This window comes from Panthera tigris, chromosome E2 (genome assembly GCF_018350195.1).
Source record: "Panthera tigris isolate Pti1 chromosome E2, P.tigris_Pti1_mat1.1, whole genome shotgun sequence".
NCBI classification, from domain to species: Eukaryota; Metazoa; Chordata; class Mammalia; order Carnivora; family Felidae; genus Panthera; species Panthera tigris.
In genome coordinates this window covers 37399964-37544142 of record NC_056674.1, presented here as the reverse complement: position 1 = coordinate 37544142, position 144179 = coordinate 37399964, and positions in this window count along the sequence as shown.

Below are 144179 nucleotides of genomic sequence, written 5' to 3'. Positions count from 1 at the left end.
CAAGCTCATTTAATCTTTACAACACAAAGTAACTAGTGGTCACTTGTTATATTGGATTAAATTTACTTTGCTTGAGTTTATTCTGGAATGAAGGCAAACTGCGAGCATCCCATCAAAATTGTAGAGGATGTGGAAGATACCTAAAATCCTTACACAAAAGACAATTGCTTTCAAAATTTTATTTTGCTCTCTTCAGAAGCCTAGTGATTATTATTGACAATAGCCCTACTTATGGAGCAGAGTGTTTATCATAGAGTTAGGTGTTTTATTTGACAGGGTTTTGTTATGATGGTTGAATGTTGGTTGTTATTTTCCTACTTGTTGACTAATACAAGTGAAATGACAGACTAAAGATCATGCAGCTTTAGGTGGGGAAACTAAAAAAATAAAATGGTCAAGATTTGAATGTACCAAAGAAAAGTTCATTTTCTTGGCTAATCAATATTTAGTGTTAAGAAACATGTGTAGAGGCATTTAACTTTTACTATTTTATGAGATTAACTTTTATCCAAAACTCTGGTTATAGACCACTTTCAAAAAAGAAAAAAAAAACTATACTCATTTTCTTGAGAATAAGCTTCATGGGACAAATATAAGTCATAGCTGTGTCTTGAGTATCACCCAGCTAAATGATTAGCAGTTCTTAATAAGGATGAGAGAATGGTGTTTGCCCTCTAGAGACATACACCAACGTCTAGAAATATTTTTGTTTGTTACAACAGAAAATGGGGTTTTGACTTGCATGTAATAGAGACCAGTGATGTTGTTCAACCTTTGACAATGCACAAGACAGTTCCACCCACAATCATATGGCCCAAAATGTCAACAGTTCTGAGATGGAAAACTATGATCTAATTAATGTGTTCAACAAAATAAAGACCATATTCATTGAATCAAAAAATCTGAAAGCAGGAAAGGGCTTCTGAAGGAACAGAACCTAAGAAACCTCCTGTATTCTGCCTCCTGAGATGAGGATTCTGAGGCATATTCTGCTCAGCTCCACAGTGCTTACCGTTCAGAATTGAGCCCTAGTTGCAATCAGTGTGGTCTAACCTAATAACATCTTTGGATCAGATTTCCCTCCTTTATTGTTAGCTCATCCTTTATGGAAAAAGAAAAACAGACTAAGAGCAAGACTCCACCTTTTTCTTTTAGCACATTAGAATTCAGAACTGATGAGTTAAGCTTATTGCATATCTTACAAAGCCAACTAACAGAAAAATGCTAGAATGGGGCTGACGACAATGGTATTGGTCCTTATATTATGAAGTCTATTTTACTTTTGTAAAAGAAGAAAACTTAGAGAAATTCTGGATGTGGATATTGGTGAAGGCCCCTATATTAAGTGTCACACAAATCTATGAAAACACACACACACACATATTACACACACGTTGTTTCTCCACCTGTTTAGCAAAAAGGAAATAGAAAATATTCATTGTTAGGAATTGAAGAAGGAATGGTGTGACAACAATATCATGTATATACAACCAACAAGCCAGTGGTAAAATCCAAATTTCCCATGTTTCCATCACTTCTTTGTGATTGTGTGCACATATTTTTCTATTTACCTTCTTAAAAGGATTATTGGGGAACCATTTTTGTCCATATGCTGAGTGTTTGGTACTAACAATCCAAGGTGCTGTTTAGGTAATTAAAAAGTAGCCCCATTTAATTATGAAGGAACCCACATTTGTTTATGTTCACTAACTTTCTAGAAGTTCTCAGGTCACTGGGAACAAACATCTGTTTACGTTCAGTCACACCTTCAGAAAACAGTGTGGCCAAGACCATGCACCCCACTTTTTAGAAGAATGCTGACTTTTGCAGAATTGAAAAGGGAGACTTACAAGATAAAGTCATTTCCTAAGTTCCTGAATTTGAAGAAATCTTAGAATTATCTTGCCTGTTTGTCTCTTGTCATTTTATAGGTAAGAAAACTACATGTAACAAACAAGAGAATGACTTTCTTGAGATCAGTAACAGATTGGGATTAGAACTCAAGTGTCCAGAGTCCCATTTTAGTGTCCTATTAGTTACACCACAAAGTTTGGATTAACCAAGGGCACTATGTAGGCACCTATCCATCACCTCCTGCTTCTCTACCCACCACCCACCACCCACTCCATCTACACTCTTCCAGCTTTCAATCCAGGTCTTCCTTACTACTCATGCTGCCTCGCACTGCCCTGTGGAACTTGCTTAAAGCCCAAGCACAAACCTGCTTACAGGAAATTGCAGGACTGAATGTTTCAGAGATGCCTGGGGATATATTTGGTTATTGATGCTTTGAGAAGCATGAGATGTATTCTTTTGAAGTGGACTCATGATGACAACAAGCTTTTACTAAAGTGGCATTTTCTTCCCTGAGGGCTTAGCTGCAGAATGTATGTGAAATATGAAAGGATTACTTCATTTTGTTTACTTATTCAGTGTATATTTATTATTATTATTATTATTTTTACGATCTGTGGTCATTGCCTCCTCTCATCAAACTCTGACCCAAAGATTCAATTAGAGAGCTTTCCTGGAAGTTTGCTCTTTCTTGAGGTTCACCTGCAGGGTAGGAAAGAATATATTTTGGCCAGGAATCAAAGACACTGCAAACATCCTCTGCTCAAATTACTTTGAGTCCATATTTCTATTAAATTTCCAGTAAAGTATGCTCAATAAATCATTGCATTTGAAATTAATTGTTTCAATGAGGCATTTAATTTTGCACAATCCATTGCTCTGGGTGTATATTAGCTAAATATTTATGAGTTGATTATTTCCAAAGCAGTCAGATTTGTTAAGGACGGAAGATAACTATCTTCCCGTATGATTTGCCTAAGATTTTTTTTTTCTAAGTGATTACTGAAATGTCAAAGTTGTAAAAAACATTTGTACATTTTACACAAAATGAAGTATGATGTGTTAGATTTTCAATTAATGTCCCAGGCTGTTCCATAAAGCGTGACAGTTTAAAGCTATCTCGTACATCTCTATCCATGAAGTTCCTAGAACTCAACACTAAGGGTGTCTTCCTGAAAGCAAATTTAATTATTAGGACACAAGCAAACCAACTTAACCTGAAAGCAGAAAGTCCACTCAAGATTTGGAATAGGCAACCAGGTGTACTTACTACAGAGTATTTACAAAATAAAAGCAGCAAAATAAATGATTATATTCAAATACCATTGATTACTGGTAGATATTTAATTAAAAATACAGGCAAAACTAAAGAGTTTCTGGTAAATATCCTCATATAAACTCCTGCTGGGAGCTACTTCATGAGAATTTAGAGGTTATAACACTTTCCCCATCCCTTCGTCTTTCTCTATTGCAAATTTTCAAAGGTGATCAAAGTGCTGTCTAATTTGTTGACCGATATTTATTTAGTATCTGGACTTGAATGTGTTTTTAGGAAGCTGTGGAAAGTGGGGGTGTTTTAAAAGTTTGGATTGGCTAAATCATGGAAAAAAGTAAAGATGGCCAGTGGATTACGAGTTGATGGCACAATCACCAGAACAGTCTTAGGAGAAGAAAAAAAAAAATCTCTTGTATGCATAATTCAGATGATCATTTAATAAAGATAGAACATAAAAAATCACTTAGAGAAACAAAATTCAAAGGCCTACAATGTTAAGTTTTGGAATAAAAAAATTGAGAAGAGCTATAAAGATTTCTAATTTCTTCTCTCACTTCTGTAGAGTCAGAGATATCGGATCACCATTGACACAATGATTTGAAATATCTTACACATCTTTAAAACTAAAAGATGAATGTGCACTTGTAACCATGAACTGATACTAGGACATTTTATCTTTTGACATATGTATGTCTTTCTGATAGTTAGGGTTCCTGCTACCACCAAGGTGGAAACTCCAAGCACATCCTAAATTTCTCTTTGCTTTTCTCAACCACATAAAAGAGATAATGAATTCATATCTAAATTGACTCCTAAAGCTCTTTCCCATGTGACCTCTCTTTATCCCACAAGTACTGCTGGAGTTCAGATCTTCATTGTTTTCTCCTGCCAGTGTCTTCAGCTGGACTTGTAGTGTATCCTCCTAAGGGATCCCTCATCACCTAATTCACCACCATTACCCCACTGAGGCTAACCATGCTACCAGACTAGCCTTTCTAAAATGCCAAAATGCCAAAACTTTCACTGATATCTCACAAACTAAAATGTGAAAAGTTTAGCATGATGTAAAAGATCTCCTGAGGCCTAGCCCTACCTCTCCAGTTCCATTCTCCATCTTTCATTGGCCTACTTTATGTTCAAGGTAACAATGCTTAAGAAATTTCTTAGTTCTCTTTTATTCCTCTGCACACATAACTTTGCACTGGGTAATTCCTCTGCTTTGAATTCCTTCTCATTCTTGTTTTCCTGGGAAATCCTTCCTACATTTTTGGATTCATCCCATGGATACTCTTTGTCTACAATGAAGTATTTCCTGATCCTGAACATACTCATAATCTTCTCTCTCCCCCTCTCTCTCTCACTTGCCTCTGTTGGTACCCATCTTTATTGTCTTTATTATTATATCTATGTGGGCCTTTATCTAAGTTGTATAGCCACAAGCAAGACACTTAATTTGTCTGGAATTGTTTCGTCATCCAAGTGTGCTACAAAGCATGAACTAAATTGGTTACCTCATTTAAGGACCAGAATTCATATTTTAAAGCACCTAGTAAGGTCCCTGTGAGTGATCAATATGAGACAGTTGACTTAGTAAATGAAAGGTCAACGATTATTATTAAATTCCTCTTAGTCTCCCTTAAAACTAATTTTTTTCTCTAAAGCAATACAAGCATTTAACTCTTCACATTTCCTAAAAGAATTTCCAATTTAGGAAATATTTGGTTTTAATATTTTGCATACAAGAAAAGAAATATGGCAATATCCTTGCTATAAATAGTAATGCATATGTTAAATAGTATTTAATTTAGGGGTGCCTGGTGGCTCACTCAGTTAAGATTTCAGCTCAGGTCATGATCTCACAGTTTATGGATTCGAGCCCAGCATTGGGCTCTATGTTGAAAGCTTGGAGACTGCTTCAGATCTTCTGTCCCTCTCTCTTTCTGCCCTATATCCTCTCTCCCTTCCTCCCTCCCTCTCTCTCTCTCCCAAAACAAAGTATTTAATCTCTCTTGACCTGTATATATTATTCTATTTCTTAAAGAAAAAGTGATGTCTCTTGTGAAATAAATCTGATATTTGCAGTTATTAAAACTAAGCTATATACCTCATTCTAGATAAGAAATCACTAATTACCTCATTTATTCATTCATCCATCTATCCATACCTTGACTCACATATTCATCAAAATGGATTCATATATTTGTGTAGGGCACATATTTTGACTTCTGAATATGTTAGAAAACACCTAAAATGTCCCTATTCCTAAGCTACAAAATGGGTACTATGAATGAAGGACTAATGTGCTTGAACTTATTGCCCATATTAATAATTTAGACATTAACATTTCTTTATCATAAATGTGTTGTCTTCCTTAACTAGTTTAATATATTGATATATAAATATATTTATATCAGAGATGTAACAGGAATTATAATATGTTAAATTTAGTATGTGTCCATTTATCAATTAATTAGTTAAGAAAAGATTAATTTAATGACTCTGTGCCAGGCATCTGTGTGCTAAGTATTGAAGATTCAAAGTTGAATAATATATGGTCACTTCCCTGGAGTATTTCCCTGGCGGCTAGGGGGAGACAAGGAGACTGTTATACAATTATTTCCTTTAATGTGGTATGTTACAAAAGTGGTGTATATGTGTGGTGAGGGTGGAGTGAGGCAACAGTAAATTCTTCCTGTAGGAGTTAGGCAATTCTATCCAGAAGGGAATATGTTTGGTCTGGGTCTTGAGATCTGGGTCTTGAATGTATGAGATGTTTCCAGAGAGGCCAAGTATTCTTGAAAAAGAGATTACACATATATGTTTGTGGGTTTAAAAAAATTTCAGGGCATGTGTGGTACCATGAATAAAACATTATTTTTTTAAATTGTTAAAACCTCTTTCAAAAATCACTTAAAAATCCATTGAAATCTTATGCATCATCTAGTTTGGCATAATAGAGAAAACGTGAGCTAGGAATCAGATGTATCTACCTTTAATAATGGCAACATTTACAAGATCTTGGGAAATTTTCATGACCTATGTGAGTCACATTTCCCCCATCTGAGTCTCATTTTTAAAAATCTGATAAAAAGCTTTATAGTGACACCTAATTTGCTTGGCTTTCATCAGAATTAAATGAGGCACTCTATTGAAACTATTCATAAAGTGCAATGTCAAAATGAGCATTAAATAAATGTCAACCCCTTTCTCCTTTTGCTTACAAGAAATACCAAGTGGAATTCATCTCTATAAAACCACTAAAGTATATCCCCAAGAATGTTAAGTGAAAACACCTATTTTTCTTATTCAAATGTATTTCATATCTTTTATATCTCAGATTAAAGTTGCATTCAAAGTTTCATATTTGGTTAGAGAACCTTTGTGGCTCATTTGGTTAAGCGTCTGAGTCTTGATTTTCGGCTCAGGTCATGATCTCATGATTCGTGGGATTGAGGCCCATGTCATACTCTGAGCTGACATCATGGAGTCTATTTGGGATTCTCTCTCTCCCCCTTCCCTGCTCACCCTGGCTCTCCCTCAAAATAAGTAAATAACTTAAAAAAAAATTTCACATTTGGCTAAGGTCTTAGTGATTTCTGATTAGGGAACAGCTAGGTTTTCTCAGATTTTAGCAGACCAATATACTACCAATCATTTTTTTAATGTTTATTTATTCTTTGGGAGAGAGGGAGAGAGTTTGCAAGTGGGAGGGGGGGAGCAGAGAGAGAGAGAGAGGAGACAGAGGATTTGAAGCAGGCTCCGTGCTGACAGCAGAGAGCCCAAGATGGGGCTTGTACCTACAAACTGTGAAATCATAACCTGAGTCAAAGTCAGATGCTCAATTCACTGAGCCACCCAGGTGCTGCCATCACCAATGATTTTAAGGAAGAGAGTAGCTGTACAAGCAATTTCAAATGCAAATTTCTTCAGTGTTTAACAATATAAACTATGAATTTATAGGCATTTAATAAAGTTAGATTTCTGGACACAAATTATAGGGTAGATATCCCCAGTGAAATTTTTTGAATCATCAGTCAGAGAAAAATTAGTTTTATTGTCATCATTATGTAAAGAGTCAACTTTGGCCTCACACAATCACAGCAGTCTTAGGAGCGGCTGACAGTTGTTTATCTCACAAACACACAGAGCTCACCCTGCCTTTCACCTTTCCACACTTTTTCTGTCAACAGCAGACATTTATTATCTGCAGGAAGAAAGAGATTACCTTATGCATTGCTTTTACTATGATTAATGTGAGGAATAATCATTGAAGGGTACAGTTTCACAAAGGAAACAAATGTCTGTCTTTATGGATTATTGAAAATCATAATGTTTCATCTTCTGTAGGAAAATGAAATGATCAAATACCAGTTTGCAGTATTCAAAGGAAATATAGATACCATTTAGATATAGTCAGTGTTCATCCATAAAGCAGGCAAAGCATTATATGGTATTCATGTAGGCATTAAGGCTATTGAACAAGATGAAATTGTGCTATAGAGGACAGAGTTGGAACACAGGCAAAACTGCTTTGAGTTCTTGATATGTCAATAGATGTGAAATGGCATAATTTAAAAGAAGCTTTATATTTATAAGGCACTTACATACCAATTATTTCATTTGACCTTCTTAAGATTCACTCAGATAAAAATGGGAACTTTTCTATGCTATACATCCATTTTACCATCAAGTCCCGGCTGCTGTCTTGACCTCCAAAGTACGTCCTAAGTCATTCACACTGTATTTCCATTAATACCACCTTAGTCAAAGGCTCCATCACGGCTCACATAGACTATCTCAATAGTTTCATAGCTGGTCTATGTCAGTTTGATCAGTGACATCTATTCTCTGTATGAAAGTCAGAGTGATACTTCTGGAGTATAAATTATATCATGTCACTTCAATGTTTAAACTAGTTGGTGGCTTTGCACTGAACTTCAAATAAAATCTGCATTCCTAATTAAATCCTATTTATTTACCTATTGGCTCTGGAGTCAATGGGCACATACATGACTTGGCACCTCATTTGCAGCTCTTGATCTAATAAATGCCCCTTTCTCCATCACTAGGTGTTCTAAGGGACCTTCAGTATTCTGCTGATAGCCTTTTTTAAGCCTTTTACATATTGATGGTTTCCTTAAGGTTCTTCTAGCTTGTACTTACCATCAGCCCCAAACCCCCATGTTTTAGGCTTTGTTATGATGACATTGTACCTCCAGGTACCAAAATATCTTCCTGTTGTCTGATGTTACATACTATGTCACCACAGCATGTGGTGGCTTAGAACAGAAACAGTTTCATTTATTAAAGGATCTCTAATCTGGACTGGAGCTGGGAGACACAGCTCATCTCTGTCCATTAGATACTGGCTGGGGCAGTTCAAAGACTGGGGCTAGAATCATTAGAAGACTTTCTCACTTATGTATGTTGCTGGTCCAGGAAGACTCAAATGACTGATACTAGAACAGATGGGATTCCCTGGGCACATCCCTCTATCTCTAAGAAAAATCTTTTGATTTCTCCAACATTATAGCTTCAATAGAGCTGGATTTCTTTCATGATGCTTCAGGACTCCCAATGCGTATGATTCCAGCCTAGTCTTTGAGCTGAGAAGATAAATCTTGTTATTTTTCAGCACCTAAATTTTAGGGTAATTTTCTAGGTAGTAACAGATAGCTAAAACAAGTTGTGATAAAATATAGATCACACCATGCATAATGTCTTTGTTGAGACAGCAATATGAGCTCAAAAATAGTTTGAAAACATCATAACTGGAACGGGTAGGCAGCTTATTTTAATGAATCTTTTGCCTCTATTTCTGCCCAGCTCTCCATCTACACAGGCATGTCTTTTTGTCTTTTAGTACTTTATGCAGGTTTATTGAGGTAAAATTGAAATACCATAAGCTCCACATATTTGAAATCTAAAATCTGATCAGTTGTGACATTTGAATCTATCCATGAAATGATCACCATAATTGATAATAAATAAACCTCTCATCTTTCCAGATTCCTCACTGCAGTCCCCCCCTCCACTTCCCTTCTTGCCCTCCCCGATACATAGAAAACCAGTGGTGAGCTGTCCCTTTATATTAACTTGCATTTTCTTGCGTTTTATGTATGTGGAATGATACAGCATGTATTACTTTTTGTTGGTCCTTCACTCAACATTATTTTAAAATTCACTGATAATGTTGTGTGTACCAAAATGGTTTATTTTTATTGCTGAGGAACATTCCTTTGTAGGAATATGGCACAATTTCTTTACCTATTCATCTCTTGATGGAAATTTGTGTTGCATCAACTTTTTGGCTATGACAAATAGAGCTGCTTTGAACATTTGTACACTGAGTCTTTCTGTGGACATATATTTTTGCTTCTCTTGGGTAAATATCCAGGATTAAAACAGCTAGGTCATAAAATAGACAAATATTTAACAGTTTGAGGAACTGTCAAAATGTTCTCCAAAGTAGTTGTACCATTTTACATTCCGAACAGCAGGGCATGAGTATCTCAGTTCTTCTACATCTCATCAATAGCTAATACAGTCAGTTGTTTTCATTTTAGTCATTTCAGAGAGTGTGTAGTGGTTTTAATTTGCATTTCTCCAACAGCTAATTATTTTGTGTATAATTTCTTGTGCATTTCTATTCACTTGTTTCATATCCATATATCTATTCAAATATTTTAACCATTTTTCATTGGGTTATTTGTCTTACTGAGTTGTAAGTGTTGTTTATACATTCCAAATATAACTCTTCTGTAGATAACTATCTTTCAAATGTTCTTTTTTCCAGTTACCATATCCAAACTGGAGAAAAAGTAAACAGCACTCTCTGGCACTTTCTAAAATCTTGTGCTCAAGTATCATACTCATCACTTTGTATATTTTAATCTCAATCATTCTTATTTCTGAGGACAATTCAATGCAAAAAATATGCATGCACAGTTCCCATTCAGTTCAATTAAATCAGAATCTCTGGAGACGGGACATAGGCCTAAGTTTTTTGTTAGTTTGTTTTTGTATTCTTTTATTTCATTTGTTTTTGTAATTATCCAGGCATTGTTTTAATGTACACTAATGGTTAAGAAGTCTTCCTAACATACCAATGTTGCTGACAGGGCGGAGGAAATAAGCTTTCTCATTTCTATTTTACAGATGAGGAAACAGAAATTCAGAGATGATGAGGAAATTGACAGAGCTACCATAGATACTGCGAGAAAAGGCTAGGATTCATGACAAGGTCTATTTACAAAGATTTTGCTTTGATTCATTCTCACTGTGCTGAAACAGTAACGAAAGGCAATTCCTCAAGAAGAGCAGGGGATATTCACACGGAGCTAAAGAATGATGTCCAAATTTGGCACACAGTAGTCACTCAATAAGTGTCTGTTAAATACTGAAAGAATGTGGGAAGTGAGAAGACCATGGCAGGCAGCCTCATAAACAGCTTATCCCCACTTTAATGACATTTTTCCCTTGACGAGTTCCAGTCTGATGCCTTTCTTGAGTTTAACAAAGACAGGCCTTTCACTGTTGTCTCTTCTAACCTGCCCATCACTTGTTCAGTCTGTGGAACCCCTGACAGCTAGGGAAGTCCCATTTGTAGGACTGGCTGCATAATTTTTCTGAGAGATACCCTCACTGTATGCTAGATATAATTTATCATCTGTTTAAAAAGGTGATTTCAGCATACAGACCCACCTACCAAGAATGTCCCTCTTCTCTCTGTCCACTTAGATACTGCCTATATTTTCAGATGCAGTTCCAATCCCATCTCCTTTTCAAAGCCTTCTCTGACCCCTCTTCCAATCCTATTGTAATTATTGTCACTGCCACTCACACTGTAATCGATCAGGAGCTGCCTAATGATATCTACTCTACTATTTCCTTCACAGTTATTTTATATTCTGCATTACTTTATAACTATCATGATGTATATATCTCTTCCCTCCCTCAGTCATCAGATGGAATCTAGCTCTGTTGGCTGGCAAGAGCTGGGCCACATACTTATGTGTGCGTAGAAAAGTTATGCAAAAAGGGCTCACTCCAGCCTATATCAGATCACGTGCAACAGGGACATTTTTAGAGGAAAACCTCCCCCATGAAATGGGTGATTTTAAAGATTTTTGAAGGGAATTTTAGTTGAATCAGTTTGACAAATACTGCTTTTGCATAAATTATATCACCATATCTAAGGAGACAATAGGCCAACAGATGAATCATGGAGCTCCAGCGGCATAAATTGTGTAGTACAGGTTGCAGACCTGTCTCCATTGTGGAGATTTAGGGAATTGTTCTGTGAGCCTGACACAACCAACATCTCGTGCACTGATGCCAGGCATACCAAAGAGGTTTCTGATGATGGTATACGTTCTCTTGGAGTTCGTCTATAGACATGGAATGTTCATCTATATAAATCATTCGAATGATCACACTACCTTATCACCTATCCTTTCATTATGATTTCTAGAACAATTTGTCATCTATCCCATTTATGTCTCTGGATTTATTCCCCATCACATTTATCATTATTTTATATTACCACAAAGTCCTCCCCATTTTCTTTTTTAAAACTTTTTCAAATGTTTATTTTTGAGAGAGAGAGAGAGAGACAGACAGTGTGTGTTGGGGGGGGGAGGGGAAGGGGCAGAGAGAGACACACACAGAATCTGAAGCAGGCTCCAGGCTCCGAGCAGTCAGCTGAGAGCCTTAAATGAGGCTTGAACTCATGGACTACGAGATCATGACCTGAGCCGAAGTCAGATACTTAACCAACTGAGCCATTCAGGCACCCCTACAAAGTCCCTTCCTGATGCCTGATGATGTTCTGCCCTTTAGGAATCTAAGCTATTCCCTCAGCCTGAAACAGATCTCAAAATGATGAGATTAAAGAAAATATGTTTTTGATTTTGTCTTAAGCAGTGATATTCTGCTAATCACTAAATGCAGGAGAGGCAATGACAGGATGAGAATGGAATGGAGGGCAGGGGTGATTCCAGGGGCCACTGTTCACCTAGGAAAGACTCAGATTTCCCCTAGTAAAAATGAAAAGCCATTGAACGTCTGTAGGCAAAAATGCATGTTAGAAGTTCTTTGACTTTCTGTAGAGAATGCTTTGTGTGGGTGAATACTGGAGATAAGCAGTTCATTATAAAGTTATTAGCACAGTTGGATGAAAAGTAATGGAAGAAAGTGACAACAGAGATGGAGAGCTGTCATGGATCCAAAATATATTTACCAAGTAACATCAGTGGGACTCAGTCATTGAGAACACCCAGATTAGCTAGGTTGGAGTTGATGCAAAACAGGACAAAACAGAAAGACCCATCCTCTGAGCCTTACCTTGAAACGGGAAATAGTACTATTTGAGTATTTGTCAGTCTTCACTGCATACAAGCTCAAATGGCTTTTCTTGAATTGGTTTCCTCAAAGTACTATGATAATAATTTATGGTACATCTCTCCTTTTATAATTGTTAAATGAACAAGATGCCTTACACCATGCATCGTGTAATCATTCTCACAGATCCTAATGTTAACATCCTTGAGATTTTCTAAGCACTGGTTAAATACTTTAACTGTCTAAAGTAATTGGCTTCAAGAACTTGAACATATCAATATTAATAGAGAAATTAGGCTTTGACGTTCCTTTACAAAAAGAATAATGATAAAAATAAATCCAAAGGGTATAGTGTAATGTATGCTAATGAGAGAGAGAGAGAGAGAGAGAGAGAGACAGAGACAGAGAGACAGAGAGACAGAGATGTTCTGAGATCTGTGCTCACTCTCTTGTGATGACTGATTAATGGATGGTGTGTACTTCCAACTGAAATGCAGATCCAGGCGTGTCCCAGAAAACAAGACCTACGGTAAAAAAAGATAAGGCCCACATGCTGTAACAGCTTTGGGTTCCTCTAGATCTAAGGATTATCAGAGTCTCTCTCCAGTACTCAGTGAGACTCGGGGAGATCAAAGACTTTCAATCACACTATAAAACACACAAGAGACCTGCAAGCACATGGTTAATTACCCTGACACGTAATTATACTAGGTCAACAATCAGAAGCTGACCACAGGATTTTGAAGGAAAACTGGCAAGAGACTTAAGAAAGAACAGAAGGTAGAAAAAGGGTAGAAAAAGGGGTAGAAAAAGGGTAGATATTATTTTGTTTATTTCACTACTTGCCTGATAAAGAAACAGACTCAGAGAAAATAAGACACTTATATAAGATCAAATAATTAAATTCTGGGATTAGCCATAATTCTGTCATAAATGTCAAAATATTTTTATATCTCTTTGTGAAGAGGGCCTCCTTTTTTCCCATTTGTTGTATGTATACAAGAATGTCTCCTTATGGAAATTAGAACAGAAGACATATTTTAAGTACACATGAAGGATTAGAGTTACAGCAAGTGATCATTGCTTTGTTATTTAATTTGATATTGAGGAAGTAATTAGTATTTAAAAATGTCTATTTCGCAATGTCTTCCAAAACCTCTAGGGGATTGTCATGGCAGACCACCTGAAATCCTGCATTCATTTTTCCTCTCAGGATTTTATCTTGTACACATGTCTCCACTCCATATAATTTTCTCTGTATGCATTTCCACTCTCCTGCTTAGAACCTCTATCACCTCTTACAATGTGAGCATGGGCTCTTTGCATTCACTCTTGCCCTACTCCAATATTTTCTCCAAAGAGCCCCCAAAAGAGTTAAAATGCATATATAAGCATGACATGACTGCAAAGACTGAAATCTCTCAGTACCTTCCCCGTGTGTTCCAGTATACCCACAAATCTTGCTGAATGTGCCCCTTGACTCTTGTCCTGCACTCTTGTGTTTTTCTTTGTGCTTCATCCACTTTCGTCTTTGGTCCTGCTTCTTCTTGCCACGGAGCCTTTGCAAATGCCTTCCCTGTGCCAGAAGTGTACTGCTGCCCTTGCTCCCTTTCAGTTACCTCCTGAGCCTCCTCCCAGATTTACTCCCGTGGCATTCCCTCAGTATTCTGTAGCTTAGGCCAGGTCATTTTGTCATATACTCCCATAAAACTAATGCCTTTCCATTTTAGTAGTTTTCCTCATTTATAATTATATGGTAATTTATTGCTGGTTTCCCCATGTAGACCCTGAGACCCATGAAGGTATGGACAATGCATTTGACTGAACTCACCACAATACCTGACACGTTCATGTAATAAGTTTTAAAGTCATTTACATATAAGGAACTTAACATTCTTTTAGTTTGTACCCTCATTATAAGGGGAAGGGAATCAAAGTCCAGAGACATAAACACACTTCTCAGAAAGCCTAATCTGGGGACTCCATCCAGGCTTCCTCATTCAGTGATGCTTTTCTAGTTCGTCTACATAGTTCAAGTCCTTATACTTGTGTACTGTGGGTGAGCCCTTCATCCCTAAGAAATTCTTACTACTTTCTGTCTCTCTCTGTGAACATTTAAAGATTATAGAAACAAGGATTGTGAGTGTCCAATAGTTCTTAATATAAAGAGAGGTTCTTAATCATATCTGCCAGCTTTCTGTTAAAGCTCCCCAAGTAAAAGCCTGCCAGGGCAAATTTTAAATAAAATATTCAATAATATAGGGATGATTTTTAATTTGCAGAGGTGTGTGTGTGTGGGGGGGTATGACTTAGCATTCAGTTTAGATATCACTGTTCTGTCCTAATTCTTTCACACAGTATTTTAAATAGGAAAAGTGTAAATCACAATACTCCAGAGACAGCTGGGCACATTGGAAGGCAGTTAGGCTGCTTCTATCCTTCAGCTCTTCTTGGCCAGAGTCTGACTAATTTCCTTAGCATCTCCATTTATATGTACACGAAGGACTGGAAAGGTTCACATCTTTCCAATCAGAAGTGCTGCATGGATCACTGACTTTGAAAGGGAAGTCAGGTACTCAACCTCTCTGCTCTGTCAGGGGAAGGAAAGCCTTTCAATTCAATCTCGAGTTATCTGGAAACTCTTCTCTGCAGCATGTTAATTGACTGTTTTAAAGGACACTGCTTTAGAAAAAAATAAGAATAAATGTTCTAGCCGCTGACAATCCACACATTATCACCTTAAGCTTAACCTAATTAGATTGAGTCACTAGTCAGAAGTTTTGACCTTCAGAGAGAACATTGTTAGTGACTTTGGTCAACCATATATATTTCCTACTGAATATTAGATCTCAAGGAAGAAAAGCAAATTGTTCATACACAGCATGTGGCCTGTGAATATTCTTGACTCATTGCCTATTTGTACAATGAGAGAATGGGGAAAACAGTAGTAATCTTTATAATAGTATATTAATATAAATTGGCATGTTTTTGGTTTTTAAAAATTTGCAGAGTAATTTCACATTATGAGATCTAGTGAATTAAGCCCTAAGTCTCAAATTTCTCATCTTTAAAAAGGATAGACAGACTTGAGTTATGGAAAAATATATCTACTCAAATGACGCAATAGCACAGAAAAGTCAAGGAAAAACAGAAATACATACAAGATGCCCAAAATAGATAGAGGCATATTAGGGTTCTGTGTTATTCCCACAGATGGCATGGAGAAAATGGCACCATTTTTCCACAACAGTGGGTACATTGTTGGGCTGTTGGTACAGTATTGGGTAAGTCCATGACAGGTTCGTGGGGAAGGAGCATTTCAATACTTCACATAGACAGGGTAACTTCTAACGACCAGACACAACTTGGGAAGAAAATTCCTCCTGTAAGTACCTGCTGAGGATGAAAGTCATTCTCAACCTTAAGGTGGCTTCAACTCAGCCAACTTTTCTTCCTACAACTGAGCCTTTTTTATATCTACACTTTCTCCAAGGGCTCCATGTTTAGAAAACACTGAGTGAGAAAAAAGAGAGTTAAGAAAATGGAAAACACTGGCATCTACTGAGTACGATGTCATGTTTTATGCCAAGTGCAGAGTAGATTAATGTACAGTGCCTTGAACATAGCACACAATGAATGGTAATTATGTTATGATTGTTGTTATTATAATTATTATATCCTTCAGCGCCAATATTTCTCAAAGCATGGTGCTGTTTAGCCTACATTAGAATTACCCAGAATGCTTGTTAGAGACGTAGATTCCTGGGCTCCATTTGAGATATGTTTTTTTTTTTATTTTTTTAGTGTTTATTTTTGAGAGGGGGAGGATGGGGAACAGAGAGGAAGAGAGAGAGGGAAAGAGAGAATACGAAGCAGCTGCAGGCTGTGAAATGCCAGCACAGAGCCCGATAGAGGGCTCAAACTCACAAACCGCAAGATTATGACCTGAGTTGAAGTCAGATACCTAACTGAATGAGCCACCCAAGTGCCCCCATTTGAGACTTTTTTTTTAAATCAGACTGTCACTAGGCAATGCCCAACAATCTGCATTGTGAAGAAATAAAATGCTGATTCAAACAGTTGACACTCTTTTATATGCCAAGTATTTTACAAATTTTGTTTTATTTAATACTTGCAAAAAAATATGATTTGACAGGGAAGAAAATGGGGGCTGAAACAGTTCTTCTAAATCCACACAGAGCTGATATTCCAATAAAGTTCTGCTTGACTTTATTTCAAACTGTGCCCTTTCAACTATTTGAAGCAGTGAGTTGTGAAAAAAATTCCATGCTCCTGGGAATTACTGCTCTAGGATGGTCTTGAATATTGCTTCAGCCCAGCCACAAGGAGAGGAGGAAAGAAATTAACAACATGGAGACTGCCCACTGCATTGGTGCTGAGGAAGACACTAATTTAGTGCTCATCAAGGAAGAAAATAATAGCTGGCTCTCTCAATTCCCCACATTTATATGGTAAGCCTTACTTCAAAGTCACCCTGGAAAATTACATGACATTTTTATCACAGTAATTTTCAGACTGGGTCATTATCTTTAACCAAACATTTGTGCCACACTTTGAACAGACACATATATCAGGCAGGCAGTAGACTGCACTAGCAAATTCAAGGGGAGACTTTTCCACAGTCCTTTCTTGGTTGTCAGTCAAGAGATGATGGTGATAAGGGAATGAAGGAAAGAAATGTCGGAGGAAAAAGTGTAACCAATTCACGAGCCCAGTTATCAACACAAAGCACTGAGACTGGGGACTGGGGTTTCAACTAAATGGGCTGCCCTCTTGGTATAAATGGCTAGTGCTTAAGAGATAATTCTAAAATATCTATCTCAAACTGGAATCCCAGGCCTCCTATGTATTAGTGGTCTGACCTTGGGCAATCCACTAAACCTCTTGGGATACCAGCTGCTTACGATATATCTTAGAATATCTTTGTGCTGTGTATAAATTCTGCTAGCTGGATTTTTAAGTTTTATCATTGTTGCATAATTTGTTGATCTACTATCTAGTAGATGTCAAATGTTTGATCTTCTTGAGCTGAGCTCCACCTAGCCTTGGAAATATTTATCAGGTCTTTTTAGGCTAGACTGACACGCAAGATCTGCTTGTAAATCCAGTATATATTGTTACGTTCATCAGAAGAATTTAAAGCAAAAATACTGTATTCAGAGATAGAATTTATAAGTTCAAAACTTGCTTTTATTCATTATTTTCTGTGTTACTTTAGGCTGGTTGTGTACCCTCTCTGAGGCTTAGTTTTCTCAACTTAAAAGAGAGCTAATAATATTTAATTGAAGAGTTTTTGTGCAGTAAATAATAGGATACTGTAAAATCATTGCCAAGTATAGCACCTGAAATATAACATATGCTCAGATTGTCACTAGAATATATATCTGGTAGTTCTACTGTTAAAAAAAATATTCCATAGTTACTCTCTAGAAACAAAGGCATTTTAGTTTTATTAACTTAGGTGGAAACAAACCTCTTCTTGCCTGTCTGATCTCTCCTAGAAGAGGTTCGTAGATATAGTGGCTTCAGCCCTTCTTCACTCTTTTCCCCCTCTCCAGCGGCTATTGCCAGAACTGACTGCAGAGTGTTGACATTGTACAAATGATACCAAGGTCGTAATTTATGATGCACTGGGCACATTTTATTTTTAGATGTCCAATGAAACAAGGTGTCAACATTTTATCAATATCAAACAAAAGGATATATAGATCAAGCTTTTAGTAAATATAGCTGTGTATTCTTAAGGCAGACTTAGATATTACCAAGAGTTTAAGGGGTGCAGAGGAAGCCCTCTGGTTGAATGGCAGAAGCCTAGAGAAGTTCTCGGACTATACACTGGGCCCCAATATTTCATACACAGCATGTTATTTGTTCAGCAAGCATTTATTGATGTCTACTTGGATCTGAGCCTCACAGTAGAGGTTGAGGTGACAGAGGGGCACATGACAGGACCCAAACATCAATTAAGTCATGTTTTAGTAAAGCACAGTGACCTCTAAGCTGACCATTGATTTGAGTACTACATAGAGGAATGTATGAGGTAAAGAAGATGAAAAGGAAGAGGGACAGATGCCCAGTAGGCTTTGTTTTCAGGGCAATGATGGACATGCGAGTTATATCAGTCCAACTTGCTGCTTTTGTGGGGTTTATAACTGGGAGTGAGGTCTGGTATCAAATAAACAAGTATACAGTTAAATTTACACGATTTTAAAACAATTTTTATCTATTTATTTTGAGAAGGACAGAGAAAGAGAGAGAGTGCATGTGAGAGGGGGAGGGGCAGAGAAAGAATCCCAAGCAGGCTCTGTGTTAACAGCACAGAGCCTGACATGAGGCTGGATCTCACAAACCACGAAATCATGAAAGTCGGACACTTAACAGACTGAGCCACCCAAGTGCCCGAAATGACATGATTTTGAAACACTAAGAATGTAAAGAAAACACACATGGTTAGAAATATTAAATAGTTTATATAGGGTGGTCATGGAAGGCTTCTTTGAGAAAGTGGAGATTATAAGAGGGTATGCCATGAGGAGCTTTTATTCAATATTCACGCAGATTCAAAAAATGTCATTTTTCTTTCCTCACTCATTGTGGTAAACAGATGAATGGACATGGCCTGATTTTTTTTTTCCCTTCCTCAGAGAAAAAGGCTAGGATAAGCAATTCTGGGTCAAGGTAAGTAGGTATAGGAATAAGGAAGTCCAGCTTAATTAAACTGTCCACCTACACTCAACATTTTATTTCACTGAGATTTATTAAAACAGATATTCATCATTAATCAAAAGTCAATTGATTTCCCAAAAAAAATTTATTGAGACTTAACAACTCAGTTATGTGTGTTATGTGGTTGTTAAGGTCTCAATAAATCTGTTTTTCCAAATCAATGTGAATTTAATTAAAATGCAAAAAAAAAACCTATCTTGTTTGCTTCAAATCCTTATTTTATACAATTAATAGGATGTTATTAAGAACCTGGTTTAGTAACTAGAGGGCAAGTAGAATTAAGTGTTCATTAGAGCAGCCAGTGAGTACCAGAGCAGTCAGAAGGGAACTAGGGAGACAGAAACAGTAAAAAGTTTGCTGAGGTGATCATCAGACATCAGTGGGGTGAGGCTGAAACATCACAAATTTTGACAGACCCCAAATTTCTATTAGTCAGGACACAGACATCCTAATACATGCAGGTCATATGAAAGGCAGATCACACTGACTTCATTCAGATCTTTGCTTCATTACTGTCCCAAGGGTCACAAATGCTGTGACCACTGGGACACACATTTGTGGGACCACAAATGCCACTGATTTCAATAGTGGCCCTCTACCTCAAATTCTTATTTACCAGGAACCTGTGAATGTGACTGTATTTGGAAATAGGATCTTTGTAGATGTAACTAAGTTAAAATGAAGTCATGCTGGATTAAGGTGGGCCCTAATGTAGTGACTAGTGTCCTTATAAGAAGAAGGAAATTTGGACACTTAGGGGAGAAGTCTATGTGAAGATGGAGGCAGGCAACAACACAGCACATCTACAAGCCAAGGAAGGCAAAGGATTACTGGCAGCCAACAGAAGCTGGCTAGAAGAAACAAAGAATTTTCCCCTAGACAGCCTGCCCTGCCAACACCTTCATTTCAGACGTCCACCCTCCAGAGTTATGAGAATAAATCTCTATTGTTTCAAGCCACCTGGTGCATAGTAATTTGTAATAACAGACCCAGGAAACTAATATAGGGGTAAAGAGAACTCTTGGAATAGAGCTAGCCTTTACCATACATCTGCAATCCCAGTCATATGAGGAGAACTCAAGAAATGGGAGTATACAGGCTCCTCTCTGTAGAATGCCTGCAAGATCTTTCCCATCAAAACTTTATCTCTGCTGGGTGAACGTTTATCTTTCAAAATCAGTTCATTTGCCACCTACTCCATAAATGATTCCCTATAGATTCATCCAGAAGTGATCTCTCCCTGTGAACTCCTGATTCACACCAATTTTTTTTCTTTCAAAAGACAAATCCTTCTTAACATTCTAATTAAGCATTACTGTCTATTCGGAAATAAATACTAAAGGCTTGTTTGGTACCATTATGAATTCATTCAACACATGTGCATTGTCTATTATATGGCAGACAGTATGCTAGATACAGAAGGTACCATGATAAACAGAAGATACCATGATAATTGAAAGAGTCACAAAAATCTCATGGCTTACATGCTTATCTGTATGTATACCCACCAACCACAGTTATATGCATACAGGAGGTACTAAGTCATCATTTTTGCTTTAGTACACAAGCCTTTCTACTTCCCCACATGCAAGGAGATATAACACAAAGTCAACAGACCTGGTCAAAATCACATTCTGCCAGATCACATTTTGTGGCTAAGAGCATGATTCCTAACATTTCTGAGTCTCATAGTCCTGATTTCTAAAATGGAGCTCATAAAACCTATTTTGTGGGGTTGATGTGAGGATCTACTGATAAAATAATTGTAATGCAATTCAATGAATATTAATTGCCCTGCCAAATTCCGAGGAACAGTCACCCCTTGGTCATCAAATGATTTTATTTCCTGCTTCAACTTGCTCTTAAGCAGACAAGACAAAAAACAAAACAAAACAAAACAAAAAAACAAAAAAAAACAAAAAAAACAAAAAAAAAAACCAAAAAACCTGGGATACCAAATGATTCCATCTGACCCTGTTCCAACAGAATCCTCTCTTATGAGAACATCCTAGAAAGCTGCTATCAGATACTGACTTAAAAAATAAGCAGATAAGACAGGTGAAAGGGAAGAAAGATCTTCTGAGCAAAGCCAGCTGGAGACATTAGATTCGGTCACAGAAAAGCATTTAACTTACACTTGTTCTTAAGTGTATTGATTCCCCTCACCCTGGAGCCCCTATGCCAGGCCCAATGGGCAGCTGACCTCCAGTGCCCTGCTGTAGCAGTCTCTTCTGCAGTTTAATAACTGTCGATTTCTTACACTTTGCTGAAAGTATGAGCTTTGGGGATGGAGAATGGACACTGAAAAACTCCCCAACTCCTTCTGCTTAATAACCTTGTAGTACTTCTGCCGATTGAGCTCATGTGCACAGGAATTAATGAAAGTAGAGACATAGCATCATAAATACTCCAGAGGGTCAAATAGGGTGGGAATACCTGGCATTGTGTCTAATTAAGCTTCACGATGAAGGGAAATTGCAACCATTACACCCCTGCCCTCTTCCACAAACATACACTCGATTTATGAGTCTCCCCAAGGCCCTGCTTTGCTTCTTTGTGGTTCACACACTAGTTTTCTATTTTCTGGCATCCATGTAACATATTAAGTAATTTTACTTCTTCTTGTCTTTGTCTTTGTGTTTGGTTCATTCTTTTGACACACAGTAGGAAGAAAAGGCACTTGGAATCTCCCTGATTGTGGCTGTAATTCTGCTTAGATTGCCTGAAGACCTTCGGGAGTCGTGTGAAACTGTCCACTCTCTCTGTCATTCAACTAGTGCTTAGTGCTGACTCTATTTCAAATGGAGAGAGATCAAAGTCCCTACCGTCAAGGAGCCACAAATCTGGTGAGAAAATATTTAAAAATTCACTTTTGGAAAATAGCATAAGAACTCCCCAGTAAAAATTACATTTATTGAGTTTTTCATGATGTACCAAGCATCCCATTTTTCCCCAACAGTCCCCTGAAGCAGACTATTATTACATTTTACAGATAAGGCACCCAAGGTTCAGAGATGTTAAATAACACAGGTAGAGTGCTGTTGCAATGAAGAATGCAGACTGCCAGGGGTGCATGGGTGGTTCAGTTGGTTAAGCCACTGACTCACAATTTCAGCTCAGGTTATGATCTCACAATGATGAGATCAAGGCCTGTATCAGGCTCTACTCTGGCAGTGCAGAGCCTGCTTGGGATTCTCTCTCTGCCCCTTACCAGTGCTTCTGTTCACATGTGCTCACTTGCTCTCTCTCTCTCAAAATAAATAAACATTACAAAAAATAATGTGGACTTCCAGTCATATAAGTCTGAGTGAATTCAAATCCAATTCTATCCTTTATATGTTTTAAGACATTGACAAATAATTCCCACTTATTTCCAGAGAGAAGTTAAGTTTCATTCAGTTATGACAACAATCACAAAATGTGAAGTCAGTCCTTAATCTCTCAATTTCCCTCTGCATGTGTTTTTGCTTCTTAGTTATAACAACATTCTCATCCCTCTGTCGCCTAAGAGTTGATCTGTGTGTGGTCCTCAGGCCAACAACATCTACTAGCGGATTGAATAGTTTGCAATGCTAAGCAGAAGTCATCCTACATAGCTTTTCAGGCTGCACTCCTGCTCTTCCCTCTGGAAAGGAGACAATAGGCCATCTTTAATTTACTAAATATACAGGTGCATGTGTGGTCATGTCATGTATGGGTGGAACTGTGTCCCTCAAAAGATATGTTGAAGTCCTTACCAGTGGTACCTGAGAAAGTGACTTTCATTTGGAGATAGGGTCTTGGGAGATGTATTCAAAAGAGGATGAGGTCATTAATTTGAGCCCTAATCCAATATGACTAGTAGTTTTATAAGAAGAAGAAAAAGGCCATGTGAAAACAGACACACAGGGTAAGCACCATGTGTTAACATAGGCAAGACTGGAGTTATGCAGCTACAAGCCACGGAATGTCAAAGATCAATGGCCACCACCAGAAGCTGGGAAGAGGCAAGCAAGGATGGGACCCAGAGTCTCAGAGGGAGCATAACCCTGCTGACACCTTGATTTTGGACACACCACCTCTGGAATTACAGGAGAATGAATTTGTGTTGTTTGCAACCACCCAGTTTGTGGTACTTCATTATAGCAGACCCAGGAAATGAATATCAGAGGTCTCAAAAATTTCTTAAGAAAGTAATCACTTTGACACAGATTCCAGCAGTGTGACCACCTCAGGCAATTGCCATATTTGTTCGATGTCTCCTTGAATCTTTTTCTGCTGCACATAATTTGCCAACAAATGCTGTCACTATTGAACCACAAAATGTTTCAGCTGGAAGGACATTGGTCATCATGATGACGAATTTGTTCTAGCTATGTAGGAATTTTCTAGCTATGTTCTAGCTATGTAGTAATACAAAATTCTTCCCAAGGAAAGAAGTGACGATCAAGGATTGGGACAGGAAAACATTCCAATTCCTCCTTCTCCCACGCCTGAGCTCTTTCCCTCATCAGACTGTTTCTTTAGCTCTTCTAATCCCCTCAGTTCTTAAAATATAAATCTGTGGGCAAAATCCAAACACCGCATTAAACTACCTCATTTGCCAAATACATAAAATGATTCCTCGGTATAATAATTATGATTCCAGGAAGAATAAATTTGGTAATTTTGGCTTTAAATTAGAATAGTTCTGTACTGAAGAGATTTTCAAATTTTTAGAAGTGGTGAAACATACAAAAACAAGAACAATAAGGAGGCACTTGTGGTGATAAGCACAGGGTGATATATGAAACTGCTGAATCACTATGGGGTACACCTGAAACTAATATAACACTGTATGTTAACTAAGTGGAATTAAAATGAAAATTTAAGAAAAAAGAAACTTTAATAAAAGTTAAGAAAAAGAAACTTTAGTCACTAAACCTATTAATAAACTCATAAAGCTATAATTCCAGATACAATTACATTAATATTCATAATGTTTGTGTTAATGACTTCCACAAACAATCTACTGAAGTATATATGAAGTAATAACTGACATGTACAATTCAGAGGATATGAAATGAGCCCTTCACAAATATATGGAAAACCATATAAAAGGATAAATAAATGTAAGTTAAATAACATGATACTCCCTTTTCTGTTATCAGATCATTGCTTAAAACAGTAATACAAAATACTAGCAAGTCTATGGCAAAAAAATATATTTATACATTATGATCAAGACGGTTCATTAGAAATGAAGTTGTCAATGTGAGTTAAGAACATTCAAATGTGTATATATTTTGACCCTGTAATTCTAGCTCTAGAAATTCATGTTCAGGGAAAAACCTAAATATTGTAATTCCTTGACCCCAAAATATTTACTCAATATTTTAAAAATGTAATTAAGTATAAATATAGTTGTAATAATAGGGAAATCTTTAATTATACTATTTGACATGATATTATATAGCCAATAAAAATTATTCACAAAATACTCTTAATAGCATAGAATGCTTAAGTTGTAGCACTAAATGAAATAAGGAAAGGTAAAAGTAAAAACATAGTAGCCAAAATTTTTTTTAATGTTTATCTTTATTTTTGAGAGAGAAAAAGACAGAGCATGAGTGGGGGAGGGGCAGAGAGAGAGAGGGAGCTACAGAATCAGAAGCAGGCTCCAGGCTCTGAGCTGTCAGCACAAAGCCCGACACGGGGCTCGAACTTGTCAACTGCGAGATCATGACCTGAGCTGAAGTCCGATGCTCAACCGACTCAGCCACCCAGGCACCCACACTATGCATATTTAAACCCATTTCAAAAAGATACAAAAATTAAACTTCCCCAACTTATACTAATATGAAGTTGGTGCCATCATCCTCCCAGACCACCAAACCTCATACCTTTTCACATAATATTCTCAGTAATATTTCTGGTTATATAATACATACACATATATACGAATTTAAAAAAGAAATACTATAAGGTAGTTACTTTTTCTGTATTTATTCTGAGAATTCATTATATTGCTAGAAAATTGGAGTTACCAAGCAGTGATAAAAAAGAGAATTATCAGTGTCTATAAAACTCCTTTTCTATACAAATACCTCCTATCTAAGGCTAGCCTGAAGGGTTAAGAGAATGTATCTCTTTGGAGTATAAACCCTTCTCTCTCTCCTTCACTGCTCACCCCATCTTGATTTGGGTAAACTGTTCCTCTCTCCTTTCAACCGAAAGTTTTCAGCTTGACTGCTCATATTTTAATAAGATCTCCCCTTATGCAACTCTACAGATAATTAATCCCGAAGTTAAGAGATCGCCAATCCAAATGGTCAATTCAAGTACTTTCTTGGGTTTCAAAAATAGAACTGAAAAAGAGAGTCACCATTTCTAGTGACAGAAGCTTAAGACCGTGATGTTCCGCATGTGTTGGCAGCTTTGCTTCTCAACACACCACAGGGGAGAAGGCTGTTCAGTGAGAGAGGATGATGCCAGCAGACAGTGGGAGGCAGAGACTCTTGCCAGAAAGAGATCTGGCAGGATTCTCTTCCCTGGATAAAGCAGTACTTTTGCCCTTTGCATGGTTTGCTCAGTGAACCTTCAATTCAGTCAGAAGCTCTAGTATCTTTCTGATGAGAACCTCCATTTCCTTAAGCAGACTTAATTAGTTTTCTCTAGGATATAACAAAAGAGGCAGGTACCAAGAAAACAACTTGCTGAAGATAATTTTGTGCTCTGGATGGGGCCAGAATATACATACTGGCTGTGAAGCAAGAGATGATGTTAAGAGACAAAACTAGAGAGATGGCCCAGCACCAGATGTTAAAGGAGTCTGGCTACCATTCTTAAAATTGCCAAATGTAGCATGTAACCACAAAGAAATTCTGATAGACTTTCAGGAAAGGAGTGACATAATCCAATTTGTGTTTTCAAAAGCACCACTCCAGTGGAGGTGTGGAAAAAATTTGGAAGCCATCTTAATAGTTACTGTGAAAGACAACGAAGACTGGAAGGAGTGAAGGGCCATAAGAAATGTAGAAGAGGCAAGGGTGAATAGTAAGTAATGTTGGCAGGTCATGTAGACAACATTATACAGGTTTTTCTGGGTCTGATCCATATATTTCCAATGCCATATCTTAAGGGAACAATCCAGACAAAAGTCATTCACCTTAAGTTGGATTTTTATTGCCATGCTTTAAAAACTCTGCATTTTCAGGTTAGTAGGCACAGAACACAGATGTCTCTTCCCTTGCAGACTTACAGAACTCTGCACAAAGGATGCCGAGATTGATACATCTGAAGTAATCATTTTTATTGTTGGACTGCTAATCAAAGAGCAATGTTACCTCATACACAAAGGAAAATTATGAAAACTGCGAAGGTATCTTAAAGATGGCTCTAAAGCAAATTAAAAATTAATGACAAGCGAAATCAAATTCCTTTTGTGGCCCATCTTCCTCCACCTGCAGCTAGCTCGAAATAACACTGCTGAAGGAATCACATTAGTTTCTAATTTAAAGGGACTTATTCTAGCAAAGCAATCACTAAACCTCCAGTGACACCTGTCTCCCACAACCTCCTAATTTTTCCAACAGAGTAGGAGGGGTCACAGCAGCCAACGTGTACTGGCTCTTGCCTGGCAACTGCATGACCTTTGTTCTTGGAGAGGAAATTGCAGTTTTAAAAGCACATCTAAGGCAAGAGCTTGCCATTCACAGTGCAGTCATACCCGCCAGGTCACTGCTGTCATCCATCTCCAATAGCATTGATTTCTTGGAAGAAATGACAATAACCAAGCAAAATGGTTGAAAAGATATTTTGTCATAACATAATGTACCAAGCTGCAAACACAACCTCTATTACTTGTTATTAGTAACTTACTCCCTGTCACTTTACAATGATATACTCAAGACCATAAATGCTACAGAGTAACGTGTATTTGGATTTCATTTTGTTCTGATCTCTTTTAAACAAACACAGGACTTGTATCTTAAGGAGTCATTAAACACAAACAAAAACAACAAACCTTTCTGATCTGGAGTCTCTCTTCACTGAGTACTAATGTCTCAGGCAAATGGCAACTAAATGAGGAATCTGCAGACATGCATTTTTAATAGTGTTTGTGAGCAGTGTGATTTGGGATGGCTTTTTGTATGCCTCAGTTTTCTGATCTGTAATGGTAGCATAATCATTGCACCCAGATCATGATATTCTTGAGGATGTAATATAAGGTGGCAAGTGTAAACTCTAAACATTTCCCCTGTATCCTGGGATTGAAAGTATAGCAGTACCACTTCCCATTAACTACATAATTGGCCCACAGTAGATTCTCATTACATCTGTGATAGAGGCCAGAGTAGGGACTTTGCAATTGATCTAGTGGGCAATGAAAAGCTATTTTATCTCCTAAACATAGATATTTATGCCCAAATGTCCATGATTGGATATAACTATCGCAGCGAAATCTGTCAGCTGGAGGCAAAAAGGCCAAAGAGCTGTTGCAATAACCCAAATGAACAGAGTCAAGGACCTGGTTAAAGCTAAACAATTAGATATCAAAAGAGGGGTAGATTTACGAGATTATTTGATAGAATTTTATAGATTATTTCATATAATGGATGGAGCTTGAAAATTGACTTCAGTGTATCATTATGTCTTCAATAATTCCCCTGGTCCCCAGTACATGGCACCAGGAACTGAAATGGATACTACACTGTTGAAGGAGTCAACAGACGTTTGGTTAGGTAAGTGTTTCTGCTGGACAACTTCCAATTCCTTTCCAGTAAGGGTGGATTTCAGCAAGATGACATTTCTATCTGCATTCCCTACTTTTTGTGAAGGAAACTTTATAAAAACAGGAAGAAGATCTTCCTTCAGATCAGGTGTTCACATATTATCCACATTTTAATCATATTAGTTTTTTTTTTATACTGTAAATTTGATGTCAGTCGCAGTAGATCTCCACAAAGGAAGGAGGAGAAGAGAAGTCATACCATATGAGAAGCAATTCAGGAAGGATTTTCTAGAGATAAATATTTGTAATGTAATTATAGATCTGTCATCAACACCACTATAATTTCCTGTCAATCACCACACTGATGATAGGATCTTATCTTCCAAGGTATAACTCTCGTTTGCTGCAATGATCACCAGGATGAATCTTCACATGCAAAACCCCCATGTAGAATTATTTTGAGGTAAGGTTCAAAACTGATACTTCCATGCCAGTGCCCACTGGTGGATCATCCATACATCTTTAAACCTATTCCTGTGTGGGTGAGTGTTAGCTATAAATTATCAGAAACAAATGTTGGTGTATTCACCACATTCTGCCTTTTTCTGACACAACTAGCCTGAATGATCAATTTGGGAGCAAGGTGAGGCATTTCAACTAAAAGGTTCCATACAAGCAAAACTGTAAAAGGTTCATTTAAGTGAAATTCAACATAAAAATGCTGGATTCTGGATTTAAACCCCAGTTCTTTCAATTTTCTCAACCTAGTATCTTTGGAAACTCTTCTTTCTTTTTTTATCCCAATGCTATCACTCATTATCTATCACCTGGACCACTTAGCAGCTTCCTAAATTATTTTTCTGCCTCTAATGTGTACCGATCCATTCACTTCATTTTTTTCTGCTATAATTCAAAATGTTGTCATGTCATTCATTTGTATAAGAGCTTATATAACACCTTGCTGCCCTCAGGATCTTGTTTCAACTATCCATCTTTTTAATGGGTTAAAAAAAATGATTAAGATACAGTGTCTGTTTTCAAGTTAGTAAATCCTAGTGGCGAGACTGCACGTGTTGATGCATTTTTTTTTCTGTTTACTTGTCTATGGGTTGTTATAGCTACCTGTCCATATTTCTTTAAAACTCTTGTGGAGAGAATGCCAGTTTCTACCTCTATAAGTTAACAGATGCATTGATACAGGAAGAGATCTCTGAGCTAGATCTTGAATAAGTAGCAGTTTAAAATTCTGTTAATCAGGAAAATAACATCATGAGCAAAGCACAGACATTATGAAAGCACCACCATGTTTGAGAAAGAGTGAACATTTTAATTAAACCTTGGAGGGTACCCTTTAGAGGCTGGTGGAGTAGGAGATTAGGGAGGAGCCATTTATTAGGGTCATACAGGAAAAGATTTTGCAAGCCAAACTAAAGAGTGTGTAACCCTAATGGGTGGAATTCAAATAGAACTAAAAGGGCTGACAACCTTATACACATTGTATAAAACTCACTCTGACTACAGCATGGTGAATTCATTGAGAAGAGAGAGAAATCAGAATAATGCAAGAGACCATGAAAGCAGATACCCTTATCTATTTAAGTTGTTCAGTATCCAAAATTCCCTCCCACTCTCATTTTAGAGACATTTTCATTTTGTGAATATTCCAGAGATATAGTACCTTCCATTCTGATCCAGAAACTGAAAAGGGAAAGAAATCTTCCTCCTTTTATCCCATGGCAGTTACAGCTCAATTTTAAAATAAGCTTAGCCATTGGGATACTCCCACCTGGACTCTGAATCTAAAATGAGCAAGGCACATAAAGTTAAGGGGGCAATTAAGATCCACTCTCAACTAATGGGAAATCATGGAGGCACTGTGGTGGGACTATGCCACGGTGGTGGTGCCTGCAGCACCACAGTACTCTTGGAAGGCTGCTTGACCTTAGAAGATCCTTGTTCTGACCTCTAACTTACTACCCAGGCTTTTAGCATCATAACAGTGTGGAGCAATGGACACCACTTGTATAAATTCCTTTTTTTTTTCTTTTTTAGATGAAGATGATATTGGTTTGTGTTGTTTGCATCCATGAGCCCAGAGCAAATGAGAGTTCAGCACAAAGCAATGACAAGGGGCATACTGGAGGCACAGGTTTGAAGGAAGGTAGACCAGATGACACAGCTACCAGTGTACATTATAAGCACAATATGCAATGCTTATATCATTCTGAAACTACATGTAGCTTTTTTAATCCTTATTTTTCTCATTCTTTTACATTTAGTAGGGCCATATGTAAAGGACACCATTCTATCAATGGCTATTCCACCATCATGGTGCTCCCTGGGCATTACTCAACACAGATTCTAGCTATCTACATCTGTTTCCTGGTAGTAAGAGTGGTGGTTGGCTCTCCATGAAATGCCAAGAGCTATGTGAATGCACATGAATATACAATTGGCAAGCTAGGAGATTTCACTGGACAGCAGAGGGCAACCACGTGGGAAAGAAATCTTAGAGACAGGTTAACTAGGCACTACAATGTTTACACTGCAGAATAGTGAAAGAAGGATGAATACGTAAATAGAGAACCAGCCACATCAGATTGTAATTACTGAGAGCTTTAAGTGCCAGACCATTGGAGAGCAACTCTGGAACTTTGCCTGGCTTATGCAGTTGAGCAGTGTGCTTTTCCTCCACTCCAACCACAGCAAACTAGTTCAAATAGTCCTTGCAGGTTTGATAGGCAGATTCTCAATCAATTCTTACCTATTCTCCAGGCAGTGGTGATTTGGGGAGGAGACAAGGGAAGCTCTGAGAGTAAGAACGGAAGAAGTGACTTTATTCCCAAGGACTGTGCAAAAACCTAAAAAAAAAAAAAGAAAGGAAAAAAAAAAACCCTCAGAACTTTGCAACTGTGCACAAAGCAGACAGAGCATGAGTGCACAGTAGCCTAGGCTGTTCTTGGCCCTACTAGGTAGCACAGTGACACAAGCCAAGAACTATAAGGAATACATTATAAATTTTGCTGATCCCTCACTCATCTTCAACATCATCCTTTGCATCGAATTAACACTTAACTAAGTTCCAAGAACTATAATAAGCTGTTTATATGCGTTATCTTGTCGAATCCTCAAACTATTCCTAGGAGTTGATATTATTATTGTCTCCATTTTATGCATGAGTAAACTAAAGCCAAGTTTGACTTCATAGCCTATCTTTCTTTTCTAATTTTATGACATGGTCATCTAAGGTAATGCATTATCAACTTGTCCTAGGAAGAGTCAACACTCTGTTACACAAAACCAAAAACCAAGTTTCTCTTTCACTTTTGTGATTTTCTGATCAATCATATACTTGCAGAGAAGTGAGGAGATGGAAAACTATTATTATCTGAATAAGAATCTTCTAATTTTTAACTCTAGAGCCTTTTCTCCGGTCAATATCCCCAGGCGAAATCACCAGCAAACAACATATCATTTGAGAAACTTGTGATATTCCTAATAGAATTTACTATCATGAATATGATCTCCCTTCACAATAAAAACTTAATTTGAAATTGGCCTCAAAGCTGCATTTAGTCTTGCAGACATAGTGACTTTGTTTTCACATATGTTTTTATCTTATTCCCAGGGAATGATTCACATCTTATACATTGTATCATATCAGTGAGAACAGGAAGATATAGAACTTACTTAAAGGAGGAAGTCTAACATTAGAGACAGAAGCAGAACGGAGCTCAAATCCTGTTACTCTAGTGTTATTAACATCACTATTCTTAAACAGAATAAAAGTATTAGCCTACATGCTCAGGTAAACATAATAAATAACTCCAGAATGCTTTGGTACTGCACAGCTACAAAAGTAATGTACTCTGTAAGGTTGATGGAGCTCATCGCCATCAGTCATGTGGTGTGTTCACGAAGGACATCCAAATTTTAATTAGCTTATGCTAAACGGCTTTAGTATCAATTTAGGCAAAATGCGACACTTGGTAAAACTGTTTGGATGGCTGCAAGGAATAATAACTCATAGAGCACAATCACCAAGAGAATACTGTTTCATCAAAGGACACTGATTCTGATAGAAATCAGGAAAACATCTGGAAATGGGACAGGGGAAAGAATAAAGACAGAAATCATTTGAAAATACAGAGGTAACAATTTGCTGCCCCTTCATTGTGAGCAAATAAAGGCATCAATCTCCCATGTGAAAAAAAATAATTACCACTCTAAGTAATCTCACACATACCAGACACACACACATTCATCATATTTACAATACACATGATTGTATACAGACATACTACACTGTGAGTTCTGCAAAAGTACTGTATTATATTCATATTTCTATTAATCATGATACAATGGATAATAATATGCTTCCCAATGATGATTTCACATGTGCAAAGAGTCTAGGATTTGCACTCAGAGAGGGTAAAATGCAAACTGTGGCTCCACCAGTAGTTACTAGGAATATGGCTTTGGGCAAGTTACTTCACTCCTTTGGTTAATTTGTCTCACAGCTGTTGGGAAGAATCAAGAAGAAGAAACTGAATGGTATTGTGCCTGCTTTAATAAGTTCTATATAAATTAAAATGGTACCTGGAAAATAATTATGCTTAACGATGAAAAGTATACATATGTGAGTGGGCAGAGTGTTTTGAATCAGCCTGACCAGGCTGTGTTTACTATGTACCGATTTTGTGAACAGAGCAACCCAGATTATTTCTCTACAGGCTGATTTTCTCCATATGTAAAATAAGATAATAAAATTATTGATCTAAAGTTGTATGTGTATGTGGAATGATTGATGTTTGTGCCATTTTTATTATAAATATCTCTACTTTGGGGAAATTCTATTGTAACCCTGAGTTCAAGGAAGGAAGATTTTAAACTTGCCTGTAGGTGAGTTCATAGGTATGGAACCCACCTCTTGAATGCTGCATACGCTTATAAATAGATCAGATGCTCTGAGGGAAGAGGATGAAAAGATCTGTGGCTGTCTTAAAAAGCTCAGAGTTACTAGAAGATCCAGTATATCACACTATAACAATTAGAAAAATATTCATGACCAAAGTGTTACAGGGGTACAGAGCAGAGGACTTTTGAGGTGGGTGTGATTAAAGGTTAGGTATTTGCAGGGCAGATAGAAACTGTTCTCCAAAAGAGAACATTCTGGTATTCTTAGGAGAGTAGAAATTTGGGTTCGACTAGACAGGCATATGTGAGCAGTGCTAAGGCTGAAAATTAGGTGGAGCAGGTTTTAAAGGGTAATTCTTTTTATTGTGTGAAAAGCACTTAACATTTGATCTAGCATCTTAAATTGTTAAGGGTACAGTACAGTATTATTCACTTCAGGCATAATGCTGCAGAGTACATCTCTAGGATTTATTCATTTTGCAGAACTGAACATTTCTACCCATGGCACAACATCTCCCCATTCCTCACTCATCCCACAACACCAGGCAGCCACCACTCTGCTCTTTGCGTCTGTTAGTTTGACTACTTCAGGCATCTCATGTGAGTGCAATCGAGCAGTGTTTGTCCTCTTGTGACTGGCTTATTTCACTTAGCAGAAAGTTCTCAAGGTTCACCCGTGCTATTGCATATGACAGGATTTCCTTCTTTTCAAAGCTGAATAATGTTCAATTGTATGTATACACCACATTTTCTTTATTCATTCATTGGTTGAAGGACATTTAGGTTGTTTCCATATCTTGACTGTAGTGAATAGAATGTAAAATGGGGCAGGCACTATGGAAAATAGCATGGAGGGTCCTCAAAAAAATAAGGGGCATTGCTAAGGAGCTTTTGGTTGTTATGTTCTCTGTGGCTTCTTCTTCATCTGGTGGGTAAGAGCAAGTGAAAAGAGAGAAGAGAGAGAAGAGAGAAGAAAGAGAGAGAGAGAGAGAAGGAATATGACAGGGATAGGGATAGGGATAGGAATAGGGAGAAGGAGAGGCAGAAAATGAATGAATGATACCTAATTCATATTTGGATCATCACTGCACTAACCACATCAGGTTTCTGAATTTAAGATGCAGCTGAACTTATGAGCCGTGAGAACACAGACATGTCTCACATTCTCTGTGCTTTAGTTTACCCAACCCCTAATGAGGGTCTAACAATTGTACTTCTATGTATTCTTTGGATAATCACATGAGATAAACCCAGTACATTATTTTTGTGATGCAATTTAGTCTTTACAAGGTCTCTTCTCATATGCCATTATTATTCTACACCTGCTTGGGCATATTCTGTAATGGCAGAGACCAGCCAAAATATCTATCAAAGGTTTTCTTTTGCCTGCATGAGGAGTTAAAATATGACCACTGAGATTGCCTGCTGAGACAATCAAAACGAATATTTACTTAGGCTAGTAATGATCAATGTCTTCTGAGTAATATGGAAATTGAGTTCAACACTCAGAATAAAGCCGAGGCTCTGAAACTAAGCAAAACAGTATTAGCTAATGTACTCCCCCACATAATTGCTTGTCTTTTGCTGCAATTTTCACAATGCAGGGATCATTTATGTGCACTTATACATTTTACTGTTGACTGCATGACTGTACAACACGTCGGGGAAAAAGGAAGCCACAGTAATAAGAATTCATCAAACATCCACAATTGCTCCTTTTAAAAAAAAAGCCTCTAAGGAGAGTCTTAACACCAAACCCATTTATGAGCTGTCAGAAACTGTCAAAGACAAAACCTGGAAACTGGAATCCGGGGTGAGTTCAGTTCTTGCATCAACCACCAGCTATTCAGGGCTCTTAAGCAAATTCATAAAATGTCAAGGGGGAAGAAAAGGACAAGGAATAAAGTGTTATACTCATTGTTGCACATAGGAATCAAAGAACTCCGCTGTAAGAGGTCATGGCCTCTTACAGTGAAACAGTAAGACCCAGCAGATAAAAGACAGACTTGGTAGATTTGCTTCAAACCTGAGTTTGGGAAACATGATCCTTCACAGGTCCCCAAACCAGTCTCCTGAAGATTCTCAAGATGGGCTGACATCAGATAGATAAGGGGCCTGGAGTACAGTTGTTTACTGCTCTCTGGGCCCCTTCCCAACTTATTCAGAGGCAACCAGTTAGTTATTATTGGGCATTAATGTTAAAAATCACTAAACATATCATAATTATCTCCTACTTACAACCTATTAAATTATGTGTGCCCAGAAATGCTACCCAAAAATTCAGTCCTGGGCCACCTTATGACAGAAAGATTCCAGGCATAGAAAGGGAAATGGAGGTTTTACTTTGTTGATTCTATCATATGACAGGATTTTTTCATAAGCAGGACACCAATGAGTTAGTTACTCATCCTGACAAAATATATTCTATATCAGCGTATTGCTAACACCACAGGGTAAGTGAAACAGCAAAGGACAAAAAACTGTTAAGAAGGGGTGCTTTTTGCTTTTTTGTGTTTTTGTTTATCCTGTGCCTGGTCCTCTATGAACAAATTAACCCATTAATGTAGGGCATTATGCTTATTCTTTAGAGAAAAAAAAGTATATACATTAAAAGAGAATCATTTTAGATGTCAGGCAATCCACTGAAATAAAATTAATTAAAAAAAAAATTTTTCTTGACTGTTATATTTGAAAACAATCAGGTAACAAAAAAAGACACAAAATAGTGATTTTTAAGATACAGGGCAGCAAGTAATGAATGATTGTGCCCCCTGAAAGAGAGAATACAAATGAAGTGAGTGCCAAGATTGTCCCTGTTTGATGCTTGGAGAGAGTTTCTAGGCTGCAGTGAAGTACAGGAAAACTCAATCAAAGCTCAGATGATTCTGTGACTTGAGCTTCTGCTGAGAAACAGGAGGCCAAGACAGGTAGGGTGTGTACAAAACAGAATATTAGAGAGAAGACGTTACAAAGACAGAGAACCCCAGAGGTCAAAGAGCGCCCCCCCTCCCCGCCCCCCAGAGCTGATCAGAATATGTGTGGGGATTTTACTCAAACTAAAGGCAAATATCTGACGAGACCAGAAGAAACTGTATGCAATAGACAGAGCCAGGAATAGCGCCTGCTGCCAAACTAAAAAGAAAACAAAAAACAAAAAACAAAAAAAAAAAACCTTATAATTCACTGGATATTGGTAGAAAGGCCATGCTTCAGTCATGGGGGATTTTTTGTAGTTTCAGCAAACATAGCAAGAAAACGCACATGCACATACTAACCTGGGCATTTACACATATCCATAAACATTTCTATATGGAACAATTAATATGTATAGTAAGCTAAAAATGAGCCCACAGTGTTTACCTCCCACTCCAATGGTGAGATCTGGTTGGCACCATGTCATACCTAATTTACTTAAACGTTCCACGGCACTCCGCGAGCAATAGTTTCCGAGCTGTTGATTGTACCCTCATGGGGGGGGGGGGGGAAGCTTATCAACTAGAGTACAATGCTTCTATAGAGTGCCTATAACCACAAGTTTCACAGACTTTGTTCATTTCCACAGTTATTTAGCTGAGTACCTTTTCTCACACCTGCTTCAGTGAGATTGTTTTATACATGGTAGTACATTTAGAATCAGTTGTAATAGCCTGCATTTCATCCTGTATCCTATATGATTTTTTTTTAATTTGCTTTCATTAAGGTTTAATTTTTATGTGGTAAATTTCTATGAGTTTTGACAAATGCATAGCATCTTATGTCCACCATTACAGTATCATTAAAGAATAGTTTCCCTGCACTAAAAACTGACACCTTTATAATATTGTAATACCTTTTTAAAATAACCCCTAATAGCTTTTCTTGTTCTGAAGGTTGCTTTGTCTGAAGTTAATACAGCTACTTGAGCTTTTTTAATGCATAGAGTTCTATGTGGAAGTGCTGAATTACTATATATACTATATAGATATAGTACTGTATTGTACTAATATAGCACTGTATGTTAACTCAATAGCACTGTATGTTAACTAACTAGAATTAAAATAAGACTTAAAAATTAATTTCATGTTATGTTAGCGTGGTATATGCTAATCTATTTCTGTACTTTAACAGATCTTAGCCTTCATATTCAAAGTGCATGTTTTATAGACACATATGTTTGGGACATTAAAAAATATCTATTTGGACAATCTCTGACTTTCAGTTGAAACACTTGGACCATTCACATTTAAAGTGATTGTCAGGATAGCAGAATCAATACCTATCATGTTTGTAACTAGTATTTACTAATTGTGTTCCTTCTTTGTTTCTTTTTCTCCTTTTTTCTTTCTTTTATGCTTTAAATGGAGAATTTTATATGACTCCATTTTATCTCCTTTCTTAGCATATCAATTATACTTCTTTTTTCAAAATTTTAGTGCTTTCATTGGAGTTACAATATACATTTTTAACTAATCTAAGTCCAACTTCAAATAATACCACACTAACCAAGCTTTCTCATTTCTCCTGATAGTCCACCATGACTTTGCTATCATTTATTTAATTTATCCATTATACAGTAATTATCCAAAACATTGTTGGTCTCATGCCTTTAAGCAATTATATTTTAGATCCATTGAGAATAGAAAAAAATACTTTATTTTACCTTCATTTATTCTTTATCCAACACTCTCCTTTCATTTATGTATTTCTGAGTTTCAAACCTGTGTAATTTTCCTTTGCCTGAGGAACTTCCTTTAACATTTTTTGTAGGTAAGTTCTGCAGGCAATGATTCCCTCAGTTTGTTTCTCTGAGTGTCTTCTGTAAGATAATTTTGCTGGATATAGAATTCTATTTTGTTGGTTTTCTTCTTTCCAAGCTTTAATATGTCATTTTCTATCCTCACTTTAGTTGCATAGTGTCTAAAACCCATGTCCTTGGTCCACTTTAAATAAAGTGTTTTAGCCATCCACCCACCCACTCTTGGTTCCCTAAAGATTTTCTCTGGTTGTCTGCAGTTTGAATGTGATATGTCTATATATGGATTTTCCTCTTCTCTCCTTTCCTCTCCTCTCCTCTCCTCTCCTCTCCTCTCCTCTCCTCTCCTCTCCTCTCCTCTCCCCTTCTTTTATTTTCTGTTCTACTTGAGTTTGGGAAGCTTTTATTGACTTAACTTCCAGTTCACTGATTCTTTCCTGGTAATGCTGAGTCTACTGATAAACACATTGAAAGCATTCTTCTGAACTTGGGACACTTTCTTACACCATACACAAAAATCAGCTCAAAATGGATGAAAGACCTAAATGTAAGATACGAAACCATAAAATCTTAGAAGAAAAAACAGACAACAACATCTTTTACCTCGGCTGCAGTAACGTTTTGCTTGACATGTCTCCAGTGGCAAGAGAATTAAAAGCAAAAATGAACTATTGGGACCTCATGAAGATAAAAATCTTCTGCACAGTGAAGGAAACAATCATCAAAACTAAAAGGCAACTGTCAGAAGAGGAGAAGTTATTTGCAAATGACATATCATATAAAGGGTTAGTATCCAAAATCTATAAGGAAAATATAAACTCAACACCCAACTCAGGTGGATCCTGAGAAACTTAACAGAAGACCATGGGGAAGGGGAAGGAAAAAAAAAAAAAAAGAGAGGGAGGGAGCCACACCATAAGAGACTCTTAAAAACTAAGAATAAACTGAGGGTTGATGGGGGGTGGCAGGGAAGGAAGGGTGGGTGATGGATATTGAGGAGGGCACCTTTTGGGATGAGCACTGGGTGTTGTAAGGAAACCAATGTGACAATAAATTTCATATTAAAAAAAAAGAAATAAGTCAGTCAGAGAAAGACAAATAGCATATGATTTCACTCATATGTGCAATTTGAGAAACTCAACAGATGAACATAGGTGAAGGGAAGGAAAAATAAGATAAAAACAGAAAGGGAGGCAAACCCTTAAATATAGAGATCAAACTGCGGGTTGCTGGAGGGTTGGGTGGGGGAGATGGGCTAAATGGGTGATGGGCATTAATGAAGGCACTTATTGGAATGAGCATTGGGTGTTTACATGTAAATGATGAATCACTAAATTCTACTCTTGAAACTATTATTACACCACATGTTAACTAACCTGGATTTAAATAAATACACAAACAAAAAAAAACATTCTTCATTTCTGCTACAGTTCTTTTGATTTTTAGATTTCCTTTTTTTATTCTTTCATTTTCATATCTCTCCTCATATTTCCCATCTATTCTTGAGTATTCATGAACACTTCTGTTGTTACAACGTTTATCTTATTACTTATATCTACTTTAATTCCCCGAGCTGATTACTCCAACATGGTCAGATCAGAGTCTGCCTCTGAGGCTTCCTTGCTGTAGCTATAGGTGGCAGACGCTCATAAGACTATTTTTGTCTTGCCTTTTGGCTTTTTTTTTTTTTTAAACCAGATGTATTGTATTTGGATATGGGAACTCAAGTAAATAGGCCTTTAATGTGAGGATTTCTATGATTTATGTTAATCTGGCTACTACTTTATAAATTGGGCAGTCTGCCATAGCTATATGTCACAGATGCTTCAAAGTCCTCTGATTTCCTTGTTTTTGTCCCTATTATTGACCTTGGAGTTTCTTAAGAGAGATTATGTGCTTTGCCCTCTCTCAGCTGTAACTCCTGTCACAGGGACCAGGTTGGTGTGGTAGTAAAGGGTGGATTCTACAATCCTTCAATTAAATCTCACTTCTTTAATGTGCCTGTGTCTTGGGGTATGACCATCACAAATGTTTCTGCGGTGTTACAGGTTTTTCTTTGTTTCCCTCGTTTCTTCCTCTTTTCCTTGGCTGCAGTATTTTGAACGTATTTTATTGAAACCCTGGTACTAGTTGACTAGTATGCCCTGTTGAATGAGACAGAAAAGCCATGGGGGCTAGAATGGAAGGAAGCCCCTCTCCAACAATTTACAGTTCTAGCAAAGTCTTTCAGCTGAAAGACTTTGTTAAATATATCTTATAAAGATTATACTTCCCACTATGGTGCATGACCCAGAAAGGAATCATTCTAGGTTTTTCACTATGGGAATCTGGAGATAAAATCCACAAAAGTGTGGAACTCCATCCAAAAGTGTGCACCCCCCCCCACCAGGAGTTTATCACTACCACCCTAGTCCACATTTTATTCCCAGCAATTGGTAAACATTACCACTTTTTTTTCTTCCGAAGTTTATTTTGAGAAAGACAGAGACAGTGTGAGTCAAGAAGGGGGGGGGGGGGGGAGAGAGAGAGAGAGAGAGAGAGAATCCCAAGCATGCTCTGTACTACCAACACAGAGCCTATTGTGGGGCAGGAACTCAGGAAACTGCCAGATCATGATGTGAGCTGAAGCCAGGAGTCAGAGGCTTCACGAAAGGAGCCACCCAGGTTCCCTGGTCAATGTTATCATGTAAATGATCCTACCACTTTGGGGCACTTGAGCAGCTCAGTTGGGGAAGCACGTCCAACCCAGTTTCAGCTCAGGTCATGATCTCACCATTTGTGGGATTAAGCCCAGCATTGGTCTCTGCACTGATTGTGTGAAGGTTGCTTGGGATTCTCTTTCTCCCTCTGTCCCTCTCTCTCTCTCTCTGCCCTGCCCTTTCTCTAAACAGACAAACTTAAAATAAAACAAAAGAAAAAAATTATTCTATCAATTTGATGGCTCTAGCAACTTCCACTCCAGTTAAGCAGATATCAGCTACTGTACCTCTCTGGATAGTCTATCCCTCCATATTTCAGAGTAATGGTCTCCAATGTGGCTTCAATTGTCCTATGGGTCCAGTATAAGTCATTAGATTTCAGTTTGTCCAGATTTTCTTGTTAAAAGAATGAAAGTGAAGACATCTGAATTCTTTAACACGTTGGAGCTAAATAAAACAGGTTTCTTTTTTTCTGAAGATAGTTATTCTTGTGTAAAGTTCGACACTGACAAGTTTTTTTTCTGCCTCATAACTTCATAAATATACCCTTATAAAAACATTGATCTAAAAAATTGATTGCTTGTTTATTTCCCAAATCAATAACTACACTGTAGAAAAAAGACAAGGGAACAAGGAAATGCTTCTTCACCATTTATGACTAATGTATATACTCCTGAATCATCTATCCTTGCAACTCCATATACAGACATTTAATGAATTGAATGGCTGAAATACCATTTTCAGAGGCTTAAGAAAAACAAGAAAAAAATGTTTCTCTGGAACAAAATTTGTGAAAAAGTTAAAGTTTTCTTTTGTTCTTTTTTTGCTTGTTTGTTTTATTTATTTATTTTTATTTATTTTTTAGGAGAGTGCAAGCAGAGCAGGGACAAAGAGAGAGGGACTGAGGATTTGAAGCAAGCTCTGCACTGGCAGGCTGACAGCAGTGAGCCCGATGTGGGGCTCAAACTCACAAATCACGAGATCATGACCTGAGCCAAAGTCAGACGCTCAACCAACTGAGCCACCCAGGTGCCCTGCTTATTTTATTTTTGATAGATTCTATAATCACTTCCTTCCCTTATTAATAACATGTAACAAGGGATACCCCTTTGAAGGGAATATATTGTGACACACATGGAAAGAGCTTATAACTGAAAATAAGACTTTTAGTAAAGAGTAGGAATGCTGTGATCGTGGTAGTTTGTTTTGTGTTCATTCAGAGAAGCTAAGTGAACAGCTCTTGCTTCTTTTAAACTAGGAAACACAACGCAGTTTGTGCCTTATTTCATATTTGTAATGGCCTTTTTATTTTATGGCCAATGGTGCATCAAATAGTCATAAATCAAGGAAGGTTATATGTTAACATGCTCAATTAAATATCATGATGAAAAATAAAACTATGTACATGCATGTGTGTGTGTGTGTGATGTTTGTGAGTGTGTGTTTTAGATACCACCTGGTAAGATAGCACTGAAAATTTTTTGCACAGACATTAACTGTGTTGCACAGACATTACACTAGTTACAGCTATGTTGATGTTATTTTAGAAAATGTATACAATTAATGAAGTACATGACCAAGAAATTAGGAGATGATTTAACTTTTGGCTCTCTTGTATTAATATTGCAGTATGATTTTAAAACCTTTGGCCCTGTTTCATCTATACATACAAATACCGAAAGAAAGAAACAAAAATGAGTTCAATGAACGGCAGTCTTGGTAACACATGCAATTTTGAGGCATCACTTAAAATTGGTAATTTGGTTTGCAAGTCTCTTCTTACTATCATGTCAAATTCACATAATATCTGATTCCCTGCTTTACTTCCCTTAGGGTTTATCTAATAAAAAAAAATGAAGAACCTCATCCAAGACACAACACGGGAAAAATTATAGAACTCCTAGACATACAGGTTACTGTAAGTAAATTATGGACACCTTGGTTGGTTTAGACAGTAATTCAGGTAAATGAGAGAATTTCTAAATGGCTCACAGAAATATCAAACTCATCCTCTTTCAACATTATGATATTATCTCCCTGCTTGTGAACATATGTTTACATTATTCAGTTTTGCTGTTGTTGATATGGCATAATATTAAAACCTATGGCCCTACCTTAAATTTTAACTTCTATTTTTCAATTCATACATTAAAAAAGTTTTAAAAACCATTAAATTTGAAATTTGGAGCTTTCATATGAAATTGAATTGACTGAGAAATCTACATAAGAAACAAGGAATTTTCTTATAAATTGCCCATTAAATTATAAATCAAGTAGTGATTTCTTAAGAAATATAAATCCTATTAATATTATTTCTGGAAGCTAGTTAGTTAATTAAACTAGTTTGGGATACATCCTGAAAATGAAAGTTGTAACTTATTTTGAAGTCAAGCTGTTTGAACTCTTAAATAGCAAGATTGACTAGGCAAAGGGATTTATTAAACAATAAACATGTTCTTGCCAATCCGATAACTTTCTCAAAATATCAATAATTTAAGAAAAGACCCTGAACTCTTTGACTATCTACCTCCAAATGAAAAAGAAAAGACTAAACATTTAAGGCAGTTGAGTTCTGGATTTGGCAAAAGAATAATTGTTATCTCATACTGGAAAAAGAGAATGTAGAATCTAATATTAGGCATAATAAATTTTCAGTCTCAGCTTTTCCATTTAAAACGTTTCTTTTTACTTTTCATTTATTTTTGAGAGAGACGGAGAATGTGAGCAGGAGAGGGGTAGGGAAAGAGGGAGACACAGCTGTCAGCACAGAGCCTGACGAGAGGCTTGAACTCATGAACCATTCGTGACCTGAGCTGAAGTTGGACGCTTAACTAACTAAACCACTCAGGTGCCCCTCTTCATTTTCAATTGAAGGGAAAAATTTAAACTCTTTGAAACTCAGGATTCTAAGTCTAAAAATGGAAATGTAACAGTTTGTATCTCAAAAAGCAGTTGCAGGAATGAAATGTGATCATGCATGCCAGACACTTTATTTAGTGCCTTGCCCAAAGTGGACCTCTCATATGTTTATGTATGTTTATGTAATCACTTGATCATTCACTCATTCAAAAAAGACTTGTCAAGTCTACACTGAGCAAGCACTGCTCTAGGCACTGGGGATAACTAGTAATCTGCTAAAGTAATCCTGCTTACAAAGAGCTTCTATTCAAGAGAAAAGCAAATGATATATAACATAAATATGTGAAATGTATAGTGTTTTAAGTAGTGATAAGGACTAGGAAGGAAATACAGAGCACAGGCATGTGCAAGCTCTCTCTTTTTCTCTCTGTCTCAAAATAAACAAACTTTACAAAAAAGGAGGGTAGAGTGAAGTAAAATACTAAAAAAAATTGAATTTGAGTTTCCAATAAACAACACTTTTTTAAAAATTTTTTTAAGTTTATTTATTTTTGAGACAGAGAGAGACAGAGCATGAACGGGGGAGGGTCAGAGAGAGAGGGAGACACAGAATCGGAAACAGGCTCCAGGCTCTGAGCCATCAGCCCAGAGCCCGACACGGGGCCTGAACTCACAGACCGCGAGATCGTGACCTGAGCCGAAGTCGGATGCCCAACCGACTGAGCCACCCAGGCGCCACAAACACACTTTTTTTAAAAGTACAAGTATGTCTGTGCAATATTTAGGCAATGTTGGGGCACATTTACACTAAAACTTTATTCTTGTTCACCTGAAATTACAATTTAATTATGAACCTTGTTTTTATTTACTAAATATGGAAACCATACTAGGAATAGAAACTTCAAATGAAATAGCAAGAGAAGGTGACTTTTGAGTGAATCACTGAAAGAAATGAGGAAGCCAGGTAAGTATATCAGAAAAGAACATTCTGAAAAAAGGAAAAGCAAGTACCAAAGCCCAGAGTTGGGGGTATGCTGGGTTGCAACATGGTGGCCAACATGGCTGGAGTTAGGAGAACAACTCCAGGAGAAGAAAAGGTCACAGATAACAGGGTATCTGAAGCAATAAGGCTTTGTAGGTCAGACAAAATATTTTATCTTTTATTTGGACATGAAAAGCCATTGAAGGATTCTGAGTAGAGAACTTGCACAATATTTCTTACAGTTTAATGGGATTACTCTGGCTGCTATTTCAGAGTGCTATTTCAGGGAGACAAAGACAGAAATGGAAAAGTCAGGTAGGAGGCTCTTAAAATAATTTAGGCAGGAGATGATGGTGGCTTGAACCAGACTGGTGGCAGTTGGGGTAATGACAAGTAGTCAAAATCTGGATATATTTTGAAGACAGATGTGATATTTGTAAGAGACTGAGTATTGAGAGTGAGAGAAAGACAGTAGTATGGAAGGACTCCAAAACTTTGGGCTACAGCAACTAATATTTATCTCAGCTACCTTTTGTTATACTTGGTGGAGGGCCAATATATACATTATTTGACAGAGAAAAACTAGGTAATGGCTTTGTGTTTTTGTCTATTTTTAGTGGGATAGGAGTGTTTTTCTTCATAAGGAAATCAACAAAAAAAGGGGACTTGGGAAGAATGAAATAATGTGAAAAGCATTTTCAAGGCTTTGCCACATAATCCCTTTCAAAAAAGGAGACCACTTCCCAGTACATATAAATATACAAACTTAGTCTTATAGTCAATACTATAGTAAGGAAAGAAAAATAGCTAAGTCTGTGTTGTCACAGAACTTTGTTCTACTTTCATTCCAACCACAACTTATTGACTTCTTTGAAAAATACTCTTTGGTATATGTGACTAATGTTGTCTCCAAAACAAAGGTGAAAACATGTATCTTTAGAACTAGCTTTTCTCCAACTCCCTCAATTTTTGTTTTGTTTTTTTTTTTTCAGTTATAACTGGTCTTTTGCCTTTCAGAAGGTAAAATAAATATTTCAAAGAATGGACCGTTTTCCTGAGAGATCTACTGTTTCAGGGGACCAGAGTTATAATGGACTGAACACAAATTTTGAAGAAATACTAACTACATCACTTATGAGATTTTTAAGTTCTCTGAGTCTCGGAATCATCGTCTATAAAGTGGATATGATACTACCTCCACTGTAGAGATTCTTTGAGAATGATAAAGTCCTTACATTTTATATCACAAAAATTGGTATGTAACATTCAGTAAATAATAAATTTTTAAAAAATCTTTGTTTCTTCCTTTGTGACATAAAGATTGCAGTGGATGTTTGCCATTTTTTCACTATTCAATAACTCAAATATATTTTATGTTTATAAGACTTTAGATTCTGTAACTCTCAGTGAAGGCAGAGAGTCACAACTGAAACTAGAAACTCAAGACCCACAATTTGCAACTTCATTGCAGTAAGCACATAAGCTCAAACCTAAGTTCAGCTATTCAGCTTTATTTGGCCAGACACTAGGAAAGCTAGCTAGCAAAGAGCAGTTTCTTATAGCCCCCCAGTTACCAGCAGTTTTGGAGTGCGGTGTCACGTCTAGTGCTCACCAGCTATGATTCGGGCTGTGCTACTAACTATATAACCTTCAGCCTTCGACTCCAGCCTTTCTTACAATTTTTGGAGCTACTAGTGTTCATTAGGGAATTCCCCTGTGCTTTAATTACTCAGCTATGTCTTCTTTTGCTTTGAATTAAAAAATCACTGCCATTTAGGTTATTTTTAGAAGAAGTGTGTCTACTTTTGGCTTTGTATTATAATGATGGATGACTGATATGGCTACCAAATTCCCTCACCAAATGAAATCAACTTCTCTGGACGATGGTGGAGCAGCATGGAAGTTCTCTGCTTGTCTTGTTCCTGAAATGCAGCCAGATCAGCACCAAACCATTTTGCACATCTAGAAAACTGATCTGAGGATTAACACAATAATCTGCATAACCTGAGCCACAGAACTCAGGAGGCACACAGAGTGGAGTGGTGAACTGAGGGAGACAGAAGCCACGGATGGTAGGAAGCTGTATTTTTAGAGAGAGGACAGAGGAAGGGGGGAGAGTATAGGAAAAGCACTCCCCAGAAAGAGTGGAAACACCCACAAGTGAATGAACAAGAAAAGGAGAAAGGAGAAGGGAGAGGGTTTCGATACCATTAGGATGCTATAAACAGGGGAGAGCAGCATCAGAAATTCCACAGTTCAATACCTGGCAGTGCTCTGGGGGGAGGGGGAGGAGAGTGAATCCTCAGGAACAGGCAGTGAGGTCCAAGGGGTCCATGGGCCACAAGGGGAGAAGAGGTTCCCCTGCTAGGAGGGCTTTTGGTAGAGGCCATACACCCTCCCCACAGTCAAAGGTCCACACGTACCCCAGAGAAAATTATTGCTGACACTGAAACAAGATGCCAGGGTTAGGTGACACCTGGCATTATGTCTTTTGATTTACCATAATCCCTGAACTGTTGTTGCCACACAATCACACAAACTTATTCTGGGGCAAGCCACCATCTGGCCACAATCTCTGAACCTCTGCAGCAGCAAGATCACAGGAATATTCCCAGTGGCAAGATGGTACACAGTCTTGCTTAGGGAGACCCTCCACCAGAGGTCTGGAGCAGGTCCAAGTTTGGAGGTGCCTGGATGGCCCAGTCAGTTAAGCATCTGACTTCAGCTCAGGTCATCACCTCATGGTGTATGGGCTCAAGTCCCATGTTGGGCTCTGTGCTGCCAGCTCAGAGCCTGGGGGCTGCTTCAGATTCTGTGTCTCCCTTTCTCTCTGCCCCTCCCCAGCTAATGCTCTGTCTCTGTTTTTCAAAAATAAATACACATTAAAAATATTAAAAAAAAAAAATGAGGGGTCTGGAAACACCCATCTGAGAAAAAAATTGGGAGAGAAGTGTTGCCTAGCAGCTGACAGTTTGGACATAGTGTTGGACTGGGCAGTGGATGGAAGCTGGAGACAAAGGAGGGATGCTTGACTGCTGGTTGGTGAGAGCACAGAGTTCTGGAGCTAGAGAATAGGAAGCTGGGTAATGCCATTTTCACCTTTCCCTTGCATAGGCATACAACTGCACGTGTGCCACACTAATCCACCCCAGTAAGCTAAGCAGTGTGACCTAGTGGAGAACAGAGCTGTTACACCAAGCCCCGCCCGACTGCACCAACCAAGCCCTAGCGGACCACAAGTCTCTCTGTCTGATTAGTGTATGAACTATAACGTGCTTCAAAGTTTGAATGCTAGGGGAAACTGGATGTGATCTCATTCTATTCGCTAGTCCATCTATTCACTTTTCTTTTCTTTTCTTTTCTTATTCTTGAATATGGAAAGGGAAAATATTTTTATTCTCTGGTTTTATATAATTTTTTTTTCTAATTTTTTATACTATTTTTAATTTTTTTGTAAATTTACTTTTTATCCTAATTTACCTCATTCACTTCATTTTATTCTATTTTATTACATATATATATTTAATTTTTAAACATTTTCTTACATTTCTTTTCATTTCTTTCCCTTTTTTCTTTATTCTGTCAAGCTTATTTCAAAAACCAGACCAAAACACACCTAGGATCTAGCTTCCTTTATTTAATTTTTTTGTGTTGCTTTTTAAATATTTTTATTTTTTGTATTATTAATTAGTTTTCTTCCTCAAAATGACAAAACAAAGGAATTCACCCCAAAAGAAAAAACAGGAAGAAATGACAGCCAGGTACTTAATCAACACAGATATAAGCAAAATGTCTGAACTAGAATTTAGAATCACAATGATAAGAATATTAGCTGGGGTTGAAAAAAGCATAGAATCCCTTTCTGCAGAGAATCAAGGAACAAAATCTAGTCAGGATGAAATTAAAAATGCTATAATTGAGATGCAATCTCAAATGGCTGCCACGGCAGCAAGGGTGGATGAAGAAGAGCAGTGAATCAGCAATATAGAAGACAAAATCATGAAGAATAATGAAGCAGGAAAAAAAAAGGAGGCAAAAGAGCATGATATAAGAACTACAGAAGTCAGTGTCTCAGTAAAAGGAATAGCATCTGAATCACAGGAGTCCCAGAAGATAAAGAGAGAAAAAAATGGGTAAAAGGTTTATGTAAACAAATCATAGCAGAAAACTTTCCTAACCTGTGGAAAGACACAGATATCAAAATCCACGAAGTGCAGAGAACTCCATTAGATTCAACAAATACTGACCATGAACAAGGCATACAATAGTCAAATTCACAGAATACACAGATAAGGAAAGAATTATGAAAGCAGCAAGGGGGGGGAAAGTCCTTAAATTATAAGGGAAGACAGATCAGTTTCACAGCAGACTTATTGACAGAAACTTGGCAGGCCAGAAAGGAGTGGGAAGATATATTCAACATGCTGAATCAGAAAAATATGCAGCCAAGAAGTCTTTATCCAGCAAGGCTGTCATTAAAAATAGAAGGAGAGATAAAGTGTTTCCCAGGCAAACAAAAACTAAAGGAGTTTATGGCCACTAAGCCAGCCCTGCAAAAAATTTTAAGGGGGAACTCTCTGAGGGGAGGAGAAGAGGAAGAAAGAAGAAAGAAGAAGAAAGAAGAAGAAAGAAGAAGAAAGAAGAAGAAAGGAGAAGGAGAAGGAGAAAGGAGAAAGGAGAAAGGAGAAAGGAGAAAGGAGGAGGAGGAGGAGGAGGAGGAGGAGGAGGAGGAGGAGACGACCAAAAGCAACAAAGACTAAAAGACTAAAACGGACCAGAGAACATCACCAGAAACTCCAACTCTATAGGAAACACAATTGCAATAAATCATATCTTTCAGTACTCACTCTAAATTTCAATGGACTAAATGCTACAATCAAAAGACATAGGATAACAGAATGGGTAAGAAAACAAAATCCATCTATATGTTGCTTACAAGAGAACCATTTTAAACCTGAAGACACCTTCAGATTGAAAGTAAGGAAATGGATAACCATCATGCCAACAGTCACCAAAAGAAAGCCAGAGTAGCCATACTTATACCAATCAAACTAGATTTTAAAATAAATACTGTTACGAGAGATGAAGAAGGACATTATATCATAATTAAGTGATCTTTCCACCATAATTAAGAAGATCTAACAATTGTAAAAATTTATGCCCCTGATGTGGACTAGCCCAAATATATAAATTGATTAATCACAAACATAAAGAAACTTATTGATGATAATACCATAACAGTAGGGGACTTCAACACACCATTTACAATGGGCAGATCATCTAAATGGAAAATTAACAAGGAAACAATGGCTTTGAATGATACACTGGACTAGAAGGACTTAACAGATATATTCAGAACATTTCATCCCACAGAAGAATACACATTCTTCTCAAGTGCACATGGAACATTCTCCGGAACAGATCACATACTGGGATACAAATCAGCCCGCAACAAATAAAAATGGTCAAGATCATACCATGCATATTTTGAGACCACAATGCTATGAAACTCAAAATTAACCAAAGAAAACATTTAGTAGACCACAAATACTTGGAGACTAAAGAACATCCTACTAATGAATGAATAGATTAACCAAGAAATTGAAGAGGAAATAAAAAATACATGGAAGCCAACAAAAATGGTAACACTACAGCCCAAAACCTCTGGGATGCAGCAAAGGAAGTCATAACAGGGAAGTATACAACAACCTAGGCCTTCTTAAAGACGGATAAAAGGTCTCAGATATACAACCTAATCTTACACTTTAAAGAGCTGGAAAAAGAACAAATAAAACCCCAAGTCAGCAGAAGATGGGAAATAATAATGATTAGAGCAGAAATCAATGCTATCAAAAAAAATCAATAAAACAGATCAATGAAACCAGGAGCAGGTTCTTTAAAAGAATTAGCAAAATTGATAAACCCTAGCCAGTTTGAGCAACAGAAAAGGAAATGACCCAAATAAATAATATCTAGAATGAAAAAGGAGAGATCACAACCAATACTGCAGAAATACAAACAATAATAAGAGAATATTATGAGTACTTTTATGCCAATAAATTGGGCTATCTGAAAGAAATAGACAAATTCCTAGAAACATATAAACTACCAAAACTGAAACAGGAAGAAATAGAAAAATTGAACAGACCCATCACAACTAAGGAAAGTGAATTAGTAATAAGAAATCTCCCCCAAAAAACAACAGTCCAGGGCCAGATGGCTTTCCAGGGGTATTCTACTAAACATTTAAAGAAGAGTTAACACCTATTCTTTTGAAACTGTTCCAAAAAATACAAATGGAGGAAAACTTCCAAACTCATTCTATGAGGCCAGTGTTACCTTGATTCCATAAACCTTACAAACACCCCACTAAAAAGAACTATAGACCAATTTCCCTGATGAAGATGGATGCAAAAATTCTCAACAAGATAGTAGCCAATCGGATCCAACAATACATTAAAAGACTTATTCACCATGATCGAGTGGGGTTTATACCTGGGATGCAGGGCTGTTTCAATATCCGCAAATCAATCAATGTGATATGCCACATTAATAAATGAAAGGACAAAAATCACATGATCCTTCAATAGATGTGGAGAAAACATTTGACAAAATATAGCATCATTTCTTGATAAAAACCCTCAAGAAACTAGGGATAGGAGAATCATACCTAAGGTCATAAAAGCCATATGTGAAAGACCCTGCTATTATCATCCTTAATGGGGAAAAACTGAGAGCTTTGCCTGTAAGATAAGGGGGGATGTCCACTCACACCACTTTTATTCAACATAGTATTAGAAGTTCTAGTCTCAGCAATCAGACAACACAAAGAAATAAAAGGCATCCAGATAGGCAAGGAGGAAGCCAAACTTTCACTCTTTGTAGATGACATGACACTCTATATGGAAAACCCAAAATATTCCACTAAAAAACTTCTAGAACTTATCTATGGATTCAGCAAAGTTGCAGGATATAATAACAATGAAATTGGTTACATTTCTATACACCAATAATGAAGCAGCAGAAAAAGAAACAAGGAATCAAGCCCATTTACAATAGCACCAAAAACCATAAAATACCTAGAAATAAACCTAGGTACGAGGTGAAAAATCTATACACTGAAAATTAGAAAACTTATGAAAGAAATTGAAGAAGACATGCAAAAAATGGAAAAATATTCCATGCTCATGGATTGGAATAAAAAGCATTGTAAATGTCGACACTACCCAACACAATCTATATATTCAATGCAATCCCTATCAGTTTAACACCAGTATTCTTCACAGAGCTAGAACAAGCAATCCTAAAATTTGTATGGAACCAGAAAAGACCACGAATAGCCAAAGCAATCCTGAAAAAGAAAACCAAAGCTGGAGGCACCACAATTCTGGACTTCAAGATATATTACAAAGCTATAATCAAGAGAGTATGGTACTGGCACAAAAACAGACACTTAGATCAATGTAACAGAATAGAGAACCCAGAAATGAACCCACAAGCATATGACCAACTAATCTTTGACAGAGCAGGAAAGAATATCCAATGGAATAAAGACAGTCTCTTCAGCAAATGGTGTTGGGAAAACTGGACAGCAACATACAGAAGAATGAACTTGGAGCACTTTCTTACACCATACACAAAATAAATTCAAAATGGATGAAAGACCTAAACGTAAGTCAGGAAGCCATCACAAGGCTAGAGGAGCAGGCAAAAACCTCTTTGACCTCAGCTACAGCAACTTCTCACTTGACATATCTCCAGAGGCAAAGGAAACAAAAGCAAAAATGAACTATTGGGACTACATTAAGATAAGACCTTCTTCACAGTAAAGGAAACAATCAGCAAAACTAAAAGGCAAATGATGGAATGGGAGAAGATATTTGCAAATGACATATCAGATAAAGGGTTAGTATCCAAAATCTACAAAGAACTTATGAAACTCAACACCCAAACAACAAACAATCCAGTGAAGAAATGGGCAAAACTCATGAATAGACACTTTTCCAAAGAAGACATCCAGATGGCTGACCCATGAAAAAAATGCTGAATATCATTCATTGTGAGGGACATAGTAATCAAAACCACAATGAGATACCACTTCACACCTGTCAGAATGGCTAACATTAACAACTCAAGCAACAACAAATGCTGGTGAGGATGTGGGGAAAGAGGAACCCTTTTGCACTTCTAGTGGGAATGCAAACTGGTATAGCCACTCTGGAGAACAGTATAGAGGTTCCTCAAAAAATTAAAAATAGAACTATCCTATCACCCAGCAATAGCACTATTGGGAATTTTACAAAGGATACAGATGTAGTGTTTTGAAGAGAAACATGCACCCCAGTGTTCATAGCATTGCTAACAACAATAGCCAAAGTGGGGAAAGAGCCCAAATGTCCATCAACAGATGAATGGATAAAAGAGCATTGGCGTGTGTGTGTGTGTGTGTGTGTGTGTGTGTGTGTGTGTGTGTGTAATGGAGAATTACTCAGCAATCAAAAAGAATGGAATCTTGCCATTTGCAACAATGTGGGTAAAACTAGAGTGTATTATGCTAAGTGAAATTAGTTAGAAAAACACAAATACCCTATGACTTTACTTATTTGTGGAATTTAAGAAATTAAACAGAGGAACATAAGGGAGGCATAATTAATATAAAAACAGGGAGGATACAAAACATGAAACTCTTAAATATAGAGAACAGACTGAGGGTTGTTGGAGGGGTTGTGGGTGGGGGGATGGACTAAATGGGCAAGGTGCATGAAGGAAGACACTTGGGATGATGAAGACACTTGTTGGGTAAATGGGATGAATCACTGGATTCTAGTCCTGAAATAATTACGGCACTATATGCTAACTTGAATGTTAATTAAAATAATAATAACAAAATAAAAAGTCAACTCCTCTGGACCTAGCCATATGAAATATTCTCATTTAAGCTCCTGGAGATAGTGAGTGCTACTTTATTAACTGCTATAATGTAAAAATTGCCCCATGGTTTAACCACATCTTGTTTTAATAGGTCAATGAAGCAACTCTCAAAAGATTTTTTTAAAAAAATGAATCAACTCTCTGCTAAAAAGGCAAAATGACCTATTGATCACTGTTGCAGTCAGTATAGATTACAATGTGCATATTTAATAAAATTGCCCTCTTTGAGGCAATCTAGAATAGAGAAAAAGCATCTAATAAGATCTTGCTTCAAATCCTGATTCTATCACTATCTCAGGTTAAGATTTATAAGTGAATTCCCCAATAAGCAGGGTCAAATTAACATTTATAATAAATCTGATGGCAAAAACAATTTTAGACAGTTCTTAGAGTTTACCTACCCGTACTTGTGCAGAATGGAATAAAGAGTTGATCAAGGAAGTTTTTTGGGGAAAGGACATGGACAGAACCTCAAAGAAGAACAGGCACAAAAGGGCAAAGACATTACAGAAAGAGGAAATAGTATGTGCAAAGACATCAGAAGCCTGAGTGAAAGTTTGTGCCAGGGAGAATTTATGTTTTTGTAAGATTGGAACATAAAGTACAGATAGGAGAGTAGTAAGGCATAAACATGAAGGGTTGGACAGCATCTAAATCATAACAGCAAGCTCATGGTGTGCTCAGGAATGGGATTTCATCTTGACCACAATGTAGAACATGGAAGAATTTTTTTATTGAATGTTGACAGGGTTTTATATGCATTTCTTGAAGGGCAGTCTGTGAGATGGGAACATACTGCCATTATCCTTGTAGGATAATATCAAGTCCTTAACTACCAAAGTTGCAGTTGTATTCATGAATGAATCAGATTTGATATTTAAAGTGGTCAGTAGTTAAATATTGGTCATGAGAAGAATAGAGGAGTCAATGGTGACTCAACTGCTAGTTTTTTTTTTAAATCATTCATATGTGAGTTTGGATCAGGTTTTGACTCAGGAAGATCAGGTTCAGAAACAGAGGAGAGATATTTGTCATTTCCTTCTTCTGTAATAGCAATCAGTACATTTCATTACCAGAGTACAAATAAGTCCAGTTATAGCATTAGTTAAATTTTATAAAGCTGTAGTGAGATTTTAATAAAATATGAAACACTTGACATAGTATCTACAGCAGAACTAAACATATTAAGCATGTTCCATCATCTTCTAGATATTTAAAAGGTATATGTTAAAATATGGTTCTGTTGCAGTTAATAGCCTATATTTTCTCTATTATTTATTGATAGGAAAGATTTTCCAATGAAATTAAGCATAGTGATTGATTAGAATGAACACATCTTCAAATGGTTACATTTATCTTCACAGTTGAGCACGGTCCATGGCACACAGTTAGTAACACATATAATTGGCAGAGTTGAGTTACTGAGTGAATGAATGTATCAGTAAATAAACCCATGAATGATATACACTCTAAGAAACTGAGAACTTAATATCACTGTTATTTTTTCATATCCTACTTTGGTTCTCAATAATCTTTTATTTATTAAACTTGTATAAGGACATCTTATATAAACATACATATGTTGACATATTTATAATCAGCAATCCATTTATCTTCATCATTTTTGAGATCTCAATAAAAATTAGTATGATATACAGAGAACCATTTACTATGCTATTTCTTTGCCCTACAAAAAGCATTCTATAAGTGTTATCTATGAGTCTACTACATAACTCAGGGGGAAAAAAAAAACTATTCAATTAGTTGACCTCATGAGGAAAAAGATTGAGAAAGCCAGTAGAGTTATGCCAATTTCCAGACATAATGTGCAAAGCCATTTATTGGAATCAGTTATTTATCAATAGACGCGGAAAATCCAATTTATCTGTCTTTTTATTTCATATACCTTGAAAGTGGAAAACTATTAATAGTTAAGGTCTGAGATATAAAATAATTTCCACAGGAATTCACAGCTGCCTTGTAAGCATCATACATGTATTTCATCGGATCTATTTCATGTACTTTAATTACAGTGGCTTCAAAATTCCTAAAGTCTTTGAAAGACCAATAGAATAACTGATGTTGAAATACCCAGAAAACCAATTTCCTTACCTGCAAACAGTACAAAGTAATCCTTATCCTAGGGGGATTAATGCAATAGCATCTCCAATATACCTTATTAGATTCAGTCCTGAGGGATACAAGGAAATGTGTGAGCTTCTCCAAGGTAGGAGCCATGTTTGATTCTCAGAGGGGAAACACCACACACAACCAGATGACAAAGGCATAACTGTTTTGGACATGAATGCACACTCAAGGTCTTCTTCCCTTCTCTAGCACTTAAGGAGGATATAGAGTTAGCCTGCTCAAGTATTACTTAGACTTTGTTGTGCCAAGCAGAAAACACGGGTAGAAATACAGAAAAACAAACTTGTCTTGGAAAACCCAGACAGAGTAAAGTGATTTACACCTGTGCTAGCTCTTGGTACTTTAAATTTTTTTTTTTTTTTGGTACTTTAAATTTTAAATGACTATTCCAGGGACAGGGAGAGAAAAGAAAGACTGGGTATGTAAGGGTTTTTTAAGAGACAAATGGAAAAAAAAGACATGAGATAAGGGTGTGTGTGTGTGTGTTGTGTGTGTGTGTGTGTGTGTGTGTGTGTGTGTAGCAGTTACCTTGCTATGTATCCATTTTTTCTCAAAGATATGACAATAATATTTTAATTTAATTTTTTTTGAAATAGAGCATGGCGGAAGGGCAGAGGGAAAAGTAAAGAAAGAATCTTAAGCAGTCTCCACCGCCAACATTGAAAACAACATAAGCCTTCTTTCCATGACTGTGAGATCATGACTTGAGCCAAAATCAAGAGTGCGATGCTTAATCTACTGAGCCACCCAGGCACCCCTGAAAATAATATTTTAAATATTTTTTGCTTTGGTTTTCATATACCCTCCCATACAAGTGTATATTTATGCAAAACCATGTAACCACATGTTAACTCCTAAAATAATCTTTTTTTTCTGACAAAATGCAATGAATTTCTTTCAGACAAAGTTTGTCCCATATTAAAATGCAAATGCTCTTCGAGTTGTCACTTACTAGGTTTCACAGGTCATATGGAATTTTTTTAAGGAATACTAATGAATTTTTTTAATTGAAGTGAAATTCACATAATATAAAACATTCACATTGTATGCAACTACTATCTCTACCAATTATGAAGCATTTTAATTACCCTTGGAGTTTTAAAAATTATCTTAAGTCGTTAAAATATATCTAACACAAAATTTGTCATTTTAACCATTTTTAAGTGCACACTTCATTGGCATTAAGTGCATTCACAATGTTGTACAAGTATCACCTACATCCAAAATATTTTCATCACTCTAAAATGATGCTCTGAAACTATTAAACAATGGGTTTCCCATTTTCCCCTCCCATCAATTTATTTCCCTTCCCACTCATCTATTTTCTATCTCTATAAATTTTTCTAATCCTAGATATTTCCTATAAATGGAAATGTGTAACATCTACCCTTTTTTGCCTAGCTTATTTCACTTATAATGTTTTTCAGAGTTCATCCATTTACAGTATGTATCAGAACTTCATCCCTCTTCATGACTAAATGATATTTTATGATATAGCTATAAATTGAAATTTGTGTCCTTCCAAATTCATATGCTAAAACCCTCCCTAGCCCACAATGTGTTCATATTAGGTGAAGTCCTTGGGAGCTACTTAGGATTTAATGAGGTCATGAGGGGAAAGTCCTTGTGAATGGGTTTAGTGCCCTCCTGCGAGTCATGAGAGCTACTTCCTTCCTCTGTTTTGTGCCACCTGAGGACACACATAGAAGAAAGCCACTTATAAACCAGGAAGCAGGCTCTCACCAGACAGAATCTGCCAGCCGCTGCCAATCTTGACTTCCCAGCCTCCAGTACTGAGAGAAATAAGTATTTGTACTTTAAGCTGCCCAGTCTGTGGCATTTTTGTTACAGCAACAGGAACAGTCTAGGGTAGTAAATATACCACATTTTGCTTTTTCATTCATTTATTGATGGACAGGTTGTTTTCACTTTGGGTAATGGAAACAATGCCGCAAAAGACATTGATGTAACTATCTGTTTAAGTTTGGAAGTGTACTCTCTTCCTATATTTTGGGGGAGAGTTTAAGAAGAATAGGTATTATTTCTTTTCCTTTCAGTATTCAGTAGAATTCACCTGTAAAACCATCTAGTCCTAAGATTTTCATTGTTTGGCAAGATTTATGACTAATTTAATCTCCTTTTTATTGATCTATTCAGGCTATTTTTTCCTGAATCAATTTTGGTGGATTTTATAATTACAGGAATTTTTGTTTCTTATAGGTTACTCAGTTTGTTGCCATATAACTACTTATAACAGTTCCTACGGTGTTTTCTATTTCTATGCCATCTATACAATGCCATGTATAGGCATCCATCCTAATGTCTGCTCCTTCATTTCTGATTTTATTCGAGTCTCCTATCTCTCTCCATCTCTTTTTTAGTCTAGATCAAGGTCTGTTGATTTTACCTTTAAAAAAATCAAATCCTGGTATTTTTGTTGAAGGTTATAGTAGTCCATGTGTTTCATGACTTTTTCAAACTATTTTGGAAACACTATACTCTGTTATGTGTGGCTATTGCATTCTCTCTTTAGCTAGTGTTCAGCTAGAATTTTGACAGGGATTTCCTTGTGAAGAGTCAGTAACAGACAATACAAACCAACCAACCAAACAAACAAACAAATACTTTCTAGGCTTTGTTGCTTGGCTTGTGCTAGATTATTTCTTCATTACTTACCCAGGTTTATACTAAGGCTAGAGACTGGCCTAAGGAAAAGGCTTAAGGACTCCTTAGGAATTCCTATATACATGGGTGCTTGTGAATGTCCTAATATCCCAAAGAATTCCCCAGCTTTTCCTTTTGTGCCGTGTGCAGTCTATTGTATGTCAAACCCACAATCTTGTGTACCAGATGTCTATGAATTTTTAGTTTTCCGAGAAATATTCACTGCTTTTTCTGCAGGAGTTCTAGGATAAAGGAAACACAGACAACAACCTTGTATCCATCTTTTAGGCAGCCCCTGAGATCTTACCAGTGATACACACAATAATTTGTGAATAAAGTCTGTTCTGCTCCATCCAGGATCAGGAATCAAGATCCCATAATGGGAATGTGGGCTGTCATTTTCAAGACTGATATCATACTAGCGGGGGAAGGTTGAGGCAAGGGCAAGTAAAAACTCTACAAAGATTTTCTGCCCTTTTTAATTCCTTCCTTCTTGATTGAGTCTTCACATGGTTGCTATAAACCTTTGACTGTTTACCCAAGTTTTGACAAAGTTGGATCTGAAAGATTTTTTTTGTTTGTTTGTTTGTTTGTTTTTTGATGTTTCTATGGGTGGATGGGATTTTAGGGCTGCCTCCTCCACAATTTTCCTGACATAACCATCTTATAGATATCTTTAACCTTTTAATTTTGAAGTTAATTTATACTCACAGAAGAATTATAAAGACAGTTCAAAGGATTCTCATATTGTTTTCCTAATATCCATGTATAGGTTTCTCTTTACTATGCATATGAAGGACAGGGTCTTAGTAGAGGAGAAGATGAGAAGAAAATAGGAACACATTTTACTTCCACATTGATATTGAAAGCATAGGAATGGCATGATGAATTATGGAATAGGAGCAAAAAGGAGTCAAGAGCTCAAATTGTGTCAAGGTGTTTGCTACCCAAGGAGAACAGATGAGAAATTGTAAGTAAATATTCACTCTTCGACCTTAACCATACTCAATTGCTTAAGGCTGTCTGTCAAATTTTGAAATGAGAGTTGAACCATTATCTTGAATGTAAATGTTATAAAACACTAGCAATATGCCATCTATTAGTTTTATTACTTTTTTATAACAAAAGTAATTCCATAGGTTTTAGATTTTATTGTTTCAAAGCATGAATCTTTAAAGATACGTGAAATCAGAATCAAATTGATTTGAAATCTAAGTGCACCAGAGATATAGATCCTCTAAAGCAAAGATCCTGACTTCCTGGTACAGGTTATAACATTATGGATTTGATGTGTGTGTGTGTGTGTGTGTGTGTGTGTGTGTGTGTGTGTGTGTTTGTGTGTGTCCTTAGACAAGAAATGATACATTTTCTCAATAATATTAAGTGATAAATTCCATAAATTCCCTGAAAAATTCTATTAGCCATTTAAAAATTGCCAAAAATACATAAATTGTTTAAATTTATTAGTAACCTCTATATTTCTATAATTAAAATGCTTTTTGATTACATAAGTTTATATCCATCCTAGATTCAATGAAGAAATACAGAGAAATATGGCACATGACAGTGATATTGGACATTTAATCTTAGCACTAATATCTTTACAACATGTAATATTTAGAACATGATGAAATATTATGGCATATTTTGATTTTATTTGGTAGTCTCTTTTGCATCCTTGTCATATTAATTTGACTGGATTGCATGTTTTATGACAGTCCATATAGTATAGTAAATTCAATCGTGTTTATTGTTGAATTAAAAAGAAATGAATGTTGAAGTTAAATTGGCTCAGGGAAACATGCATACTCAAATTGAGACATATATTAAAAGATTATTAAAGAAAAATCAATATTAATTTCCTCTTCACTTGAAATTTTAGGGCTGTCTAATAAGTATCATCTTGCCAGATTTATTAATTTTTATGTATTATTAGTACAGAGGTTTGAAGTCAAAAAGTCTACTTTCTAATTAAGCAGCATATTTACTTTCTCTCTGACTCAGTCTCCTTATTTACACATTTAGAAAAAAACTTCTAACATTGAATAATATTAAAGGGAGTGGGTTTTAATGTTTAATTATGTAATTATAATTGTATAATTATATGTTTACTACATATACGTGCTAAAAAACATAATGAATACTTAGAATCAAAGCAAGAAATAATCACACATCTTGAGTTAGGATTGGAAGATGGATCTCTTTAAATCCTTAAGAGATGATAACTCACCTTTCCAGTAAGAAAATGGAAATACAACAGTCATCAAGTTTGATCTTAAAAGACTTTAGCAGAACCGTTTATCAATAATTAGAGAATTCACATAGATTTACAAACCCACACACATATATTTAATATCTACATGTAAAAGGCCGCAAAACAATCTCAACAAATAGCAAAAATCTGACAATACATATCATACTCTAAATACAATGCAATCCAACTTTACCAACGTGAGAAAGAGCCTATGTGATTAGTGTTAGAATCCCATAAAATAAGGCATAAAAATTGCTTAGTGTAATGGAAATAGTGGCCAACATCATGCAAGTCGAAGTTTGAGGGTTTTCTGACATTTAAGAACTGATGCTTTGCCCCTGCTCCTGTTCTTCCCTTTCTGTTGCAGTTAGCAAAACCCAAACGGTAGCACCTCTGTTGGTCTGAGTAAAGATCCAAAGTCAGAGTAAAGACCCAGACAACCTGCACTCGATCTACAAAAAAATCAAGGAAAAGCAAAACAAACCAAACAAAAATAAAACTACTAAGTTTTGATACTCTATTTGTTATACCCCAGAGTAAACTACCCTATCCACTAATATAAATTCTCATGGGAGAGAAAGAGAAACAGAGACAGAAAAAGACACAGAGAGAGAGACAGAGAGAGTAAGACTGAATGTAAAACAGAGATTTGGAATAAGTACAGAAGAACGAACAGACAAAAATGGAAAGAAAGAAGGAAGGAAGGAAAGGAGGGGAGGGGAGAATTTCATTGACACCTTTAGAAATAATGTTCTCTAATCAGAGGTAAGACACATTGCCAGGGCTTTGCCCATTGCAGATAAAATATACAAACAAGCCCTGTCAATGTCCACTTGTCTCATTTCCAGCATCTAAATTTGCAGATTGAATGAGTGTATGCAAATTATCTATAACATGTTTCTTTGTCTCCTGTCTTTGGCAGAGCCTAATCTTTGGCTCACATTTTACTCAGCAGAAGTAAATATTTGCTTCTAACCTGCTGGGTGTCTTGACTTAACACTGGAACACAAATATCCACTAATGCATGAATTTATACTAGCTTTTATTTTTAACCCTTTTAATTGTTTTTAATTCTATAATTTGGGAATGAGAATTTGATAGCTAAGGATTCGGTAATATTAAATCTTTTCAGAAACTGCTACAAAGGAATGTTATAAAAATTTGAGGCTGTTTGTTTTAGTGGCAGTTTCATAATATGTACTGCCACTTTGAAATGAATCTAAAATGCCATGTACATTACATTAACTGGATTGCACCTAACCATATTCTGAATACTTGAATTATAAGGGGAATGTTTTTAAATTGTTATCACATTACAAGAGGTACCTCTGAGTCAATCAATGTAAATTTACTTCTTTATATGTTTACTTTTCCCCCAATGCATACTATGGTGAACCATTTTTATGCTAATCACTGCATTTAGATAAGCTTGTATTTACATTTTATGTAACACTAGTCATTGAACAGCGAATATGTATGTTCTCCACAGATGCACTGCTGTAATGTCAAAATGCGATCATTACTTGAAGAAACACTTTAAATAGATTTCCTCAAAAGGGCTGTGAAATAAAAATATTTCAGGTATTTTAATTGACTATTAAACATATTAAAATATGTTTTCCTTGGAGGAGTATTTATAAAGGAAGTGAAGTTCATTTCACCTCAGTGATACGTCTAATAATGAAGAGGAGAGTAATCTAGGTGGAAGCAAGCCCCTTTTAGAATATAAGAAATGTATGAGCTGTACTCTTTCACTGTAGTCATATTCCCAGGTGCAAAATGCTGTTACTTCCCTGAAAATCATAAAATAGGATGTTGAAATGCTGACATGGAATCATGTTTCCACACGGCCAGGACTTTTAACTCAAGTTTACAATAGCTGAAAATGGCCAGGCACAAACTTGCCATGTTTTCCATGAGCTTAACAGAGAAAATGCTGGAGCTGCACACATTGCTTCCAAGGGTAAACTCACTCACTCATGAAAGGAATTTCTTGTACTCTAGTTATAAACGTTTATCTAGTGATTATTTAATGCTGTTTTATCCAAGTCAGGTTCATGCAGACAAAAATTTATTTCTGGTTTCTCTAGAAGAAATTCTTCTGGCCTTTGACATGCTAGGTAGTTTGAATTTTCAGGTTCAAGTTTGTTAGCAGTCTTCGTTTCTCTTTGATCAGCATGTTGACATATCAGAGAAAATTCATTCATTCATTCATTCATTCATTCATTCATTCAGCAGATATTTAGTAAATACAGCTAGCTCATGTTTCACGCACCGTGGTACCTGGTATTTATATCAACCATGTTTTTTGATTTAGGAGCAATAGAAATCAACTCTGCAGCATTAATAAAAAAGAAGGAAAAAATGACCTGAAAGATTCTGAATATTTTATAAACTAAAAGGGAGAAATGAATAAGTGAGTCTCAGAAAGGACAGGAACTAGTCAATTAGGTAGCAGTGGGCTGTATCTTTATGAGGCTGACATATCCTCAAAATGAGTTCTGCAGGTCTTCAATCCTTGGGAGTGGAATTCTAGCCAACTCAACCTTGGGACGTCAGACGCTGAGGCAAGGTGAGTAGGGTGGACAGGGCAGCTGCCCAGACAGGTTTAGACTACAGGGGGAAGTAAATCACTAAAGGAGATTTGAGGTACATACAAACAAGAAAAACAACAGTCACTTGAGGTTACATGGTGATAAAGACAGTCATGATCTTTGTTCTCATTGATCATATGGCTCTGTAGAAGAAGCCAAAATAGAGAAGGAAAATGCTGTGTATGTTCCCACACCTCCCAAACAATTTATCATTGTTTCCCTGTATCTACTTAAATGTAATGGTATTGTGTTCATTTCTGTCTCTCCTTCATTTGTGAATAAAATGAACAACATTCTTCTGCTTTGGCCAAGGCTACAACTATACTCTTTCATTTTCAGAAAACTATAGCTTTGCTCAAGATGACATGAGACATGTAGTCAGTGTGCAAACTGCATGCAAATCAGGACAAGATGGGAAGAACTGATACTGTGAATAAGAAACTAAAGAAGATCAGAAGATCTAGTCATACTGTTACATGGATCCTGTGTGTGTGTGTGTGTGTGTGTGTGTGTGTGTGTGTGTGTCTGTAAAGCTGTAAAAATATTTTAAAATATAATGACACTCCTAGAATACCTGACACAGGAGGAGATCAATTTTTAATCACTTCCTCCTTTATAGGACAAAGTCATTCCCACTAATAATCATGAAGTGAAATCAAGATGGCCAGAAAACAGAAAGAAGAAATTTTAACTTTTATATATAAATAAACATACTTATAAGGTAATAAATTACTCATAAAGCTAAAAAAAATATAGAAATAAATATTACAGTACAAGAGGATAAAAAGCTAATGCATTAATATTTTAATTATAATAAATTTTCTGTAAATAGGATATAACTATACATGTATATTTAACTCTTATAGAGTTATAGAAATTCATTTCTTATAGAAATGAATAATGATACTAGTTTTCATTTTCAGAGTCAATTTCTGCAAGTTTATCAATTATAAAATGATGCTTCCTTTATGTTTAGTAAACAGGGAAGCCAAATCTGTTAAACTGCCTACATTCATCATGGACTAAAGACATTTTTTATTAATTCTAATTGTGATTTTTTTTAATGTTTATTTATTTTTGAGAGAGAGAGACAGAGCATGAACCAGGAAGGGGCAGGGACAGAGTGAGACACAGAATCTGAAGCAGGCTCCATGTTCTGAGCTGTCAGCACAGAGGCTGATGTGGGGCTCGAACTCCCAAGTCATGAGATCAAGACCTGAGCCAAAGTCAGATGTTTAACTGAATGAGACACCCAGGTACCCCTATTAATTCTAATTTTGAAAAAATTCCTTTAAAATAAAGTAATAAACACACACAGAAACAAACATATGCACACAGTGTCCCCATTTGATAATTAATCCCAAATCTTTCAATACTGTCCATGGCTTTTACCTTTAGATTGAGTGTGTGGCTTTCAAATATTTCTGCATTGAAAAATTCCACTAATATATAATCATCAAAAAAATTCATCATTGATTTCAATTCTATTCCATAAGAACTTCTGAAGCTATTCTTATTTTAGACAAATCAGAGATAATGGCTAAATGATAGTGAACACTGAAATTAGTTTATTTTCTTAGAAAAAGTACTTGCTCTTGTTAAACATAATTAAGGCTTTCAAACATTGTACTTTATTATTTTTCCTTGAAATATAAGACCAATATTTTCCATCATTTCTCCTGGATTTTTAAAAGTGTTGAGTATTTTATCTATGTAAATGTCCACTTTCTTACATTTTCATACATTCTTGCATAGTTAATAGCCTTCTAAATAATTTATTTGAGTAAAGCTCAAAGTAAGAAATTTAAAACTCATGGTTGTCCCCAACTTGAAAGCACTCAAATATAGAAGTCAATTAATTACAAACATAAATAAACTCATTGATAATAATTCAGTAATAGGAGGAAACTTTTACACCCCATTTACAACAATGGACTGATAATCTTCACAGAAAATCAACAGGAAACAACAGCTCTGAATAATACACTGGACCAGATGGACTTAACAAATATATTCAGAATATTGTGCATGTGGAACATACTCCAGAATAGATCACACAATGGGTCACAAATCAGCCCTCAGTAAGTACAAACATATTGAGATCACATCATGCATATTTTCTGACCACAACACTATGAAACTTGAAGTCACCCATAAGAAAACATTTGGAAAGACCAGAAATCCATAGCGGTTAAAGAACATCCTACTAAAGAATTAATGGTGGAGTGTCTGAGCAGCTTAGTCAAGTGAGCGTCCAACTCTTGATTTCAGTTCAGATCATGATCTCAGGGTTGTGAGATCAAGCCTTGGGTTGGGCTGCACACTGAATCCGCTTAAGATTCCCTCTCTCTCTCTCTCTCTCTCTCTCTCCCTCTCTCCCACCCTCCCTCCCATTGTCCTTATCCCCAGCTTGCTGACTCTCTCTCTAAAATGAAAGCAATAGGGGCATCTGGGTGGCTCAGTTGGTTAGGCATATGGCTCTTGATTTCAGCTCAGGTCATGATCTCACAGTTCATGAGTTTGAGCCCATATCAGGCTCTGCAATGACAGTTTGGAGCCTGCTTGGGATTCTCTCTCCCTCCTTCTCTGCCCCTCCCCTGTTCATGCACTCATTCATTCTCTTTCTCTGTCTCTGTCTCTCCCTCTCTTTCAAAAAATAAATAAATAAACTTAAAGTGAAATAAACTTAAAAAATAAAAATAAAATACAGTAAAAAATAGAGAATAAATGGGTTAACCAGGAAATTGGAAAAAAATGAAAAATACATGGAAGTAAATGAAAATGAAAACATGACAGTCCAAAACCTTTGGGATACAGTAAAGGTAGTCATAAGAGGGAGTACATAGTAATACAGACCTACATCAAGAAGCAAGAAAATTCTCAAATATACAACCTAACCTTACAGCTAAAGGAGATAGAAAAGGAATAGCAAATAACGCCTAAAGCCAGCAGTAGGGAACTAATAAGGTTTAGACCAGGAATAAATGACATAGAAACAATAACAACAACAACAAAAAAAAACCAAAAACAGTAGAAAAGATCAATAAAACTAGGAGCTGGCTCTTTGAAATAATTAATAAAATTTATGAACCCCTAGCCAGACTTATCAAAAAGAAAAGAGAAAGGACCCAAATAAATCACTAATGAAAGAGGAGAGAACAAATCCAACATCACAGAAATACAAACAAATGTAAGAGAATATTTATTATGAAAAATTATAAGCCAACAAACTGGGCAATCAGGAAAAAATGGATAAATTCCTAGAAACATATAAACTACCAAAACTGAAACAAGAGGAAATAGAAAATTTGAACAGATCATAGCCAGCAAAGAAATTGAATGAGTAATAAAAAATCTCCCAACAAACAAGAGTCATGGGCCACATGGCTTCCCAGGGGAATTCTACCAGTTAATACCTATTCTCAAACTGTTCCAAAAAACGGAAATATAAGGAAAACTTCCAAACTCATTCTATAAGGCCAGCATTACCTTGATTCCAAAAACCAGTCAAAGAACCCACTAAAAGGAGAATTACAGGTCGATATCCCTGATGAACATGGATGCAAAAATTCTTAGCAAGATGCTAGCATATCACCTCACAACTGTCAGAATGGCTAAAGTTAACAACACAGGGAACAACAGATGTTGGCGAAAATGTGGAAAAAGGGGAACCCTCTCAAACTGTTGGTAGTAATGCAAACTGGTTCAGCCACTCTGAAGAATGGTATTGAGGTTCCTCAAAAAGTTAAAAATAAGACTCCCATATGACCCAGCAATTGCACTACTAGGTATTTACCCAAAAGATACAAAAATATAGATTCCAAGGGACACAAGGACCCCAATGTTTACAGCAGCATTATCAACAATAACCAAATTATAGAAAGAGCCATTAATGTCCATTAACTTAAATGGATAAAGAAGGTGTGGTATATATATTTACTAGATTATTACTTAGCCATCCAAAGGAATGATATCTTGCCATTTGTAACAATGTGGATGGAACTAGAGTGCATCATGCTAAGTAAAATAAGTCAGTCAGTGAAAGACAGCCACCATATAATTTCACCCATGTTTGGAATTACAGAAACAAATAGATGAACATAGGGGAAGAAAACAAATAGAGAGGAAGGCAAATCATAAGAAACTCTTAAACCATGAGAAACTCAAACTTAGGGTTGCTGGAGGGGAGGTGGGCAGGAGATGGGCTAAGTGGATAATGGGAATTAAGGAGGGCACCTGTGATGAGCACTGGATGTTATATGTAAGTGATGAATTACTAAATTCTACTCCTGTAATTTTACAGGAGTGTAATATTACACTATCTGTTAACTAATTAGAATTTCAATACAAAGTTGAAATAAAAAGAAAAAAGAAAACTCATGATAAATACTATATGCATATAGTGTTATTTATAGTATATACTATAATGAATGTATATTATACACCTACTACACTATATAATATAGCATATACATACTATAAACTTTATAATATGTAGCATATATAATATACATAGTATATAATAGTACAGAATAGTATATAGTATATTTTCATATAATATTAATGTGTACACATAAAGTTTATGGTATATTCCTGTCTTTTTCATATATTTTTATGTCTGGTTATTCTCTTTGGAAACTTTATTCCAGAGAAAAGACAACACACACAAAATGATAGTTCATGTTGATTCTATTGCTTAACGGAGGAATGATAAAAATATAAACTGCACACAAGGAAACTCTAAAGATTACGAAGCATTAAAACTTACCCTGATAATAAAACATGTAGCAGAGTCCAGTGTGCTTGGGTTGACTAAATAATTAGGAATTTCCAAAATAATTTATATGTAATATAGGTAAATATTTACACATCAACAGTGTATTTATGCATACAAAGGCAAATATATATGACATGTATGTACTGTATATATGTCATATATGTGTGTATATATATATATGTTATATGTGTATACTATATACTCCCTCCTTCCCTCTATCTTCCTCTTTTCCTTTCATTTATTATCTACTAAACATTTATTGTACTTTTACATATGCCAGGAAATAGGTTAAGTTTTATGAAAGATACATAAATTAGAATAACTCACAACCTAGGAGAGAAAATGGACAAAAACAACCATAATTATGGTTAACTTTAGAGATTTCCAAGGAGTTATGAGAGCACAGTAAAGTAATGGCATTAACATCAATTCTGAATCCACGGTAGGTCAATGTGACTGATTAAAGAAGATAGTCTACAAATAACCAGTTTTGAATTGAACTTATATGTGAAAATTAGTGAAGACGAAATATTTCTTAAACAAAAATAATTGTCTCCTACTTACTGACAACAAGATACATTCATCTAAATGCATTTCTCTTTTCCCTTTTGCCACTGGGAAACACCAGGAAAAATATGAGTTTATAACAAATCGTGTACCTTTGTTGTATTTCCTGAATTGCAATTGCTTTTATATATTTTAAATTACATATTCCCTGATCCTGGTACAGGATCAGTATTCTTGGTTTTCTAAGAGGAAATAAAATATATGTGTGTTTAATAAATAGCCTTTATTATTTATGTGGTATATTTCACTGAAACTAAAAATTCTTAACATCAATGGAAATTGCACATAATATGTAGAAAGACACTTATAGGTTATTTCAATTCAGTTTTAAAAAACACCGGGTCATCGAAAAATAAAATGAAAGAAACGTACAATTCTACACATTAAAAAACAAACAAACAAAAAAACAACACCACCCTCACATGGGGAAAAAAGGATTTGAACAAACCCTACATTCCAGTCTTAGAGAGAGAGGAACAAACTAACTACTCAACGCTATTAATTATTTTTCTCCCACTTCCTTCACTTCATTGGCACCCGACTGTGGTCATCAAGAATCCATCCATACTAGGAAGTTTTTAGCCTGAGTTTCTGTGAAAAGTAAATGAACAAAGATACCTTTTGGTTTCATACAAGGGGTGGCAGATAGTCAAATATGACTTATGTGGTCGGATATATTAGGCGGTCTCTCATTTGTGTAGGTTAAAAAAAACTAAATAATATAGGTATTTTAAATAAGGAGATTAATGAAATTTATAATTATAATTAATGATTATAAAAGTGGTAAGAAATTTGAACCATCATTATTTTAATCATTAGCACTAAATTTTAGAATTTATTTGGAGAGAAAATAAAAGAAATTTTAAAAATGAAGTATAAGATTAGCATTAATAACTAGTTGGGATTAAAGCTTAAAATGTGATGCTCTCCCCAACTAAATTCATCTGTAGCAATTTTTTTTTCTCTAAAAACAGAACACTAATTAACCTTATTACATTACAGCACAAATAACCAGGACAATATAACAAACTCACTAAATAATCTTAATAATTTAAAAGCAGGAATCATTCTAGCAATCAGTTGACACATTTAGGAAACAGGAATTATAATTAAAACATGACATTAATTACTGAGGGAGATAGGAGAAAAAATGAAAGATTATAAACTACATTTGTTAACAAATTGTGTGGCCTTTAGAAAGTTACAATACTTCTCTGACTCTCACATTCTTAATATGTGAAATGAGATCGAGTAATATCTATAGTTCACATTTTTAAAAATCCCCTAAAATATGAATGTATGAGAATGAAACGGCTGTTTAAATTTGAATTGTATCAGGTCACCAGGCTAGCTCAGTCAGTGGAGTGCATAATTCTTTTTCTTCTTTTTTTTTTTTAACGTTTATTTATTTTTGAGAGGGACAGAGATAGGGCACCAGGGGGAAAGGGCAGAGAGAGAGAGGGAGACACAGAATCCAAAGCAGGCTCCAGGCTCTGAGCTGTCAGCACAGAGCCCGAAGCAGGGTTTGTACTCACGAACTGTGAGATCATGACCTGAGCTGAAGTCAGATGCTTAACTGACTCAGCCACACAGGAACTCCAGGAGCACACAATTCTGAGCCACACAGGCACCCCAGGAGCACAAAATTCTTGATCTCTGGGTTGTGAGTTCGAGCTCTATGTTGAGTGTAGAGATTACTTAAAAAATATGTAAATCTTAAAAAAAAAATTTGTATTGTGTCACACAGTGGAGGACAGCAGATTTATTTTAATACCTATCAATTAGTTCATATTAAAAACGTGGAATAAAATAATACATGTTTACAGACTAAACAAAGGGAATGATCCCAGATTTCCAATTTAATTTAGACCGAACTTTGAAAATCTGTGAATGTAATTAGCTATGTGCTAGATATTATAAAGTGGAAAATTTAATAAGTGATTTATACTCAAATAGGTCAGTATTAGCAACAGAGAGAATAAGTGATTATGTTAATCATTGTTTGCATTTATATCTATTTGTTTTTTTTTTTCTTTTTTTTTTTTTCAACTTTTTTTTTTTTTTTATTTTTTTTATTTTTGGGACAGAGAGAGACAGAGCATGAACGGGGGAGGGGCAGAGAGAGAGGGAGACACAGAATCGGAAACAGGCTCCAGGCTCCGAGCCATCAGCCCAGAGCCTGACGCGGGGCTCGAACTCACGGACCACGAGATCGTGACCTGGCTGAAGTCGGACGCTTAACCGACTGCGCCACCCAGGCACCCCATATCTATTTGTTTTTTAATTTGTAATAAATGCAATTAAATTAAATGAAAAGAAAGAATACTTATAACTGGAGTGAGAAGGAAATGTGCTTATAGGAAAGAGTATTTATAACTGGAAATGGGAAGGAAAAGGGAAATCGGGGTGACCTTCACGAAAAGTTCTAACAGATTTATGTCTTGCAATTAAAAAATATTATTCGTTTTCATGATTTATGTAAATAGAAACCCATTTTTAAAAACCAAAATTGGCACTTTCATATGGTTATCATTTCCTTCTTGTCTCTCATGACATACTCAATAAAATGTGGTTATCCTGAAGAAATGTAGTAGCATAGCTCACAATTACACCTAAATGGAACCATCAAGTGTTTAATGGCTAAAATTTAACAAAATTTTACGGCAACATTTAATAAACCAAAAAAAAATAATCATGGAAGTTTTAAATATATATGTTTTAAAATATACTGTTTGAATTCTGCAGTAATCATACATCAAACTTTCACTCCAGGATTAATCCTCTCATTATTACTAAATATGAAGTAACACTACTTTTGATCTAATTTGTCTGGGAATTTTGAAACTAATTTTCTTTTTAAGTAACTGAGCCACAGAAGACTTAACTGAGTTAACAAGTGTAACAATGTATAACATGATTTTTTTGTAGTTTTGTGTTTATTACAAGGAGACAAGGATCAATACACAAAGGCAAATATCGAATGTTTACATATACATTTTCCTTGTGGTAGGACTGTAGCTCTTGGGCTTCTGGGTTTAATTTGGGATTTAATTTAGTATTTATTAAATCTTACCTTAGGCCCCAATGGATATGCCATATCTTGTCTTCATTTTAATTGTATGAACTAAGGGGCACATTAAGTGATAATTGCCTTTTTCATGTCTTTAATTATGAAGTTACAATGATTACTTCATCATAAGTCATTAAATGTATACATTAACGAGGCAAAAGATGCTGCTTTTATTTGTTTGCCCTTAATGGTTTTAGGAGAAGCTGCAAGAAAAGAAAGAAAAAGGAATCATAGAAAGACACACTTGTAGACCCAGAGTAGAGGCACATCTTTCTTAGAGGAAGGGAAATGAAAGAGTTAGGTAAAGAGAGGACAGAGTGCACTGTGTCTCTTTGGTAATTGAGGCGACAATTAAAAAATTATGTCAGACACTCCAATTATACTGAATTTTCTCTTAAGACACCAATACAAGTTTAGTAGTGCATTAACTTTTTATATTTCTTTTTTTAAGTTTTAACCTTTTATATTTTAATAAAAATCATTTTAAATGCAAATTTGTTTTGTTAGGACCTTTGATTAACCTAATGTGTGAATGGATTGTTCTTTATAAAAGTTGCAAGCACCCTCATTACTATGCATGATATTCAGAATCAGACAATGAAGATAAAGACTAAAAAGGAAAGGTGAATGATACCTTCATGTCACATGATACAATTTAGTGGAATGTAGGAACATTTGTAAAAGGAGGGACTGTAGTTCTATTTCAGGCTGTGCTGGGAATATTCGGGGGACATCCCTATAGAGGTATTTAACAAGGTACTCATGGTCCTAGGCAATAATAAAGATGAAGATTAGAAGCCAATAACATGAAGGTGGAAATGAAGTCCATGAAAATGGATGTCCAGGGAGGAATTTTATAGTAAAAATAAAAGACTACAGGTGGAGGTATTAGGAGATAGCTTCCTAGAAAAAATGCAGACACTTGTACCAGAAACTCTGTATATTAACCTGGTACCTAGAGGTGATATTCAGCCTGGTACCAGCCTGAATTTCCAAGAGAACAAACACCAGTGATGTACTCATCAATTGAAAGCACTGAATCTGGACCTGCCATGGTTCAGTTGAGCAGTTGTACACTATTAGGGGGAAAACATATTAGGGAGATTCAGAGAAGTATTATACCTGTGAAAGGGATTTGACCAGAGATCTAGAAATCAAGTGTGAGAACCTGTAGTATTCTCAAATGTGTATCCTCTAGGACAAGACAGGCTGAAATGAAAAGGCAAAAAAATAAGCTCTCAATTGAAAATAATAATAAAGGACAATAAAACAGTATGAAATGAGGAGACAGGAAGTATGAGAAGACTTTTGAGGTGTAGAAAATTTGATGATAGCTAAAGAATGTCATAATTAACACCCAATTGGAAGTCACAAAGGATAAAATGGATAACACATTGGGATGGTCTCCCAAAATTAATGTGGGGAAATCATCAGAGAAGGGCGTAATTTTGTCTGTTAGGTCAAAGAATAGAAAGCCAACACAAAGAAAATTAGTTTTCTCAAAAATGAAATGTGGTTAAAAAAATGGGGTGGGAAGGGCACCTGGGTGGCTCAGTTGGTTAAGCTGTCTGACTCTTGATTTCAGTTCATCATCTCATGGTTCATGGTTTTGAGCCCTACGTAAGGCTCTGTGCTGAAAGTGTGGAGCCTGCTTGGGATTCTCTCTTTCTCTCTCTCTGCACCCTGCCCCCCACACTTTTGCTTTATCAAAATAAATAAACTTTAAAAAAAAGAGAGAAATAATAAAAGATATAATAGAAGAAAACATTCCATAATTTTCATAATCTTTAACTTAGGCATTTAAGTTTTATAATAGCCCAGTCTAAATTAATGAGTAAAGATCCTTGTGACTTTATTCAAGAAAATCATTCTCAGGGCACCTGAGTGGCTCAGTTGGTTGAGGGCCTGATTTTGGCTGAGATCATGATCTAACAGTTTGTGAGTTTGATCCCCAAATCAGGATCACTGCTGTCAGCATGAAACCTGCTTTGGATACTCTGTTCCCCTCTCTCTGCCCCTTCCCTGCTTGTGCTGTCTCTCTCTCAAAAATAAACAAAAATTAAGAAAAAAGAAAATCATTCTCCAAAATTGTAGATTGGATGTTAGAAAAGTGTGCTTCTTAAAAAACAAGCAAAAAACCTTAGCTTTCTCTAACTCACCAATAAAGCAGGCATTAGTTATTAAAAATCCATAACCTATCATATGTCAAATTTTACTGATTTATCTTGACAGATTTCTTTAAAAATAAACCATATATTTGCCTCAAAGAGAGAATATGTATAACCTAAATACAATCTAATATAATCTTAGATTTTACATTTTTCATTGCTGTTAACAAAGTCTAAGAAGTGATCAGATAAAAAAAAGGAAAGTAGGGGCACCTGAGTGGCTCAGTCAGTTGAGTGTCCAGTTTCAGCTCAGGTCATGGTCTTGTGGTTTGGGAGCTTGAGCCACATATCAGGCTTGCTGCTGTCAGTCTGTCAGCACAGAGCCTGATTTTAATCCTCTGTCCCCCTCTACCTGCCCCTCCCCCATTTGTACTCTCCCTCCCCCTCAAAAAATATTTAAAAAAAGGAAAATAAATTTATTTTAAAAATAGATATCTCAAATATCTGTTCAGTTTGTGCCTGTGTTCCTCTCAACCAGCAGCACTCTGGATCTCATGTGTAGCATGCCAGTTATGTTTGCATTATTTCATTTAATTCTACATGCCATGAAAGCAGAGACTAAATCATTCTTAGCCACCTTTATACCTCTAGTACCTACTACAATTCTAAACACGTAATACAATTCCAAGGAAGAGGGAAAAAATTTATACATAAACACACACACACACACACACACACAAACAAGACACACATTCAAGAATTCCTAGATTATACTTATTGTCAAGAATGCAATGAATAAATGGCTTTACTAAAAGCATCACTGCTTTCTAAAAATTAGACAATCAACTATATTAAATGTGTGTACTGACAAATGAAATTATTATCAGTGGCCATTATAAATGGCAGCATTTCAATTCTGTAATACTAAAGTGAGCTGGAAGTTAGAGGGTTATTCTTGGGCTCTAGGTCATCTCATCAGGACAGCACTGGCCTTCATTACCTCGATCTTGGTAAGATGGTGGCTACCAATTAATAAATAGAAACAAAAGTTACAGCAGTTTTGGGATACTGCAATCTATGGAACTTGTAATTCTGGCTATAAGAAACGTCCTTTTACTTGTCTAATTGAAACAAACAGAAAAAAATTTTTTGGCCTGTGTACAAAATTTAAAATATAAATAAATTGCTTTGTGTAATTAGTTTACCAAAAGGATATTCTTTTACGTGAAAAACAAAACGGCTGTCGGTTAAGGTGCTTCTAGTTATATTTCCCAGAAAACCTAATTAAGACAAAATGTCAGCTGTGTTTTCAGGCAACCTTGCTTATGCTAAAAATTACCCATGGTAGAGAACTTCACCTGGGCTAGTAAGATGGTGAATGGATTATAAATACCTGGAGAGAGATTTTAGTCTTCCTCAGTGAGGTTACTCTTGTGATGTTTTTTTAGGACTCATTAGGGCCTTGCAAATACAAGTGTTAGAAAATTGCTATTTGAAACACAGAATCTCTAAGTAGTTTTTGCTTTAACTAATGTGACTTGTCCTCTTTCATCTGTGCTGTTACATGGCTAGAGGTGAAGAGAATAGTCCCTGGAAAATGGCTTTACTCCTGAGAACACCCACTGAAGAAATTCTCCTCATACCACCCTCCTGCAAGGGCTTCCATTGCTATGTTTCTGTTCACGCGCCTTTCTGAGGGAAGCCTCTGCCAAAAGTGGCCTATTTGGATCTTGTGAGTTTGGTTGTGTAACTGAGCCTATGGCCACCCAAAGTGAATCCTGCAGAAAAGTATCAGCAGTGGGTTAGATTTTTTAGATAAGCAACCATATTTGGCTGAGGTACAATATAATTAGAAAAAATAATTGAGAACTTTATGATGATAGGACACTAATGCCTAAGTTGGGGTCAATCCAGCTAAATTTAATGGTAACATTCTGCAGCAGGTGACAAGAGATAGATATTCCCATTTTGAGGACTGACAGAAGACTGGAGGAAAGCAAATTCATACTGAGAAGAAATACTGCCCAGTGTCCCCATCAGACCTGATACGGACCTGGCCAGTAACTCAGCTGCAGCTTGGCTGGCAGGTGTGATTCTGGATGCATACAAGTGCATTAGTACCATTTGAGCAGATTATAGAAGACACAGGTCAAATCATGAACTGAAGAGCCAAAGTGGGCACTCACAACCCCTTGTTTGTGACTGTGACGGCAGACAGTTCAAGGGACTGGAGCTAGCATGTTGGATGCAATTGCCCTGAGGCTCTACTTTACTGCAAACTCCCTTTGAGCCCCACTGTGCTGGAGAGAATGAAGAAGTGAGAAAAATGCTGAGTGCTGGAACATGATGCTAGGAAGATTACACAAGGGTCTGACATCTAAAGGGTCTGCAGTGACCTTGGCAACAACTTGCCAAAATTCTAGCACTACAAAGATACATCTTTGTGGAACATCCCAATCTCCATGTGTGGGGTGTGTCCCAATCATGACCTGAGCAATGTCTTACGATGGCAGTCATAATAATATGGATGCATTTCTGCAGCTGTGTGGGGATTTCTACTGCTAAAGTTAGGACTGTCAAGGCTGCACCTATAAAGTAATTCCTCAATACTGAGTTTACACACTTACTTCACCTACTGATTTAACCATCTACACAATATAAAGTTTGGGATTGCAGTTTGAGTTTTAAATGCCAAACAAGGATAAGAATACTGTTCTTCTTCCTTTTTTTTTTTTTGACAGGGTTGTAACTGTGCCCTCAGATTTGATGAAACACCAGATTGACTGATTATTATATTTGAAAGGCATTTGTGCTAAAAGGGATAAAACAAAAGATTTATTGCTCTTTGCCTGTTGTGTCCTACACCTTCATATAATGTTTATTTTATGTAAATTTGCCTCATGATCATCAGAATATAAAAGACACAGTAATACTAATTATCCTCCCCCCATATAAGGTTTAATTGGTTTGGGAATAGAGGGGAAACTAATACCTTTTTGATAGTTCAAATCCTGGTGGTCAATTGTGTATTGACCTGCTTTTTGTATGTCAAAGGGATTAGTGTTTGGAGGTGAACTCTGAGTAAAGGGTCAACAAATCCTTTTCGCCTTTTACATGAAAAATTGACCTTGGCTCAACATGCTTCTAGCTCTACTCTCCCAGAAACCCAGTAAAAATGAAATGTTAGCTCTGTTCCTGGCAATATTACTTAATAGCAAAGTCACCCTAAGACTGGTAGATTGCCTTTCATCGAGAGGTCTAGGAATGAACTGTATACATCTTATGAGGCAGCGAGAACTTTGTTCTCACCTGAATGAAGTATCATTAGCAACTTGGGATCCCTTGGAATATGGAGCTGCTAAGCAAGGGTGGCTCCAACCTCTACCTGTATGATCTCATGTTCTTATAGCTTAGATGGTACTCACACAGGGACACAGAGAATAGCCCCTGGCCCATTATATGGAGTAATGTGAGGATGTCTGTTGAAGGAACACACGTGATGCTTCCCTGCTGGCATGCTCTGTTTTCTCTCCTATACCCGTCTGGGGCCTGGAGGAAAAGAAGAAGTCATATACTATGATACTGGCCTAATCCTTGAGGAGCTGGCATTAGCCGGGAATGAAGGACTCAGACTTGTGTGTATAGACTTTTACAGGTCAGAGATTATTTTTACAGGCCATAAATTATTCACATGACCACCTAATAAAAATGTAGCAAATGATTTATAGTGAAAAGTTCTAAGCTTATTAGATTGAATTACTAAAAACAACACACATACGTACAAACACATAATTATGCCACCTAGGTTCAGATTGTGTATTTCATTTACATTAAATATACTTGGTAAAACTGGGCATAAAATCATTTTGTTTTAAGAATCATAGTATAAAAAAAATCATGCAAACAATTTGGTTATATGTTTTTTTGTGAATATTCTCTTTCATTTAGTCATTAATAAATATAGTTTCTAGTATGAGCTATCCCTCAGAGCCTGGATATAACTTGAAATTTTGGTTCTTTAAAAATTCTCTTTACTCAAAATATGTATGTATGTATGTATGCATGTATGTATTTTTTTTTACAAAATGTTCAGAACATTCTTTATTCCTCTGAAGAAGGACATTTCAATAATGTGCAACAAAATCCTTATTGGGATAACTTAAACCAGCAGTTGTTCATTTCACTGTTTTCAAAAGTTCTGCAATTTTTATTTTCGGGCAGTAATAATGTTTGTACATATATCATGCAAAAATTTAATCCATACAAATAAAAAAATAATACCAAGTAAAATAGATGCCTCATTATATTAAAATGTTTAATTGTTTTTAATGTTTATTTTTGAGATAGGGACAGAGCCTGAGTGGGGGAGGGGCAGAGTGAGAGGGAGACACAGAATCTGATGCAGGCTCCAGGCTCTGAGCTGTCAGCAAAGAGCCCAAGGCAGGGCTCAAACCCACAAACTATGAGATCACGACCTGAGCCGAAGTAAAACGCTTAACTGACTGAGCCACCCAGGGTCCCCTAAAATGTTTTAAATGTAAAATGTTTTAGAATTCCTGGCCACAAAGGAGATAAGGTAAACTTACAAATCTGAAGCTAGCCATCTCTTATTAACTTAAACCTTGTTTTGAATTTCAGCAACATGCATCAAGCTGTTTTTAATGTGAAAAAAATGTTTTTAAAAGATATACAGATCCTAAAAGAACAGTAACTTTTATGCATTTATTTCAGTGTTTTTATGGTTAGGTGAATTAGATTAAAACTGATGTAATATAAAACCTGATCATAATTACATTCACTTTACATCTTTAATTTTAGTTTTTAGGACAGTCTGATTCTTTTGGGTATCTAATGACAGACTGCTCAGGGATTAAGACAGATTAATATGCCACAGCTGGTGAACAACATATAATCTGTTGGGAAATATAATAAACACTTTTCACCTCTGTTGCAAAGTATTCATTATGTCTCTGAAATTTAAACCAAAGACACTCCAAAAGTGGAAAGAACATGGCAACAAAATGTGGAATTAAAAAAAAAACAAAGACAGCTATAGTTTTAAGAATTGTTAGACAGTTCCGTGAAGGAGAAACAGGCATCCTCTTAGCTCCTACCCCAAGCAGCCATGGCATATGCCACTCCCTCTACCTTACTGGGGGACAGATGCCCTTGGCTTCTGGCTGGGTCCTCCTAAAGGGCTATCAATTCAGCCCCTGTTAGGACAGCCTATTCTGCTGTTTGCCATCTGAAACTTATGGATATTTCTTCGCTACATGGAATGAAAACTCCATCTTCCTGTTATTTCAATCCTTTGATGCTCCCTGTTCTCCCATGTTCAAGTCTAATTATGTTACTTAAGTAAGTTCTTCTTGTCATTAAGGACTGTAATCATGATGATCTCTACTCATCTGACTCGAAGAATTAGTGTCCTTGCAAGTGGAGTCAAAAGGATTGTAAACTTGTATTAACACTTTTCCTTTCCAGAATTTCTAGGATTCCCTATCCAGTTGAGAGACAGAGACAGAGAGACAGAGAGACAGAGAGAGTGAGAGAGAGAGAGAGAGAGACAGAGAGAGAGAGAGGGAGGGAGGGAGAGAGAGAGAGAATTTATACACAGAATATACATTACATATAGTTTTAAACAATATTAATATAAAATAGGATTACTTTTTTTAATTTTTTTTAGTGTTTTCATTTATTTTTGCGACAGAGAGAGACAGAGCATGAGCAGGGGAGGGGCAGACAGAGAGGGAGACACAGAATTGGAAGCAGGCTCCAGGCTCTGAGCTGTCAGCACAGAGACCGATGCAGGGCTCGAACCCACAGACTGTGAGATCATGACCTGAGCCGAAGTCAGATGCTTAACCGACTGGGCCACCCAGGCGCCCCTTACTTCTTTATTTGTGTAATATCTTCCATGAATTTTCCTCTCTGTATTCACTAACTGATAAAAATACAATTCTGATTCAGATATAGGCTGACTAAACTTGTTTGTCCTTTGTCCATCATTCTTCTTTAGTTCTAGCCTATTGCCTATGCAGACCTATGCTGGTACCTAAGAGATACTCAGATTTGTTTGAGCCCAAATTGGGACATACCAATACCCTTGTGTTTGTATTCCTTTTCCATTGCTGAGAAGTTGAGAAAAATGACTATTTTGCATTCGAAATACAATGTTTCTAAGAGAAGAATTTCAGTTAATTGGGTATAACTAGAGACCCAAAATTATGCTCAGAAAGGTGTACTCAAATGAAGAAGTCTTGATTATTCTATAAAAATTTCTTGAATTAATTTTATTCTCAAACTTTACCAAACAAACTAAAATCACCTGGGTTGCTTATTAAAAATGCAAGATTCCGGGGACCCACAATCAGAGACTGTTACAGCATATCTTTGTTGGAGTCCGAAAATCCTTATTTATAATGTGATTCTGACATAATTAACCTGCTGACTTAATTTCAGGAGATGCTGTTCTAAGAGACACAAATATCTCTTGAAATACCTGTAAGTGCTTGATTTCCTTTGAAGTGGTATAGAAAGAGGATGAAGGTAGGGAGAAAGTATTTTTCATGACAAATTACAGATATCACTGTTCTTAAAGAGAGTCTTCCTTCTAGTACAAGTGCAAACATTATTTTATACCTATTTTTAGATCAATTATGAAATTGCCTCAGATAAAAGTTAATAAGAATGATTATTTCTTATGTAAACATTCTCTGGCACCCCACTCAATGGTGTATTTTTTTTTGACTCATGCTGAATTATTCCATTCGCTTTACCTTTACAACCTCCTGCAGGTAGTTAAAACCTATAATTACGGCTCCAGCAGGAAAGAACATTCAAATTCATTCCACTTCTTACCAAATTCTAAATGTGATCTTTTTGGTTTCCCCATGGTTGCTTGGTTACATTTCCTGTGTGTCCAAATGAATTGATTACAGGAGTACAATGTGAGCACAGATATCTATAAAGCAAGACCTTTGGCCTTATGAATGTTATGTGCTGCCTCTCATTTTTGTTTTTCAAACGAGAAGCCGAAATGAACTTTCGTGTCTTTTCCGGTACCCTTGAATATGACAAGGAGGGATCTCTCCCCTGACTCTAGAAGTACAACTGATAACAGACTCATTGTACACTTATCTCCCTCCGATTCTCCTGTCTCTGCGTCTCCATCTTTCTTTGCCTCTTCTTTCCTTTCTGCCTGTCCCTTTCACCTCCATCAGAATTACCAACAGCAGTAAGAGCAGCAGTGGTTGTATGAACTCTGACATGTTACTTAATTCACTTACTTATCAATTTTATCATCTTAAACTGAAGATAATAATAATACGAACTTTGTAGCATTACCATCAGGCCAAAAGGACTCAATGTACACCCAGGGCTTAGAACAGTGCCTGGCACATAGCAAGTATGCTCTCAGTTTGCCATTATTATTACCTTCATGATCACAACAGATACTTCTACCAATCCTATTCCCTATGTTACCAATTATTGAGAATCTGCAACGTATGTGCCAGACACGGCAGTAACTGCTTTCTACGTTACTTATTTAATCCTCGTAAGAATTTAGTGAGATAGATATACTTTAAAACATGAGTGGGAAAAGGAAAACTGAAACCTAGAAGTTAAGCAATTTTGTGTTCACACAGTAATCCAACTTGGGTGATGTAGTCCATGTGATTCTCAGGAAATGAGGTGAACTCATGAAGCGAGGTAAGAGACGGCAGGTCAGAAGTGGATCCTCTCCAAGTCACAGCAAAATCTCCACAGTGAGCCCTCCCCGCCCCCAGGTTTGCAAAGGTTGAGAAGTTGCTTGCAAAGACAAGCAGGAAAAAGGGAATCTGAAAACGTGAACTCATCAGGAAGGTGGGGTCTCAAAGACCTCTATCTTTGCTATACCAGAGACTACTGTCTTGTTAGCAAGGTGAACATGCTGACCATCAATTTGTTATTGATAAATTCTATAGATGATATGAGAAGGGTTATGTAAGCCCTTATACAGGCTCTCAGGGCTAAAGGATTCTAGCTACCTTTTGCCTTAGGACAACCACGTTTTTTAAATATTTGGCAAATGGTAAACATATGCAAGTAAATAATGGTGCTATAAATATCAGGGTGCAGGTATCCTTCAAATTAGTATTGATGTATTCTTCAGGTAAATACCTCATAGTGCAATGGCTAGATTGTGAGGTAATTCTATTTGTAATGTTTTGAGGAACCTCAATATTATTCTCCAGAGTGGTTGCACCAATTTGCATCACCACCAACAGTGTGTCAGAGAGTCCCCTTTTTCCACATCCTTGACAACATGTGCTGCTTCTTGTGTTGTCAATTTTAGCCATTCTGACAGGCGTGAGGTGGTATCTCACTGTGGTTTTGATTTATATTTCCCTGATGAGTGATACTGAGCATCCTTTCATGTGTCTGTTGGCCACATGTATGTCTTCTTTGGAAAAATGTCTATTCATGTCTTCTGCTCATTTATTAAGTGGACTGTTTTTTGGGTGTTTGATAAGTTCTTTATAGATTTTGGATGCTAACCCTTTATCAGCTATGTCCTTTGCAAATGTTTTCTTCCATTCTGTGTGTTGCCCTTTAGTTTTGTTGATTGTTTCTTTTGCTGTGCAGATGCTTTTTATCTTGATAATGTCCCAATAGTTCATTACTGCTTTTATTTCCCTTGCCTCCAGAGACATGTGTAGTAAGAACTTGAGGAGGCCAATGTCAAAGAGTTTGCTCCCTGTATTCTCCTCTAGGGTTTTGATGGCTTCCCAGGTCACATTTAGATCTCTCATTTATATTGAATTTATTTTTTTGTATGGTATATGAAAGTTGTTTAGTTTCATTCTTTTACATGTTGCTCTCCAGTTTTCCCCAATATCATTGGTTAAAGAACTTCTTTTTTTTTTTTCCATTGGATATTCTTTCCTGCTTTCATGAAGTTTAACTGAACTTATAGTTATGGGTTCATTTATTGATTCTCTGTTCTGTTTCATTGATATATGTGTCAATTTTTTATAGCAGCATTATCTACAATAGCCAAATTATGGAAACAGCCCAAATGTCCATCAACTGATGAATGGTATATACATATACATATGTATGTACATACACATATGTATACATATACAAATATACCATATCTTCTTTATATGTATATCAGTATATATATATACATATATAAGTATACTGATGAATTATATATATGTGTGTGTGTGTGTGTATACATTCATAGATATACATCTTCTTTATATGTATGTGTATGTATATATATATATATATATACATGTGTATATATAAATGTATATATATGCATACATACACACACATATATATATACATGTATACATGTGCATCATGGAATATTATATATCATATAATAATATATGCATGTATATATGTATGCATAGTGGAATATTACTCACCCAAGAAAAAGAATGACATTCTGACATTTGCAAAGACATGGGTGGAGCTAGAGAGTATTATACTAAGTAAAATAAGTCAGTCAGAGAAAAGTAGGTATATCATATCATTACTTTGTGAAATTTAAGAAACAAAATGAACAAACAAAAGGGAAAAAAAGAGAGAGAGTGACAGAGAGGCAAACCAAGAAACAGACTCTTATTTTTAGAGAACAAACTGATGGTTACCAGAGAGGAGGTGGGCAGGAAGATGGATTAAATAGGTGATGGGAATTAAGGAATGCACTTGTGATGAATATGGGGTATTGTATATAAGTGTCAAATCACTAAATTGTACACCTGAAACTAATTCTACAGTGTGTTAACTAACTGCAATTTAAATAAAAATTTTAAAAAATGAACATAAGTAAAAAATCAGACTAAAAGAAAATAAATATATGCCTTCTGTTTTTTTTTCTCCTTCTGCTACAAAACCACTATACTTATCTTTACTTGACTAAATCCATGATTTGTGTTCATATAACAAGAGAAACTTTTTGATTGAGGAGGATGCACAGAGGGTCACATTCAGCCTTGTCATGAGATCCAGCTTTACTGGTTAAGCCAATGATCACAGCCGGTTAGTGGTAGAAATGAGATCTGAATCCAGATCAATTTGATTTTTAATTCCTCTGCTGTTCTTTTACTTAATATTTTAAAAATTCTGATTGTGTTGGGGTACCTGTGTGTCTGGGTTGAATGTCAGACTCTTGATTTCAGCTCAGGTCATGATCCAGGGTCATGGGATCAAGTCCTGCATCAGCCTCCATTCTGAGCCTGCTTAAGATTCTCTTTTTCTTTCCCTCTGACCCCTCATTCACTCATGGTCTCTAAAAAAAAAAATCTAATTGTGTCCAAAATATAGTGCCTCACGCTACACATACACTTTACCTTGGTAGCATTGTATTCCTTCCCTCAACAGTTTTCAGGGAGGCTTTGCTGTTCCCTACCCACCTAAAGGAGATGACAATAAGGAATGGAAAAACTGATGATTATTCCTGTTACCTACTACAGTATAATAAACTGCTCTAAAGCTTAATGAAAACAACTGATATATTATTATATCTAAAATTTTCAAGAATTCAAACAGGACTCAGGAAGGTTTTTTCACTTCCCATGGCATCAGCCAGGGTAGATGGTAGCTGAATGGTCACAAGAGTCCAAGACTAGGTCATTCACACACTTAGTACTTCAGCAGAGATCACTGGTGATCTTGACACATCTGGGCTCCTCTCCATATAACATCAGGTCTCTTTAGCATCAAGTCTCTTTAGCATAAACAGCAACATGTTTGAGGAGACTTGGATAGATGCCACAAGACTTTTTATTACCTAGGCTAGGATATCCCAGAATGCTACTTCTGCAATATTATACTGGTAATGCAAGTCACAGGGCTAGCTCAGATTTAAAAGTAGAAGTATTAGATACCATGTGTCAGTGGGAGGATGAGCCAACACAGCAGCAACAACAACAACATTTTTAATCCATTAAAATCTTCCAAGTGACCACAAAGTATTTAAATTTCCCACAAATGCAAAATATACTTACTCCTTGCAAAGCACCCCAAATAATCATCTCATTATACTATCAACTCAGGCTCAAGGCCTAGGATATGATTATCTAAATAAAGTCCAACTGTGGATGAAGCACAAGTGCAATTCCTTGTCTATGGCATCAATTGACCTGCAGATAATTGAAATAAAGAGACACATTATTTGCCTTTTAAATACCCCAACATGAAGTGGTGAGGCAGACACAGGATAAATGCAAGACTTCAATAGACATGAGTACACCCCAAAGGTAAAATGAAAGGAACATAAAATACCTAGCATGACAATATCCTCTCCTTCTAGCCCTCATTGATTGCTTCTTCCAAGCCCTTTGAGCTTCTACTTGCTCCTACATGGTTGCAAAGTGATTAACAAAAGTGTTCATTTTGTACAGAATCTCCTGAATTTCCTTTAGCCTAGACTGAAGGTGAAGAGAATCAGTTATAGCTCAATAAGTGGAGCACCCAAGAATTTGCAGGTTCTGTGTGTGTGTGTGTGTGTGTGTATGTACACACACACACACACACACACACACTAAACTTTGGTTGTGTGACAGTCCTCTCTTCTTTCTTTTGGGAGATATTTTATTAAATTATTTATGATTATTATTGTGACTTTTATGGTTTATCTCACAATGCTCCAAAAAAGGTTCTTTGGACAACAGTTTCAAGTCTTTTATTTAAAATTCTTTTCTCTCAATTCACAGGTAAGAGGCTCTTCCCTATTCTGATTTAAGTCACTTGTTTCCAGCTCAAATGTTATTGGCTTTTCAAAGATATATTCAGTGGGTGTGTGCGTGTGTGTGTGGGGGGGGGGGGGGCGCACATGCACGATGTGCAGTATGCCAACAAGCCTTGTAATGTGACAGATTCTGGGACAATACACATGAACAGGAAACCAAACCAAAGCAAACCAAACCATTGAGGAGCTTACAGTTTCTTGACACTTGTCTATACGTGAAGCATAAATCTTACTATAACATATTAAGGGGTTTAATTGAAGCATTCATAAAGACTGGCTATCTCTACACCTCTTTCAAATCTGGTTTTAACAACACAACACTGAAAATAAATATATTTCAAGTGGAATGAGATTATATGTATCCCACAAGCCACAATATTAATGTAAAACAAGAAGAAAAGCTGTTGACAGACATCAGTCATAAGTTTTATTGACTCCCCAGTCATGTCTGCACTGGGTCCAAGTCACAAAGAATCTACTAAGATCTGAAATCTGATTGTGTAAATGCATAGCTCATCCATCCACACCAAACTAAGGGTTCAACACAGCACATCTGAATAGAAATGTATCTCATCCTCAATTTAAAGGCCCTGTAAATCATGAATAAATGTAAAAAGTTAAATAAGTATCAGTTTTACTTAACTTCTAGGATATGCTGAAAATCCATAGTATATAAAAATGTTATAGTTTTAATATAATAATAATAATAATAATAATACTAGAAATAACTTTAATAAAAACAAGCTAATGTTCATTGATCACTTACTTGCTCCAGGCACTGTTCTATGTTCTTTTTATGTAGGGTGAGCTTTTAATTGTAATTCTAACTGGGACACAGATAAAAGTGAAAGGGCATACAATTTATAATTACTCCAGGACTGTCTTATGCAAAGGGGGATAGAGGGATGCCCATCTCCACGCTCTGCCTGAGTCCTCATCCAATCCTGATAAAGGAATTATCCCCAGTCCTTTATTGCAGATGCTACATAACATATTTAAGGTCCACCCTGCAGCCTATGATGCTCGTATCTGACCATCCTGATCAACACAATTCTATAGAAAGAGGTCATCCTGTGCTTTTCTCTATTTTTCATATACTTAACAGATTCTTCCATATCCAGAGACACACCGTCCTACTGTTTTGTTTTCCAGACTGAATGAGCAGAGCTGAAAAGCACACAGTGACCATGCCTCACCTCCACCACTGTATTTTCCTAAACATCTTGGGCTCTAACACTAAGCTGCTTTATGCTGTGAATCTAATTAGTTTTTTTTTTTTTTAAACAAGCAAACACAGCTGATATTGAACCTTGATTGTTTGCTATATTGAAGTGGGACCATACGTTCAAGGATCATGGCACCACTTATTAATCACCATTGGCTCCCATTCACCAACTGCACACAGATGCCCCTCCAGTCATATTAAAATGTGATTTTGTATTTAAATGCCTTTCTGTTAACCTCTTTTAATTGCTATAAGCACATAAAATTGTGTTCTTGCATTCTCAGGACTTTCAGTTCATAGATTCTATTTATTTTTATTTCCTCCTCCTAAGACTTTAAAAAATCTTGTTTAAAAATTATATTTAATTGAATATTTTCAAAGTGCATCTTTATCAAGAGGCAGATATTCACATATTGAAAATGTATCTGTAAATATCATTTTAAAGAGTGATAATGTTTAATTGTATTTATTTAAATTATTTTTTAAGAGATGTTAAAAATAGTTGTAGAATAGAAGCTGGGAAATAAGTTTTACTTCATTTTAATGACCAGGGTATAGACATGAATTCAAGTCCCATCTCTGCCAACTTTTAACTGCAGGATCTTGAGAAAAGAAATATAAAATAAATCTCTGGGCTGTCTTTCTCTCATCCATATAAAGTAGATATTATTAAAAATCTACTCCATAAGATTGATGTAAAAATTAAATGACCAAAAGAAAATATATGTAAAATATTTATCTGGTAAAGGGTTATTACACAAAATATGCAAAGGACTCTTAAAACTCAACAGTAAGAAAACAACCCAATTAAAAAATGAGCCAAAGACCTTAACAGATACAGATACCTCATGAAAGAAGTTACACAGATGAAAAATATGCATTTGAAAAGATATTCCACATCACAGGTCATGAGGGAAATGCAAAATAAAAAGAACAATTCAAAAGCACTACATATCTAGTAGAATAAAGAAAATCCAGAATATTGACAGCACCAAATGCTGGCAAGAATGCAGAACAACAGGACCTCACATTCACTGCGACTGGGATGCCAAACGACACAGCCACTTGGGAAGACAGTTTGGTGATCTCCTTACAAAACGAAACATACTCTTACCATATGATCCAGCAATTGTGCTCCTTGGTATTTACCCAAAATGTTGAAAACCGATGTCTAAACAAAACCCGGCACATGGATGTTTATAGCAGCTTTACTCATAATTGCCAAAACTTGGAAGCAACCAAGATGTCCTTTAGTAGGTGAATGGATAAATAAACTATGATATCCAGACAAAGAATATTTTTCAGTCCTAAAAAGAAATGAGCTGTCAAGCCATGAAAAGACAAGGAAGAAACTTAAATGCATATTCCTGAGTGAAAGAAGCTACTCTGGAAAGGCTATATTCTGTGATTCCAACTATATGATATGCTGAAAAAGGTGAAACCATGGAAACAGTAAAACATACACAGTATATATTATATATTAGTAAAATATATGCTAATATTATATGATATACTATTCATTACATATAATGGAGACAATGTATCCATTGTTTCACTATATATAGAATATATTAGCATATATTATATGTAATTATGTATTATATATTATATATAGTAGAAGTATTAGTATATAATATATAGTTTATTATACATTATATATTAGTGAAGAAAGAAGGATGAAAAGCAGGCATACAGAATTCTTAGGCTCGTGAACCTATTCCGTATGATACTATAATTCTGGATACATATCATTGTAGGGACAGAAGAGTTTTCCTTTCTTCCCTTCTAAATTCTATGGCTGGTCTAATAATTAATTGACATAAGACAGATTAACAGGAAAAAAAATTTAATTTGCATGTAAGGGAGCTCATAGAAATATGAGATTCAAAGAAGTGAACAAAGAAGTTTGCTTTTATACCTTGTAGACAAAGAAATGAGAAATTCATGAACAATTGACAAGACAAAGAAGTTTGTGCTTGGGGTAGTAAATTAATACAGAAGTAACAAGATTTGTTTATATAGCCTTCTTGGCCCTGAATACCTATCTCTGGCAGTAAGAATGTCTTGTTTCTTCCTGGTAGAGGGAGGTTTATTTCCTATGTTGGAGATTTATTTCCTGCCTTTAGGGGGACAGGAGGTCAGAGCATTCTTAGATCAGCTGTTTCTTATGTAAATGTAATTGAAAATAATCAACATGCCAAAGTGGCATATTTGGAAGCATCCTGCCCTGAATTCCACCATCATTTTTCCAAACTCATGGAATGTATAATACCAAGAGTGAACCCTAATGTAAACTGTAGACTGGCTGCTATTAATTTGTCAATGTAGGTTCACTGATTATAACAAATGTGCCAATCCAGGGGTGGGGAGGGGTTTTTGCCAATGGGGAAGGGGATGGATGGAGGTGCAGGTACTTATTTTTTTCAGTTTTATTGAGGTATAAATGACAAGATTGTAAGATATCTAAAGTGTATAACATGATGATGTAATATATATATATTCATTATTCATTATATAGATATTATGTATGTGTACACACACACACACACACACACACACACACACACATATGTATTCATTGTAGAAGGTATCCCCTCAATGAATTAACACATCTATGATCCATAGTATGTGCGGCCTCAGCATGACATTATATGATGCTAAGTCTATACCTGCTCTTTACTTGCAACTCTGTGCTCACCAAAGTGCCCTCCTACAATCTCCTCCTGACAAAACTGAGCAGGATGAATGCCCCAATCATCATCCCTCTTCCAGTGAGAGAAAAGAACTAAGGGGTAATACCTTAACATCCTCACTTCTCGGGAGGCATACCTCTGAGGGAGCATTCCCTAAGATCTACTAGAGTTCAACAATGCGAATGAGCCTCAACTGCCTGTAAAGGTAACCTGCTCATTAACATACCCCACATTGCCTGTCTTCCCTTCTGTAATTTCTCCACTCCTACTGGTATTTCAGGGATCATTTACCAAATCAATGGCTTACACTCAATCTGTATCTCAGCATTTACTTCTGTGGGAACCCATCCTAAGACATTACAATAGGTGCTTAATCAATGAATCGCTCTTAGACAAGGTCTTGTAAGGAGTCAGTAAAGGAATCTTCCAGCCATCTAACAACAAGCACAGCAAAGCTAATCACTAGGTAACACTATGCTAAGCACTTTCACGCATTTTCTCATTCAACTGTCACACAAAGCTTTATGGAGCTGGGATACTATTTATTCTCAATTTACCAACAAAAAGGTAAAGTGCAAGGATTGTTGGTTAAAGTGCCAATATCACACAGCAACTACATGACAGAGTCAAGATATAAACTCTGTTTAAAAATGCATGTTCTTGGTGTGCCTGGGTGTCCCAGTCAGTTAAGCATCCGACTCTTGGTTTCAGCTCAGGTCATGATCTCATGGTTTGTGAGATCCATCCCCAGGTTGGGTTCTAAGCTGACAGCATGGAGCCTGCTTAGGATCCCCCCATCCCCTCTCTCCCTCTGCCCCTCTCTGGCTCACATACACTCTTTCTTTCAAAATAAATAAATAAACTTTAAAAAAAAATACATGCTTTTATACTTCAGCTGTTCTCTCTCCCAAGACAGTTTCTATTGCTTTCCTAATTAGTTGTGTGCAGAATTACCAACCAATCGGTCAGATATGTGACGTAGGCTAGAATCAGAGTCAACGTTATTCTTTCCTCCATCACTTCTCTACTGCAAACGTTAATTTATTCCATACATGACTCACCAGAACAATGCAGGAAGGGCTTTTAGTAGGAACCTCATTTTCAAGCCTCACAGTCCAGGCAAGTCATGATCAAATTTCTCAAATTTCTCAAATTCTGGCCACCCTTTAAATCTTGCACCATAACTAAAGCAGTAACTAGAACGCTGTCATGTACATGTAAGAAAATGTAAATTGAATGGTCAGGGATGATGAGCAGGGTATTCTCTTAGGACATGTTTTGATACAGCACCCAAATATAACCAGTTGAGAAAATGGACTATATTGATTGCTTTCTTTGTACTTCATGGCATACTTATACATAGTAAAAATTAAGAATGATGAATAACTAGTAAAAATGATCCATTTATAATGAAAATAAAAGATAATCATTTTTCATTTTATCCATATATTTATGCTTTAGGGTACTAAATATCCCACCATTTAGCATTATCAAAAAAACAGGATAGATGGTTTGCTATATTCCTTTTAAAGAAAGCTTTTTGAAATGAGAGTACACTAAAACCAGTTTTAACATAATTATGAAGCTAGCTATTTAAATATATTTTTTATGATAATCCATGGGGTTTATCAAACCCCCAAGACATTCTGGAAAGTTTACATATCTGAAAGTCAAATAGATACAGAAAAAAATCCTTCTGAGAATAATAATAAGAATACAGAAAGAATAAGAAAGACTGGTGGCTTTTAGAAAGAAAAAAACCAAAGACACAGAGAAGTTGTATGACCTCCTCAAGGTCACAAAAGGAGTCAGCGACAGAGCCAGGAACAGTGGCCAAATCTTTTGGACTCTTTGTCCAATGCTCAATCCACCATACTTTACTCTCTCCATGGTGTGCAATTTGCTTCTTAGCTCCAGTCACTCAGATGCGCTATTTGGCAAAGTGGGCTGTTCAAGGAAGCAGGAGAGTCCTTTCCTCTCAAAGTCTCCCAGCATCAGGGCCCAGCATCAGTCCCAGCAGGGGGGGGGGGGGGGTGCCTTCCCTGTCACCCTGCCACAGCCTACCCACAGAGATGTTCCACTGGGTGGGGCTCTGAGTGCCCACTGAGCATGTTAATCCTTAACGTACACAGTTTTCTGGTATAGAACATCTGTGGAATCCAAGAGTGAGCAGATGGTGCTGAGCTGTGCCAGACTGAGCCCCTCTTGCCTCTAAACTCATTCCTCCCTTAGCATCCACAACCATGGCAGAAGGGACCCTGTGCTTCTGCAAAGAAAGGGGGCAGAACTGTGGGCAATGATATCCTTGAAAAGGAGAATTTCTTAACTAGCTCATCTCATCTCTGGTATTAAATTACAGTAAACTTGTGCCATCTTCGGTTTCCTGAAGTTACCTAGCTGTGGGAACATATGGCCAATGGAATAAAGACTCATTTTATTGGTGGAGTCACTTTTCCCCATAGATATTCTTTTAATTATATTCTCAAGATATGCCTATTGGAAACTTTTAGGTCCATGTACTAAACAATGATCGCTAGCAAGATACCTTTAAAATATGTTTATAATGATTTCATGCTACTAAACCTCAGCTTGGATAAGATAAAATCTCAATCTAATATTTATTAATGAGGTGAGAATCTTTATCTTACTTTAGACAGAAGCCAAAACTTTGAGAACTATTATAAGTTCCAATATGTGTGTTTATGTCAGGGAGGGGGGCACTTAAAAATGTATTCTCTATTTTTTAAAAAAAACTTTTATCTCCACTATGATTCAAGCAAAATTAAAATAAAACACTAAATTGAATATTTACATTTTATCACTAATGTTGGTCTTCAAAAGAACAAATAAAATATAAGTCCCACTGCCCTATTAGCAAAGAAAAGTCTTGAAAGAATTTTACTAACTCCTTCAGCCTATTAACTCAATGTTTAATGAACACTCATTCCAAACCAGACTTAGTTGGAAAAACACAGTTTTGTATCCAAGAGTCTTTCTCTTCAGTAACTCCTCACTCATTACACAGGACACAAGCCTCACAAATGTCACCTCTGACACTTCATCACTATATGTATAGAGGTTTTCCCCACACTAAGCCATTCTCCATGATAAAAGCTGGGTGGCCTATAGGGCAACTCAATTCTGACACTATCTACCTGGAAATAGGGTCAAGTTGCACTGGTTAAGCGCTCAGTCCTATAATACTGCCTCTCTTCCCACTTCAGATGCTACTTGCAATCCCAGATTTCACCTGTGCTTCTGACCCACCAGCTATAGATCAGAAGTTCCAGGGACTACCCCTCCACCTTGGGTTTGATTAACTTGATCAAGTGGCTCAGATAACTCAGCAAAACGTTTTGTTTACATTTTCCAGTGTATTATAAAAGGTTATGATAAAGAATACTGGTGAACATCCAGATGGAAATGATGCATAGGGCAAGGTATGTGGGAAGGGCTTCAGAGCTTTCATGACCTTTGTGGGGAAGCCACTCTCCCAGCACTTTTCCACGTTCACAAATCCAGAAGTTCTTCAAGTTCAGTCCTTTGAGCATTTTGAGCATTTCTTTGCTTAGCTATGATTGATTAAATCATTGGCCACTGGGCATTTATTCAACCCAGAGGTCAGGGGGTTGGACTGAAAATTCTAAGCCTCCAATCACATACTTGGTTCCACTGACAGCCAGCTTCCACTCTTAGGTGCTTTCCAAAAGCTACCTCATTAACAAGCAGGAGACAACTTATCACTCATCGCTTTGGAAATTTATAAGGGTTTTAGGAGATTTGTGTCTGGGATGAGGTCAAAGAGCAAAGATTAGAGCAAGAGATGTTCTTAGTGCTCTCAGCACTTAAGAAGGAAATTAACAAGGGTTTTAGGAGCTCTGTGCCAGGAACCAGGAATGGATTTATATATATATATATATATGACATATATATTAGACATATATACACATATATGTATATGTATATTTATACATATATGTGTATATATATATATATTTTTTTTCTGTTACCTCACACAGGTACTGTTTTAGGTAATGAGAGTAGTGCTGAGAATAAGGGAGCTGAGAATCTTGCTCCTATGGAACCTGTATCCTGATAGTAAAAGAAAGAAATAACAGACACACAGATATAAACTCTAAAAATGATATTATGAAAAACAAGGATGATGTGTAAAGGATAGAGAGAAAGAGTAAGTAATTTACTGTGTATATGGCCAAGGACACATATAAATAAAAATGTTTGCGAAAGAAACTATTAGAACTTCCATTTATAACACTAACTTTAAGAAAAAAAAAAAAAAGCTTTACCCTTATTTGCAATGTAGACTGACACCAGTGCTCTAATGTGTTCCAATGGTCAGATCCCCAGGTGTAGACACAATCCTGCTTTCCTTCAATTTCCTTCAATAGTGTAGCATTCCTGGGGTCCCTATTTGCTCCCTTACGTGTTTGTATGCTTCAGTGTCTTGCTACATAATGCAATTTATATGCCTTTACATCTAATATAAATCTTCCATTCAGTTTTAGACTTTTTATTCTATTTCATAAGGAGATGGGATGAGCCTGTGAACATTTTATTCATCTCACAAAAGTTCATTTATCACTTTGTGTCCAAGCACTTAAAAAAGTTATGAAATGTAAAGAGGAGCTAAACATTTCTTTTTATTTCCAAAAGATTTGTGTGTCAAATATGAGTCCTTTCATGTAAGAAGTGACCATTAGTATTGACCTATTAAAAGACATTTCAGGGGAAAGATGATTAATTTGTCTTTTCAAGGTAAACATTATGTTTACAGTGAGTGATACAGTAACAAATTTAAAAAAAATGTGTGCTGGTATGAAGGTTTCTCAAATAATTAAAAAGAGAATTACCATATGATCTAGTAATTCCACTACTAGTATTTACCCCAAATATATGAAAACACTAATTTGAAAAGATATATGCACCCTTATGTTTATTGCGGCTTTATTTACAACAGCCACATTATGGAAGCAGCCCAAGTGTCAACTGGTAGATGAATGGATAAAGAAGATGTCTCACACACACACACACACACACACACACACACACACACGCACACAGGAATATTACTCAGCCATAAAAATGAATGGAATCTTGCCATGTACATCAACATGATGGACTTAGAGGGTATAATGCTAAGTGAAATGAGTCAGAGAAAGACAGATACCATATGATTTCACTCACACGTAGAATTTAAGAAACAATATAAATGAAAGAAGAAAAAAGACAAACCAAAAAACAGACTTTCAATTATAGAGAACAAACTGGTTGTTACTAAATGTGCAGAGAGTGGGGAAATGGTTAAAACAGGTGAAGGGGATTAAGAGTACATTTCCCATGATGAGCACTGAGTACCGTACAGAATTAATGAATCACTATACTGTACACCCAATACTAACATAACACTGTATGTTAGCTATATTGGAATTATTTTTTTAATGCATGCTTCAGAGAGAGAGCATCCTGGAAATGGATATTTGCAAACATCTTTATTTAACAGGATTTTGTTATTGAAAATTGTTAAATGTATCACAAAAACCCTGTTACCTATACTATTTAAAACCCCAGAAATAGAATTTTTAAACTACCTTACAAATATTCTAAGAGGTTGTCTGTTTTGAATTTGTGTGCTAAAAAACATTAACATGCAACTTTTTGTGATTAGTTTGCAAGAATAACTGATTTCACAAGGGAAGTTGACATTTAGCATGCTAATTTCAGCAAAAATTCACAACTGGTGGATAAAATTGATAAATCTGGAGAACATAATGGAAGAAACTCAGTCAAACATGCATTTACACAATTACAATCTTTTTAAAAAACAACGTTTGGAGTTACAGCAGCAACCACAAATAGGATCAGAATAGTCTATGGTATAAAGCCTAGTTCTAAATTCAGAATGGTAAACCAAGGTATAATGAAGCTACGTTAGTGAAATGGCTGCCACTAAAGTATTAACAGGACTTTTACTATGAGCAAGAATACTTTCTATACTACTTTAATAAAATGTGTTAAAATCCTATTCACTTCATTGTCAATGTAATAATATAGCAATTATATACAATTAGAAATATATATTTATAATTAGCTAATTATACACATGCAATTAAATACATATATATGCATATACAATAGGGTCTATACTGATTTTTTTTATTGTTTTTACTGCAAGATATATATGGCAAAAATTTGTGTGACTAGGTTGGTAATAGTGGAACTGATGATAAATGGCTGAATTCAAGATACTGTTAATCGACACCAAATAGTGTATAAAGGAACAATAAGCCAAGTGTGATGCCTAGGGCTCTGATCTGATCATCATTCACTACAGTTGTTTAAACCAGGGGAGGGACACGGTTTTGTGCATGTGTGTGCATGTGTGCATGTGTGTGCATGTGTGTGCATTCATGTATGCATGTTCACATTCATATGTCTGTAACAGGGAGAAGTATGCCAATGGTTGCCTTTTGATGTGATATTTCTGCTATGTTATTTAGATATTCAAATCCACATCCATAGTAGGCAGTTAAAGTTACAACTCTGGACTGGGTATGGGGTTTAGGAAATCATCTGTAAGTATGTGATTTATGAGTACCTAAGTTAAATATCATAAAGCAGAAAGAGACTTCCTAGGTAATAAGTAATGACTGAGTAGAGAAGATGGTCAAGGACTAGCTCTGGGGAACTCCAATATTTGGAGTCAGGAGGACATGGGGGAACCAGACAAGTAGAATGAAATGTAGAAGGCAGGCTGCAGATGTATGTAGAAGGAGACCGTGGAGTGTGTGCATCCTGAAAGCCAACTGAAAAATTGCTTTTAAGAGGAAGATATTTGGTCAAAAAGTTGGATGAGGAGGAGAAGTAACGATAAGACTTGGCAACTTTGAGATCGTTAATAATCTTGGCAGATTTGGTTTCAGTGGAGCAGCTTGAATGAAAGCCTGATGGAAGTGAGCTGAGACAGAAAAAAGGGACAAGGAAGTAAAGCGGACAGTATAAACAGCTTTTCACAAATATCGCTGTCAGGGATGCATATAAATGTCTCTCCACCACTGTCCACTCACCAACTGTTGTAAACTTCCCACAGTCCACCAAATACTTAGTCACTTGCTTTCTATGGGTTTCGTACATGCTCCGCATATTCTTCATGAAATGCCTTTCTCTTCCCTTTACTCACTATGTCCCCCCTACAATACTCGAGAGTGACTTCCTAGCAAATCTCTCTCTCCCCTCCAAAATTAGGAAGAGAATGGGAGGTGTCAGCTTCGTTGACCTAATTAATCCACCTCAGAAGCATAGTCACTTTGGTCTTCAAGCTCCTCTAGCTCGTGGCATGGAGACATTCGTTATAAAAATCCCATTGCTTCTTTGAGATTTGTTACTCCAGTCTCCCCAGTTAGCCTGCAATTTTACCAAATACATGGACTATGTCCTTGATCTCTTCAGTGCCTGACTGACACTAAGCAAATGCTCAATATGATCATGTATTCAGCGACCATATCTTTCTGTAATTCAAACCAATTAAGTTAGCAAAAGATAAATAAATGAATGGAAATGAAAACACTTGTCCATATCGTAACTATAGCAAATATGAGAAAGTAATATATTCAGATTTAACTCTGTCAGAATCATTAGTATTTCTGTCTTTGGAATCTATCAGTCAAGTGCAGGAGAGAGAGACAGATAAACAGAGACAGAGAAAGAGAGAGAGAGAAGCGTTTAGAAAGAAAATAAAGTATATTTTTTGATATGATCAACAATCTTGTGGTGAAGCTCAAAGCAATTACAGACTTACATGAGCTATGTCCTAGTTTTCTTATTTTGTTAAATTTGTGCTACATTAACCCAACATGGGAGCTGCTCTGAAGCGATTTCTTCAGTGCTTTGGAAACCTTTATCAATATCACCTGTTCGCTTCACTTGAGCACTTCTGTTGTAGAGACCTGATGGCATATCTGTGACCAAAGAAGTCAGTGTAACTTCCTGAAATGGTTTGCACATTATCTAAGGAATGGGGAAAAGCACTGTGTATTTAGATTTTTATTCTGTGTTTATCCTTATAGATCTGACCTTGCCCTTTGCCCTTCCATTTCCATTTGCTTATCTCAGCTTGAATTGAAAACTGTTGGAGGCTGGAAGAAAGAGGAGAATATTTTATCTGGCTAAAATGTTAGGTGGATAAGTATTTCCAAAATGAGCTCTGATTTACACAAGCACAGCAGAAAGAAGGCTAGAAAGAGATGTTTACTTTAAGTGCCGAGTACTTGTTAAGGGCTTTACAAACTTTCATCTCAACACATCAGAACTTTCAAGTGGACATTGTGACTCTTCAAAAACACTGAAAATTTTCCAAAACAGACTGAGACGTAGAGTTACCCATTGAAAAAAAAGTCCCAGTGCTAAGGAACAGAAACAGTGGACTCAAATTCAGGTCTGCCTGGATTGAAATCCATACCCTCTGCATTAAATCATGTTGCCATGGGGGTAGGGGCAGGATAGTGGAAGAGATCACGTCACTCCTTTACTTTGAGGTCTTCCCCAGTAATATAGAATATCTTGCAAGCAAGAGATGTGAATTTCAATTCCAACTTATATGGGAAATTCCACAAATCATTTGTTCATAGGTTTGCTTATAAACAGTCACATGAAAGAAGGATCAGATTCACTTACTTTGAGTTTAAGCACCTTTTCAGTCTGCTATGTGTTTGTACATATATACATACCTTTGTTTTCATATTTAAACCTGATCAGTCGTGAACTTCAAACTAAGCTAAATTTGTCAGTACAAATCTAGTATCTCTTATATTAAATACTTGGCATTTATTTAATATAGCAAATTTAATGTGAACTTTCTCAAATGAGGCCAAAAGCCAAAGAAGAAACAATGTCACCTCTTTATTTGCAAAACGTGCATACGTACATCTATAAAAGAGGCTAGATGTAAATCGTATTAAATAATGCCATTTAAAAATGCCTTGAGGTCCTCAAAAGGAAGCATCATCAGAATGCATTGTTGTTATGAGATAACAACGATACAGTAATTTGTCATAAACAATTAAGTCATGTTCAAAGTCAGAGACAACACGGGGAAGTAATTGCAAATGTAAACTACTGTAGTCATTACCTTTATATCCAAATGTCCCTTAAAGAATTTCAGCAGTTTCTGGTATACTTATAACAGGAAACTCAAAAGAAGGAACATCACAGAATGTATTAGACTAGAATTGCTCTTCTCTCTCATGATATGTTTTCATAGCTTGCTGAACGATAAAATACAAAATTTGCTTATATTTATTCACTGAGTATTGACAAAGAACTTTCTTTTCTACTTTTGTATCTCTAATTACTACCATATAGTAGCTGCTCAATAAACATTTATTAAAAATTCATTAAATGCATTATAGGAATAGATCATAATGAGATAAAAACAATACAAGTTGTTACAAATAGTTCTTGAGAGAAACTGTGAATTATACACTAAAGGGTTTTAAAACTTTGGACAATTCCCTATTGTCTGCCAACTAAAGTCTGTGAAAGAAATCCACGCATGTGGATGTTCTTTAAGGAAAGAACACTGTTTACAGAATGCAATATGGATGCCAGGAATGACAGTCTGAGCTCCAACAGACCACTTAAAAGTCTATTAAAATACTCTATGTGAGATATACTGCAGACCTGAATTAGGATAAGGGTGGTAAACTATGAGTGTTATTCTTTTTTTTTTCAATATATGAAATTTACTGTCAAATTGGTTTCCATACAACACCAAGTGCTCATCCCAAAAGGTGCCCTCCTCAATACCCATCCCCCACCCTCCCCTCCCTCCCACCCACCATCAACCCTCAGTTTGTTCTCAGTTTTTAAGAGTCTCTTATGCTTTGGCTCTCTCCCACTCTAACCTCTTTTTTTTTTGTCCTTCCCTTCCTCCATGGGTTTCTGTTAAGTTTCTCAGGATCCACATAAGAGTGAAAACATGTGGTATCTGTCTTTCTATGAGTGTTATTCTTGAAGTAGAATTGGTAGGGCTTGGCCATTGATTCCATGTAGTAATGCCATTGACAGTGTCTGTGTTTTTGACCTGGAGTGATCCTGAGGCTGGTAGACCATTAAGGAAAAATGGGAGAGACAAGGAGGGAAGAATAGTTCTGGGGAGATACGATCCTTTCTGTTGCAGACACATATGTTTAATGATTTCTAGGCACTGCATATGTACCTTGGTAATGCATGCTATCTTCTTAAAATAAAAGTGATGTAATTTTGACTCATTTCCTTTTATTTTATCTGCAGTGAAGGCTGAGAATAATTGCTCAGCTTCCATTTTATCCTCTCAGAACGTGTTTCCAGGTTAGCCTTTAATATCCTCTTTGAAATTCTACATTCTAGTTTATCCATCAGGCTTCCATTATCTGGCACAATCACCATGATCTTCATGCTTCAGCCTTATTTATCTTGATATATTGAAAAAAGAGAGAGAGAGAAAATCTCTACCTGGAAAAGGCACATAAAAATATAGGCTGTACTTTATAAGAGTAGGAAAATCTTTATCAATGTATGGCTTTTTCTAAGATTTTTAGGGTATGGAAATGACACTAACAGACTTCCATTGTCAGAATTAATTCACAACTCTGGGCCCTCTTTAGTGGCAGAAACTCATACCACTCTCCTCGAAAATCCTCAATACATTCATTTGTCAGTGAAGGCAGGGCACCACCTAATGGAAGGCTTTCTACTCAAACCATTTCTTCCTCAGAGAAACACTACTGACTCCTGACTAAGACACAGCCACCTACTGCACCTGCATATTCCTCTCCTTCAGAGCACTTGCCACAAAGAGGACTTACTTCCACTTGTATAATTACCTGATTAAATTCTGCTTTCCCCACCATACTATACCTTCAGGGATTATAACTGTTTCTACTCAATACTATATTTATAATGCTCAGTGTAAGTCCTGGCAAATAAAAAACAATGTCCAGTAAATGTTCAATGAATGAGTGAAAGAGGCAGGGAAATTGATGTCAATATGAAAGAGATCTCCAAGTCTAAAATACCGTGACTCCACTCTTTCATTTAACAGGAGGTATCTGATTTATTATCCTATCAGAAAGTTTTGGGATATTCACTTTTCAGAATCAACTTCCAGAATAAAGAAAATATATATTACAGGAATCTCAGATATCTATTATTTCAATAACAATATGACCTTAGCACTAACACAAAATAAAACAAATGAAGATAACTCTTAGAGAAGAAATCTTATCTGTGTATTAGGTCTGTCAGCAAGACTCAAAGGAATATGGAATAAATTGTTGTGTTGATCTACTTATATGCATGAGATAGTTTGTTACAAACATTTATTTTTAGAGATCGTTATTTTCTAACTGCACAATAAATTGCTGCTATTTGCATAAGAGAATTGTTTGCTTCTTTGATTTTCTATTCAGATTGAGATTTATTAATATTTAGTCATACTTGAGATGGATGCTTTGTCACTGAGTATGTTATCTGTAAGGTACAAATTCCCATTATTCACTATTTCCAAAAATTCCATTAATTCACTATCCCAGACTATAGATTGCTTATTATGCTCCTATCCTCCTGGAAGTTTATTTTTATTTTTATTTTTTTTTTAAAGTTTATTTACTTTTGAGACAGAGAGAGACAGAGCATGAACAGGGGAGGGTCAGGGAGAGGGAGACACAGAATCTGAAACAGGATCCAGGCTCTGAGCTGTCAGCACAGAGCCTGATGCGGGGCTCGAACTCATGGAACGCGAAATCATGACCTGAGCCGAAGTTGGCTGCTTAACCGACTGAGCCACCCAGGTGCCCCTATCCTCCTGGAAGTTTTGAGGCTGAAGGTTAAGTACAAAAGTCAGTGAAATAATCTTGAAAACTGGGTTGATAAGGCACCTAGGTTACTTGGTCAGTTGAGCATCAGACTCTTGATTTCAGCTCACATCATTTTCTCATACTTGCTTGTATCAGGCCCTGTCTCAAGCTCCACACTGCATAATGCAGAGCCTGCTTGGGATTCTCTCTCCCTCTCTTTGCCCCTACCCTGTTCAAGCTCGCTTGTTTGCTCTGTCTCTCAAAATAAACAAACACTAAAAAAAAAAAAAAAAGAAAATCTGGGTTTAAAAAAAAGGCATGTACTCTTTATGGCTTCAGTATGGTTTTGCACAATGTCTGACAAAAATATTTAATGGATGTTCAATGAGGGACCAAGGAGTACAAGTTACTTTCAATTGCAAGAATTTGTATGAGATCAGTGGTTTAACTGTCTTATTCAACTTTTTTCTGGTAAATTTACATAACTCTTATGCTTGAGAAAAAGAAAATTTCTAATGATTTCAATTTATTTGAAATTAAGAAATTATCAAGTTCTTCACATTTTCTAGGCATTGTGTTGAACACAAAACTCTGACTTTAGAATTATACAGTCTATTACAGCATCACATTTAAGGTGAACATGCAAATCTCTTACGTTGGTTTCTGTGGCTTTCACACCATTTTTTCTTCCTTTATATATTTAAAAATAAACAAGCAAAAAACCAAAACAAAAATAGAGAACGACTTTGAACACCTGTTTTAATGATACACTGAAAATTCTTTCTAAGAGGACCTGGAGACTAGAAGATATACACATTTTTTGCATATTTTTCCTTACTGAACATGCTGATGGGTGCACGCCGGATCTGAACATTCTGGAATCTAAATAGTTACTTAGAAATGTGGAGTGTGGACCCACTGCAAGCTTTCAAAAAGTAAATAAGGTTAGAGCTACCCCCTCTGAAGGCTGACACCCACTCTCCAAGAGTGTTCCCTCAGTGTTGGACAGTTAACACTATTGAGTAGGCCCCCCTAAGTCCTAAAGGATAACAGTAGATGACAAACATTAAATCTTCAAGTTTCCTTTCCTGAGAGGTTCCTCCTTTGATTTCTAGAAACTCTCTCAGATTTCCCCTTTCAGGGTCCTTCATTATAAAACTTGGCTGTTATAATTCCATTGTGTAATCCAAAATATCACTCTGACAATTGGTATTGACATAAATTAAGAATATACTCTTTCTTCAGTCTATTTTAAATTCCTTGAGGACAGGGTATATTATTTTCCCGTATCCCTATTTATCCAATAAGATGTCTAGAACTTCACAGGTGCTCAGTATGGTAGTTGAATGACGAAGAAAACTATATTATTAATAGTTCCCTTTGACTGAACATTCCAAGTGTATCAAGTTCTATACTAGCACACTATCTAGCGCAGGCTATCTTTTTTTATTTTCTCAGCTTAATTCGATGCATTATTTTCTACCTTTCATGTATGTAAAATTGATAGAAAAATTACATTATGTAACAGAACCTTGGACACAAATAGATTGGTGGTATTTTTATTGTTGCAGTATTTTGGTTTGAGCTCCACAATAGCTTTCTCTACTCCATTATCATAATAACAAATACGTATTTTATGTAGTAGGCTTTTAAAAGATACTGTGGGAATAACTGGGGTTTAAAGTCAGCTAATCATAGTTTGAATCTGTTTTGTCATTGGTATTTGGATACCTTGGGGGACAGTCACTTAACTTCTTTGAGTATCAACTTTTCTACCAGAAAATTGAAGATAATTTTTACCTTAGAGCCTTTTGTGAAGATTAAGTAAGTTGATTTACGTAAAATGCCCAGCACAATGTTTAACACAGAAAATTCCCCAATATACAGTGTTACACATATTTATCACTTCTTCTACTGATATTTTGAGAATGTTTGAGCTAATATTAAAAAACAAATAAAAATTAAAAGAAGAATTAGAATAACAATAAACTTCTTCACCATATTTTAAAGTGCATCTAAGAATGAGGAAGCTACCATTCTGTATAAATTAAAAGAAAAAAATAAAGTCAACTTGGCATTTACTTTGGAGGTCTGAAGCATTGTAAGTAAATTGTATCCAATAATTTTAAAGTAGGCAGTTCAGTTTATCCATGGACATAGTTTGACCTTTTTAAAAATTTATTTAATTGGATATGTATATGATATGCCTACCAAGCTTACTTAACAAAAGATGGGGAAAGGGCAGTTCACACAGAGCTGGGCAGGAAATGATTAAATGAAATTCATGTGAACTGTCACAGTCCAGCGGGTGGGGAATATTTAATGATATTACCCTAAGCATGCTATGATTACATAGGATAAAGCATGGTGTTACACAGGAAGTGGCACCATAGCCATATTTCTGCTCAAATGCTGAAGTTTAGAAGTCAACGAGGAAGGTAATTTCATGACCAAAAGATGAGAGTTAAGATATCCCTTCCAACAGAGTAGAAAAGGGAAGAGCAAAGAACACTCAGAACACAGTGAGGTAAAAATTCAACAACTAAGCAAACAAGGGCATAAACGTTTCCCTGCAAAAAGTACTGGGCAATAGCCATTTTAGAACTACATAGCTAAGGAAAGTCTCCTTAGGAATAAGATGGTCAAAATATTAAAGATAAGATGTATTTGGAACAGTATTAGGGAGGCTGAACTTTCTTTCATACAAGTCCTGACAAGAATACAGAATTCAGAATCCTAATGCAAATGAGCAAGGGATACCAGCAGCTCAGGGCAGTAGAAGTAAATGAGCAAAACTTGGAAACTGTAAGAGAAACAAGGCAGAGGAGTTAATTCCTCAATATTAAAGTAGTTGATTTTTAGTGATCAATTTTTTAGTGACTAGGGAAATAGAAAACATTAGAATCAACTCATATAATTTGAATTCTGTAATACAATTATATGTGTAAGATAACTATAAACTATGAAGCATAGAGTTCTATCTACATTGTTCGGGTAGTTGGTAAAAATTTTTTTTGTATTCATATTTTTAGTTAAAAAATCTGGGAAGTCATAAAAATAAATACTTTATCAAATAGATTAAATCTGAAAAGTTATATACAACATACTTCCTCATCCTCACAGGATAATGCTGTACTTGGCTTATTTAATATGATATGCCTATGTCTCAGAAGTTATTTATATAAAGGAGAGTGTCTTTGGAAAAATAGTTTGAGCATAATTAAAATCTCTCTGGAAAATTTCCAAAGTCTTACTTTTCAAATTGATTTGCCAAGCCTATGTTTATTTTTTATTATACTGAAGTAACAAGGTCTTTTTATTTTTTTCCAAATGAAAAAAAAAATCTTCTAATGATAGTCTTCCTTCACACTAAATTTAGAAATTTAGCTTCAGCTAAGAAATGCTGCCATAGGGCTATGGCACTATTAGCTAAACACCCTAAAGTTCTTCTTCAATACAAAATATTGTGGTGATACATAGAAACAAACAAACAAGAAAAAAATTTAAGTAATATTCCTGAGAGTATAACAAGGTGTTAGCTTATTATCATGGGTTGAAGTTCATTTTTAGCTATTCATTTGTGTTTTATGAAAGCATGGCTCTCTCCTGAGCAACCTGGCACAAATTCACAGAGGAAATCAAAATTCAACTTCTTACTCTGTTAGTCAGAAACTCATGCCATTTGTTGTTCAACAGAGATCAAGCAAAAAAGAGTCAATAAAACCAAATGTCTGATCAATTCAGTGAACTAAGTAAATTATTATTCCACCATTAATGACCTCCATTACTTCAATAATACTTGTGGAATGACTTCTATGCCAGAATTTGTCCTAGCCTCTGAACATCGTAAGGTTCTTGTGCACAATACGCTTCCAGTCCATTGGGAAATAAAATAAAGTCCCCCCCCCATAGTAATTACAGTGCATCATTAAATGCATTATGACAAGGAAATTAAAGAATGGAAATGAAATTTAGTTGTGGGGGAGACAGTTAAAGAAGACATTATGGGGAAATGGAAGAAGGATTAGGACACTGAAAATTATTTTAGGACATAAAGTGCATATATTACCTCTCCACCAAGTGGGAAAGTCAGGACTGAGAACTGAAGGAATTTCAGCACAAAGTGTGAGTTAAAGAAGATGGGGACTGAGGTAGAGGTAGGGAGGGGCATATCCATATCAAACCCCCTGCATGATAAGAGCCCTAATTTCTATTCCTCTCTGTATAAGGGAAGTGGGGAGCCATCTTGCCAGGACAAAAGCGTGAGTAATGATGTTATCTAATGCCATACTCAATAGAATGACAAGAAGTATCCATCAATCTGAGCACAATCTTAGTGACAGCACTTTTCTGACTGATGGTCTCGACAATGCCAAGGAACACCCACACATTTTCTTAACCACAGTGCACCAGTGAGTCAGCCAGGCATGGAGAACCCTGCTGGAAGGATAGGAAACTGTGAGGCTCTGCTCAGAGTCACCAAAGGCCATGGCATCAGGATTATGCTGGGCTCTTGCAATGTAGCCCATCATTTCTACCTTTCTAACCCTGTTTCCTGCCATTCTCCCACACCCTCGCTGTGGACCAGTTACCCTCCTTTGCTATTCCTGGAACAAACTTACACACTTAGCAATTGTTATTTACTTTTGGCTTCTGCAAGTGCTTTCTCTTATTTGTCCTGTTCTATATTCTGTGATAGCATTTTTATCACTAGATATAGTATATGTTTATTTGCCTGTCTATTCTATGCCTCTCTCATCAACAGTCCCCTCATTTCTAGGGAATATGAACTGAAAGGAAATCAGAGAATGTATTTTCTTCCTTCTAAATTTTTGTAGAATGAAGGAAAAAAAGCAAAGGGGGAGGAAAGAAGGAAGGAAGGAAGGAAGAGAAAAGGAGGAAGGGAAGAAGGGATGAAAAAAAACGTTGGAAAACCTCTTTTTTTAGTGTAAGAAATTTTATATAATGTATTTAGTTTGGTCATGAACTAGCAATGTTGTTTTCACTGTTAATATATTTGTCTCTAATATGAAAGAACTGAAGATACTCATATGCCATTAATAGTCTGTACAGTCTGTGAGATCTCTGCTATTAATATCCATCTCCCTTTATGGAAACTGCAAGCTTCTATTAATCAGGGATAATTCTTCGGTTATCTTTGCAATGAGAAAATCCAGATTATTAAACAAAGAATCATTTGTTTAACTGAATTAGAGTTTTGATATTAAAAAAAAAACAAAAAGTGATTTTAGGTACAAAATTTTGTTCTATGTTTACACTATAGTAAACACGTTGACTATGGTAATATGTATAGCCAAATAGCTACCATTTATTAACTAATACTTGTCAGACAGAACGCTAGCTATGGTAGGGATGTTACTGTATTCTTTTCTCAAAATAAACCTTTAAATTACACAATATCTGCATTTCACGTATAAAAAAAATAAGGGTTTGGAGAAAAGAAAGCCAATTTAATAAGGCGCATTTGTAGCAAAACTGAAATTTGAATCTAAGTGCATTTATTTCCAGTGCCTGTATTTTTCTCAAAGCACAAATACTGGATCTTATTCTGCTTTGTCATTACAGATGTGAATAAAGCAATTATTTTCTAAATAATTCAGTAAACATTCACTAAGTGCTATTAAATATGCCTGCCTTCTTATGTATCTATCTACTGTCTGTGTCTATTTTTTGCCACCTTTTTAAGCTGCCTTACTTCCTTTTCAGAGCAAAGATTTATGTAGCATAGTAACATAAAATTATTTTTTTAATGAGAAAATATACTAGAAGAGGATTAAATGTGACTAACAAAGATGGAGCTAACATAAGGCTACTATGCTACATAACATATAGAAACGAATAAATTTACTCAAAGCTAGTAAAAAATTAGTCCCTAAATAATTTCTAATAGTCGCATCATTGAGAGAATATGAATCAGCTACATTTACAGCTGGTAATATGGGGAAAAAAAGGTAAAACAAAACTATATTTTGGGTAAGTATAATTATTTCCAATGGTGGGAACTGAAAATTCTCCTTCATGATGATCCATTAGTTAATGAAGACCCAATGAAGACGCAGTGAATGAATTGCTGAAATCATCAACAGCACCCACTAGTACATACAAGGATTTCTTGAGGCTCCTTCTTATCAAGGACCACCACATAGCTAATGGCATCATGCCAAAATTTGATTGACTCAGTGAAGATTTTGGTTATTGAATTTAGTGCTGGCCATGACACTTGACAGGTTTAATTTCCAGAAACATTTCAGGACACATGAAAGAACATTTCTATCACATGTCAGGCGATCTGCAAAGTACTGAGGAAATAGGTATGGAGGTTACTTTGTACAGTTCACTACCAAATGAAAGAAAGGCATAATGAATCAAGTACAAAAGAGTGAAAGATGCAAAAATGGGATGTATATAGGATGTAACAGTAATGCACAGAAATTACACATCAGAACTAGATTAAAAGAAACCCAAAGATTACATTAATACCATAGTCTCAGTCAAAATGAACTAGATTTTGCTTCTGTAACAAATATCCCCCTCCCCCCACTCTCTCCCCCCACCTTGCAATCTCCAGTTTATAATGTAACAAAACCTTATTTCTCACTTAGGTTCTATGTCCAGTGGAATTTGATAGGGGGTACTGCTTCTTCTTTGTGGTGGATGAACTCTAGACTCTAAAATTACCATGAGAGGATTCCTGCCTCCTGGTGTTCACACCTTTGTGTCACTCTTCTCTTGAGTAGGTAAGAACTATGATTTTTTACCAGTCAACAAAATGTAGAAAAGGTGACCAGGACTGTACTCCCACTATTATGTTTTATTACAAGAAGACTCCACAATGCTAACAGATTGCTTTCTAGAGACTCTCTTTGCTGGCTTAATGAAGTAAGTGTCCATATTGGGAAAGCACACAAGGAACTGTGGGGAGCCTCTAGGAACTGTGGGCAGACGCTAGGAATAAAGATGGCCTCTAGTCAATAACCAGTAAGAAGCCTGGACTTTCTACAGCTGCCAAGGAAATGAATTCTGCCAACAACCTGAATGATATTGGAAATGGATTCTTCCCACTCAAGCCTCCACATGGAAATGTAGTACAGCTGAAACCTTGATTGCATACTACTGAGATCTTAAGCAAAGAACTCAGTTAAGCTAAATTTGGACCCTGATCCACAAAAAAAAAAAAAAAGTGAGACAATAAATATGTATTGATTTAAGCAAGTGTTTGATGACTTGTTATCAGCATAGAAAATTTCATCTTAATATATGCTTTCTCTATCCTGCAAAATTGCAACTAATTGTGAATTCATCCATTCAGAAGCAACACACTTTGCTTTAGTTCAGTTTATTATCAGACTAACTCATGTAGTCACGTATGCTATCAAAAGGATTAGAAAAGGTATTCCTTCCATATACCCGAAAGAGGAAAAGCACGATAATACATGTGTAAATAGAGCTAGTGACACCCAAAAACATTTTATAGTGTACAATTTTCTGTTAAACAGGACATAGGCTGTGATGGAAATAAAGTATTTTAATATTACAGAGGGAGGAATTGCTAGTGAGAAATCAGAGATTTTTCTGACAGTCACACTTCTTCACTAAATCTGTGATTAAAATTCTCCCCAGAACATGTGCAATCAATAAATATTCCTCTTTCAGGAAAGCATCATCAAAAACAAATATTTGGTAATCATAGTAAACACTCTTACAAATAAGTATTTTACAGATAAATAGTAAAATACTACTCATTAGAATTCATTATTATATTTTCCCATTATCTCTGCAAACACATCAAACCTGTTTTTAAAAAGCTGTGCCAAACTTATTCATTTTTTTTCTCTTAACCATATATCCCAAGATATCTTACAATAAATCTCAGCAAAAGAGAGAAAATGACTCTTTTGTAAAATAAATCAATTTTTGGTTCCTTACTTGTCAGCCAGTTTGATCTTCTAGGTCAGTATTTACTTTTTTTCCTAACTTTCAGAAAATAGTTCCAATCTAACGAGTACAAAGAATTTATGTTTAGTTTATTTAACTGAACCCGTATAGAAATTATGACCTTAATTCTCCATTCTACCTCAAGACAGCTCCAGTGACAAAAACTTCTACACTCAGTAGAGTAGGGCCAACTATCTCATGCTTGTTTCAACTCAAGAACAGATTTGAAACATCCTTAATCAAGGTTTAGATCTTGAAAGTCTTTTGTTTCCAAGATCAAGATGGTAAAACTGGTGTAAAAATGCCCCCTATGGCAGAATTCAAGGAAAGGTGTGTAGGATGAGAATACCTTGATGACTACTTTCATTCTTTTTAGTATAGAATCTTCTTATTGGAAAAAAAAAGAAATAAAATTGCCAAATTATAGAGTTATGTATACTTGTCCCTGAATGTTCAAGAATGAATTTGATGCAATCTAAACTCTTATGGCGTTCACAGCCCAAAGGTTAAAAAAAAAAAAAGATTCACGTGATGCTATAAATCTATTTTTATATGTGTAAATATGTTGATTGAGAGTATCAGCTAATAAAAAAAACCCATAAATTCAGCACTCAGAGTGGAAGACTGATCTTGGAATACTTCCTAAAGAATCTCAAAATAATAAATAAAATAATAGTGTATTCATAGTATTTCATAGTATTTTGAGTGATTACTATTTTCAAGTTAAAATTTTAAATGAGTTTACAGTTGTTATCACCACAATAATCTTATTAAGTAAAAGTTACCAACATACCAATAAGTATCTTAAGGCTTAGAGACATCCAGTAAGCTAGTCAAAATCACACAGCTAATAAGTAGAGATAAGGGTTTTCAGAAGATGAGATTCTAATTGCTTGATTACCCTACCTCAAAAAGGGTGAATGAAAATCTTTAACGGACAGTACAGAATATTCCAACAGTATAGGCAAAAGTAGCAAACACCATGGTAAAAAGCCATTTAGAATGGTCAGAGATGAGAGTAAAATTAAGGATAGTAGATGTATGGTTATAGGCAAAGCTGGTTCATTAATGGTCTCAAAATGGCATGGTATGTGATTCAGCCTCTCTTTGGAGACTGTAGATAGATAGTGGTGAATGGTGAACCTAGGTGAGAGAAACATGCATTGAAGCAAGAACCTGAAATTTAGAGGAAGGAAAAAAATATACAGAGAGAGGGTTTAGCCTCAATTTGTCAGTAAAATAGGCCAACAGCAATAGAAGCTTTAGATCAGAATGAAAAAGAAAAGTAGCAGATAGTATTGGTGAGAAAGAACAGAGAAAATGGGGAGGGATTCTTTGGAATTATTTGCACCACTTTAGCAATAATATTGATAAATTCAGGCCTCCATGATGATATGCTAGCAACTCTTCTTTAAGCTCGACATGAAAGAAATGTAGCTTAACTCCTGAGTAATCATTTACTACCATTAGGACTTACGGTGTGTGCTTTCACAATAAATTACATTTCCCTCTCATTATATTCTAATGAAAAAATGCACCTAAAAACAGAGCCCCAAAATACGTGAGGCAAAACTGACATACTGAAAGGAGAAGCAAGTCAATGATAATTGTGGAGATTTCAATCCCCCACTTGCCATAATATGTAGAACAATTAGAAAATCAACAAAGAAAAAGAAGACTTGAACAACACAGACATCAGCCAGATCTAAGAAACCTCTATAGAACACTCAACAACAGGAGAATACATTGGAAAGGACATATGTTAGGTCACAAAACAAGTCTCGATATGTTAAAAACAACTGAAATTTTACAAAGTGTGTTCTAAAAAAAAGAAAATAAAACTGGAAATCAATAGAGAATAAAATCTGGGAAATTAACATTATATAGGAACTAAGCAACACATTCCTAAGTGGTAATGAACTTAAGGAGAAATCACAAGAAAAATTTGAAAATATTGTGAGATGAATAAAAACAAAAACCCCCAAAATGTCAAAATTTATGGGATGCAGCCAAAGAAATACATAGAGGGGAATTTATATTTCTACATACCTATAGTAAAAACAAAAAAAAAAAAAAGAAAGAAAAGAAAGACTTCAAACCGGGGTACCTGGGTGGCTCAGTCAGTTAAGCTTCTGACTTCAGCTCAGGTCATGATCTCACAGTTCGTCCGTAGGAGCCCTGTGTCAGCTCTGTGCTGACAGCTTGGAGCCTGGAGCCTGCTTCGGATTCTGTGTCTCCCTCTCTCTCTGCCACTCCACTGCTGTCTCTCTGTCTGTCTCTCATATATAAATAAATATTTTAAAAATTTTTTAAGAGAAAGATCTCAAATCAAAAATCTAAACTTCCAATTTAAGAAGATAAAGAATACCAAACTAAGACCAAAACAAGCAAAAGGAAATAAATCATGAACACTAAAATGGATGTAAATAATGGAAGAATAGGGAAATCATAAAAATCAAACAAAAAGTTGGTTCTTAGAACAACAAAATCATTTTGCTAAACATTTAGCTAGACAGCTGTGGCAGGGGGGGAGGAGAAAACAGAAATAACTAAAATCAGGAATGAAAGAGAGGGCAGTATCACTGAAATACTGTAAGAAGGGATTATAAGGGAATATTGTGAACAACTATGGGCCAACAAATTAAGTAAACTAGGTGAAACAGAATATTCCCAGGGACATAAACTACCAATACTGTTTCAAGGAAAAACGAAACAGAACAAAACAAAATCCACCTAAAGTTACAAGTAAGAATGAATTAATAATATTAAAACTTCCCACAAAGAAAAGCCCAGAATCAAATGACTTCATTTATTATTTCTATCAAACACTTGAGAAAAGAATTAATAATGATCCTTTTAAAACTTGCCCACATTACAGAAAAGAAAGGAACATATCTCACCTCAGTAAATAAATCCAGTATTAAGCTGGGGCCAAAAACAAAGACGTCTCAAGAAAATCCCAAAGCAATATTTCTTACAAATACTGGTGAAAAAATTATCAGCAAAACACTAGCAAACCAAAACCATCAACACATAAAAATAATTATATATGTGATTAAGTGATATTTATTTCAGGAATCCATAGGAAAATATATTCAACATATGCATACCAATCAATATGGTACACTATATTAAGAGAATAAAGGAAAGTATCCACATGATTACCTTAGTAAATGTAGAGGTCATGGCAAAAAATTAAGCACCTTCTTAGGATTAAAAAAAACTCAACAAACTAGGAATAAAGGAGAAGTTTCTCAGCTTGATAAAGCTTTTCTTTAAAACACTCACAGATAACATCGTATCTGTGAAAAGACATGACAGATATTAAAACTTTTCCCTAAATCAGGAAAAACAAAACAAAACAAAAAAAATGGTTGCTCTTAACGCTTCATTTCAACATTGTCCTGGAGATTCTGGGCAGAGCAAATAGGGAAGAAAAAGAAACAGAAGACACCAGACAAGAAAGGAAAAAGTAAAATTATTTCAATTTTCAGACATTTTCTTGCATGTATGAAATCCTAAGGAATCCACCAAAAGTGCAGGGGCAGTATCTAGAGTTTATCAAGGTTGCAGGATACAAGATTACTATAAAAAATTAAAAAAAACAATGTTTTTATATTAGCAATAAACCATATGATAAAGTTGATAAAACAATTTCATTTATAATAGCATCAAAAGAATAAAATACCTGAAGACAAACTTAACTGAAGAAGTATAAGATTTGTACACGGAAAGTATAAAATATTATTGAAAGAAATTAAAGAAGACATAAATAAATAGAAAAGACCTCCATGTTTATAAATTAAATGATTTAATATAGATGGAATGGCAATATTACCCACACATATCTAATTAACAAAACCCCTATCAAAATTCCAGCTGCTATTTTTGTTTTGTTTTGTTTTTTGTTTTGTTTTTGTTTTTATTTGTTTGCAAATACTGACAAGATAATCCTTAATGTGATCTCAGGATTCAAGAGATCCAGAATAGAAAAAGAAATCTTAAAATAGAAAAAAAGTCATAGGACTAACATTTCTCAATTGCAAAACTTAGTGTAAAACAACAGTGATCAAGACAATGTGGGGGCACCTGGGTGGCTCTGTTGGTTAAGTGTCCGACTTCAGCTCAGGTCACGATCTCACACTCCGTGAGTTCAGGCCCCATGTCGGGCTCTGTGCTGACAGCTCAGAGTCTGGAGCCTGCTTTGGATTCTGTGTCTCCCCCTCTCTCTGCCCCTCCCCTGCTCATGCTCTGTCTCTGTCTCAAAAATAAAAATAAAAACATTAAAAAATAAAAGACAATGTGGTACTGACTGGATAGAAACCTATCAGTGGAATAGAAGTGACAGTCTAGAAATAAATCTATACAATTATAGCCAGTTGATTTTCAAATAGGATGTCAAGAGCATTCAATGAGCAAAGAATAATCTTTTCAACAAAGAGTGCTGACACAGCTGTTTATCCACATGCATAAGAATGGAATTGGGCTTCTAATACATATACATCTACACATACACATACACACACATATATACATATTAATTGTATATATATATATATATATATTAATTTAAATTGTATTATAAACATACATGTAAGATCTAAAACTAAGCTCAAACCATAAAGCTCTTAGAAGAAAATCTAGGAGTAAGTCTTCATGACCCTGAATTAGACAAAGCCTTCTTGGATACAACAAAACCACAAGTGATAGAAGAAAAAGTGAAAGAACTGAACTTCATTAAAATTAAAAATATTTGTGCCTCAAAAGACACTATCAAAATGGTGAAAGAACAACTACAGAATGGGAAAAATATCTGCCAAAAAATATCCTGCTAAGGATTTAATATCCAGAAAACATAAAGAAGTATTACAACTCAACAATAAAAAGACAAAGAAAATAGTTAAAAATGGGCAAAGGATCTGAAGTGATAGTTTTCCAAGGAAGACATAAAAATGGTGAATGAGCACATGAAGAATGCTCAACATCATTAGTAATTGTGGTCATGTAAATCAAAAACAAAACGAGCTATCACTTCACACCCACTAGTATGTCTAAAATAAAAGGTGATCTATAACAAGTTTTGGCAAATATGTGGAGAACATGCAACCCTCATCATTTGCTGGTGGGAATATAAATTGATGAGGGCACTTTGGAATACAGTTTGGTGGTTCTTCAAAATGCTCAACAGAATTAATATAGGACTCAGGCTTTCACTCCTAGATGCATACCTAACAGAATTAAAAACAAATTCCTTAGGGGGTGATAACACTTCTGCAATTAGATAAAGGGATGGTGACATGGCTTTTATGAGTTTAATAAAAACCACTGAATTGTTACTTTTAAAATGTGAATTTTATGGTATGAATATTATACTGTCATAGGTGATTTATATCTACATTTAAAATTTCAAACAAAACAAAACAAAAAAGAATCACCCCCACGGCAGAGAGGTATATGCATGAGGATTTATATTCAAAAATAATTCTAATACTAAAATAAAATACACCAAAATGTCTAACAATTAATTGGTTCATAATTAAATAAATCATACAGTAATATAATAGTATATTAGTTTGTTATTGAAAAGTACACTTATGAAGACCATAACAAATGTATGAGACATATTTAAATGTTATGAGTGGAAAAGACTGAATATAAAACTGCATGTTCACTTTGATTAAAATGATCTATATGAATGTGAAAGGAGGTATAATACAAACAAAATTCTAGTCCTTTTGACTTCTTCATGTGCAAGTTTAAATCCCAAGTGTAGAGATATAAGAAATAAAGCCAAAGAAATTATATGCCTTCTCCACGATCCCAAGAGAGAAAGGGCAGAGATTAAATTAGAATGTAGATCTTTATATAACTCAGTCTCTGTGAATACTTAAGATAGTAGGTTTATTAGGCCAATACTCCTTGAACTATCTCCTCTTCATGGTCCAAGTGTGCCTAAAGAAATACCCAGCTTGTACCATGTGAGTTCCACAAAAACAAACTGCTGTATACACTGGTGAATGCAAAAGGACCACTGATCACTTCCCTAGGTATCACAGCAATGTCAAATTGCTCTAAAAGCTTCTAAACTCTTAATTTTTGTACTTATTTCACTGCATTCTGATAACAAAACATTTATGGAAAAAAAACTGAGAAGCAAATTTTAAGTTGTAATGGTTGAGATCATTAAATAGGAAGAAAATAAGGAAGTAAATAAGGAAGGTAGAAAGGGGGTGGGGGAAAGAAGAAGGGAAGGAAGGAAGAAAGGAGGGAAGGAAGAAAAGAAGAGACAAGAAAAATTGGTCTATAATATGGTGAGTTTTTGAAACATGCATCTTTAATAGAAACTGAAATAAAATTAACAACAGTATAATGAACAACAATCCAATTGTTCATTAAGCACTTTAGGAGCTCAGGATTGCAATTTAAATAGATATATTTTCAGAGCTACCAATAGAACCATTCTGAGTAGTCAAATACATAAATCATTACAGCAATTATACTTTTAAATACTACTTTTAATTGAAATTGAAAATTCTCTGCCCATATATTTACAATATGCTTTCAGCACCACTTTGAACTTTCCATAGGGCAAATGTGTTTTAGAAAGGGCTATGTTTTAGAAAGTGGTCACCAATGGTTATTATTTGCTCAGAAAAGAGAAATCAATAAGTAGACAAATGTTCTACTATTCATTCAACAATATTATCAGGGATGCAGAAGTTGTACGTTTTACAGGGGAGAATAAAATGAATACCTTTAATATGGCATGTGTTTATATATTCCCTTCTCAGAAGTCTTTACTAAGCTTTTAGTAACAGGTATATTGATGGAGGGCTATTTTTTTTTCCTGTTGCTAGAACAGGATGCCCTTACTTGAACATGAGGTATTTAAGTTTAAGGTCAATTATTTGCACTTCCACTTCAATTAAGAGGACATAGCCTCATAGTTTAATTTACAACAGCTAGTTAAACTCCCCAGAAAATACTTCAGAGCGCCTAAATAGCAATTAGTCACTGGGAAAAAAAAAAAAAGAGGCAGCAAAGTTCAAATAACTATCAGATTAGCACACACATCACATATATTATCTTATTAACTCAGTAAAATACTTAGGATAAAGAAATGATGGTGTTTTCTAAAACGTATAAACATCTTAGGGAAAATGTAAGAATTAGGTTAAATACATATTATATTGGCAAGTAAACTACAGAGGAAAATGAGCTTCTGGATAGTTTTATATAAGATGAAGGGAAAACAATGCTTTGTGTCTCTTTTTGGTATAGATTTGTTGATATAATTTTGTCCATATTTTAATTTTCCCCATATCAATCAATGCTCTGATAGTATAAGTGGCTTGTGATTCAAAGAAGAAAAGAAAATGTGTTATAAATCATAGTAGCTAGCATTCGATTGGCAAATGTCATGAGCTAGACCTTTTACTAAATTAATCTAAATAAAAATATTTCAAATAATTCCTTTAAAACTATATAATCATGGTCTATAGGATAGAAAAATATGAATCAAAATTTGAAAGTGATACAATAGCAAGTATAGGAAATACTAGCCTAGATGATGTTTAGGGTCTCTTCCAGCTCCAACATCCATTAAACCTTAATACTGTAACTTTTTTTGGTTTTACATGGCTTTTATTAAAACCCATTTCATAGTTTACTCATATGTGACATTCTGTACTATTGTGCAAAATATCCATATAAAAATCCATGAAAATGTCAAAGAGATGAATGACCAAGTGAGACCTTCTTGATCTCATCCATTAAAAAACTCTTCTTCATAATTTAGATAGCAGAGGCATATCTGATTACATAAGTATATTCCATAGAAGTATCCAAGTGCTTTTGTGGGGGTACACCTCAAAGCACATAAATCATGCAACTCCCTTCCTTGCTACTAAAAACTTATACTGATTTAAGGGCTTGCTTTAGGGGGAAAAGTCACAGTGTCAAGACAATTGCGGGTGTTATGCGAAAAGCACTTATTTACTTTGCTCTTGGGAAAACAATGGTATGTTGCTATGACAACTGTTACATGACTTCCTTTTCAAATATTTATGTGTATGCACCAACGCACACACACATGCACACACATGTACAGACTGTTCCATGCATTTTCATATACATGCAAACTATTCGAAGAGCATTTGTACTCCTAGCCATGTATTACTCACAAAAATAACTAGACAACAGGAAAATCATAGGAAAACAATTTAATTTTTTTCCTATTAAAAATGATTTGAATTGGGGCACCTGGGTGTCTCAGTCAACGAAGCGTCCACCTCTTGATTTTGGCTCAGGTCATGATCTCACAATCATGAGATCAAGCCCCACATCATGCTCTGTGCTGGGTGTGCAGCCTGCCTCAGATTCTTTCTGTCTCTTTCTTTCCCCCTCCACTCCTCCCTCATGCACATGAGTGTTCTCTCTCTCATTCTCTCAAAAATATTTACAAAAATAAAAAAATAAATCTTTAAAACTGAATTGAATCAATAAGGACCCCAAGATGAAGCTTCTTAAAGTAGGTATTAGGCATTTAAATGCAAGGGTTTAGAAAATAAGGGTTGAACTAAATAATAAGCTTAATATTCATAATGACGTTGGAACCCTACCTGCAAAATACTGTGTTCAACTTCACATTAAAAATATAAAAAAAAAAAAAAAAGATTAAGTTTAAAATCACAGAACGGTTTAAAGGATTTCAAAAGTCATCTTTTTGTATTTTTTATTTGATTTGTAACAAGCTGTGATCCAAACATGTACACCTCATATAATCTTTATATTTCTTCTATATCCTCAAGCTACCTGTAGTCTTATTAATTCATAATTTATTTATTGATTTGCTTTTATATGAAAATAGATTGATATGAAAAGGAAATTTAATATTACTAGAGTAAATGAAAGACCCAATATTACTTGTCATAAATATAAAGTAACTGCAAAAGGAAATGCATAAATTCTTTCATCTATGTACCATCAAACATAATTTTTATAGAACTTAGTGAATTTTTAATATACTGGAAAAGACTTCAATCAATTCTATAGCATCCTCAACAAGTGTCTACTTGATCATTACCTCCACAGACATAGAACTCCTCACATGCAAGGAAAATTATTCTTCAAAAAAAAATCCACTCAAAAGAGAGAATGGTTCACACCTCATATAAAATGTGTCATAGCAGCTCTCTTCAATTATGTAAATATCTTTTTCAGTGAGAGTTTTTCTGACTTCCCTATTTGTGTCTTTTAAAAAATTTCTGCTGTGGTCATGCTAGCTTCCAAGAATAAAAGAACTACGAAAGAACAGTCCATGCCCTCAAAGCATTTATGTCCTGGTGGAGATAAAAGCAAACCATATTTTCATAAGTATAAGTAGACTATGTAACAGGTGCAAAAGAAAGTAGTCCCATAGTCTGCTGCTATTTCCTGAATTGTATAGTGCAGACAGAATTTACATTGAGATGAGGAGGAAGAGTTTGTCAAGTAAACAAGTGGTGGAAAACTTTTCCAGGCATAGAAGCAGTATATACAAAAGTGCAGAAATGGGAGAGCTGGTCTGTGTGAAATGACTGGAGCAACCAGATATGTGTCTGGGAAGATGAGGAGAATATGTAGATGGTAGGACTCATCAAGAAGATAGGAAGAAAGACAGCAAAGACATTGTTTCTTAGGTGGTATATTCTGATGTTATCTTGCAGACAAGGTGAAGCTGCTGACTGATGTTAAGAAGGAGAGGGATAATTCAGTATGTGTTTTAGAAGGGAATTTGACAAAAATGTCTATAATGTTGTAGAGAGTTTTAAAACTGATAAAAGAAGGATAACGTAAATGGTTTCACTTAGAATTGTAAAACGTGTCCAACTGACACAGCAAGGAGATTGGGGGACAGCAAGGAGATAGATAAGGTTGGGTCACTGATCAGACCAGTGAGTAACAGAAGCTAAGAAACCAGGCTTATGGGTGCATTTTTTACTTGAGCAACTGGAATGGGAAGAGAAGAGGTGAAAAAGAAGAGCCCATCTGACGCCATCTTAAATTTAAGTTTTCTTGAGAACATGAGGTGGAAGAGAGGTCTAACTTTCTTAGGAAAGGTTAGATCTAGAGGGGTAGATTTGGGATAAAACAGCCATTAGATATTAATTGAAGTTTTGGTGTATCAGCTGGAGATGAGAAGAGTACCACAAGAATATTTAGAGAACACAGATACTTACAGGAAGATAAGATAAAGCAAAAGAGTGAATTTTAGCAACATAGTGTAGTACTAAAATTTCTGATGAGTCATTGTCAAGTAGAAGTGATGGTGTGGTGGAGAATTCAAATCAAGTGAAGACTAAAAAGATGTCCATAAAATCTCGTATTGGGTGGCTCTCCCATTACTAATGGGAGCAGTTTCAGAAGACTAGTGGCAGAGGATGGCCAAAAACAAGTGGAAAAAGTGAAAGTAGAGGATTCCTTCTCAAGTCTTACCTAAGATTTAAAGACAGAAAAATGAGTACAGGCTGGGAGAGCATCACCACTGACAACAAGTTGTTTCTGCTTCTTTAATTTTTTAATTAGGTTAATATTTATTTATTTTTGAGAGAGAGAGAGAGAGACAGAGCACAAGTGGGGGAGGGGCAGACAGAGAGGGAGACACAGAATCCGAAGCAGGCTCCAGGCTGTGGCTGTCAGCACAGAGCCTGACACGGGGCTGGAACCCACGGACCAGGAGATCATGGCCTGAGCCGAAGTTGGACACTTAACCAGCTGAGCCACCCAGGCACCCCATGTTGTTTCTGCTTCTTAAAGGACCAGAGTCCAGAGAATAAGGCAATATTCCACATTTATCTTACAATAAACAGACTATATGGAAGAAGTATCTCCAATAAAAGCTGCATTCCTCCCTGTTTCCATTCATAATTCCTTATTTTCCATTCTTTCTGTCTCAGATCCTACAGCTTAAGGACCACTGTCGAAACAGTCACAAAAATACTGAGGAAGAAATTGGGAAATGGAATATAAAATAATCTTTGAACTTTTATTTCACTCAGCTTTTCCCCAGAAATGTTTGAGCATGTGGTCCTTTTCTTATGACAACCCTGCCAACTAAGGGTCTAGGGAAAATTCTTTGAAAAATGTTAGTCTACATATAACAATAAATGATACCTTATGTAAACAGCAATTTGGCATGCAAAAGATGACAAAATGCTACTTAAATATTTATCCTCCTGCCTTATGTTTATTTCAATACATTTCATTTGGAACAGGTAAACACTTCCCATTACAGCAGAAATGCTCAGAGCATTTACTATCTGAGTGCATGTGAGTAATTCCTTCATATGCTATCCTCCCCTTGAGATTCAAAAGCTAATTTGGCCGCCATCTTATGTTGTTATTTGTTTACTAGCTTGCATGTGTTGTTACAACCTATTATGCTGGGTCACTAGTATTCTATGGTGTATATTTGGGGGATTATAATAGGGAATATGGAGTGCCTACTATATAACCAACTCTATGCTGATCACTTTTCATGTCACAACTTATTTATTCCTTCTAAGATCACTATGCGTTGTATGCTATTATTGTCCCTGTTGTGTGACTGAAGAGTGTCAGAGGTGCAATGACCTGTGCAATGCCAGTGAAGTAAAGTAGGTCCAGAGAGACCTGACTCAGAGCTATGATTCTTTACCACCACTTCTGCATTCATCCTGATAGCTGCGGAAAAGTTGCTCAATAAGTGATAATTCCCAGAATAACTGATTTGCTTCACGGTGGCCATTTTTTCGTTCATTTTTAGCCTCATAAGAAAGTCAATTGGCTCAGACTTCTAACTGATACTTGATCGAGGCCTGAGCATTATTACAAAATCACTTAGAAACTGTAGTTACAAAGAAATCTTCGTTAAATGGGCTTCTCACTTGTCAAGAAATGACTTTGGATACAGTACACAGTTTTTATGGTTTTCTTAACTCTTTTGCATTACATAAATTCAATTTCACATTTGCAAAGTATTCCAGACAGTACTTTCTAAAATGAATATTTCATATGTGGGCTTGTTAAAAACACTTGTCCTTCAGTTTTCTACTCCCCCCTAAAGGAAACCATAACCTGTAGGAATGACTGCCTGTTGAGTTATATGGCTGTGGAGTTCCACAATAATCCTGTAATTCTTACCCCACAAGATATTTCTAGGCAGTACACTGTACCTGTGTATTATTCCTACAATGCAAAATCCCATTAAAGTCAATGATGCATGTATCCATTTCATTTCAATGTGACTTTGTATAATAAAAATAAAATATAGTGAGGAGAATACATAATGAGCTTCCTGCTAAAACTGTTCAAAGTACAATTAAATAACTGAGGAAGTGAGAAATTACCTTAGTATGAAAGATATACCCACAAATAGATTACTGTTAATTTAGGGTATGCTCCAAATTACACACAATTGCTAAAGACTTTCTTAGTCCACAATGTATCAAAATACCTACAGGGGTGATTACTATTGTTCCCCTTCTTGGAACGAAAATGTCAAAACACACTACCGACTTTTCTTTTAGCAACTTGACAGTTACTGTGCACCTCGAAGTGACAAAATCTATGCAATATGTGCATGAGCTGCATTTAAGTTTTTTAATAAAATAAATTCTCCTTCACATCAAAATCAACAATGTAGTAATTAAATGAATATAGTTTTTAGTGGTTTCAGATTATTTTCCTCTTATTCCCAACTATTTATTCCTCTGATCACATAGAATGGAAAGCATTTCAATATTAAAATTTCATCTTTTCTAGGCTTTCAATGTGTTCTATTGAACAGAGATGTAGAATAGAAGAGTAGGGGGATATGATTTAATATGTGAAACTAAACAAATACTATAGATCGTATATAATGCAAAATTGAAAGCTCTTATGTTTCGAACTAATTTTTGGAACATGGTTTATTCCTCCTTTATCTATTCGGGAAAAAACTCTATCAAGTACCATTTATATGTCCCATTCCTTGATGTTCCATTAAGGAAACCCACTTTTTAGGTTAATATATTCCCAACCCATGCCTCCCACATTAGATTGTCCTCAACAATTCTATGTCATTTTCTCAACCAATGATTATCTTCTCAAATATCATATCATGTGAAAGAACTTGATCTTTAGGACCAGAAAGACTTGGATTATGACCCCAGTTCAGGCATTTTCATGCTTCCTGACCTTGTGTAGTTTACTACCTCTGAGGTTTATCATCCTCATATGTAAAAAGTTGTTAATGTTCATCTCACAAGCTCTTTGTTAAGATGTGGGTTAAAAGAGATGTATCTAGGGCTCCTGGGTGGCTCAGTCAGTTAATGTCATGAAATTCACATAAAACAAAACAGAACAAAAGAAACAAACAAACAAACCTGAATGACTGGGTTATGGAGCTTTCAGGTATGTGAACACATCCAAGTTTTGAAAGGGTGGCCCACCCCAAGCTCCATGGAGATCAAAGCTCTTGCACTTGGTCCCTTCTGGACCATCCCTCTGTGCCTCTTCAACTGGCTGTTCTTTTGTATCCTTTGTAATATCATGTATAAAAAGCCAGTCATAGTAAGTAAAGCATTTCCCTGAGGTCTATCAGCCACTTTATCAAAATTTCGAATGTAAGAAGGGGGTCATGGGAATACCCAATTTATAGCCAGTGTCAGAAGCCCAGGTGACAACCTGGGACGTGTGATTGATATCTAAAATCAGGGGCAGTCTTTTGAGACCAAGCCCTTAATCTGTGGGGTCTGTACTAACTCCCGGTAGTTAATGTCAGAAAGTAGGGCATCCTATTAGGGTCTGCCAAGAATTGGAACGTTACTTTTTCCTTTTGGATAATCTTTTTTTTTCTTTCTCTATTTTCTGGCCTGTGCTATTTTTTCACCCCACCAAAATCCTAGTTGTCTTAAAATGAAATGACACACTACTACTTTCATGAAAACTTCAGTAATCTCCCACTAGGCTTTAACATTCCCTCTCTTTGAACTCAGAAATAAACCAGTATAATAATAAGGAGTAGGTCAAATGTTAGATCTAAAAACAAACAAGATTGTGATCCCTTTCTTCTTGAAATTTACGGTCTAGCTGGAAGTGTGTATGTGTAAGAAGTGAAGGAGATAGGTATGCAAGTGGTAGAACAAGATGTCTTCTCCATCTATTGCCCACCCACAGGGTAAGGACTCCATAACTTAAGATTTAGAGATTTTACTCACGGTATGTGAGTTCGAGCCCTGCATCGGGCTCTGTGCTGACTGCTCAGAGCCTGGAGCCTGTTTCAGATTCTGTGTCTCCCTCTCTCTCTGACCCTCCCCCGTTCATGCTCTATCTCTCTCTGTCTCAAAAATAAATAAACGTTTAAAAAAACTAAAAAAAAAAAAAGAAAAAAAAAGATTTAGAGATTTTACAGAATACCCAAACACTTTTAAAGAGAACAAAGCTAGGCTCTCATATCCCTATTTCAAATTTTATGGCAAAGCTAAAGTAATCAAGACAGCACAGTGCTAGAATAAAGATAAACATATAGATCAATGGAATAGAATTGAGAGTCCAGAAATAAACCTTCATATTTATGGTCAATTGATTTTCAACAATGATGCCAAGACAATATAATGGGGAGAAAATAAATAGTCTTTTCAACAAATAGTGCTATAGGACAACTAGCTATCCACATAAAAAAGGAATGCAGTTCTCATATCATACACAGAAACTCATTTAAAATGGATCATAGACATAAAGGCAAAAGCTAAAACTATCAGATTATTAAACAAAAACATAAGGATGAATTTTTGTGATCTTGGTTAGGTAAAGCCTGCTTATATATGAGAACAAAACTGAAAGGGACCAAAGAAAAAATATGGACTTCCTCATAATTTAAAACTGTTGTGCTTCAAAAGACACCATGAGTAAAGAAAAAAGGTAACCCACAAAACATGGGGGAATATTTGAAAACCATACACATGATGAGGGTCAAGTGTTTAAAACACTTTTACAACAAAAAGAAAACAACGCAATTTAAAAATAAGCAAAGGATTGGGGAAACCTTGGTGGCTCAGTTAGTTGAGTGCCTGACTTCAGCTCAGTCTTGGTCTCCCAGTTTCTGAATTCAAGCCCCACATAGGGCTCACTGCTGTCAGCACGGAGCCTGTTTCTGACACCTTGTACCCCCCTCTCTCTACACCTTCCCCCTTGTGCTTTCTCTCAAAAAAATAAAACATTAAAAATGTTTAAAAATAAAGAAAGAATATAAATAGACATTTCTCCTAAGAAGGCATACTACTGCCAACAAGTACATGAAATGTTAAACATCATTATTCACTGGGGAAATGCAAACCAAAACCACAAGATGCCACCTTCATACCCACTAGGATGGCTATAAACAAAATAATGGAAATTAATAAATGTTGCAAAGGATGTGGAGGAAGAAGAACCATTATACATTGCTGTGGGAGTGTAAAATGGCACAGCTAGTGTGGAAAAGTGTTTGACAGTTCTTCACTAAACCAAACACAGAATTCTCCTGTAACCCAGGAATTCACCATAGAGGCATATAACCTCTCTCTCTATATATATATGAAAATAGGCGTTCAAATAAAAACTTGCACACAAATGTTTATAGCAGCACTATGCACCATAGCTGAAAGGTACAAACAAACTAAATGTCCATAAACTGGTGAATGGATAAACAAAAAGTGGTATATCCACACAATGGAATATTATTTACCCATAAAAAGGGATGAAGAAGTGATATATGGATGAACATTGAAAATATTATTTTAATTTAGAGAAACTGCTCACATAAGACCACCAATTATACGATTTCATTTGTAAACCTTTGAAATACAAAAGGCAGATTCAAGGTTCAAGGACTGAGGGGTGGAGAGATCTTTCGGGGCAATGTGAAGTAAAGTAAGTGGGACAAAGTCATAGTTTGAGGGGAGAGTTCCCGTAAGAGTCTTACTTCAGGCACCGGATTCAAATTTGGAGAATCTCCGGACCACTGTCACTTCAGAAAAGCTGTCTACAAATTGGGAGGCTCCCACCATTACCCTCAGGTTTGATAGTTTGCTAAAATGAATCACAGAATTTGGAAACACTATACTTATGATTATAGCTGTATTACAATGAAGCTGTATTACAATGATGTAAATTAGCACTAGCCTAAGGAAGAGCTGCAAATGATCCAAATATGAAGGTCTCCATCATCCTCTCCTTGGCTTCCTGGACAGCATTACTTTCTCCTGGCTATGGTGGATGAGAAGACTCAAGGAATATTTGAGTCTTGTCAAGCAGACAAACACACCCAAGCTTTTGGTGCCTACAGTTTTTATTAGGGTTTGATCACATACTACCTACATGGCTGATACTGCCTGCATGACTGACCTTCATTTGCCAGAATGTCCTAAAGGTTCAGACTAGTACCTATAGTCTCTAGTTCCTCCGATGGTTGGGACAGATGTGGCATATCCCAAATCCTTCATTATAAAGCACATTGATAGACTATCCAGTGGTCAAAGTCCCCAAAAAGATGCTCTTTCCCTGCAGGACATTTTGGGGACCTAGACATCACCTCCCAGTAGCTGAGGGCAATGGTTATTTTTGGGTAAATTTAACTCTTCATTGTATAGGAAATGACTGCTTATGGGTATAGGGATTTCTCTTTGAGATGATGAAAATGTACTTATCAATTTTAGCAATGATTGCACAATGCTATGAATATACTGAAAACCATGGAATTTTCCACATAATGGGAGAATTGCATGCTATGGGAACTATATCTTAATGAAGCTGTCTAAAAAAAAGATTAAGAAATTTTGGTTGCAGTGGTCTTATCTAATTTGCTGACAGTGCTGAATTTTTAAAGTTTTTATTACTCCAGTTTGCATTTTAAGTATTTAGGATTCTCTGTTCATAGAAACCATCTGTAAATGCTTTCTTTTCCCAGGCTCAAAATATAGCTCCATTTCTTTACACACACACACACACACACACACACAGAATTGCTAACTTATTTTCCTAATGTCCTCCTTTAAGGACTGAGCAAGAGCTTCTCATTGGGGTAATGGAGCCTTAAAAACGAACAGAAATTATTCATATTCCCTACATTAAGAAACTTGCTCACATGTGACGTTGAGAGGTAGCACAGAGCAAACCTCTTTTATATGGGAAACTCTTCAGCAAAGGAGTTTGTGAACGAGCTACATATATTGAAGAAGAGAGGTGGAATTTTAAGATCAATCATACCACAGTAGCTATTGCTAGAAGACGTTTTCCTGCTTGTTGGGGAAAAAAAGGGAGAGAAGGTAGGAGGGGTAGGTGATGGGGAAGTGCCTCACATAGTCTAAAATAGCCTCACTCTGAGCAAGGTATGTACAACTTCATTCTAAGGAACTAGGAAAAACACAGAGTCTTAGAAATAGAAACCTTCTCTTTGCAACTTGTACAAGTCTGACAACAAAAGAAATAAACTGTTGGGGAGATTTCCCAGGGATGAGAACGGAGGGAATAATATCTAAATAGTATCCACCCTGTGCCCTAAACACAGCAGAGTAGAAAGGCCGGGTGGCCCAGAGTTCCTGATGAGTAGACTGGTGTTGATACCACACAGCTGTGGTTTGGATCTTAGCTGTTTCACTTTCAGTGTGACTTTGGGAAATTCACTGAATTGGGAAATTCAAAAACTGAATATTTTTGAGCCTTAGTTTCAACATCAGCAAATAATAAATAATAGAAGCACACATCTTGGATGCTTCATTAGGATACAATGAAGTGAGATAATATATAAAATACATTTATCATCTTATAAATGCAATATATATTGGACATAATTGATGTACTTATTATTTTAGTAGCAAAATCAGCTCATGTGGTGATCTCTTCATGTTAGGTAGTAGCTCCATTTCACCAAAGACTATGGCAGGCACGAAAATTTGGAGAAAGAATTGCACCACAATATACAAACAAACAAAATAATTTAATCCCATTTATACAACTTACTAGCTTTTAATATTTTACCTTTAAAAGCAAGCAAAAATTAAGATGTTCATAATGACCATAATTTTTCCACTTCAAATGGCATTTATAGATTCCTAACATGAAACAGGAAGAAAAGGAGAAAGGAATGTTTTTCCAGTTCTTCATCTGGATTATTCTGAAAAGGTTTTTTTTTTGTTTTTTGTTTTTTTTTGTTTTTTAGTAAACAAATTCTTTGGCTTCAGAACATACTGGATTACTGAGTCGCTATGACATTTAATAAATAAAGAAAGCCAATCAGACCAGAAATGTTTAGAGATGTTTTGTAAATTTGACTGTTGGATAATTCATTACAACAAAGACTAGTGAATGAGATTTTAATTATCTTCAGAAGAAAAATTTAATCAAGATAAAAGCTCCATAAAATGTACTAATTTGATAGCTGATGACATAAACAATTAACTATGCAGAACAACATCTATTGTTTTAGGTGAAATAATGTTACTATCAAACAAAAGGTGATGCTGTGGTCTATTCATTCTAAATATACAGTATATTTCAACAGTACACTACAAAAGAAATAAGCTAAAAATGAGTCAATGTTAGTCCTCATTTCATGACATTAAATTTTAAAATGCCTCAGAATTGTTAAAAATGAGAGGTTGAAGAGGTTGATAAAGCATTTAAATATTATGTCAACTAAATTTAATGTCTAAAGAAGGAAAATAATTTCATCCCAGGTTATGTAAATATACCAATGATATTGCTACAGAATTATTTTGTGTCATCAAAGCAGAATGACTGAGTGCCTCTATGTTAGAGTTCAAGGAAGGCTCACTGTAAACATTTGGACTTAGGCTGCTACTGAATTTCATTTGTGTATTTCTGGCTTATTCCTAAAACAGCTTGAGTCAACTACTGCACATAAATTAATTGCTGAGATTTTATGGTATAAGTTTTTTCATAAAAGTGATACAATTCCTCTTTAAACTGGTTACTGGGTAATTCCCTTCTGAAAAAAAAAGGAAAAGAAGTAGGAAAGGAAGGAGGGAAGGAGGGAGGGAGGGAAGGAAAGGAGGGAAGGTCGGAAAAAAGGCAGGCAGGCAAGAAGGATGGAAGGAGGGAGGGAGAGAAAAGAAGGAAAACAGGCAAGCAAGAAGGAAAGAGGGAGGAAGGGACTAAGGGAGGAAGGAAGGAGGGAGGAAGGAAGGAGGAACGAAGGAAGGAAGGAAGGAAGGAAGGAAGGAAGGAAGGAGGAAGCTAGTTAGTAATTAACTAGATTTTATCAGGATATTTTAGTAGAATTAAATGAAACTATTTGGGTGTGGGGCACGTTGAATGAATAAATGATTTCTGAAGCTTATTTTCTATATGTGTAATAATTTGTTTACAAACATGCACGTGCATATGCATGCCAGGCTGAATCAGAAAATGGTCTCAAAGGTACAAGCACAATGAAGAGATACCATTAAATCCCATATACTGTTGGAGTACAATGTCCTTGGTAGAAGCTATGTCTAATTTTCACTTTGTCAGCACTGCAGACTGAGTAGTCACCCAAAGACAAAGACCACACATGCTCAGCAAATATGCATGGGAGGACAGAAGAAATAAGGTAGAGAAGGAAATTATTTTAGTGAGTTCTTTTACCTAAGCAAGACCATGTATCTTTCAGGGATTTTAAGTTTTAGCTTTGGTTGCAAAGCTCCAATTATTTTCCCTAAAGCCCATGAGCTCTAATTCAACAAAGCAAATTGAGTTATGGCATCACAGCATTTAACTGTGAGGAAAAATGGCGCTCAGGGCCAATGTTGTGGTAACTTTGGAAGTAGCTAGGGAAATAGTGTCCTCAAAAGGAGTCTGTTCTGGATGGGGATGTGAATGGGTTTAAATTATTACTCATATAGAATTTATAAGTAAGCTTTATTTTCTCTTTTACTATATAGTTGGTAGCAAACTAAAATTTTTAATCCATACATTTAAATTATCTAGCTTCGGGGCGCCTGGGTGGCTCAGTCGGTTGAACGTCCGACTTCAGCTCAGGTCACGATCTCGCGGTCTGTGAGTTCGAGCCCCGCGTCGGGCTCTGTGCTGACAGCTCAGAGCCTGGAGCCTGCTTCCAATTCTGTGTCTCCCTCTCTCTCTGCCCCTCCCCTGCTCATGCTCTGTCTCTCTCTGTCTCAAAAATAAATAAAAACGTTAAAAAAAATTAAAAAAAAAATAAATTATCTGGCTTCTACAGATTAGGGAAGAAGAAAGGATCATCCATTTGCCCTTGACTCCTACACTGAACATGTCCTGAAATCTCAACCACCCAGACCCAGAGCTAGAGGACATTTATCATGTCCAGCACTCACTTGCATGCACATGCACACATATATACACACACATGAGTGTGCACACGTGCACACACACAAACTCCTGACAAGCATATCCTATATTAATTTCATTTTTCCAAGAGGAAAACAGAGTCAGATGTATAGTTAATTTTTCTTAAGGTTATATATTTGGAAGATAGAAAAATGAGATTAAGAACCCTCCAAAGACTCAGTCACTCAATCTGGCTACTACCTTTTCTGGCATGGGAAGAAGAGCATCAATAGTTAATTAAGTCCAAAGCATCAGATATACTTCTTTGAGACCTAGAGACCAGGATAAATGAGAGCAATCTTGGAGCTGACCAATGTGGCAGGATGGGTGGCAGGTACCGGTGTCCAGGTCTACAGACACTTTCCTGCTTGCATTTCAGCACACCGTCTCAGGAGGTAGAAGGGATGAATAACTTCTGGCTCCTTCCTCCAGCTCTGGGTCTCAGTGCCAAGATCTGAGCACCTGCTTACTTTAGAAATTCAGGGCACACAGAGTTTTTTCCTCTTCCTTAATCTGTAGAGGCCAAAGACTTCCCCCAACCTCCAGACTCATTCTCCCCAGAAGCCTCAAATCTACCTCTCCTTCAAATACATGTGACCATTCCCTAGCCACTTGTCTTGGCTTATTCTAACTCAGTTTACCTGCTGGAAGACAAGTGGGCAAAATGTTGTTATATAAGGCAGAAGTTAAGCAAGAAGCATCATTTATATTGGGGTTTATTTTCATTAATACACTTGAAGAGAAATAAAAAGCCAAAAACATGACCTTGTTTGTCAGTAGAATCTGCCCTCTACTTCTCTCTGTCTCCTCTGTTCACACACACAGAGAAGGTTCATATATAGAATCAATTGCATTATTCACACCCCTCTGCCCACAGAGAAATCCCCATAGACCTCCATTATCTTGGCAGACTCTTAAGCCAAATAAATTACAGTGGTGTAATTGAAATAGTAGAAGTCAGTTTTTTTTTTAATTTGATTTAAGACCCTTCCAAAGCAAACAAAGTTAGAAATATATGTGAAATATTCTTTACTGTCTCATTGTATTTTAGTAAAATACGATAAGCATGTTTTTATGATTTTGTCGAAGAAAAAGTTGGCTGTCAGAGCCATTGTTCCCACATTCAATCCCCTCCTTTCTGAACACAGATTAAGAGAATGGCAGATGGTGCCAAATTGTGTGAAATATTTTCCCTTCATGGCATTGTCGTTCTCTTTCATTCTCGTTCTCCTTGGCAGCCTTCTCCAGCAGCTGTGTTGGCAATGGTGACAGAGCCTATCAAATACAGGGAGCTGATGAGCTTTCAGAACTTTCCTGTAAAGGTACTTAACACTGGCTTTGTACTCACCTACCTGTCTCTGAAATTTATGAATGAACCTCCCTTCTTCCCTAATCAAAGCCCCTGGGAGAGTTCCAGTCTGGAAGGTGATTTTTTGTCATGCAAATTGGTTCACAGACCTTGAGGCTATATCCTTAATCATGGGGGGCAAAAAATAGGGACTCAGGCAAATGCTTGAGGATAGGAGATAAAATGTCATTCCAAATGAAGGTTTTATTTATTAGAAACATAAAAAGTCAAATAAATTATTTATTAGATTTGTTATACGTAGTAAGCAAGAGTACGGCTCCAGAGTATTTTTTATCTCTTCTGCTTTGTGCCTTCCTCGTCCACTTTTTGGCACAGTTTCTAAGCATTTCTCCATATCTATTCTATTAATTTGGAATAGGTCACTTCTAAAATACTTAACACTGCATGTATGTGTGTGTGTGTGTGTGTGTATAATTTTTCCCGAATATTGAATGCATTTTAAGATAAATTTTTGTTATGTGAATTTCAAAGAAAATATGGGTGTTTGCCAGCAAGAAATATACTATCACTTAACCCTTCTTCTTCCACACCCTATTCCCCTTTCTTTCCCCCATACCAATGGAGACCAATGAAAGGGTAAATAGAGGAGTTCTCTTAGGTACTAAAGTTATTATCTGAGAAGTGTGAAGTATTAGTGAGGGAAAGGTCCATTCGTCCTGTGAAATGTATTACTCTTGAAATGCATTACTCTTAAAACGCATACTCTTAAAAAAAATGCATTGGGGCACCTGGGTGGCTCAGTCAGTTAAGCGTCTGATGTCAGCTCAGGTCATGATCTCATTGTTCGTGGGTTTGAGCCCCACATCGGGCTCTGATTCTGTGTCTCCCTGGAGGCCTGGAACCTGCTTCCGATTCTGTGTCTCCCTCTCTCTGCCTCTTCCCTGATAATGCTCTCTCTCTCTCTCAAAAAATAAATAAACATTAATATTTTTTTAAAAAATGCATAAAACCTGTGAATTCTCTAGGGATACAGAATAGGATGTTTTATTGATTTCCAGGATTAACTGAAGATCAACTGACAGGGAGATCAAGATCTACTATTAGAATGGAGGTACGATTCTGAAGGGAGAGATGGCAAAGTGGTAGAGAAACCTTGGGTACTGTAGGGAGACAAGAGAAAAAAGACCAAAGAACAGAAGGATTCCCAGATGTCCAGAGAAAGTAGAATACTTAGACAGAATGAAGACTCAATAGGTAACACCTGCTTTGCACTCCTTATGTGTTCACATGTATAAGAGAAAAAAGTTTTCTGGAAAGGGATTATTTTTCTTTGGTTTCTAGGACAACTAAAGGTCACATACATTTTTGAAAAATCAAATTAACCAGGGGTGCCTGGGTGGCCCAATCCATTGAGCTTCTGACTCTTGATTTCAGCTCAGGTTGTGATCCCAGGGTCGTGGGATCAAGCCCCATACTGTGCTTCGCACTGAATGTGGAGCCTGCTTAAGATTTTCTCTCTCTCTGCCCCTCTCACTCTCTCCCTCTCTTTCTAAAATAATAATACTTAAAAAATAAAATCAATCAGAATCATGAGCTAAAGAAAATGGTATATGCACTCCAAATCCAAGAATCAATTGACTCGTTCTTCAACAAGAACAACAGATTCTTTTAACATCACTGTAATTTGTAAGAAAGCAAAATTAACTTAATTTCCTCCAACCAACTGCATCAGTATTATGACTCAGAAATTTCTAATGAGAAAATGATAATGGATAAGAATTAATTGCACTTTACTCAGTGTTTCACGTTTGAAATGTGTCAAAGATAATGAATATACCACTTGGTGCCCTAATGGTATTATTTAATTTGAGGGGAGACCAGCTTTTTTATGAGGATATTACTTATGTTCCCCAAGGCATTACTTTTTGTTGTTGCTTTTGATTTATTTTTGTTTTAGTTTTGTTTCCAACATGCGTAGGCTGAAAGGAAATTCTTTTTTTTTTTTTTCCTGAGAATTTTTGGCATTTAACCTTTGGTGTCTTTTGGCAGCTAAGATTATACAATTTCTATAATTGGTGTATTTAAATTAGAAACTTAAGAATAATAAGTATTTATGAAATACAGCTATTAATACTTTTTATTTACCTTATTTAAAAAGCTGAAATTAATATTTTCAGACATTAAGTAAATTCATGGGTATAGTGTGGAATTGCAAAAAGACATATTTAACATCCTATAATTTTAATATTGTATAATTTTTAGCTCTTAGGAAGCTCAGGAATTATACTAACTGGCTTTTTTTTTTTTTTTTTATACTCCCTGGAATGAGTAATTGACTTGTCCAAAACTCTTTCTGCCAACAAGGAGACATTTGTTGTAGGGTAAATAAGGGGTTATGCAATTCCATTGAATCCTTAAATATATCACATGTGAGAAAATTATTTTTACCTCATTTTTAAGCTGAAAAGAGTGAATGTGGAAATAATTGAGAGACTTTCCTAAAGTTGGACCTTGATTAGGCTCAATGCAAGAGATTAGTATTAAATAATTTTGGATGGAAATTAGAGGAGATGAAACAATAAATAATTTATTATTTCCTCTTCTTTTTTTAAAAAATTTTTAACGTTTATTTTTGAGACAGAGATAGAGCATGAACGGGGGAGGGGCAGAGAGAGAGGGAGACACAGAATGGGAAGCAGGCTCCAGGCTCTGAGCCATCAGCCCAGAGCCCAACGCAGGGCTCGAACTCATGGACCACGAGATCATGACCTGAGTCGAAGTCGGACACTTAACTGACTGAGCCACCCAGGTGCCCCTATTTTCCTGTTCTTAGAAAGGGTATTGCTTACTTGACAGGTACCCATAGAGTAGAAGCAATGCTAGTCCAGGTGTCTAATAAGTGCTTAATACTTAGTTGTCAAATTACTTGCTCTGAAATTTAGACTGATTCAAAAACCAAATGTGTAGCCCAGAAATCTCTGTGGATAGATACCAATAATCCTTTTTCCCCCTTTTGTTTTTGAAGTCCTCTTCTTCACAGCTCAAATGATTCTTATTGTCATCCAGATCCAAGAAATACTAACGAAGAGGCTTCACGCAATTATGCATTCCTCAACATCAAAAGTGGTCCAGTTTGGGAAGAGTTTGATTACAGGCCAAAAGCAGAGTGCCAGGTGGGGATTCAGCTGCTTGGGCAGTTTTCCAGGCAAGCTTACACCTGGATTACCATATGTTTCCATGTAGCCAGTAAGTTATTGTGCTGGAAAATAAATGCACGTGTAAAACAAAGAATTGCAGTTGAAAGGAAGAGTATTACAGATATGGAGATATGACGATACTAACCAATACATGGCCAATGGGAGGAGAGACAGCTATTCATAAATGTGCTTAAGTGTTATTACATAAAATTTAACACTGATGTTATTTTAAAGTAGTGCTTTAAAAAATAGTCCAAAGTGACATAAAGAAGAAAGCATTACATTGACTTATTCAACTACATCCAGTGGTCATTAGGCCTAGATTGACTTCTGCTTCTCTACTTTCCTGCAGTGCAAATAAAGTGTGTGTGTGTGTGTGTGTGTGTGTGTGTGTGTGTGTGTGTGTGTGTGTTCTTTTAAATAACAGTCTGTGTTCTTCTCTAAAGAAGTGACAATTTCTCTCTGAGGCAAGTGGAATTCTGTTTAGAGCAACTACTTCATGCAGTATACTGTTTGCTACAGATATCTCTCTACACTTCATTCCATGTGTTAGGGTGACATGAAAGGGGTCATAAAATTTCCTAATAATATAATAAACATTAGGGAATTGGTGGCAGGTAACTAGCATGAGAAGAAAATGAGCAAGAGTAAAGAGAAAAGCTTGTTAATATGGCTTGTGAGTTAGTTTTAGGTGATAGGGTGAAGAGTCAAAAAACAAAATTTTAGACAGAGTTGCCTAATTAGTGAACATTCTCTGCAATACTAAACTATAACACTTTCTTAACACTCACCATCCCGAACTCTGTGTTGGTGTGTGCGAGTGCACATACACACATACACACACAGCACACATCACCATCAATGGCATTATTAAAGTTTTAGTACACATTAAATTATACACCAAACTGTTCTCAACAAATTCTGTGTGAGTTTTTATAAAAACATGAAAAATTTTGACTTGGGCATTTGAGAAATCACCAGAAGGCTAGAAAGGATCAGCAGGGGTTGAGGCGTAACTGAATTTAAGAACTTAGCAAAAACTACAAACTAGAGCAGAAGGTGACTGTGTAAAAGACTAGTTCTCTAAAAATCCTGGTGATATTCCAACCATACGATAGATGACGATTTAAGCTGGTTTTACCTAAATCTTTTAAGATAAAGTGAGCCCAGCAAGCAGGATGACTTAAAGCATCCAGACAGCTAGAGTTTGATTTTAACACAAATTTGCTTATAATTCCCACTAAGAGATAAAAATGATCCTACTTTCCAACATATATATATATATATATATATATATATATATATATATATCATAAACCCACTCAGGTTTCAATTTTAATTTTACAAAATATGTAATGACATTTTTCTTTGAAGGAGTCCTACCATGTTGGGAAGTAAATGCCTTTAGACTCAGGGATTAAAATCAAATCTTTTGAGTCCTTATACCCATTTTGGACAAAGTCATTAAACTCTGTAAACTTTGATGTCTTCCTATATAAAATGTAAAAGTATGAGAACTAGGCTACAAGAATATGCAAATATCAAGTTAAAATAAAGCAAATTTATATAAAAATGATTTTGCACATTGCATGGCACAGATTGTTACTTATATTAGTTACTTGACTTGGGGCAAGTAGGTATTTATGTGAGAAAAATCATAAAACCCAATCCAAAGGAGGAGAATGCGTCTGTAGGTATGTGTATGTGTACTTCATCCCTCTCTTGCTACTACACAGGAAATGAATGAGGGGCTCTAGTAGCCAAATAAAAGTCAATCTCTTCACACACAATCAGAAAATACGCTGGAAAACATGTTTCATCGTAGCAATTTTTCATCATTAATAAGTAATGGAATTACTCATATCTATTCAGCATACCAAATGGCATTGATTACTGAAGTGCTCACATTACCAGAAAATAATATACCCATTAAAGGAGTGGGGTGGGGTGGAGAAAGGAGGAGAAGAAACCATCCTAAGGGGTAGTTCTGCTTTAGCCTCACAGAATTCAGGATGGAGGCTCCCTTAGGATCTTTTCATTGGTCTATTGCGGTATTGTTCAAGTTTCTTCCTCCATCTACCTGCATTAGACTAGGATTAAAGCTTAATATTTAATCAGGGTAGGGTGGAGTGGGATGATGCAGTGGTCCAGGAATCCACTTCTTGATAAAAGGGTTTACCATGAAGCTATGGAAATTTAAGCCTAACACTCTTCATTCACTTGGTCTTGAACAACATGTTCACATGACCTTATGTTTTTGTAACATTTCCAAAAGTAGACAATGTAAACTACAAATGTGAAGAGCACTCTTTTCAGTTGGATTTCCTTCCTGCAGGTGTTATTGGAAAGGCCATAGAAAGGTATTTGGGATAAGAACTCCACAACCACTGACACAGACATAGCTTACTATCTATATTACCATGGCTTTACTATTTAGACATCTTCACAAACATGACTTTAATAACATGACTTTTCTATTCTATGAAACTCTTGCCTAGGAGGATAAAAGTTGCATATTTCTTTGTTGTTAGTTTCAAGAGTTGAGACATGAGTCTCAACTAGAATGATGCCCCTCTGCTGAAAACAATTCCTATTTCTTTTCCTGGTTAGACTGATGTTAGTTCAAGCTAGAAATAAGTGAGCAAATGCCCATGTCTCATAGTGTGTGGAATATTTTAAAGAAATCACAGAATGTTTGTACTTTGTGTCTATAAAGAGAAAACCAAACAATATAACTTTAAATAGAAATTGCATAATTTTTTTACTTCCACTGAATACTTACTGTTCACAATAAATAGGCTCTTTGGCATGACCTGATTACTGAGTTAATTCCTTTACATTACGTAACAAGAACATTGGCCAAAAGGCTCACTCAACTTGGCTACATTGATTTCCGTTATTAGGAAAACAAAGATGAAACCTCTACCACCAACCACACCAGAGACTTGAGAGGCATGTATGTGACAGCTTTGTTCTTGGGCTGACATGTGGCCCTGGACAAGTTGCATCCTCGGACAGGATTTCTCAAAGAGGCATAGAGTCAACTCCAGACCTCCTCTGTAAGTTGGGGAAAACAAAAAAAGCAAAACAAAACAAAACAGAACAAAACAAAACAAAAAAAACAGGTCAGGTCCGTTCAGCAGAACAGAGGGTTGTGGTCTCACACCAGTATCTGGACAAAAGCCAATTCACAAATGCTCTGGGTTGGCCACCACACCTTGTTAGCCTCACAGTATTAAAAACAAAACAAAACAAATAAAAATAGGAAGCGTTGTGTTTTGGTCAACATTTTTAAAATTGTGAGATTTTTACATACAAATCTGGATTTCTGTAATACCTTGAAATGCCCATATCTGTCACCAGTGACCCTCCCTCATCCATGGCTCTAATCTGCTGAAGAAAAGGAGCTATTGCCTCTTTGCAGTAGCCACTTACAAGTTTTGCCTTACCCTGGTGTTTTTCTAACATTTTAGGGAATCCAAAGAACTTTCCTATATAATGCTGTACTTTTATTTTCACGCTTCCCGTGAAATTCATTCGGGAAACACTAATTGCTTGTCGAGGATGTATCACACACTGTTCTGGGAAGGCTCCGAGGATAAAGAGATACTCAGGCAGGCATGGTTCTAGTCCTCAAGGAACTTAAAATTCAGTGAAAAGAGTGATCTGGAGCACTTAAATAGGTATTCAGGCATTTGCTATGTTGTGCTTTATTATTGCTTTATTTTCTCAGCCCTGTGAAAGTCAAGGAATACAGGGTGCTCTAAAGAGCATCACTGAGAGATCTGACATAGAGGTGTCAGACAGGTTTCATTGTGAAGTGTGAATGAGGAAGGGAGACTTATTTATTTTTTATAGATGAGGGTGTCTGGGCTAGTTCCCACCCTCCCGACAATCAAAATTACCTGAGGAGCTTTTAAGAAATACAAGTTAGGAGGGAAGGAGCCAGGAGGGGGAGAAAGAATTCTCATTAGAGGAAATGGTGGGTACAAAAGCCCTGAGGTAGTAAAGGGCATGGCTAACTCTGTGTACGTCTGGACTGTTTAAATATGGTCATGTGTTTCATTTCTAAAAGTGGTCATGCCATACCAAGGCTTGAAATCAAAACAGGCACTTCCCAGATGATTGATACCATGTTTTATGGGATGTCTATCTTCTGCAACAAAAACAACTAATTTACATTTCATTCAGCTGTTAGGAATCTAATTTAGACATAAGTCAAAATAAACACACTTTTCTGAAACTTTCATAAAAACATATGCCTACTTGGATATTTTCATCCCTCTACCGAGTTTTCTAAAATAGTAACATATGGTAGGATTATCACAAAAATCACTGGAACAGAAGATTCCCTTTAAGAGTCTTTTACATGCTCCTTGATATAATAAGCAGACAGTCCTTGAATGAAGTGTCAAAGGCTTTGATTGCATGGACAAGTATGTCAGGAATAATAATTATTATTCTTGCTGATTCTTCAATGCTTATAAAGCTGGCATGAAGACAATTAATATTGATACCATTAAAATACTTTTCCCAAGGTACACCATTAATAGCTAGTTTTAAAAGAAAATATTTTTATATTACTACCATGCTAACTCTTCGAAGCAGAAAGTAGCTATGGGAATAAATACAATGCCTGACACATGAATACACACACAATTCTAGCTTAGCTCTTGTGTCTAAGTCTATTAAACCTAATGTTTTCCATTTTCTCCTTCCCCTCCTCTTGCTTCTTGTTTTTCTTCTTGTTTTCTTCCTATTGTCCTCTTCATCCTCCTCCCCCCACCACTTCTACTTCCCTTCCCTTCTCTTTTTATTCTTCCCCTTCCTCATTTTTTTCTTCATACAGAAAACATTGGCAAATAAGACACACAACACCATAATAGCTTCAAACACACTTTATCATTTATATCATCGGAAAATTGAAAAAGAATTTAAAGGAAAGTGACTTCCTAATTGTTTATCAATATTATTTGATTTTCAGTTGTGTCTTATCAATATTTCACAGAGTAGGAGGGGAGGGCTTCACATGCACCCCTCCCCTCATACTTTCGCACATAAACGTGTAGGTTTATAAAACCTAAAGACATGTTACTTATCTTTTTATCTATAGGCTCTGGTCACCAAAAATACTAAGAAAGGTGGCTGAGGATAAAGGGACATACTATACTATTTGTGCAGACAGCACTAGGATGAGAATCAAGAGATTTAGATCTTTTTCAGCGGGTCTCAATCCTCAATGATAATTAGAAGTACTAGGAAATTTTGAAAAAACAGAATCATCTGGGCCTCCCCTCCCCTAGGAAATTCTGATTGAATGGGTCTTAATGGGTCTTGTCTCTTATACTTTTTAAGTTTCACAGACAGAGTTTCGTTCTGCTTCCAATTCAGACTGTGACCTTGGACAAATTACCCCTACTTTCTTAGATCCTATCTTCTCATTTGTAGTTGAAGGACGTTTGAATTGATTATGAACTCCCAAACGTGCTTGACTATTATAATCATTTGTAAAGTGTTCAAAAATATAGAATCTCTAGAATTTAGGATCAGAGAATGTATATTCTCATTCCTGTCTATGTTGCCAGCAGCCTAACTTTGAGTTTAATATGTATTAATCACAAGTTCTTTAGCACAAAATTCTAACCAAATGAAGTAACCTATAAAGCAAGTGATTGAAATCCAGGTAACAAATAATTGATAAAAAACGGCCTGTGTTGAGCAATGTAATCACTCTGTAATAGAATCTACCTATGGCAGATAAATATGCCTGACTGACACAGCTGTCAGTTAATTCTAAATCATTTCATGAAAGTCTTCTGTGTTTCAACATTTCACACATTAAGTATTGTTTATTGTCAATAATTTAAACATAAATTTGGAAATCAGACTAATTTTTAGCTACATTTTCTTTTTTGATTTGTGACTAGGGGAACAAGAATGGGGAACTGATGTTTGGACATGAGGTATGTCCAGGCCAGAAGCCACTTTATTAATAGGCATACTCTCATCACAGAAGTCCCTTAATTGTGAGGCATCAATGTATGAAACATATACAAGGCATAGAAAACACTTGCTGATTAATCTCAGAATTATAAGGGAGTTAAAAATACACACTGCACAGTTTAATTCCTAAGCTAGATGCGGATGGAATTGGAAAAAAAACCAAGGGGCATAAAAGGACATAACTTAACATTTCTTGTAGACTAGTAAAATGGAAATGAGACAACAAATGTGACAGGATAGAGGGGGACAGGAAGATAAGCTCCAATCTTAGAACTAAATCATTTGAGTCATTTATTCAGTGCCTCATTCAAGGTAATGTCCTAGGCACCGAGGCACCAAAGATTACACGAAGGAAGATGTGGACTTTCCTTACATTCATAAGCCAACAGAGGAAACATTATACAGTTGATCCTTGAACAACATGGCGGTTAGGGTCATCAATCCCATGCAGTCGAAAATCCATGTGTAACTTGTGGTTCTCATGACTTAACTACTAATAGCCTATTATTGAATGGTAGCCTTACTGATAACATAAACAGTAGATTAATGCATATTTTGCATGCAGCATGTTTTATTTACTAAGTTCTTATAATAAAATAAGTTAGAAAAAATAAAATGTTATTAAGAAAATCATAAGGGAAATACATTTACAGAAATATACATGTATTTACTGAAAAAAAAGCTGCAAGTCAGTGGAGTGCAGCTGTTCAAGGACCAGCTGGACTCCACATCACTTGTGTGTATTTTTCTTATGTGCTTTTACAGAAATGTATACCAAGATTCTACAGATCAGATCAGAAAACTACCAAAGCTACTGAGGCAAAGGTAACCTTCAGATCATTATTTTAAAATATGGCTGGGGTGCCAAGGTGGCTCAGTTGGTTAAGTACCCAAATCTTGGTTTTGGCTCAGGTCACGATCTCATGGTTCATGGGATCGAGCCCGACATGGGGTGCCATTCTGACACTACAGAGCCTGCATGGGAGTCTCTCTTCCTCGCTCTCAGCCCCTCCTGTACTTGTGCGAAAGTAATAATAAATAAATAAAATAAACTGAAATAAATAAATAAACTGAAAAAAAGAATTGGAAAAAAATAGTTGTATATGAGTATGCATGTGTCTGGAATATTGAGTGACCATGAGCAAGTCATTTTTACCCATTTTACAGATGGGAAAACCAAGGAATGCATTAACTGTGGGGGTTACAGTATTAATTGCTCATTAAATAATATTATCATGTCACCTTATAAAGTTCAAACCACTAGACTTTTACTTCTTAAAGGGAATAGACTTTTTTGGGTACCATTATTTTAACAAACTACATGTTAAATAGAGGTATATATCAAACCCTGTGCTGGTCACTGGAAATTTATTGGAGACTCATACATATTCACAGCTCCTAGTATCAGATTGCATATAAATTTGTGCCTATGGTAGGTTCTGGAACAGTAAGAAAGTACATGTGAATCCATATGACCATTGAGTTTAAACACTCTAAAACTGTAAGAGATTGTTAGTGTTGGATTAACTGAAGTGCCCAATATCGCTCTCCTCATGACCTTAACTCATAAGACAGATGGAGGGACGCTGGATGTCAGTTCTGTACACACATAAAGACCAGCTCCTGGGATATAAACATGGGCAAATGACAAATGACTGTGTCTGGACCTGAGGGGTGCTGGGTAGGGGAGGGCACTGCAGGACTAGTGTAAGCCTGCTTGTTTTCTTTTCTTCCTTTATTAACAATGTGATAGATCTGAATAGTGCAGTCATCAAATTTGTAGATGGTGCAACACAGGTATCAATCTGAAAACATTTGAACCAATATAACGAGACATTGGGAATTCAGTGGAAATGAGATAATTAGAAAACTATGGAGTTAAAACAGACCTAAAGGTGTTAAAATTTGATATACAATTAGGTTGGAGAGAGAACTGCCCATGGGTAGAAAAATGGCAAGAAGCAACTTGAAATCAAAGGGAAAGTACTGGATTGTATTATCTATGTGAGTTTGGAATTCAGTGTTAATTTCTTCTTTAAAGGGTGTAGTGTGTGGCTTATTTTTTATTACTAAAATGCATGCATATGTACATGAACTAGGAAACTAACATACTCATTTGAAGAAAAAAATCACAAATATGGTGACCAGGAGACAACTTGATAGTGAAAAGTGGGGAACCTCTGACGTCACCTGAAAAATAAGTGCTTTATAAAGGTTTCTTACTTACAAAAGAAAGATTTTTGACAACAAGCTCATGATTGATTTAATTTATCAATGTTTTGCCAAGAGTTGATATTATTCTAGCCCAAAGCAAATACATTTGATGTGCTTGTTAATCTGTGTGGCCAAATCAAAGTGAATATTTAATTTCTCGTTGGAGAGTGAAATATTTTAATTACCTGCAGCTCTCGCAAGGAACTTCCAACCATCCCACAAGCATTTAGAGAAGTGGTTAAGAGTTGTCCAGATTCACGTAGCCTGAGTTTTTAATCCAATGAGTACCACTGTTTCACTTACAATGGGTAAGTTATTTTGAGATCAATATGTCATCTATAAAATGGTGATGAAAATTTCACCAATCTCAAAAGTTTTTTGTGAATGTTCTTTGATATAATGTATATAAAGCCCTTAGCAAAGGACTTAACACATAATATGTTCTTAATTAACTATCATGTTCTAATTATTAGTATTGAAATTCTAGGCCTTCTATAATTAGAACCATGTTGTTAACTCATTTACAAACATCTTGGTACTCAAAATTCCATCCATATTCTTCATAATCTTTTCCAAAAACAGCTATACACATGATAGGTGTGTGTGTATCATATGTGTTTGTTTTGTTTCTGTAGTGTATTTCTCTTGAGCTGGATGTATCATTTTTTTATCTTTCCTGTATTTCTGTATGTATCTATTTTCACACTGTCCACCAGGACCGAGGTCCTATTCTGTCCTTATTTCAATCTTTTCATGTTTAAGGTCCTTTCATAAGAAAATGATTATCCTACTTATCAGCTAACTAACATCCTGGGAATTTAAGGAAAGAACTCCTAACCATTTTGTTTCAAATAAATGAGACATCAAACTAAATCAATTATTGTTCCCTTCTCCTCCTCTCCTTACCTCTCCCTCTTCTACAGCTCTTTTTTTCTGCTTCTCTTTTCCTTTCTCCTCTTTCTCTTCCTCCTTCTCTTTGCCCTCTCTCCTCATGTCTCCTCCTCCTCCTTCTTTTACACCTTTATTACCCACTTCTTTCTTAAATTCTACACTCAAGCCCCAGTTCGCATGTAGTGATGGCTCATTCTTTCCCTCTGACCTTAATGAGACTGTAAATGTACTTGGATCCATGTCAAGGTCCTATTCTTTCTTTTCCACTTATTGTGCCCAAATCATTACATTTGATACTATAGCTTACAAAAATGTTTGTTACTCATCAAGATGACATTCAATTTTATTATTTTAAAGTCTCTTTGTTTGTGATGTTCTAAGACCATCATTCAAGTTCATATAAGATTTGTTTTGATATAAGATTTGTTCATATAAGATTGGCATTACAATAAAATGTATGGATCATTTTGGAGAACACTCCCATCTTTATGAGAAAAAGTCTTTACATTTGTAAATTTTTTTTTTCATTTTTTTGTGTTAGTTTATGCCTTTTATTAAATCTGTATAAAGATACAGTCATTTCCTATAAATTTATTCCTAAGTTCTTACTATTTTTGTTGATATATCAAACAACATATTTTCAAAATTATATTTTTGCTGCTAAATAAGAGATGAAAATGATTATTTTATATTGATGTCTCCAAAAATCTTTCTGAACTGTCTAATTAGTTACAATAATTTAGAATTTCTTAGAATTCTACGTAGAGGAAGAAGTAGCAATCTGACCAAATCATCAAACTTCACAAAAGATAATTTGCAGGTAAAGGAAACCACAGGAGAAATGAACCAAATAAGAAAACATGTGTATATGTGTGTGCACTTGTGTGTGTCCATACATGTCTGTAATGTGTAATGACGTTTTGTTTCTTCGTTCCCAATCTGCAAACTGCTTTCTTTTCTCTTATCTTGTGGCTTAGGACTTTCAGCAAAACACTGATTAGAGTCAGTGAAGAGGGCATCCTTGACAAGTTATGAAGAAAATGTTTCTAAGTATGGTAAGATTATAATTTATTATCTTAAGAGGTCAGTATAGTAAATCACACTAACACATTGTCTTTGAAATAATTCATGCTTGAATTTATCTTGGAATAAAAGTAATAAATCATAATACATTAGAATTCCAGTACATCAACAGACTTGCTTTTGATACATGTAAGGGAATTTTGTGTTTATATTTCTAACTGAAGTTACTGTATAATTTTCCTTTGCTCCTATTGTCTTTCACTTAGTCTCAGTGTTGACAGTATTTTAGCATTAAAAATATTAAATATTGTTAAAAAAATATTAAATATTGTTAACATAAAAGTTTTACTCTTTGGTACATAATTAGATGCTCAATATTGCCTTTATGAGTTTCTCTTATCTAGTTTCTTGAGGTAAAAAAAAAAAAAAATGGGACTAACAAAACCTAGTGCTCAGGGCGTTTACTAGGATTAAATAAAACAGCATATTTAAAAGTGCCTAAGGC